At 31.4% G+C, this 120,851-nt stretch overlaps 4 protein-coding genes across 5 annotated transcripts; 1 reads left to right on the top strand and 3 right to left on the bottom strand.

The window, feature by feature from the left end:
• Positions 1 to 1,824: 1,824 nt before the first annotated feature.
• On the top strand, positions 1,825 to 67,453 carry LOC136986814 (transforming growth factor-beta receptor-associated protein 1-like). Its single transcript, XM_067284430.1, is given in 23 exon segments — positions 1,825 to 2,054; positions 15,009 to 15,061; positions 15,140 to 15,233; positions 17,894 to 17,992; positions 19,402 to 19,488; positions 22,514 to 22,615; positions 25,324 to 25,458; positions 27,454 to 27,614; positions 29,302 to 29,434; positions 31,139 to 31,234; positions 31,472 to 31,576; positions 32,932 to 33,123; positions 33,210 to 33,406; positions 39,987 to 40,055; positions 41,405 to 41,477; positions 44,329 to 44,463; positions 51,466 to 51,477; positions 51,480 to 51,565; positions 54,186 to 54,297; positions 54,479 to 54,639; positions 57,171 to 57,249; positions 57,517 to 57,707; positions 66,913 to 67,453. Coding segments are annotated over 23 exon segments (2,595 nt in total). The 5' UTR covers positions 1,825 to 1,982; the 3' UTR covers positions 67,064 to 67,453.
• On the bottom strand, positions 60,177 to 61,598 carry LOC136986799 (runt-related transcription factor 3-like). The gene has a single exon (XM_067284413.1). It carries the CDS (start codon positions 61,595 to 61,597, stop codon positions 60,995 to 60,997), a length of 603 nt encoding a protein of 200 aa, XP_067140514.1. The 5' UTR covers position 61,598; the 3' UTR covers positions 60,177 to 60,994.
• Positions 67,454 to 83,304: 15,851 nt separating the features above from the next.
• LOC136986780 (Na(+)/H(+) exchange regulatory cofactor NHE-RF2-like) lies at positions 83,305 to 88,266 on the bottom strand. The gene is made up of 3 exons (XM_067284391.1): positions 87,770 to 88,266; positions 84,228 to 84,368; positions 83,305 to 84,071 (listed from the first exon to the last, which is right to left on the bottom strand). The coding sequence occupies exons 1-3, from the start codon at positions 88,217 to 88,219 to the stop codon at positions 83,790 to 83,792; spliced, it is 873 nt and encodes a 290-aa protein (XP_067140492.1). The 5' UTR covers positions 88,220 to 88,266; the 3' UTR covers positions 83,305 to 83,789.
• Positions 88,267 to 92,517: 4,251 nt separating this feature from the next.
• Positions 92,518 to 108,967, bottom strand: LOC136986772 (low-density lipoprotein receptor-like). Of its 2 annotated transcripts, XM_067284375.1 has the most exons (18): positions 108,953 to 108,967; positions 107,496 to 107,612; positions 105,919 to 106,158; positions 102,131 to 102,250; positions 101,168 to 101,302; positions 100,666 to 100,785; positions 100,431 to 100,559; positions 99,946 to 100,117; positions 99,518 to 99,733; positions 99,315 to 99,433; positions 98,109 to 98,248; positions 97,760 to 97,898; positions 97,429 to 97,575; positions 96,971 to 97,027; positions 95,438 to 95,662; positions 94,719 to 94,894; positions 94,486 to 94,626; positions 92,518 to 94,363 (listed from the first exon to the last, which is right to left on the bottom strand). In XM_067284375.1, exons 2-18 carry the CDS (start codon positions 107,503 to 107,505, stop codon positions 94,319 to 94,321), a joined length of 2,331 nt encoding a protein of 776 aa, XP_067140476.1. In that variant the 5' UTR covers positions 107,506 to 107,612; positions 108,953 to 108,967; the 3' UTR covers positions 92,518 to 94,318. The 2 variants fall into 2 exon arrangements, with proteins under 2 accessions (XP_067140476.1, XP_067140477.1); XM_067284376.1 differs by lacking the exon at positions 95,438 to 95,662.
• Positions 108,968 to 120,851: the final 11,884 nt, after the last annotated feature.

Here is a 120,851-nt window from a genome sequence, read left to right as displayed (position 1 = left end):
CGTCCCTCACCACCCGGCCGCCCCATTGTGGGCCTGGCCGAACCCATAATGGGCTTGCTGTAAGAGGCCCTCTTAGTGCCCACAGGGCGGAAAGAGTTACAAAAAAAAAAAAAAAAAAAAGTAGAGGACTGCCTGTAATACTTTGTAGCCTGAGGAAATTATTTCTCATATTTCAGTTTTTAGAACATTTATCTAATATGGAATGAATTTAGAGTCTCACGGTTGCTGTTGTTGAAGCAATTTCTGTTAATGGAAAATACTACAATATGTGGGAGGCAGATGTTGGCCTCTTCTTGTCGACGCCACCAGGACATGTTTTGGACTGTTAGCCACCTGCGTGCTACACATATTTGACCGCCCCTATCAATGCTGATCGCGAGTAAATTCCAAACCCACGAGAGCGTACTATCGATAGTTTCGTGTAGTTGACAGGGGGTAAAAAAATCCATTAAAATATTTGATATATATATTAATTTTAATTTTATTCACATCAAACCTCCCCGTTGATAATAGGCGTCTTTCTGCGCCGTCATGAAATAGAAGCTGCAAACTAAAATGAAATTTTTCTTATTTATTATATGAATATGTGTATATAAAAATTTATTTAAATTAAAATTAAATTTTCAAAATAAATTGCGCGAGACCTCTTCCGAGGGACAAGGGGCGCACCGATTCTACTTGCTCCAGGGCGCTGAATATGTAGCTACGCCACTGTCGGCATGTCTAAAAACAGAAAAACAGTAAATTACGATACGAGAATTAGTTGTGTTAAAAAATGAAACAAAAGAGTTCTTATCCTCGGAGATTTCGGAAAATATTTACTCGTACGATAAATGGCCCCTTCCTCCTCTTCGTGGTAATGTTGGGGAGGGACAGTGGCGTAGCGTAGTAGGGGCGGCAAAATTTCACAATAAATACACAATACACATTATACCTGTACAATACACAATAATGTTGATTGTTCTTTGCCGAAAAGTTCTTTAGAATTACTCTATATTTTAGTCTTTTGAATTGAGATACCTAAATAAGGGGGCGGCAAAATTTTCCTCCGACCCGGGCGGCTGACACCCACGCTACGCCACTGGGGTGGGAGATTCTTTTCCCTCCCAAATGTTCAACATTATTACCTTTATCAGATAGTCTTTCTTCCCAAACAGTGTCATGAGGAGAGCGAAGGACCTGACCTAGCCTAGCCTAACCTAACCTGACCTGACCGTAGCTCAATCCTCATAACAGCTGTTTGGTAAGAAAGGTCGGCCGAAATTTAAATTTGAACCAACTCTGGAGTTCTAGATTGCCAGTGAGGCGCAAGACTTAACCCACCATAGATTGTGTTTAAAAAAGGATACCAGAGGGATTCCCCCTAAACATCTAAAAAAATGTTTGAAGTCAGTTCTATACATGTATACATGGAACCCCCTAATCGAAATTTGCTTGTGGCTCTGTGAATTTATAATCGCGCCATTGCCGCCCATCTTGCCCACCCCCGTATCTGGTTCTCACAAGATTTAATGAATGGCTACTGTGTGGCACATAAAAGGCTCTAGAGTTTAAATTTTTTTATTTTAATTTGTAATAGCCTTGTCTTGATCCTAGTTTGTAATAGCCTTCTCCGAACACAAAAGTTTTTTAGCCGCTTCCATTACGAGTTACCGAGATAGTACTTATATTTAAAAAATATATATATAAATAAAAACATTCATAAAAATTAATTAAATATTAATACTTTTATAAAGATTTAATAGTATAAAATTTAAGTAATTTTTTTTTTAAATTTCGTTCTAAAAATAATCTTTCATAAAATTCAAACAGGTGATCGCAGCCATAATGGCGATTGCTGAAGCGATCTCGGGCTTCATTCAATGGCGGTGATTGAGGGAGGTGTCAGTTGATAAACTTATGTTGATATTTATAGAGATAGGGAATAAACGATGATAACTTTAACGTAATTTTTAAAATCGTAATTAGTTTTTATTAAAATTATGAGTGTCAAAGCTTTTGATCTAGTGCCTGCTATTGAAAGGGTGTCCCTTGGTGATAAAGTTAAAACTTCTGTAAGACATTTCATTTATTATATATAATGTTTATCGATGAAAATATTCATTTAATGTTAAATTTCCGGCTTGGCTTAATTTTTTACCAGTTTTTTTAATTGATTTTTATTTGTAACAGATTGGAAGATGTGCAAGTTGGGTAGAAGTTACTTTTAATTAATTTATACATAACAAGGTACTTAAAAGGGTAAGATGTAAACTCTGGATGAGGGATTTCCCACCCACACCCCCCTGTACTGGCAAAAAAGTCAAAGGAACTGTATTCGTACGTGCAACCCTTTGCCAGATATTCGGTTGTTTTTACCACGTATTGGTATACTGCCTATTCTTCGTGCTCTGAGTCTGTCGAAGCAAACGATTGCTTGTCTCGACCGACTCTTTGACCGTCTCGTTCGGAGGTGTAGTCGTACCCTTAAAAGTAACTTCTGTTGCAAATTCTCATTTTGTATAATAATTCAATGTTTTATTTAACTTGCGTTATTCTGCTTATCAGTTTGTTTGAATGGAAGATGTGATATAATTACTAAATTATGTTTACATAGTATATATTATCCTTGTTATCTTATGCATAAAAAATTATCTATCTTTTACTTCTAGTTTCATTATGTACCTTTTGGTGCTTGGATAATTGGTTTATTGTAACTCTGCTGTGAGTTTGGTCTTGGCATCTAGTCAAAAGGTTCCAAGAATGTCTTAAATCCTTTAACAAAATCAAACATTGCTGTACTGTAGTTAGCTTTATTAATGAGTTTCTCTCAAATACTTTTGGCACAAAGGCTATAATCTCCATATTAAATTGTGAGAGAGAGAATACTTTTGGCAATCTAGCTTGTCGTGGGGGATGCACGAGTGAATAAGTTTAGTAGTCTTCGACAAGTTTGTATGACAACTAGATGTTACATAAGGCAAACTTAGGTGGTGACGACTATTAAGCTTTGTGTCTCCTGATGATGGGCTTAGTTGACTGAAAGTATACGAGAGAAACTTGTTAATTAATAAACTCCATTAAAGCAGTGTTTTTTTTAAATGTATTTTAAAGAACTTGGAGTAGGTTTCATTTCAGTTATTAAATCATTTTTTGATATTCTGTTACACACAAAAAACATATACATAAATATCACTTTCAGTTATAAAAAATGTATCTAATATTTTCAATATTCTTGTGCCCATCATTAGTGATTATATTTAATGTTTTTGAGATTTTTTTCTATTTTCAAAAGCATTAAGTAAACAGACTTCTTTGTACTGGATGTCTATAATTAAAGTATACCACTTTAGACCACTCTGGAGACATTAATCTGCTACTTGTAGCCCAATCTTGCAGTCCCAGCTGTATTTTATGAAATAACAGAACGAAAGGATAATCCATGTGTAAGGTGACACCTGAAAATGGTTACTGTAAAAGCAGGTTAGAGTTGTTCTTGGTCTATTGTTCTCTTATAGTATGGAGGCAGTTCGATCTAAGCGAACGAGTTAACATATGCATATCACAGTTTGGACAAATTTTCACTTTAAATTATGAAGTAGCTGTGTTTCAAAGTAATCAAATTCCTTAACATGTAAATCTCTCTACGTCCCCAGCCGGGACAAAAGTGCAGTTACGAACTAATGAGATTTCAAACTATCCGAGTTCGAATTAACAAGGATTTCCTGTAGTAAATACACGTAGGCTCACCCAGCAGTATCCAGTGATCCTTACAGTTAAAAAATAGCAAAATCAAGTAACTAACTAAAACAATCTTTGTTACATAAAACAGAACTGTTTTGATAAATTTAAAGTATCATTCTATACATTATAATCAATAATTAAAATCTGTAAAAAGGTAAATAAAACAGTTTAGTTTAAAAAGTCAGACATTTTAAAAAATTTTGGCGTATTAAATAGTAAAAAAATAGATATTTTTTCTACTTTATTAATTGCAATTGTTTATAAATATGCAAAAGAACTTCATTAAAAAAAGAAAAAAGAAGAGTGTGTGGAAGTAAATATATTTATTACTTTATTGTCATATTAATAAATTTGAAGTAATCATCTACGCTAATGGATTATTATTTAACAAACAATTTGTGCACCGAGAAGTAATGAAATAATAGTATAATATAAGTTTTATTTAAAGCAATAAAGTAGTATTTGTTTAGACGATATTATTAAACAAATATATAACTTGTCTAACTTCACTCAGACTCTATTAAATCATAAGACAAAAAACACCTTGATGCTGAGAACGTTTAAATTTAATCAAAAACAAACGTTTTCGGCCCACTCCATGAGCCATCGTCAGGCTAACTATATTCGAATACAATTTCGAACAAGCAATTTCAAATTGAAATAAACTACAAAAAAAGAACTCACGCGCTACGCTGGATAACGTAAACTAAAACTAATATAAACAACATAGAAAATAATAAAATAAAATATGTCAATGTTACATGTGTACATTGTAAAAATCTATAGTCTTTAGTTCTCTAGGCAATCCTTTTGCCGTATCTAATGTATTCCTGTGACTTTTTTAATTAAAAACTTCCAAGCTGATGGTAAAATCGCCGCATCCTTGTAATTTAAGCATTTTTTGGTTAAGCCGGACTTATAAATTTCACATTTTTCGGTTGTAGCCGCAAGTGTCGGCGAATGTATCGGTGTTAAGATCCTGGCTTCATCCCATTTCACCACGGACCCCTCAGTCTGCACCATTTTTGCTAACGTTGTTGTGCATTTACCCTTTGCCACGTCATATCTGTGTTCCTTAATCCTTTTACTTAGGCTTCTCGTCGTGACCCCGATGTATTCTTTATCAATCTTTAACTGGTCGTTGCTGTACGGTATCTTGTACACACCTGGTTGTTCACTCGGTCTAATTGCATCTTTGTCGTTCCTTAGTAGCCTATATATCGAGGGAGCTCTTTTGTATACAATAGTGCTGTTCATGCGGCCCGCAATACCTTCCATGACCGATGATAGACGTTTATTATACGTGAATTTCGTGATACCGTTTGTCAGATCCCGTTTTTTCTTGTTTACTTTAGGATTCCTGTAAGCGGCAATCAAATGTTCAACAGTTCTTGGACCAAATCCCAACACCTTAGCCACTTGCCTGATTCTATCCAGCTCTCGCATCGTATCGAGTATGTTAGAGCAATACTGAAACGCTCTTCTAATTAAAGCTCTAAACGCTGAGAGCTTATAAGTAATAGGATCATTCGATGTTGACGGTATATACAGCGGGTCGTGTGTAGGTTTGATATACACCTTCGTATCTATTGACCCGTTCCTAAATGCAATACTAATGTCCAAAAAATGTAATTCGTCGCTACTAACTTGCTCCAAGCTCAGCTTTAGGCCATGATCGTTGGAATTCATGGCACTTAAGAATTGTTGTATTCTTGCGTGGTTCCTCCATATAACCAGCACATCATCCATGTACCTTTTATACATGATTATGTCCTCCTTGAAGTTGTTAAGTGTGATGCGCTCCATTTTTCTTACAACTAACTAATATAGTTAGTTGTAAGATATCCAAATATATAACTGTTTTGTGAGAATTACTCGTAAAGATCTTATAGCAGTTTTATAAAATATTTGTTCCTTTTTAGTTAAAAAATTTATGCTGCACATCTTGTCTATCTTATTTACATATATATTTAATTTAAATATAAAACTCAGAAAAAATGCTTGAAATATTTTAGAAGTCAGCCATGATTTTTTCCATTTTATTCTCAGCCATTCACTTTGGTTGTACAATGTCTTTGACAATTTACAATCTAAAGTTGAGAGTATATCTATTTTTATTGCTTTACATACTATTATGCTTGTTCCAATAATGTATATAATAATATCAATCAACATCATCATTCAATGGGATAATCCCCATTGGCATTTGGTTTTTTTTTTTTTGCCAACTTTCTCCATTTTCTTCATTCAAGAGTTTTTTGGGTGAGCTTGTAGTCATGCATTACACCATTCTTTTAAAGTAAACCATACTTTACAAGGTCTTTCTCTTTTGTTTTTCCCTTCCATGATTCCAAAAGCCACTTTCTTCATCCCTCTCTTGCTCTTCATTCTGTGGACGTCCAAAGAGATTTATCTTCCTACACATTAATTTTTGCAGTAATATCTGTCTTGATTGGATTCTTTCGTAGATTTCTTCATTGTTTTTTACTTTGTCTCACTGGTTTATTCCTAGTAACTTTACTTTCTGTAGTATTTTATTTCGAAGGAGAAAAGTTTTGAATCAAAGCACCTAAAGGAGTGGAAAGCTTAATATTAGTACAAGTTTCATTTTTTGTGTGATTTTCTTTTTTCCATGCTGGGTCATGAATTTCTTCTATGATTTTGCTGCTCCAAGTTTTATCATTTCAACAGTTATTCCGTCATCTCTAGAACTTTTGCTATTTTTTAGTTTAGTTTAGTTACTGCCTTTCCACGAAGATTCAGCCTTTGATGAGTATATTATTACTTCATTCAGGTTTGTATGATACAATACTTTTTAGTTTGAATTACAAATTTTCAGAGACATTTTTGATTTGAATGTCTCTTCATATAGTTCAGAGTATATCCTGTCCATCTTTCTGTAATTACATCTGTGTTTGACACTGTTATTTCCACCCTTTATTGTTCTTATCCTGGAGTTCCATTTCTTATATACTTTATCATTTTATATGCATCTCACACTTTTTACTGATTTATATAATTAGCTGAATTAATGATTGGACTATAATTTTGCTAATTAATTATACTACTAATTTATAATTATTAAATTTAATACATGTTACTGGCATAACTGCTTATCTTTAATCCAAATTATATAACTGTAATTAATCAGCCAAGTTCTAACCCAATATACTTTGCTCTTTGATTATTAATACGATTCAGGCTTGGTTTCTTATACATACTGTTTTAATATTTGATTTATTAATTAGTAATTAATTTAATGCATTTATACTTAATAAATAATGTAGTAAGAATTGATTAATTCTTATTACATTATTGATATTGAATATACTGTAATTTTATGTCAGAGATTTAATTAATTGAAGATCAATAAATTGTTCTTATGATATGTGTTTCTTTTTTTAAATGGGCATTTTATTCAAATATACACGCCTCTAAGTTCAATAATTATATTAAAGCCAAATGATTGCCAGATTACAATGGGGTATATTGCTGCCACTATTAATAATTAAATGCTAAGTAATTTGACCTAGAGGTAGGCTTTAGGTGCCATCTCTTATTAATTTAAATATTACTTAGCATTTAATTATTAATACATTCAATTCACATTAATACAGATCATTAGGGAACACTTAGTTTGCTTTATCAAACATTTGTATTAATGATTGTCAAGGTCAAAGTTGTGTAATTTAGGGAGTTAAAGCTAAATAGGCAACCGAAATCTCCGAATTATAATATTTGTATTAATTTACTGAATAAAGTTAATTTGCTTTTGTAAATATTTAATTTTATTTAAAGTTCTAAATGATTTTCAAATGAAATGAAATGAGGAGGAGATGGCATTTGCCATTTAAGGGTGGTGCAGTTTATCAGAGTGGTTTGACAAAACAAAGATTTAAAAAAATCCGTGACTTTTTTCTATTGAAGATTGTTTGAAAAGGTAGAAAATATCCTTTGGTGCCAAAAGAATAAAAAAGGGGCCAAATTTGGCACAAAGTAGCCGAACCTGGCATCACGGTATGCACACCCGAAAATGCAAACTAGCACTTGTTTGCATGTGACTGCATCTATTTAAAAGGGTGGACATCCTTAAAGTTTAACCCCTATTTTCTGTAGGATGGATGATCTGCTAAAACCAGATGTTTGAATTGCACTAGATGTCAAACTTGTCTTTCCCTACTAGGAGAAGGAAATCTATTCTACTCAAAACATTTATTACGGTACCACTTTTTATTGTTCACTTCAAAAAGTGTAAATATTGGAAATAGGGTTATTTGTTGGGGTTGTGAAGGTCATTTATGGTTTGGTTTAACGAATTCTGACGAAATTTTTTTTTACTTTATCGCGTGAAAATTAATGTTGTAACTATTGCAAAATTTTCTTTAATGCAAGAATTTGCTTTATTGGTGTTTGTTTTAAGGCGAGTCGACTGTAGTAGCAGTACTATAGCCCAATCTAATCCAGTAATCGTTTGGCTTCACTTAATTAATTTTGTTATTCTGTTCGTGTACAAAATATTATTTTACTAAGAATATATTAACTAATGCAGATTTTTAAAACTAGGTTAATTTAGTAATTTAGAACAGCTTTGTTGACAAAATTCACATTATAACGAGGTTATTTCATTAATTTATTTACTGACTTTTTTTTTTAACTTTTTACCTTATGGTCAATAAGCGGTTTGTTATTCTGGTCAAAGGTTTTAATAGGGATAAAGTTATGGTTATAGGACAGGAATTCACATACTATACATTCAGGTATAGCATGAAAATTTCTGAACCTCTTAACCAGATCCAGATTCAACTTCCAGTTGCTAGAATGACAGATTGATGCTTTTACCACCTCAACAAATGTGTTAAAATATTCATGTTTATAGTATTTTAAACTTGTGATCCGGTAAATGACGAACAACGTCTTAACGATTTTTATCAATCCAGAAGCAGAGACGGCTAGAATTCCGGGAGGTTAAGGTGGTGGGCTATCACTCTGGGGATCCGGAATTGAATCCAGATGGATCGAAAAATCCTTACATATTTTTGGGTATGATACATCCGGATATGTTAGACCCCATCTCTCATCCCTCGACTGTCCCTTTGTGGGCCCATCTGAACCAATAATGGGCTTGCTAAAGAAAAAAGTTCTCTTAAGGTGCCCTCGGGGTGAAAAGAGTTTAAGCAAATTAACTAAATTTATACAAAACATTATCACTTTAAAACTGTCAGAATTAAATCTAGCTTTTAATCAATAATAATGAGGTTTTTTTCTCTTATTACCCTGTCTTCAATAAGAGGATCTTTTTTCACACCCATCATTGATTCATCTCGAGAGTGCCTGTAAAATTTTGTCTTTGGACATTTTCCCCTGAGACAAGATACTAAAGTTGCTGTAGAGGTGAATATGTGATTTAGATTAGAGGTTTCTAACTTGCTTACTATTAACCTTTGCTTTATATGGGAGTTGATAAATTCTTGCATATTGCTCAAAGAAGAATGAGGAGTCATCTTGACAAGTGTAGTTACTTCAGTGTAATGACTATGATAATAAATTTATTCTTATAAAAATGTATTTGTTTTATAAAAGTGTTATTTTAAAAAAAGCAAAGAAAGAAAGAAGAATAAAGCAGATCTCAGGAGAGGCAATTGCTTCTCTTAACTACTTTTTATGGGTGCTCCTTTCCATTTTTACTAAGCCAAAAATGGCATATTTGTCCCAATTTGTTCAAAAACACCCACAGAAACGAGCCAGGACAATAAAGGGACAGGTCAAACACTCGTAAAATTTCTGAATAGGAACGAAAGAAGCAATTTTAATAGAACGATAAAGTAAAAATCTATATTTAATTAGAATTATTTTCAAATTTAATATACAGAATTAGCCATAATTTTATAATTTTTAAATATAAACAATTCACATAAATGCGAGATAAAATATTTTTTAACTTTTCTGAAATTATTCAATTTTATTACTGTTTATTATTGCAATATCTGTTTAAATTATACTAAAGTTTGACTCTTATTTATCCATTAAACTCAAATCTAGAAATTTATTTTACATTAAAATAGTTATTTTAATGTAATATGAAATTGTATTATATTATCAATATTAAATATTTAAGTCTGAAAAAAATTTCCTCTAAAACTAAGTGTTGACTTATATGGCAGATATAAAATGCAAACTGTTACCAAATGTAATTGTATACTGTATACAGGGTGGGCCAGCGAAAACGAAACGGCAGAGTGTTCGTGTTCGTCCAAGCAAAGCGCTCGGACAGGTCGATTTTACTCTCGAGGGGACATCTTTTGCAATAAAGTTTTTGCGATTCTGAATATTAACTAAACAAACATTTTTTTCGAAATAAATGTTTGTTTAGTTAATATCTTTTGTATTCAGAATCGCAAAAACTTTATTGCAAAAGATGTCCCCTCGAGCAAAAGATCGACCTGTCCGAGCGCTTTGCTTGGACGAATACGAACACTCTGCCGTTTCGTTTTTGCTGGCCCACCCTGTATATCAGGTACCTGTAAACATGTTCAAGCTAAAATCAATACATTCAATAAAATAGTTGAATGTATTGATTTTAGCTTCAATATTAATAGTTTATGTAGAATACTATCGTGATAACAGAACACTGTAATACATCTCTGTTTACACTCCACCATTTGCATCAGTATGGTCGGAGCATCAGTTGTTGGAAACAGCATGTAGTGTAGTTATTATTGTATTAATTTCTGTAAAATAATTTGACAAAACATGAGAAGTAACCAAATGAAAAAGCATATACCTTGATAATGCCAGCAATATATTTAATTAACCAAAAACATTTTCAATCTACTTCCAGTTTAAGTTTGATGTTCCAACAGAAGAGCTACAGAAGTAGGTTGAAAATGTTTTTGGTTAATTAAATACATTGCTGGAGTTATACAAGGTGTACTGCTTCTTTTGTTAATTAATTTCTGTGTTAAATAAGTTCATTAAACCCAGATTTTAGTTAGAATATTTATGGTAACTTACTGGAATTACAGGTACAGCAATTATTAGGCATATTGTTTCACTTAGAGTTCTCACCAATAATAACTTACTGAAGATTTTTAGAGATTGCTTGGTATCCCACATAGATTCTGCGTTCACATCCCTTTTTGATGAACTGTACTATATGTTGATATACTGATTATCCAGGGTAATATGGAATCTTGGTTAATTGGGTTCTGCTATGTATATATTGAAAGGCTTCATGGTTAGTCCATTAATAAAATTGGTGTGGCCTTAAATAAAAATATATACTTCACACCAATAGTTACGTACAAAATAAACAATACTGTCTTTCAGTGTTAAAATTCTTTAATGACAGTAAAAGACTTTAATGCTGTGTTGAAAGTACTTTTGTTATTGCTAAAGTGATAATTCCATTATAAATAAAGTGCTAACTTACTATCATTAAAAAATGTTAATGCTGAGAGATAGTATTGTTTATTTTGAATATGGTGTGGCCTTATTTTACATGCATCCAGATACCTCTCAATATTTAATATAGCAAATTGTATGTTTGGGGATTAACTTAGCTGATGTGTATAGCTTCAAACCAGACTTTTGAGCTGAAAATCTTGAAGTCGATTTAAAACCGGCAAATATATTTTTTATTATTAATTTTGTAGCTTATTCACTTTGTACAGAATGGCTATAAAGTCCTTAAGTTAGAGATTATTGTAGAGTCTTTCAGAGAATAATGGCCAAAGATCCAATGTGATGTGACTTTGTAGAATTTAGACAAGTTTTTATTGTGAAAATTAAGTTGATGTTATATAGGCTCATTGTCTTGAATGAAGATTATCTGTGGAAATAGTTTGAACTATATAATACCACATAGATACAGTCAATAAAGAATAAGGCAATTAAATATTGCGTAAAAGATGTAAAAAACAAAGTCATTTTTCAAATACTTCCAAATATTGAAAAAAGTCATTGTCAGGGAAATAACACGTATAACAACACTTGCCAGATAACTAAGGCTAGGACTTCTAGGCACTAAAAATGGTAAAATTTCAGCTCTAAATGAGGCAGTTAGGATCTTATCAGAGCTGTAGACAATATCCAAAGGAGTAAAGGAACCAACGGTCTACATGTAACACAAGGTATAGCTCTCCAAAACACCAATTGGCCTGCTTGTTAATCACGTGACAGGTTTAATCAAGCATGCCTTGTGACTCCGATTGCATCCAGGAAGTAGTCATTGCAATGGTTTTACGAGCTTTAGTCACTCCCGGTAAAGAGTAAAAACAGTTGATTTTTAGTGTTGTTTTAAGAAATTGTGTCAGATTTTTTCACTTTTAAATTTTATCCCATTAAGAGTCTTCAATACTCCAGATAGACCGATGTGGGAAGCTGTATCTTGCGAAGGGTCACACACAAATTATCTTGTACCTTTGACTTTTTTTACCCCTAAGGGATAGTTTGCAGCTCTGATAAAATCCTAATTACTTCATTCAGAGCTGCAATTTTACCCAAAAAATTATATTAGTAAATTAAACTAGCTTCTTATCAAATTACTGGAACGAATCACCCGCAATCAAGAACCTTTATACTCCAGTAACACAAATTTTAATGAAAAGGAACACAGCAGATCTTGGATAAAAGGAACTGAAAAGAAAGATGCAAGTAATATTTGGGTGTGTTGAAACTAATAAAATCTTATTTTGTGCTGAGAATGAAGAAAAATGAAGTTAAATTAAGAGCAATTTGCCATCTTGATCTTTATTTCTCTTGTTGATTTGTATTGACAGGTGTATAGCCTGAAAACTCTTGAACATGTTTCTCTCCAAGAAAAGCAGTTTGAATTAGATTTGCATTTGAGGAATTTTCTTTGAGAAATGTGTAGAAAATCATACTGGTTAAAAAAGCTGAGATTCTAAAATAAGCCAAAGTAGGATCTATTATTTATTATTCAAACTTTCAGAAGGACTATGGTGAAAGATCATAAGCCCCGGAACTGAGGCCGTTCAGTTTCCTCTAATAGTTTATGATACTCTCGATTTACCACATTTCTTATTTTTCCCGTTATGCATTTGAAGTTACGTAAATATATTTTCCAAAGTTCTTAATTAAAATTTTATTTTATAGATTCCAGCTTGGTCCCCAAAGAGAGGAAGACGAAGATCTCTAGCTTGTTCTTTCTGCTTTTGGGGATTATTAATTTGCTTTTATCGAAATCTGTCTGATTTATCAATAGAGACTATTGTATATATATTAATTAATAACTGGTAGTCGGGACCATTGAGAAGAAACAGCAGCTCTAGCTCCTCTCAATGGTCCTGACTTTCAGTTATTAATTTCAGAATTATTACATCATAAAAGTAATTTTAGCATTATACTACATCAATTACTAACCTTACACATGTAAAATTATTATTAAAATAATAAATGCATTTGCATTGATAGTTTAATAAAACTTAATAACTTCCTTTCATACTATAATTATTAATATTAAAATTGAAAATAAAATGACACATCATTAAGTCTGAACAGTTATACTTTTTTTACTTTCATCAGAACCTGTTTATCATTTTTCGATAGAGATTATTGTTTATATATTGTTTTACATCATAGTCATTGCACGTAATAAAAACGTTTTGTAAGTTATAGGTTACAAAAGTCGAGTGTATTTCATTAACAAGTTAATGGGAAAGAAATCCAAAGGAGTAAGGTCTGAAGTTTTTTTCCTAGGAGTATGTGAAAGATCTTGTGTATGCATCAAAAGTGAGTGAAATTGGTGAACTTAAGTGACAAATTAAGGAACTCATCCAAACGGTTATGTCGGAAACACTACGGAACACGCGGAGAGAAATTAACATTGGTTGGATGTTGTTTGCATCACAAATGGAGCCCCTATCAAGGTCTTCTAAAGGCGAGCATTTGTTTGGTAAAAACTGTTTGAGCTGCTGTATGATTTGATATATAGTACATCTTTCTAAGTTGTTTGGTTTATTTATAATTCATTAATGAAATGTGCTCAATTATTTGTAAACACCCTGTATTATATTCTATCCTGAAGACGGTTAAATCAGCTCAACCAAAAGTACTTGAGTTGTACTTAAAGTTAATTTGTGTTTGGGAAGTTTTTAACAATACCCATTTATCATTCCAATGTTATTTCTGAGATGTTAAGAAAATCAATACGCTATGAATTTTAAGAAAAAGTATTTACTCTTCCTTCAAACATTTTCAACAAAATATACCTTTGTGGTCTTCAGGCTATGAATATTTTAACATATCTAAAGCGAATAATTTAAAAAAATGAAATTCATTTTTGGAATTTCAAGTCTTGTTTGCAGTGCTGTGCAGAGATATCTTGTGGTTTTGCCACTTATTTTTTGACGATGTCAAGCTGCTTCTCCTTTGAGTATTTTAACTAAATAAAAACTTTTTGTACTGATTTTGAGATGATCTACTACTGTGTAATTTAAACTCTGCTGTTATCCTTCATTGGACTCCAAAATAGAATTTATCCTTGTATAGAGAGGAGTTCAGAATGCATCTAAACCAGTGTTTCCCAACCTTTTTTTGTGCTATGCCCCACCTAAGCCTTTCTAAAATTCTTATACCCCCTATATATACACTTAATTGCCACACTGTTTTGTCGTAACCACGATAAAACCCAATCCTTTCATCAAAGTCTCTTGCACTTTTCAGTCGTTGCCGAATACGACTTGGAACACCACAACTCACGTCTGTCTGGGCAAAAAATGCTCTTTCTCCTCTTTCACTGGCATCATGGCTTCGATCATCTCTTTGTTCTCAGTGGTTCCCAGAATTGTTAATCCCACCCCAAGGGAAAAGAGTTATAAAGGAAAGTTCTAAAAGGAAAGGGAAACAAAGAACAAAGAAAACTAAAACTAACTTAAATCAATATTTACAATAAATATAGCGTACAGCAGCTATATGGTTAACTTAAACTCTGGATGAGTCCATTTTCAAATTGCCCCCCTTAAAAATCAAATTGCCCACCTGTGGAGCGTGGGCCCCACGTTGGAAAACACTGATCTAAACCAATGAATAGTCTGTCTGAGATTGCTTAAACTCCAGTGCAAATGCATTTAGTCATTAAGTAACAGGAGCAAGATGTGACCTAGTGCAATTAGTGTCTACACTTTGTTTATTATTATAGATAAAATACTTATTATACTTTACAAAGTAAAACTAAATATTTGGGAAAATAATGTAGAATATTCAAGTAATTTTCCAAATATTTATAATTATAATTTAATAATTAATTTTATGATTTTATTTTATAGATAGAATGTTTGGAATGCTGCGGTAAAGACATTTATGTCGGAACGTCCGAAAGGTTGACCCTTTTTCTCTCTAGTTTATCGTCCGAATTAACTTTCATAAAATATTCATAAATATTTTAATTTTGTTCTAGTTTTATTATTCACTATCATTTAGAAGATAAATCACAACTGGATGGCACATATCGATTTCACAGTAAAAAATTGATGCAAAAATATCTGGGTTATGTAAGTAACTGCATTTGTTTCATAATTTAATATGTTTTTGAAATAAAAACAAATAATCTAATCCATAAAATGCTAATAGCGAGTCACTGCCTCGGACTCAAAATGTCACCAACCGCGAAGATGAAAATAATAGGAATAATACAAACTTCCAAAAAAATTCTTTTAATGTAAAATTGCCTAATTAATTACTTAGAGGCAGATACTTTCCTGGCTCTGTTATATATAAAAGAGGGAAAGTATGGCAATTGGTCAAAAAAATGACCTCCAGATTGGTACATTTTTGGACTTGGGGACCTTGAAATGTTGAGAAATGCAAAAAAATTTCGGTTTTTTTTTCTGTGTGTTTGAAGGGCACAGTTTTGTTCAACAACTTTAAAGTTTAATAACTCCTATGCGTTTTGTCAAAAATTTCTGAAATTTTGCAGGGAGGTTTGTGTATTGGGGGTTTGAGGCCATTAAATTTTGGTGGTTAAAGATGAAAGGGGGTATGGAAATGAAGAGGGGTCATGTGTCATATCTCAATTTTACTCATTATTAGCATTTACAATTTTTTATAAAACATCCCTACCCTCACAATTAAGTTTTTTTTATTTTATAATAATTAAAAATATAAAAGCTTTTTAAATAAAATATCTTAACAGATGATGCCACACACAGTTTTAAATGTTGCCAGGAAAGATAACCAACTCATTACTGGATTTTTTCCAGATAAGCTTGTTTTAGAACTGATGAATGCTATTTTATTTGATAAAATGGAAATATATGAGTGGATGAATAAATAAAAACAGCATAGTTGATTGTCCCAGCTGGTTGGTCTATCTTTATATATAACTAGCGGCCCCAGCCACGCGTTGTTGTAGCTCAAAATGTATCTATTATAAATATATAACACTTTCATTGCGGGGGGGATTTCGAAAAATCCCTTTTTAGTGTATATTCTGTTGACGTACCCTATTAAAATGCAATAAAAACGCAAAAAACCGTATGTAAAATAGTATAAATAGAAGCCCAGTTCTTCATGGTAAGCCTTAATCCTGTCCCTCTCTCCCGGTGCGTGAGGAATTTCGACATGTATATTATATATAAACACGGCCGTATTCGAGTGGAATGTTGTGTGAAAATTTCAAAGGAATCAGTGAAGAACTCTTGGAGATTACCTGTTAGGCACAAACAGACATTACATTTTTATTTATATAGATTTAAGTTATAAAAGACTTAACTTTTGGAAGCAGAAAGGAATTAGTTATTTGGGGATACCCATAAATTATATAACCCAGATATGCAGTGGCGGCCTTAGGGGGTGGCAAGCAGGGCAATCGCCCAGGGCCTTGCTCTTGCAGGGGCCTCGCGCAACAATTCGAGTAGAAAAAAGTTGATATTTAAAACTTTTTATTTTATCCTTAGCTATTAGTTATAAGTCGCAAACACCATTTTTAAATCTCTGTGCATTCTTTTAAGACATTTATGTACCTTAGTTTATCATCATTAATAATTTGTCATTTTTATGATTGTTAACTTATAAATCTTCTAATATAATATTTTAAAACTCTAAATTTATTTATTTATAACTTTTGCATTTCTCGTCAATCATCAGAAATATCTATTTTCAATTCACATACTTTGCACAAAGGACAAGGGCCTCGCAAAGATCTGCTGCCTGGAGCCTTGCAATGATTAAGGCCACCTCTGCAGATATGAATGTATGGGTTTGCAGTTAATTGTTATGATACGTTACAAGAAGTGGGGGTATTTACAAAAATGTTACTTAATGCTAGGATCTTTAAGTCAACTGGTGGTGTTTGTTGAGTATAGGATTAAACTACTAGTAATTTTTTGCCAAATGATGATAAATTTTCAGATTTGACTATAACTTTTCTGTCTAATTTACAAATACAAAACAAATACAAAAGTAAAAATAATGTAACATCCAGTACCTTATGCTGTGTATTATTTCTTAGTATAGTCAAACCTGGGGTTTCAAATGCCTCACTTTTTGAACATTTCAGTTTACAAACAAATTTTGAACTCTTTTTTTTTTTTTGCCCTGGTTGCCAAACAAGCAGAGCTGGTCACTGATGGTCAACTTCCTATATACTTCCTGTGTTAAAAAAAAGTCAACGGCAAGACTGTTGATTCAGAAGTTAGTGGCGCCAGGATTGCCTTGCGTCATGACACGAATCATTGACGATGTCTGTATTTAAATTACATTTTAATGCGCATGTGGTTTTTCAGTAAGTCCCGCAGTCAAATTTAAATCAAATTAATTAATAAAAATCATGTTAAATTATGTTAAACCTGAGGAAGACTATTCGAAATAGCTGAAAATGTTAGTTTGTTTAAACTAAAAATTTGCTAGAAAAAGTAAGAAAGGTGTTCTGTAACATTATGCTTAAGTTAAATTAAATGACAAAAATTTTTATATAACATTATATATTATGATAATAATTAATATTTATTAATACTAGATAGATAGTTAATTAAAACTAAAAATAATAAAAGTAATAATTAAAAATAGTCTTTACACTGAAACTGAAACTAATATTAAAAATAAAATCAAACTTAAATTAAAATTTAATATATTTATAATATAAATATACGAAATGAATTAAATATTTTATTTAACTGTTTTGATTAAATAATTTTAATTTTTATTTAACTAGAAAAAGCCAGTTTTACAATTGAAAGCAGTCTCTGCCTTAAATAGGATATTCGCACTCTGTGATGGAAATTTTATGGTTCTTAATATGGTCGACTTGGAAGTAAGTGTTCAGTAGATTTATTTTAAATTTTGTAACTGCTGGTAAACAAACGTGTAATAGCTACATATTAAAATTATTAAGCAGTAACTTTTTACCAATACCTGGATATTTCTTGACTAATAAGTCCTATCTGTAAAATTGGTGACTCAAGAAATGTAGAACTGTTAGAAATCTGTAAAGCTGCCTTTATTGTCAATGCATTAATTCTCAAGACACAAATCTATATCTATAACAGGAGATCCACGTACAAAGTACAGTAAAAGTGAAAACTCTATTACAATTTTATTTAAATTTTTTTTGTTTAAGTTGCTCAATATTTTGAATATGTATCTTTTTCAAGCATTCTGTGAACTTTATTATTGAAAATTTTGTAATGTTTTGTATGTATTTTAATTTACACTGTTTTATTTTTTTGTTTTTTTTTATAATTTATAATGAGCACCCGAAGACGGTCATATAGTAAGACCGAATACATTAGTTTCAGTGTAAGTAAGAAACTGAGTAATAAAATATAATCTCTAAAATGTTATACTTAACTTCCAGATTGTAATAAATAAATGCCCAAAAAATAACATGTGCAAATTTACCAAAAAACTTCCAGTGTCGTATCTGGATGATTGCAAAATCATGTCATTGGCATATTGTAATGAAGATCACACAAGCAAAATCTTGTCAATTGTCAACTAAAATGTTAAACTGAAAACGATATCTACAATATTTATCATACATTTGATGTAATAAAATTACTTGAGTTAGGTCTGTGTTATATACTTGATTCTTATCTCTAGGAAACAAATCATTTTAAATTATCTCTGCATCAAACCTCTTAATTGTTTGTTTTTATACTCATTTAATCAGTTTATTATATAAAATATATGATTTGTATAGCATTTCTTATAGTTTGTTATCCTTTACTCAAATTTTACATTTGTACAAGATGAGACAATTTGACCATTGTGTTGAATACAGAACATGGATATCACCATACAATTCTGTTTGTTCTTGATCAATGAAAGAACTTTGAGTTTGATTGCTAACCAAACTTTGTTGCGAAATGTAGTAGTAAGCCAGTGGTGCTTAGTGGATGTGACTGCTGTCACTATGAATGCTATAACAAAATGGAACATCATTCATGTACTCTGGTAAAACAGAATGTCAAGGACTATGAACCAGTTTTAAAATTAAAAACTTTCTATTTTGTTCTGACGGTGTCAATATTTCCCAAAGTTGAATCAGCACTGATTTGAAAATGTCTAAGAAAAGAATTTTCAAACCATTTTCTAGCTATAACAGTTGTTTTCTCGGAATTATAGAAATCATTTTATATAATTTATAAAATGATAATAATGTAAGATAAATATATAAAATATATTTATATAAATGTGTTAATTACATTATTATTTACATAGACAATCCCTTCCATGTCGAAATTAAAGGGTATAACATCATTCTGTCTAAATGAAAATCCCACAGAAAACAATCCATTCAGTGTAGAGGTAAGAATTAATTAGTTAAATTTCTGCTTAAATTTCTGTAACAAAAGCATTTATATTCTTTGTACAAAAATATATAAATAAATTAATTAAGAACTGCCAAATCAGCATTTGTCGTTTTTATACTTAAAATTATATTGTATTTACTTGCGTATAAGACAATCTCACATGTGGGATGAGATGTGACTTTAGAAATCAAAATAAAGAAAATTAGATTTATTAATACAATTTTAATTTTATTTTGTTTAATCACAAATAAAATATTATCAAATGCATGTATTATGGCAAACAACCATGTTTGCCTTAATTTGTGATGAATGAAAAACAAAACTAAAACATTATAATGCACATGATCAGAAAAAGTTTATTTTTAATGATTCAGAATACGCTAATATTCATTAAAAATAAAAGTTTAACTAATATGAAATAACTACATTTATTATCATTGCTAAGTGACCTGTATTTCATTAATGATTTTATAAATAACGAGAAACTAATTTCTGCAGAAATGCAATGTGGTTTTTAGTTGATGGACGTAAGATTAAACCAATAAACAAAAAGGGTGTGTCTCAATTTGTTTACAGTAGGTGCCAACTTATGATAAATAGACTTAGACCTATAATGGTGCATGAACGTGAAACACAAAGAATCCTTTGCTCACACGTATAGGACAACCTAAGTTTTGGAAGCAGTAAAAAATGAATGAAAACCTTATGTATCTTATATGTGAGTAAATACTAGTGATGCCACGAATATTTGGCTACTATTAGGTATTTGGCCTATTTGACTACTTTTTTAAATATTCGGTATCCGGCCGAATACCGAATACCAAATCAAGGGGAAAAAAATGCACATATTATTCAAAAATGTATTCAAAAAGGTAATAATTACAAATTATTACATTTAATACTTAAAATCTATCAGTGGTAAGTTGTGATGAATGAAAACAATGTTTTCAGCATTTGTTGATAGCAAACAATTGCATTTTCCTCATAAACTATACCTGCTTCTGAAAATAGCCTCTCACTATATACACTACTGCCGGGAGATGATAGATAAATCTTAGCAAATTCTGTCAGGTTTGGATACTGTTTTGCATTTGCTGACCACCACTTGTAAAGATCTGCTGTCTGATCTAGGCAAACAGTTTTCATATCAAAATCAATCTCATTTGCAATAGCACTTTTCTTCTCCACATCCTCATCATTTTGCATATTTTCTGTAGCAACTTCCTCAAAACAGTTCCAGAAACTGTTGTGTATTTCAATGGTTTTATCATTTTCATTGATATTTCTTTTCTTACGAAGTGGAGAAGAATCATCATCGATACTAGTAGACTCATCACAACTAATTTTCAGAGCTTCTAAAAGAATTTTTTGTTTTGCTCTTTGCATTTGAACTAATCCCAGGAAACTGGTTTTGAAACGCGGGTCAAGAAAAGTGGCAACCAGATATTTGTCATTCTCATCAAAGTTGAACTCGTGTTTCAAGCTCAACTTGGGTTTCGAGCTCAAATTGTGTGTGTTACTAATAGTCCTTATGACTATTAGTAACACAATTTGATGTAACAATGAACATAATGCGTGCCGTGACACGATCTACTCGCAAATAAAACAAATGTGCCCGCAGCGTCGCTACCGCACCCACCGCAATGAGACAGGTTGTAACCAGTCACCCACGAAATGTACACATATTTTGCCAGACATTTGGCTGCTGAATATTCGGTATTCGGCAAAATCACTATTCGTGGCATCACTAGTAAATACGGTATTTTGTTATGCAAAGTTTGAGAATATGAGATTTTGCACAATATAAAACAAAAGCTTCACTAATAGAGAAATTTTCCAATTTTTATTTGTGCCATTTATTTTATACTTCAGTTGATTTTTGATTTTTTTAAAAAATAACTTTTTTTTAAGGAAGTTTTTGCATTAATGTAAATTAAAGTTAACATAAATAATATTTTTTAAATGCTGTCATTACATTGCCCAGTGTAAGTGAAACCTAATATGGAAGATCATAAAAATTTATTCTTGAAAATATAGAAAAAGGAAGGAAAAACTAAACAAGGAGGTTTTATCAGTACATAACATGTAATTAAACAAAATAAATATAAAATTGGTCCTTAGATTTTAAAAGATAAAATTTTTCTTTTTTAAATATATTTATACAATGAAATTATAGAAAACTTTAATTTTTCTACCATTAGTATCGAAATTTCTGTACAGTAGCCCCTATTATACGCAGGGGTTAGGTGTCCGTATCCTCTATGGATCGTGGATGTCTGAAATTGCAGATTGTATTGAAGCCTACAAAAACAGACAAATGATTGCCTTAAATGTTCAGGCTATAAATTTACTGATTTTTAATAATTAATACTAAGAAATTTGCTACCAGAGATAGACGTTAGGGCCATCTCTTATCTAATTTAATAATTATAATTTAAATAATTTATTAAATACATATGTTATTGAACAGTTGTGACAATATAACAGTAATACACAACATATCAAATCTCAATATATGGGTTTTTTTCTGTATTAAGTTGAGAATTTTCACCTTTTCGTGTAAAAGAAGCACTTCACAGCTTTTCTTTGGCATATCTAAATTACTAGCAGCAGTATTCTTGCTCTTTGGAGTCATTATGAAGTAAAATAAGGGTTACTTGAGCACGGGCATCACGATACTGTGATTGATCTCATAACCAAAATGGCTACTACATGACTAGTAGGTGGTAGCATGTACAGTATATTCATCCTGTATGCACTATTTCCCAGGACAGAGTGGGATAGTTGTTTATTTCAAAATGGCATACAAATTAAAACTTGAAAATTGTTGTTTTTGGAATTTTCCTTTTAATATTTTTCAGATTGCAGTTGAATGTGGGTAACTGAAACTGTGGAAAACCAAACCACAGTTAAGGGGCTACTGTACTTATAGTTATTTTTAAAATTTTTATGTATATTTACAATAAATTAAATTTGATTTTGTATTTTACTGAACCGCAATTGCTTTTATTTTTTTTTAGGTTTGTTTAGCAAGAAAGAAACAAATTCAATTATATCATATAACTGACGATAAGATAATTCATATTAAAGATGTAAATTTGCCTGATTTAACTATTACAGTGGTAAATTAATTTAATTTTTAAATTTTTAGAATGTTATGATTTATTTATTAAAATTAGAAATACTTTAATTTCTCTCAGTAAATTAATCTATAAGTTTTAAATAAATTTTAATATTAATCTATAAGTTTTAAATAAATTTTAAATTATCAATGATTAAATGCCATAGATTTGTGTGCGCGCATGCGTTTAAAGAAGAAAATTTTGATTACACATACAGACATTTGAAAGTCCAATGTTCAATCATAAGCCAAATGGTTGCCGTATTGAATCGGGTTATTTTACCATTACTACTAATAATGAAATTCTGTAATAATTAATAAAATATGGTGCCTAATGCTTACCTGTAGTACCAGATTACTTAAAATTTCAGCGATAAAGTAGCCAAATTCAATATGGCAATTGTTGGCTTATGATAAGTTTCAACATATATATTTTGAAAATTATTGAAAATACACATTTATGCAGTAAATATTATAGACGAGCAAATATATATTCGTACTATATTGGCTGTAAAGAGGAATTTGTAAAGTTAAAAAATTGTGATTGAAAGCAATGGCAAATTTTCTTATTTTTTAATATAAAATAACAAATAATGGTATCACTCACATGGTAGTTACATTCAGAATCCAAAAAAGTACAGAGTTACATGAATCCGTGCTATACAAAACAAAAGACTAGTGCAAAACATAAGGTTAGGTTCCAAAACTTAGCATAAGTATTTCTGTCACTAAGAAAAGTATGTTTATTAAAGCAATCAATAATTAACCAAAACTCACAATTAAAAGTACTGTATTACATGTTAATATTAATTTTAGTTAAATGAGGCAGTTTCTTGTTACAAAGTATTGTCACCTTCTGAGCTCTTTTGTTGATCTTGGTCAGAAATATTGGCAACATATTCTTTTTTTTTTAATATTTTTATCATAATTTTTATGGTTGACAAAATAAAAATATGTTGTTAATCAAAAATTTGTTCTAGGGAGCCGTTGTTTTCTCAGTCGAGTACTGAGCAATTTTTCACCAGAATTTCTGATTGAATGTCGAATTGTTTGAATTGGGAACAGTTCGAGTACCAAGATACAGCTGTATTTCATTTGTCATTTTTATGAATGATTACTTACTTACCTAGGGTTAAAAAATAGTTTAATAACACTTAAAAATGTTTAAATAAACTTTACTAAATATAATCAAACTTCTGTATAGCAAATTTCTCCATATAATGAATTTTTACATTGTACACTTCTTTTTCAAACAAAAATATATGTAAAATTGATTCTAAATAAAAATAATAATGAGTTGCGTAACATTCCCGGCTGTTATGAGATCTTAATTAAAAATTAAATTTTATGTTATTAAACATAAATAAATTTGTATGGGGCACTGTTATTTATGAGATTTTGTTATAAAAAATGTTTGTTTTTAGTTGTTATAAAATGGCAAAAGACTTTGTTTTGAGAGTAGAGACAAATTCTATAAAAAATTGTAAATTTTAATAACAAGGAAAATCTTCTTTAGAGGTGTTGAACACGAGATCATGTTATTAACCAATTACATGGCTTCTTTTCCACCTTTATTTAGTTGACCAATTAACTAAATAAAGGTGGAAAAGAAACCATGTGATTGGTTAATAACATGATCTCGTGTTCAACACTTCTAAAGAAAATCTAGTACAACACTGTTTCACAACAAATGAACAAGGAAAATCTTCATTAAGTCCAACCGTATTCAATATATATGATCCATGGTCTCCAACCTTTAACTACCAAAATATAATAGCATCAACGCCTCTAATATACAAACTTCTGCAAAATTTTGGAAATTTTTGACAAAAGTCATAGGAATTATTAAGCTTCAAATTGGGCGAACAAAATTGTGCCCACTCCAGACACACACGAACAACGCCCACACACATACATACAGATGAAACCTTGAATTTTTTTCATTTCTCGACATTTCAGCGTCCCAAGCCTAAGAATATAAAAATGTTCCCATAGTTTTCTTCTGATATATATAATAGAGCTGGGAAAGTGAAATGTGTTTTGCCATCTTCTGCACATGATAAACATTTAGACACAAGCCAAACTATTTGCACCTCCATGAACAGCATGGCACAACTATGGTGCATGAGGCGGAGAGATGACAATTTGGTCACGTGAGATGATGATAATGCATGTTCTCTATACGTAACTCATCATACTAATTATTTTTAATCATTTGCTTTTGATCTCTGAAAATGACTTTTTGACATCTGTGGGTCTCCATCAACCCACAAGTTGATGTTGACCCACAGGTTGATCATCAAGTAAACTGACTAGACCCATTTCATGGATTTAGTCAGCTTAACTTCACAATGTGTCATCTCAATGATTAAGTATGATAAATGCCCATTAATATAAAAATATTTATTACCATTGTTAGTCGTTACCTGTATTTATTATCTTTCCTAATACATTAAAGTATCATCAAAATTTATCTAGCTACTTTTATTTAATAAAAATTTTTAAAATTATCACTTTAAGAATTGTTATTGATGTATAACATAATAATTGCTTTATGCCAAATTTAGATTTTTTAGGCAATAATTAAATTGATATTTTGGTTGTAAAATAATTCCGAAAAATAGCATAATTTGGCTTATTAGAAATTTGAGACTTTCTTTTTGCAAATTATTTCATTGATTATAATCTGATTATATTTTTTTCTGACAGGAAATGGATGGAAATTTTGCATGTGTTGCCTTATTAACAAAATATATTATTGTGAATATGGAAACATGTTATATTCAAGATCTTCTCCCTTATGAAACAGGAAACTTTAATCCAATTGTAAAAAGGATAACAAAGGTGACATTATATTAATTTAATAAATTATCTTATGAAGTAAATTTACTACTTAAGATATGTAGATAGTCTCTAACTTTTGGATGTAATACATTCCTAAAAATATGCACAAAACTCTAAATATTAAAGGTTAAATGGTAGAGTTGTGTGCTATAAAATAAGTTCCATTTCCAGAGAACTAAAAAGAAAGACATTATATATATAAAATGTTTCTTTTTATGTATAATATATGTATAATATTTTTAATATGTATATTAATATTATATACATTATATGTATATATGTATGTATGTATGTATATATATATATATATATATATATATATATATTATACGTGGTACGATCCAAAAGTTCAGGGAATGCAGTAATCTATGACAACAAAAGCATGTATTTGAAGTTACAGCGTATGAAATGGATTCTACCAAACCACCTCTACGTGTTCAGGTTAATTTCACCCATGTCATGTGATTAAACCGCGAGCGCTGCTGTTTTTTTCCGGAGATAGTTACCTTTCTCCTGCGACGTAAAGTGGAGTTTCAAGAACAACCTTCAACATTAAATTTTGTCAGCATTTAGGTAAAACACCTACTGAGATTTTAAAATTGCTAAGAAAGGTGTACGGTGATTCTACAGTGAAAGGTCATGGTGAAGTCGAAATGTCAGAGGTTCTTGAAACTCCACTTTGATTACGTTGCAGGAGAAAGGTAACTATCTCCGGAAAAAAACAGCAGCGCTTGCGGTTTAATCACATGACATGGGTGAAATTAACCTGAACATGTAGAGGTGGTTTGGTAGAATCCATTTCATACGCTGTAACTTCAAATACATGCTTTTGTTGTCATAGATTACTGCATTCCCCGAACTTTTGGATCATACCACGTATAATATATAAAAGAAGGAAGGAAATAATATATAAAGGAAGGAAACTTTTACTTTTACAGTGCTTATGATGCTTAAAATATGATTTAAAACATTAAAACCATAGATTAAGCATAAAACAGACAAAAAAATTAATTTTTGCAAATGATTTTGATGTTATACGCCAACTACTATCAGATTATACCAGGCCATTCTATCATGATTATTTTAAATTTATTACTAAATAATTTGTCACTAGAGGAAGGCATTAGATGCCATTTCTTATTAGATTGAATAATTTAAATTAAATTAAATAATTTAGAAAATTCTGGAAGAAAATAATCGATTTGGAGTGGAACTCGAACCCACAACTGCTGCTTATTGTGCAGAAGCGTTGCCAGTTATGCTACCCAGAGATGGTGCCTAATGCCTCTCTCTAGTGAAAATTATTTAGTAATTAATTTAAAATAATTGCGATATAATAGTGCAATATAATCCAGTAGTTGTAGACTTATTACGTAAGTACTTTAGGTTTGTAGATGTGGTTTATGATCTCGATGTTACCTAAACCAAAAATGGCTCAAAAATTTTTTCGGTTTGTAGATGTACAAAAGACAAAATTTGTCATATGAAAATCAATTTAGGAATTCAAAGTATTATGTACAAAAGTGCAAATTATCTGAAAATTGAGGATTGCCTTGTACAGTCAAATTTTGATTTAGCATCTCCATTGATTTGCCTTCGAAATTGTCCAAAGTACTTCAGTTTAGCACTACACTTCATTAAGTGTAGTGCTAAACTAAAGTAGTTTGGACAATCAAAATTATATTAAGATCTGCATGCAAATTTGAGAATTTAGAAGTTAATTGATTCAGTGGTAACAGTATTGTTTACAATGCAGAATCATCCATTTAGTAATTCACAGATCCTGAAGGATCTCTATTTAATATTTATGGGGAAGATGGGTTGGCAAGTATTTGTTGACTCTTTAAAAAGTGATTTTATTTAGGAAGATGCAATATTGAAGCTTGACAGTAATGTGGGTTTAACTTTTTATAAATTGAATTCAATAATGTTTTACAATGTTAGAAAAATTAATTTAAATATTATTAATATATTTCAATATTCAATTTTTTTCAGAAAGAATTTCTTATAGGTAGTCCAAGTGCCTTAGGTGTGTTTGTGACAACTGAAGGTACATCTGAACGTCCGCCAATTCGGTGGGATGCCGAAATTGTAGCCGTTGCCTATGCTCATCCTTATCTTCTTGTTCTAAGTAATGAGTTCCTAACTGTTTTTAGGTAAAAGTTTTAAATAATAATAAATAAATTTTTTATAATAAATTAATGAACATTATGGTATTAATCAAATAAATAAATATTTCACAGAAACTATAAATTTCAAAGTTTGTGGCTGTATGTCTGGAATTATCTATCCAATTCAAAGATACTATACATATGAAATTTCACCTAAATTTCTTAGAAAAATTCTAATATCTCAAAAGAAAAGTCAAACATTTTATTATACAGTATAGTCAGTTTAGCTAAGAACAATGCATCTGCCATTCCTAAACTGTATATAAAAGATACAGCTATATATTATAAAATATAGTCTTATCTATCATTGATTTATAATAATCAGAGATATTATTAAAGTATGACTTTATCATCGATTTATACCATTTAAATCTCAATCTCAAAATTTTTCACAAATCTCAAATTGAAAGATTGTACCGCATGTGATCACATACATAGCTGGTTATTTTCCATCACAACGAGAATCGTGAAGCATGCAGTAAGGTAGGTAGGCCTAAAAATAAAAGACCATTGTCAGAAACATTTATTTTTGATAATGAGATGATGTAAAAATGCATCTGAAGATTCACGAAACAGATAATAAAAAAAAATATTAGGTTAAAAGCTATAAAAAAGTGAAATGCCAATATCGGACATGAAACAAAGGCAGAAAGACAAATACTTTTGCAAGGAAAAGAGATACTAAAATTGAAGAGAACAACAGATTATGCCTGAAAGAATAGCATGCACAATTGGATCCTACTTTGAATGATCAAAGAATTGACAACATTTACAATCCATTCCACAGAATTGTGTATGGCAAAACTTTGAGAAAAATTATCAAAGCACTGTCTGTTTAATGTGGTTGGAATCTTTAAAATGTGCTCTATTGCACAGTACTAATTTAACCAGTATCTGAAACATTTGAATTGTTTGAAATGGATTTTTTTAAATGAGTTTAAGATACTTAACTAAGAACACTGCTTCAAAATGTTATGAAGCAGTGTTCTTAGTTACCCACTCGAAAGGACTGAAATTATCAATTGCAGCACCTGCACAATTGTATCAGAATGGTTCATTTCACAAACTAATAATCTAATTTTTTTTTGTTTTGATATACCTTTTATGTCATTTTTCATGGTGGGCATTTGAACATGGCAATAGACATGTACTACAAAACTAATTAATGATTGTCCTCTCCACACATGACATGTAGTTATTGTTGATTTTGAGGGTACCAACTTGGTAGGGGTGCTGTGTAGTGACAGACTGGCAACATGTAAAACAATGTTTCCAACTCGAGCAATATTCTGGTGATTTGGCAATGATTTCTTCAATTTAGCAATTTTTTTTATATTATTATAAATTTAAAAAATGTAGAAGAAATTAAGTCTTCTCTAGTTCCATTGTGTCCAATTACCAGGAACAAAAGTCTTTCTTCACAGAGACAACCTTTTATTGGAGGCTTTAACTGTTTCACATTATATTTCAGTAGCATATATCCACGTACTTACTAAGAGAGTGATAATGTTTTATGTAATTAGATGCTGTTAATTAGTTGATTTTTATGAATGCTTCTACCATTATATTAATATTTGTAACTCTAAATAAAATATTAAACTGATTATTATTGAAAATTATTAAGTGCTTATTTAAAAAATTAATTATCTGTAGCAATGTTTTTCTGTTACAGTATTGTTAATCACGAGCAGAAACAGAGGGTAGCATTTAGAGGTGGAATCTGTATGGATAATTTTGACGGAAAATTATATGTATCTTCGGCCGATATTATTTGTGCTCTCATTCCTGTACCATGGGAAAAACAGGTTAGCCAATTACTTACTTATTATGACTATATTCTTACTTTTTACATGTAAGTAATTTAAATATTATAATAAACTTGAGCAATTATTTATTGTGACATGGTCGGGCTGCAATTTTTAATCATATTTTTTAATTTATTTAATTTAAATTAAAATCCCACCTTTAAATTAGCAGTTTTTTTCCCTTGTACATCATACTTTTCCTGTTAGAATAAACTTGTGCCAATCATCTATCTAACATCTTTCGGGGGAATTTTTGAATTGAAATAACATGACTTCCAGTTTGCATTGGACGTTTGCATATAGTCAATCGGGACCTCCTGCTCCTAAGGTTTCCATATCCAGTCTTGTCTTTCATCTATCTAGCTCTGTTCTCAAGATTAAGGAAAGACGATTGACTGATGGATGACAGTGAGAATTTATAGGTGTACAATTTTTTAAAATTGCAGCCCAATAAAATTTAATTTATGTTATTAATTAGGCTAAATAACTATTTTTAATTGTTATAATCAAGAAAATACCAAAATTGCAATTGTTTACATAATCTGAAAATGCAGAATATTAATTCCAAAATTTGTTGTGTTTTATTTTCAAATTCAGAATTTTCTAAGTTTTTCGGTTCTGTTCTCTGATTATTCTCTGTTAATGACTTTTGTGTCATTTTTACTTTCCTGGCTGTTACATATAACAGGTAAAGTATGGTAATCAGTCCAAAAACTGACCCAAGATTTTTACATTTTTGAACTTGGGGACTTTGAAATGTCAAGAAATGCAAAAACAAATTTAGAAGTATTTTCTGTGTCTATGGATGTTAGTGTGTGTGTCTGGGGGCACAATTTTGTTTGCCCATTTTAAAGCTTAACTCCTGTGTTTTTTGTCAAAAATCTAATTAGAATTAAATATGTAATTAGAAAAAAACAAAAATACAGGAAAAGTATCTATTAAACATATCACAGCAAACAAGTTAAACTATTTTTTTGTGTTTCATTTTTCTGTATTAAATTTTTTAAAGATTATTTAATTGTGTTGCTTATTAAATATCTTAATTTAAATTCTCAAGAGAAAATATAAGATTATATTTTCTGAGAAATAAAAAGACGTAGTCGCTTCCAAAAAATTTTTGGTAGATCACCATTTATTTCCTTAAAATGTTCCATTAGAGTAAAAACTTCAGGACAACCCGACCTTTCTTTGTAGGCTTCACAGCCGCCCAGGAAACAATTTTTTAAAAACAGGAAAAAATCCAATTAAATTTATAAAAATTTCAAAAATCGGAATTGGTAATCTTACGACGTCTTAGGTTGCATCCATGACTTCCACTCGGGAGCTTCAGGCTTTTTATCTACTTGAAAATTGCGCTGTAAAATGTAGATTGTCTTTTTCTCCCTCTGGCGGCGAATTATCAATAAATTTTTCAATTTTAAAATTTCGTTGGATGAAAATTATTCTACGAGAAATAAAAAGATGTAGTCGCTTCCAAAAAATTTTTGGTAGATCACCATTTATTTCCTTAAAATGTTCCATTAGAGTAAAAACTTCAGGACGACTCGACCTTTCTTTGTAGGCTTCACAGCCGCCCAGGAAACAATTCCTTAAAAACAGGAAAAAATCCAATTAAATTTATAAATTTATATTATATTTGCTCTTAGTTTTATATATATATATTTATATTTATTTATTTGAAGGTAAAGAGTATAATATTTTTAGGTGCAAGCTCTAATAGCAGACAAAAAAGTATCGGAAGCCTTGGAACTTGCTGAATATGCTAATAAATCTGGTCTTTCAAAAGAACAATGCAAACAAGTACTGATTTTATTTTTATATTATTATACTTTATTTATAATTAGATTTTTTTATATATTATTATCCACAGCATATATTGCTGTAGAAAGTTAAATTACTTTAATTTTTAAACTATGACACAAGCAGTTAACATTAATCTCACATACTCTACACATAAATAAGAGTTACATGAATGTAAAATGATTATATAATGTTTATGCTTCAAGATATTAATCTTACATGAAATTTTCCTTATAGGTCATGCAGAGGATAAGACAACAAGCAGGATTTATAGAATTTTCCTTATTCCATTTTAGTAAAGCAAAAGAATATTTTCAGCTGGGCTGCTTGGATGTTAGAGAAGTAAGTTTGAAATTAATTCATAATATACAATCTTATAGTCTTTAGAATAACAATTTTAACAAGGGGTACAAAATTAGGATATACAGTTGTGAATCTGAGAAATACAGATGTTTAATGTTTGTTATCTTCTATTATTTTGTTGTATTCTTTACTTGTAATTTAATTTATGCATAAAATGTATGTTTTTTCTTCTTTCTTTTTTTTCCTGCTTATTTTTCCATAATAATAACTGTGTACCTACTTTTTTCACCCCTTTGTATAATGCAGAAACTCCTGGTTGAAAAATAAACATAACTATTAATTGGGACTATATCTCTGGAACTGCTATTCAGAACAAAAACAGTTGAAAAGTATAAATTTAATTTAACTTACATCAAGTCAAAAACAACAAGAAAAAGTACTGAGCATTGTCTTAAATTTTTTTGTACGGAAAATGGTAACTTTGTGTGTACACACCAAATATTGTGCATATTTTTTGAATGCAAATATATTGTACCATCTACATAATCACAAAATCATTAATATCACATTATTTTTATTATTTTAAATATTTTATTTGTAAAATATGTTAATATTACTGTTTTTTCCCCATTTAAATGTAATTAGATAAAATTATTCAAAAGATTATTTAAGAAAAATATGTAGTCACAGTACTTTAAAATCATATTTTACTTCATACTTCATCAAATATTATACATTCTTTCATCGTCATACTTTAAACCATCGTCATTTTTAAATTTTTATGTAAAGAACATTTATTTAAAGAGATTTTCAGCCATGATTTTGTCTTTTTTTTTTTTTGTTTGTTGACAATTTAAGGATGATAAAATTAACATGATATTATTTTATTTAACTAATATACTGTACTTTCTGGCCTATAAGATGACTGGGCATATAAGACAACCCCCGACTTTTACCATTGAAATATAGAGTTTGGAATATACTCGCCGTATAAGACTATCGTACTTTTCGGCATATAAGATGATCCTCGACTTTTGAGGAGATTTTCCTGGGTTAAAAAGTCGTCTTATAATCCAGAAAATACGGTACATTAAATATAAATATTTTTTAATGCTATTATTCTATTATTTTCAGTTTTATGTTAACTTCTATAGAAAATTCTATCTGAATTCACTTTTGTCTATGCAATAACTTTGAATAATTTTTTAAATTAAAAATTACATGTATTAAATATCAGTGGAAGGCTTCTAATCAAATTTAAATCAATCTGTGAAAAAAAAAATATATATGTATATATATATATATATCACACTTAAATGAATTTTCAATGTATATAACAAGTAATTTGGATTATATACTGCAACATTATAATTATGTGCTTAATTTTTATATAGTTAATAAGTTTGTATCCCGATTTATTGCCATCATCATCATCATTTGTACGTTCAGTTCCACCTCTTCACGAAATTGCAAACATTGAGCAGATGTGTTCCTCTAATCCTTCCATGATAGATCAGTGCAAAGAATTTCTTTTATTCTACTTAGAAGAATTAAGATTATCACAAAGTACAGTAAATTACAAATTTGTAAGTATCTGTAAATTCATAATTATTTTTTTTCAAATCATTTAATTTCATATTTAAAATTAAAAAATAATTTTAATATTCTCTAGGAGATTGATACAGCTATATTAAAGTTATATGCTGCTACAAATTCTCCAAATCTTCTTAATTTAGTTGGAAATTCACAAATTGTTTGTGATAATAAAGAATGTATTCAGTATTTAACTCAGTGTGAAAAATATCATGCATTAGCCATCTTTCATCATAATTTGAAGGAAAATGATAAATCACTGCAGATTTGGGCAAGGTAAAGTCATTTAAACAATTTATTGAATATTAATTGGAATTTAAATAAATTATCATTAAGTTTTCTTAAATAAATTAAACATAAATCATAAAACCGGCAATTAATTATAATTAAACGTTTTTAGTTGTGTTTATTTATCATGTTTAGAAATACAATACAAAACAAAATACAAAATGAGCAGCTTCAAAGCATAGCATTGTGTGTAAATTCAATTGAATGAACATTTTTATTCAAATTAAAAGAGTAACTAGAATTAATAATTCATACATAAATAAGGCATATCTATAAAGTAAGTCCCATTTTCAGAAATTTATTATGGAAGTACCATGGTGCATTAAGTGATGTTTTATGACTCACGTGATGCACAACATGTTCAAGTTTTACAATCTTGATATTACATTACTGTAATTCAAAATGAGTGTTGTATATTATTTTTTGTCATAGCCCATGGGTTTTCAGTACATTATTAACCATTTTCTTAACATCTTTCTTACTGTCTTGTATGGCATTTCCAGATTACAAGAGGTCTGCATGATGACTTATTAGGGCTTCATTGATATGCCTCATGTATAACCTCAACACATTCAACAGGGACTGGCGGATGACTGGTCTTCTGTGGACACAAATAACCTGTGATAAATTGATTATGCTATTTCATAATCAAATTCCTTGTGGTTGCCTCTTTTCCTTGTACTTGGGTACATACTGATTTCTGTTGAGTTGAAGGATGCAAAAATCTTTCTCAGCACCAGAAAATGCCATCTTTTGCATATAGTGCCTCTAGTGGTGAACATTATCATCTACAATGGCAGTAAATATATCGAAAAAACCAGATAGTATGGTCTTACATGCGACACTTGATGCATCTGGATATATCCTTCATGCAGTGGGACTTACTTTGCAGACATTCGGTACGTATTCAATCGAATTTATGCACATGAATGAATTTTATTTTGTCACCACTCATTTTATTCCCTGTTCTTCTTTTCAAATCTGAAGATAGTCAATAAAAACTAAAATCATTTATTATTTAATTGTAATTAATTACTGTATTAAAGGTTGATATTTATTCTATTTTAATCATCGTGTTTTAGCTTTTTGCAGTACTGATAAATAAATCAAATTTTGAAATCATATAGCAATTAGTTGACTTAATATTATCAGGAATTGAAATTATATTAGTAGCAGTGTTAACATTTTAAAAATTAACAATTTCTTATTTAAATTTTGTTTTGAATATAATTTAATGGTTTTATTACATGAAAATTTAATCATATTGTACGACTCCGGCTGAAGTGTACAATTTGTTTTAAAAGACACGAGAAGGCAACGATGATAAAACTACTGAACTAATTTTTAATTATAACAAAAAGACTATATACAGTGGCTAAGCAGCCATCTTTCTTCTTCTTCTTCTTCTTCTTTTTGTCGAAAAAAAACAACTAGTGCCCCCTGCTTTTTTTTCTCGCCTCCTCGCGGGATTTTCTCTAAAAAACTTCTTACATCTCGGCTACGACTGCTTTTATACAAAACAACAGCTTTTGTTTAAAATTATCTTCTAGAGACATTAGTAACAGTTATTTTTTGTTCGTAGCTTCATTTCCACGTTGTCCTTCTCAATCGGTTCTTTGATGATAAGGACGGATCTGACTCACGTGTACGATCCTGTTGTCATCATCTTGAATTCCCTCAATAAGATAGGTGACGGGATTTACCATCTTCTTTACTATATATGGGCCTTTCCATTTGTTCTGAAATTTATGTCTGTTTAAACGACGGTACAATACTAAGTCGTGTTCCTTAATCTTCGATTTGTGCTTATTTTTGTCAAAAGATGTTTTATTCTGATCATGAGCTTGAGCAAGATTTTCAACTGCTTGTATCCGATTAATAAACAGTTCAGTCAATCTATTCTCAGCTTCTTTCAGAGTTTGTCCTTCCCCTAATCTTTGTGTTTCTGGTGTTCTTGGCTCAAAACCATGGAGCAAGTAGAAAGGACTTTGTTGAGTTGACTTGTGCTTTGTTGTGTTATAAGCAAACACTGCTGTTGATACATGTCTTTTCCAAGCTGTGATATCGTCGTTAGAATATTTCCTAAAGATGTCTTCTAGAGTACGGTTTGTTCTCTCCACAAGTCCGTTTGCTTGGGGGTGGAAAGCGCAAGTTCGGATATGACGAACGCCATGGTCCTCCAAAAAGTTCTCAAAATCTTCGGACACAAAAGACGTTCCTTGATCCGAAATGATCGTCTTTGGAAATCCATACACATCGAATACACTCTCTTGTAAAGCTCTCAATGTAGTTTCTGTGCTTAAACTACTCACAGGGATAGCGATTAAATATCTGGTAAAATAATCTATGCACATCAAAATCCATCTTTTTGAATTTCTCGATCTTGATGGGAGTATTCCAATATGATCAAGACCCAACATTTCAAAGGGCCGTGACGGTACGTCCTTTGTTTGTAAGAAAGCTTTGTTTTTTGATGGATAATCATTATTCATTTGACATACTTGACAACTGCTAACGTAACTCTTAACCTCTTTCACTATATGTTCCCACCAATAGTGATCTAGGATTCTTGACAAGGTTTTCTCTGCATTAAAATGGCCAGCTAAAATATTGTCGTGATTGGCTTTCAAGACTTCAGGCTTGAGCTTCTCTGGTACAACAAGTTGTAAATGATTTCTATCTTGAACATCGTAATGATATAATATGTCATTTTGTAGCACAAAACGATTCTTTGTAGAAGTACACTTACGTTGTTCTTCTAGTGAGAGATTTTCGTCTTTCAATATTCTAATTATGCTATCTAATTTTGGGTCGTCGCTTTGATGACGTTCGATTTCACTAGAGATTCTCCTCTCCAAGCTCAGCATTTGTACGTTTAATTCTGGGATTGGATTTCTAGATAAAATGTCAGGTAGTACGTTGGTAGCTCCTTTCTTATGCTTAACGTCATATTCATATTCCTGTAACTCTAAAGCTATGCGAGCGAGTTTGCGTCCAAGTTTTCTTTTAGCCTTTAAACAACTGATTGCCCAATTATCAGTGTATAGGGTAAATTTCTTTCCAACCAAATAATGTCGAAATCTTTCACAGATGGCCCAGTGTACTGCGATCCCTTCGAGTTCGGTCGAATGAAGAATGCGTTCTGTATCACTGGTACTTCGACTTGCATATTCCACAACAACTTTCTTTCCATTTTGTTCCTGCACGAGTACTGCTGCGATACCTTCTTGAGAGGCATCAGTGTGTACCTCAGTTAGAGCATCAGGGTCAAAGTGGGCAAGTATAGGTGCTTCCCTCAGACACTGAATCAATCTATTAAAGCTATCTTGAGTTTCTTCGTTCCATTCATAGTTGTTTGCTTTCATCATTCGTCTTAATGGTGCTGAAATCAAGGCATAGTTTGGAATAAACCTCCTGTAGTACGACATAAGTCCCAGGAAAGATTGTAACTGTTTCTTGGTCGTAGGAGTTTTTATGTGACTAACAGCCTCTGTTTTCTTTGGATTCGGTCGCTTGCCATCTCCATTCACAAGGTATCCCAAACAAGAAATTTCCTTTAATCCCCATTGGCATTTCTGTGGTGATATCTTTAAATGAGCTTTTGCTAGTATTGTTAGTACTGTTTTGATTAAGTTCTTGTGGTGTTCGTAATCTGATGAAAACAGAATGATGTCATCCAGGTAAACTAATATTCCTTCTTGTCCTTGAAACAATTCTGACATCGCCCTCTGAAAAGTGGCAGGAGCGTTACATAACCCAAACGGCATTTTGTTAAACTCATACAATCCGTCTGCTGTAATGAACGCTGTCTTATGTATATCTTCTTCTGCCATCGGAATTTGCCAGTAACCACTCTCAAGGTCAAGAGACGAAAAATATTTGGCGTTATGCAACTTATCTAGAATATCATCTATTCTTGGTAATGGAAATGAGTCGCGTTTTGTCTTGCTATTCAGATCCCGATAATCAATACAAAGTCGTATTTTTGTCGTAACATGGTGAGGTTGTTTGGCTAATACGACTGGAGATGCATACTGTGAATTTGACTTTCGTATAATGTTTAACGAAAGCATTTCCTTTATTTTTGCATTAATAAATTCTCGATCACTCCAAGAATAATGGTATGGTGTTTTTCTTACCGGCGTTTTGTCTGTCAGTTCTATACGATGATGAACTCTATCATATTCTCCCGGTTCATTTTGCAATATACGGTCATATTGTCTAATTAGCAGTTCAATTTCCTTCCTTTGTTCTTCATTTAAAATTAATTCCTGGCTCTCTGTACTCTGAAGTATGAACTCTTCTGGGTTTGGTAGTTCGTCAAATTCTTCAGAATGGGGATAATAGTTCCACTGATCTTCAAACTTAGTCTTACTCTCCGTTGTATGTATTGCTACAGCACTAGGAAGTAACAAGCATAATTCTTGTGTTGATTCTTCAATGGGAGGTTGTGCTGAAATCACATTACCATCTCTTGTGACTATTTCACATTTATCTTCCTTCAATGTCATTTTCACTCCTGCTTGGCCAATCCAATCTACTCCCAAAGTCAAAGGGACTGGGTTGTTCTCGAACACTGCTGTTTTCACTGTGGTGACTTGTCCTTGCAGCCGAATAGGTAGATCAACAAATCCAATTGGTTTCACCTTTGTCATGCCGATACCAGTGAACTCAGTGGTGTCGTCATCTAACATCCTTATACCAACAGGTAACTGATCCCGACGAATTATTGTACGACATGAACCTGTATCAACAAGGGCTCTTATCTTTCCTATCATTAGCACTTCAACATTAATATATGGGCTATGAACTTTAGAACTGTTAGCATTGACGTTTAAAGCGCTGCTCGTTTGTTTTTGTTTCTTGCTGTCTTTAATCTCTTTTGTACTTCCTCTTTCAGCTTTGTATTCATTGGCCTGTGCACTATTTTCATTTGGACATGTCTTGGCTAGATGTCCTAACTGTTGACATTTGTAACATCGGGTCATTTGTAAAGGCATCTGAGCATTCCACTTGGGGTCTCTTCTTATTGACTTCTCGTCTGTACGTTTAATAGCATCACCTGCAATAGCCGGATCCTTTACTCGAGCATTTGTATTATTTGGGAACTTATGAGGTTGTTGAACTTGAGTCTTCATATGCATCCTGACCTCAGTCTCTTGCTCATCTATCTTGCGCGCTATACGCTGTAGTTCTGCAATACTGTGCACATCATGAGTAGCAATAGTAACTGTGTGTTGTTTATTTTTTATTCCATCCAGCAAATAATCAATTTCGTCAGCTTCAGTAACATTTACAGGACAGTTGGTACGTAACAAACACAGCTTAGCATAGAAATAATCTGTGAGACTCTCATCATGTCTTTGTTCTCTTTCTTTCACTCTGTCACACCACCTTCTCAACGTCAGTCTTTTACCAAATTCGCTTTTTAGGCTTGTTTTCCACTCAGTCCAATTGTTAAGCTGGTAACCCATTGCTTTATGCCAGTTTTTTGCTGCTCCTCTCAGTTTGCTGATGGCTAGCGGAAGAACTTGGGTCTCAGTTAGTCTCTGTTGATTTCGAGTCAATTCAATATAATTCAACCATTCGTCAGCACTCTCTGTAGTAGTACCGCTAAATTCAGGAAGAGAACTCGTCAAATCAGGTACAGTTTGTACTTCAATAACTGTCTCCTTTGGGTTTCGCACTGTCTGTTGCTGGTTATCTATTAATAATATTACTTTTTCCATTAGCGTTTGCATCATACTCATAGGATTTGAATTTACAGCTTGATCTTCAGAAGGAGATTCATTAACGACTTCTTCCTCCGTTGCCTGGCTAGCCTTGTTAACATACTCTTCTTCACTTAACATTGCACTAGTTAGTCGTTCTATTAATTCAGATTTTTTACCGACTCGTGATAATTGCCTTTTCTCCAATTCCTTTCTCAAATACTCAATGGTCCTTCCTTCTAAATCATGTTTAATTTCTTCAACCGTAGACATGTTAGCTTCTAACCAAATCACGGTCGTCAACTTAAATTCTTTACTTTTTTCTAATATCGGCGCTAAATCTTTAAGCTATTGCTTCCTAGAGTTAGCTCTTAAACTTTTCTATAACTTTGATTCGGTTACGACCAAAATTTTACACTTTTAGCTTCAATCTTAAACTTCAAGACTTCCTACCTTCGTCCGTGCGCCTTACTCGTTTCGGCTCGTTTCTTGTAGACGTGGTTGGTAGTGGCACATCAGCTAATGTTGTCGACTGCACCAATTCTTGTACGACTCCGGCTGAAGTGTACAATTTGTTTTAAAAGACAGGAGAAGGCAACGATGATAAAACTACTGAACTAATTTTTAATTATAACAAAAGACTATATACAGTGGCTAAGCAGCCATCTTTCTTCTTCTTCTTCTTTTTTTCGAAAAAAAACAACTAGTGCCCCCTGCTTTTTTTTCTCTCCTCCTCGCGGGATTTTCTTTAAAAAACTTCTTACACATATAATAATAAAAATCATGTTAAATGAAGATGTACTTGTCAGTAATATGATTTGCAGTTAAAAAAATTTAATAAATATTTTATTTTCTAGGCTTATTCTTGGAGAAATTTATGATGAAGATTTTCCTGGATTAGAATATTTTGTAGAATTTTTATCAAAGTAAGTTGTCGAAAATTATTAAAGATTTTTTAAGAACTAATAAATATTTTGTATATGAATATGTATCAGGTAATCAAACTAAAGCAGAACTGACAAGAAACAGTGCAAAGAGTCTGATTATGTTGCAGGTTACACTTACAGCCATATTAATAATCCAAGAATCAAGAGTTAGAGTAAGAAATTAACCAATTGCCATTCACTGGACTTTTGGCACATGAACACTGATTGGTTAACTTTTAATTCTAACTCTTGACCCTTGGTTGTAAATACAGACAGCAGCAATGTTGTGAATTGGTTATGTTTATTGCATGATTAGCTCACTGCATCACCAGTTCTGATTGGCAGCATTGTCAGAACCTCACAGAAATTATATAGAATCTATTATACTGTAATCTCTGCCTAATAAATATCATTTACATTCTTACATCCAAAAGTAGGATAAGGTATAGAACCCTAAAATTAAAGAAAATATTATATGATCATATTGGGTCATAATCATTTCAGCTAGGAAAGTAGCAAAGAGTGAATCTATTGGATTGCTGTTTTTGGTAAATAAATTTTTCTAGCATAAGAAAAGTAATTTTTTTTATATACAATAGGAGTTGTAACAGTGTCAAAAAAACTGGTTGCTTTAATAGGTGAAATTCTAAGAGAAAAACTTTTTGATATATGTAATGAACTCTTGATGAAGGAAAAGCAGCATGAATTTTCAATTTTTGTTTGTATATTTGCCCTGGAAATGAGATTGAAAGTGATTTTAAATAAATAATTTACCTATATGCAATGAGACTATGTGATGTGATGAATGAAGGAAATTGCTTAAATAAGATGTAAGAGACTACGGTATATAATATCATTGAGAATTCTCATTGAGAAATTAACTTTATATACACAGTAGAGTTTGGATTATCCAAGGTTGCATAGACTGAGGATACTTTGGATAATATTGAAATTTTAGTAAATTATTAAAGAAGCTAGATTTAGATGTATTAACATTTATGCTGTGCACTATTTTCAGGTTAAACCTACTTTTTGAATATACTTTTAAATTAAACAATAAAACACCTAACTTTTTACAATTTGTACTGTCATGAGAAGGTGAGAATAAATTCATTTTAAATTTCTAGAGTCTATTTTGAGTGTGCTCCTCAACTAAACCAAAATTTTTGTAAAGTACTGTTTTGTATTGTATTACATTCTCTTGTATTATTAATATAACCATAATTCTTTAGGTTTTCCCTTATCTGAAAATGTGATTTTATAATAATTGATTAAGTTAGCTGCATATTTAATTTAAGACATGTTTATTTTTGGCATAATTTTATTTTGTTTTTATATTAAAATTTCAGACTAAGTGATTATAATTTGGTGTGGAAATATGTGGATTTTGTTCTTGAGAAAAATGAAGAACTTGGAGTAAAGGTATTTATAAAATTGTAATTTTTTAAATATTTGAAATTAAATGCTAATGATGGAAAGCACAAAACTCAGAAAAATTTTGTTTTATGTATATTCTATTTGTGAGTATGGATCATTTCATACAACTTGGCTGGATGATTTGCTGTGCTCAGTTGGGGCTATGGAAAATTTAAAAGTCCAAGAGTTTCTTTTTAGTAACACACAGTGACCTTGTCAACGATTTATCAAACAATTTGTGACTCTCACTATAAATAGACTGGTGTCTGCTACTCTTTATTTTTACAGCTTGATCAAGATTTCTAAAATGAGCCACACATCATTTACAATTATATTTATAATCATATATCATCAAAAATTAGAATACATTGAATAATAAAATGTAAATCTTTTATTCATTAATAATAACTTATACTTGTGTTCAAAAAGCAAGTGTAAACATTATATCAACCTATAGTTCAAACTATTAAGAATGTTGAACAATGTGTAAAAACAATACATCCTTTAATAAATAAAACCATTAAATTGATAAAATATGACTTAATTATGAAAAATAAGAAAAACGATAGACTACACCAAAAAAATTATAAATATTTTAATGCTATAAAATGGTTAATATGGTGTGTGCTTGCATCTTGTAAGTGCATGTTGCATAGCAATCAGTCACACTGGTTATCAGGTTGTCTTTTTTTCCTCTGTCAGAAACATGGTCCACTCTTGAAGAGCAGTGTAGAGCTTTTAAAGCAGGGATGGGCAACCTGCAGTTTTTGGGCCGCATGCGGCACGCATTCATATATTTTGCAGCCTGCGACGCATAAAATGTGAATAAATATATCAATTTCCCAGCTTAAGGAAGTATGCAGCAAAAATTCAAACGTTATTTTCTACAACTTATGTATGTGAATAGTTTTTCGCGCAATGAATGTAATAAAAATTAAAACAAGAAACCGGCTAACAGACACATCGAAACTAATTTAAAACTAGCAGTGACGAATATTTAACCAACTATTTCCAATATATTACGTTTACATCAGTTCCAAAAGCTAAATTAAGTATACCTATGCTAATTTATAATTATATACGAATAAATAATTCTGATTTATCAACATTTTTTTTTCTCTTTCTCTTGTATGCGGCCAACATCAGTTCAAAAGTCTTAAAATGCGGCCCTTACATAGAAAAAGGTTGCCCATCCCTGTTCTAAAGGGTTCTTGGTGAAGGCTGATGAGATATAACTCACCTTCCTAGAGCATCATACAAATGCTCAATTGGATTCAGAGTTGGATAACTTGCTGGCCATTCCATACAATAAATATCTTCACTTGCAAGAAATTTGTCAACCCTATAAGCCCAAGCACTATTGTTCACAAAAAAGTAAGTTTGGCTTTATGGTTCCTCTGAATAGTCTTGTGGAGTTGCAGGATCTTATCCTTGTACCTTCTTCCTGTAATGATTGATACCAGTGAAAAAACATGGAACCCTGTGCATTTGATGACAGTAATACCTTTCCATACTATGAACTACTACTACAAATTTCTCTTTCCCTGACAGATTGTGGTGAATTCCCACTCTCCATATTGTAGTCTGATGAGAATCAGTCTGTAAAACTTGTCAGTGTACAAAATATTAATTTATAGTCCAATTTCAATGTTCTTGATCTCATCATAATCGAGTTTTCTTTACATTGATTGTCAATGGGACACAAACTAGTATAGAGATTCTCATTCCTGATTCCATTGACACCTCTGCAGAGTGTTCTCTTCCAGATTCCCATTACAACATGCAGATAATGTCAAATAATGATCCTGTTGAGAGATTAACTCTTTGGACATTCATTTCTTGTTTGGTGTCTAATGTTTCCTATTGTCTAGGTCCTTCGATTTGATGGTATTTGTGCACTGATGCCTTCTGTGACTGACCTGCTTTCAGCCTACCAATAACCTAATTTTTGTAATTGTCAAATAAATACTGATTTTTGTACAAATATAGTAACCCTACATACATATTGTTATTAGTTTTGTTAATTTTTGTAGTAACTACAGATCTGATGATTATGCTTATTTTTGGACACCAATGATTATTTTTTTTTTAGGTAATTTCAGTAGTTACTGTCATTAAAGATTCATCATACAAAGTTTACTTTCCAAGTTACTGTGATTGTAACTGAATGCAATAATAATTTAATTGATTTTTAATAAAAATTACTGTTTTATCTAATTTTTTAAACAAAATATTAAGTAGAAGTAAACTGCAGACTTTACCAGATGTTAGTAAGAAAACTCAATTGCAACATGAAATCCTGCTGATTCGTAATTTTATGGACCTCAGTGTAGCAGATTTCAGAAATGATGGTCCATATCTGATAGTTTTGAGATTCCAATTGATCTTGAGCTATGTCACAATGCAAATGTCTTGAGGATGTTTCATGGCATATGAATGCTCGAGATTGATCATTTAGAGTGGAAATATGATATTTGGGCATATTAGATTGTGACTAACTGTTGTTATACATTATCCAGTAAACCGCATTCAGTGAAACTATTATTTATATACCACGTATAGAGGTATTGTGGTATTTGTTTTCCTCATATTTATCACAATATGTGTGGTTTCTCCTATCATGTCCTATATAAAGTTCATTTTTAGTTTGTGACGCTATCTTTTAGTGTAATGGACAGTTGGCATTATCGGACAATCACTCTCTCAATCTGTTACGTTGAGGACCAACAATAATATCATTTCTCTTATAGTTTTAATATGATATTGTAGACTAGATATATTCATTTTTTAATAATAAAATCATAAAAATAATATTTACATTGTAATATTAGATATTCAATTTAAATTATAATTTTAGATTTTTACAAATCGTCCCGAAAACGAATTGCCGTCGGAAAGAATGAGACCAGAATTAATTGTCGATTATTTTCACCGATTTCCCGTAGCACTTATAAAATATTTGGAATATCTCGTATTTGTCAAAAAGTTAGAAGTAAGCCTTTTTTTTATTTTTATATCTAATCATATTGAATTAAATATATGATTTTAATTGATAAAGCAGAGAATTATGCTAATGTAATGAAACTAATTGTTATAAAAAGGTATAAATTTAAACAATGCAATTTTATTTAAATTTTTTTTAAATGAAATTTTGAAATAATTTAATATAATATAATTTTATGTAATTATTATTTATTAATTTTATTTTTAAAGTCTTATATACAATGCATACTCGCTGATTTGAACTGTGATTAATCAAAACCAGTTTTATTAATTTTTCTGCTAAATGTTTCAGTCAAAAACAAGAAATCATGGGTTATTTATTAAAAATATAAAAAATTTATAAAATTAATGTTTATTATACATTCTAACATAAATATATTTCCTGTTCATCATGTATGAAGATTACATTATGGTCTAAAACAGCATGGTGCTGTGGCAATGGTGTTCCTGGAGTTCTCTTTTGTTTATTATGCTACCACTTCTCTAGATATAAAATTATAAATCACATGTTGCTCAATGCTATGTAATCCCACCACTACATATTCTTAGTTTTGTTAAATCTGTTACAAAGACATTTCCTTTTGCTAATTTAAGAAGAAAAATTAAATAAAATACAGTCGACTCCGCATAAGTCGACACCTGGATAACTCGACACTTGTCTGTTACGTAGTCAGTTTTTTATGGTCCGGCCGGCTTACATAGGCATTAACTCGTCACCACTGGCTAAATCAACATACTTTTTCTGTTTCACACTTTTTAGAATTTTGATCAGTTGACTCCCCCCCCCCTGAAAAATGAGTTCACACTACACAACTTATTGTACGGTGTGAACTCATTTTTTCAGGAGGGGAGTCGACTTATCAGACGTCTAAAAAGTGTGAAACAGAAAAAATGTGTTGATTTATCCAGTGGTGACGAGTTAAACGATGTCGAGTAAACCGAGTTTTTTAACATTAATAACATTATTGTCTATGTAAGTCGGTCGGGCCACAGAAAATTGATTAATTAACCTACGGTGTCAAGTTATCCGGGTATCAACTTATGTGGAGTCGACTGTATCCTTTTTTTATTGTTTGATACTAAAAAAAAACTTGATCCTTAGTTCAAATATCAAATAAACAGCTAGAGTCATTTAATTATTTAGCCTTTAATAGAACATAAAGGAATCTGGTTGTTTGTTTGATATTTGACATAATTATTGGATTAGTTGTATTTATTATATCTTGATCACTAGCAATATTTAGATCTAACTTTTTCCTAATATATCTGCATTTTTTACTGTATCTTTATAATAAAATTTGATAATTATCTAAAGCTTTAACACTTCTTCCAGCTGTTATTTTCTTAATAATACTAATGTTTTTGGTTCCTTCAGTGGCCCCCTCGAGTATATGAACCTTGATGTTTCAATATAATAAAATCTTATTACGTTGAAGGCATTTGGATATTTATTAATTTGGGATAGGAAATTTTCTATTAAGTACTCAATTTATTCAACTACCGTCTTTCTAGTTTGTGTTAAGAACTGTAGGTCAGCTCTAAAGTTGTGAACAATGTTTGGCTTTGATATTTGACACTAGCACATTGCTGTCATGCAACTATAACCATAACACTAATTCATCACTAGTTATCTTGAAACTCCATGCTAAATAGACATGGAGTTTCAAGCATGCATATATAAATAGGCCTTAATTTCGCTAATCTAAACTTTCTGCCAATCCAAACCAATTCATGTGAAGCACTAATCTGAAGCAATCATCACATTGATTGCTTCAGATTGGTGAGACCATCTTGTTTTTAAACCTTAGAAAAATTAGTTTCACAATTTTTAATATAAGAAGTAATGTATATTTATTTCTCATGAAGAATTTTAATGATTTCTAATATTTGTTATATTCAGTTATTTTTTCGTCATAAAATTTTATGCCATATTTTTTTGAATTAGAAACTTGTTTTGTTGTTTAATATAGCATTCTGTATAGGTATCCCTCGTACAACGTGGTTTGAAAATTGGGGATATCCCTGTACAACATGACTTTTGGATTCGCTTTAACACTCTTTTGGAAATCCTCTGTACAAAATTTTACAACTTTTAAATGTAAACTTCATTATTCGATATTTTTTTTATTCGAGTAAGCACACGTGCTGTCTCAAATTTGCCCACAGATTTTAGAATGTTGAAATTTTCAAATTATTTCGTCAGGTTTACTTTAATGAAAACAGACTGTACAATTTTTTTTCTTTTTTGTTTTAGCTTTTTCTATTGACCAAGTGTCATTGTTGTTGCTTTCAAAACTTTAGCCCTTAAGACTGTCACTGTGTGGTTTGTTTTTATAGATCAATCTTCATATTTAGTAAAGTTTGTTTAAACGTTTTTCGGTGAGTATTATTAAACTTTTTTAACTGTAGCTAAGTAATCATTGGTAAAAATGACAAATGAAAAATGGTGATATCTCGGTGCTCGAACAGTTTAGTATTTGAACATAAATTCTGAAAAAGAGTCACTCAGTACTCTACTGAACAAACACAACCTGCTAGAACAAATTTTCAATTAATAACATATTTTTATTTTTACTTCGTCATCCGTAAAAAGTTTTTATGATAAAAGTAAAAAATGTGAAAACGTTGCCGACACTCCTGATCGGGATCAACAAAAAAGCTGAGATGACGATACTTTGTAAAAAGAAAACACTCTTGTTTAACTAAAATTAATATTAATGCATAATACAGTACTTTTAATTGTAATTGTTAATTAATTATTGATTGGAAATAAAGTTGTCAATTGCTTTAATAAACATATTTCTCTCGGTGACAGAAGAGAATTGTATACTTTTGCTAACTTTTGGAACTTAACCTTATGTTTTGCATTAGTCCTCTGTTTTGTATAGCACAGATTCACATAACATGGCACTTTTTTGGAACGTAACTACATGTTGTACAAGGGATACCTGTAGTTTTATCTAAAATTCTTGAAAATGGTTTGGATAAAAAATTAAGTATTTCACTAATTATTAAGTACAGTAGAGAACCGAAAATTGGAATCAATTGGGGACTGGGGTTGTTCAGATTAGTGATTTGTTCCGATTACCAATTATGTACGAATAAATATATTAACCTGTCCGATGTTCAAATTTTTCTCTGTTGCGTGTCGCTTCGTGTTGAATTTTCGTCGATTTTAAGCCTAACGAAAATTTTTATAATAATAATCGAGGCTATCGTATCATTAAAAATTATTTCTGCATTTTGAACAAACAAAATAAATATATTGAAGAATATAAAAACATGAAAATTATACTTTAGAAGTAAATTTAGTATCAAAAACGTTCGATTCAGCACGACACGGTCCGACTGAAAATCGTTCTGATTACTGGCGATTCCGATTACCGGGGTTCCGATTAACAAGTCTCTACTGTACTACTATAAAACTAACTGATGATAATTTACTTAATAAATTTTAATGAATTTAATTTATATAAATAAAAATGTACATGTTTGTTTGTTCCTAATAGCTAATCTTCAAAAGTTTTTCACCGATTGCTTTGAAATTTTGACACAATGTTTCATTCGAATATGAATGTGTTTTTATATATTATAGATGTCAAAATTCCCCCATGTGGGAGAGGGACTAAATTAAGGCTTACTGTGAAGAACTGGGCTTCTATTATATTGTTTTAGATGCAGTTTTTTTGCATTTTTGATTACGTTTTAATAGGGTATGTTAAGAGAATGTACACTAAGAAGGGATTTTTCAAAATTCCCCTGTGGAAGAAATGTTATACATTTATAATAGATACACTTTGAGCCACAGCAACACTTGGCAGGTACTACTAGTTATTAATAAATTTTAGATAGACCAATTTAAAATTTGTATCTCTAAAACTGTCCATACAACTAGTGAATTGTGTCTTCTTTTGCAAAAATATAGTGTCATCTCAACCATTCTTTGCAAACCAGCAGTCGAGTAAAAATTCCATTAAACATTAATTTACCATTAAAAATTATAATTCAAAGAAATGCTTTAATGTTGACAGATGTTTTATTGCTAATGTTTCACATTTAACTGATTACTCTTTATTTAATGTAATGACAAAATTAAATTTATTTGTGATTACACCAGGTTATTCAAACGTAACACATCAGAGGATGCTTCCACACACAATGTTTGCATATACCATGTGGGGTGCCACGGGTCGTGCTGCATAGTGCCAAAATCGCCACTTGACGATATTTTTATTAAAGTGGTGATAAAAATATAATACTGGCAATAGCAAGTGGTGATAAAATCCTGGTCCGCTTGTTTCGACATTCAGCATGAAATTGAATCACAATTCAGAAAAAACAGCAAAATGTCAAGCTTCCATACAATGGGAGTCCTGTGCACCACGCATCTAGTGATCATGACGTCATGTGGAAAGTTCGGGAAGAAAGGTAGGAAGTGACATCGAGAACTGAAAGCAACTTTGTGCAATGCTGCCAGAGTTTCCAGATTGGCATTTTTTATTGACTGACAGAAATTTTTGGGAATTTTTTGGGATGACTTTTTTTTCACTTTGATCTTTTTTAAATAGACTAAAACAAATTTTGACATGACAGAACCTATGAAATAATGTTTAAACATTGTGATCAAATGTGTTATTCAGAATTATTCATTAAAAAATTATTCCAAAATGATTCCTGTTTCTAACAAGGTAAAGGCCAGATGTTCGGGTCTCCAATTTGAACAAAACTTTGTGAGCATGTAGCCTTAAACACAAACAGCTTGTCATCCAAATAATAGGACCCACTTCTCAATCATTTCCAAAAATTGGGCCTCTGAAAATTTAGTGTTTAGCTTATAAGTCTTTGGAAGTTCTAAGTCCTAGAATGGCGATAGCTGAGTGAATAAGACGCTAGGTACTGGAGCTAGATGATGTAGGTTTGAACGTTCTGAGTTTCGGTTTCGTTTAGCTTAGTTAATTTTATGTGTAACTTTATTATTTTACTTCATTATTGTTGTTGTTATTATTATTATTCATCACGTTTAAACCTTATAAAATGAGATTAAAAATTGTGACATTGTTTCCAGTTTAGCGAAAACAAGCCTCTGTAGATTTAACTCTTTTACGTCGTTAAATAAAACTTTTATTTCTTTATATTTATTTTATATATTTTACATACTAAGTCCTCGCAAGCAAATAAGCTTCAGACATTACTGCACATGGATGAAAAAGACAAGTGATATGAAAATTGGGTACCAAGTTGCAGCATTTTATTTTTTTAATTGTTGTTATTATGGACAATTTCCTGATGCGCTCATGTTTGTTACTCTTTGAATGTCACAATGCCACTGTATCTAAAAATAAATATGAAGGAAATTTTATTTAATAATGTAAGAGTTAAATCTACAGAGGCTCATTTTCCATAAACAGGAAATGATGTCACAATTTTTAATTTCTTGTTTTATAAGTTTTAAATTGTGAGGAATAATAATGTTAATAAGTAGTAATAACATGGTAAAATAATAAAGTAATAATGTTACACATAAAACAAAAAAAGTAAAATAAAATTTCGAAGGATTGAACCTACATCGGTTAGCTCTAATGCTTAGCGTCTTATTTGCTCGGTTATTGCCACTCTTGGACGTGAAATTTCCAGACTTATGAGCTAAATGATAAATTTTTAGTGGCCCATTTTTGGAAATGCTTGAAAAGTGGGTCCTATTATTTGGACAAGGAACTGTTTATGCTTAAGGCTTTGTGCTTACCAAGTTTTGTTTGAGTTGGAGACCTGAATGTCCGGCCCTCTCCCTGCAAGTGACAGCTTCACATGTTACTTTTGCTTTCCAGACACCAAACTGATAAGGCTACTGGCACTTGCATTAATTAGTTAGTAAAACTGGTGACAAAAAAAATTTTAAACTGGTGAAATGGCAACAATATTTTTAAATTTTCCTGAGCAACTCTCAGAGTACTGTTGGGAACATGTGATTTACAGTATAAATCATAACAGTTATTGAGATATACTGTACAGTTATTATTATTATTAATATATAATTGCTGCAGTTTTCTAAGTTATACATTCATTAAATAATCAATAATAATACATATGTTTTTTGATAGTGTCCCATGTAATACATACACACATTCATTAATGGAAGTATCCTCTGGTGCCTTATTTTTGTTCATTAATATATGGAAAAAAATATTTAATTTGAGGTTAATTGGATAGAGTAAGAATGAGAATAAAATGCTTGTTAAATGAAAATTCACATTATTATGTGAAATAAATTAAAAGAGAAATTTTATGTAATATTTTTTTGATATGGCTGCTGAGTGATTAGGTATAATGCAGTAAAACATCAACATTAACAGATACATAGAGAAAAATAGTTTCACACTAAATATTACAAAAGTGTACAACAAATCAGTTATTCTTATTTACATTCTTTATATACAGGAATATACAAGTTGTTAATTACGATCACCCTGTATTCACATCTCACTAACTAAAAAGAAATCAGTTAAAACACACTTGATACGCTTGTGTAAATAAAATTGGAAGGAAATATATTGTCTGCTGTTTTCTACTTTATTGAGGATCCTAACAATATTTACGTTAATTATTGGGCATTTTCAAACCTTTTGACTTATCGTGGGTTACATATACAAAATAAATTTCATATTGGACAGATATTTACAAAATTCTTCTATCTTTACCCTGACGATTGGCCGAAAGACTTGAAATTGTCCGAGAATTAGTTAGGATCGGAAGCGAAGCAAAAAAATACAGGAATTATATTAAGTATTTCTTCGAGACAGCTCGAATTTTTGACAACGTATCTATTTTTCGAGCAAGTTAAAATGAATTCAGTTGTGGAAATTATAAGATGATAAACCAAAAACGAAAAAAGATAATTTCAATTATTTAAATTGTTACAATTTAATAGTTTCAAAATGAAATGTTTTTGTTCTTGATGATGTCGTTAATTAAAATTTGCTGGTTTTTAACTTAGAAAGAAAAATTTCACACACGCATCTGGCCATCTTGTATCTGGAAAACGTATTAAAATTAATCAAGTCTGGTGAGGAATCGAGTAATTTGGAAAACGAAAGGTAATTTAATAACGTTTTAAGTAGCCATTATCTTATTAACTTTGTAATTTTAATATTTATTTAGAATTAACTTATTCCCGTTTTGTTAAATTTAGTTTTATTCAAACTATTATTATAATCTTTTTAATTATTATTAACCTGTTAATGTGCAAACCTGAGATAACTCGGGACAATACAGGCAAAAATAGCAGATTCGGAGATTTAGTGTTGGAGCAACGTCGGGTTTAATGTTACGTAATGTATATGCTTGAATAAACACAGATAATGAAAAATCTCAAGAAAATCGTAATTGCATAAAAGAATGGTTATTTTTCATATTTGTATCTAAAATTTCAATAAATTTTGTAACTTGTCGTAAGCGGACTTATTGTGCGTATTGATATACTGTACATTATATTAATATGTATGAATGCAATATATAAGTAATATATACAAATTTAACAATTGGTTTTAATCATCGTGTACTGATGCAAAATAAAGTAAAATTGTTTTTGATTATCTCCTTTCTTAAATTGCATTGTACTCCACACAATTACGTTTCAATAGCAATTTCCACAGATAAAATATAACTGCTTTTGTGGATTGTGTCTGTTGAGTGAAGCATTGCATTATTGCATGCTACTTTCAAGAAAAATCTGTATTAAGGTGATAAAGAATCCAGCTGTTTGTTTGGTATTTACAAATGTATAGCTTTTTAACTTATACAATGATTGAAATAACTATTAACTCTCTTATATAATGTTATACATAGTAGAGTCAAAAGTAAATTTAACTTCTGACACAGAAATTCTTACATCATGCTCTCCTAAAGGTAAGCTTCTTTATGCACCTACACATTTCCATCCATATACCATTTTTTGAATTAGTCTCGGAAGCCATTTTTACATGTAATATCTTGTGTCACTGCCATCTCCACTTTTCTGCTTATTAGAATCTGCATCCCTTCAATTCCTCTTTCATCATTATGGACAGATACAAATCCATTAGGGGGAAGCACGGGATTAATGAGACTGGGTAAAACATCGACGTGTCCTGTTTGGTTGGATATTCACTGAACAGGAATGACCAATCAAAAGGAGAGAGGGAAAATATATTTAACAAAAACAATAATCTGCTTTATTGGAGTTTGCTTCAATAACAGTTTTTCTCGAGTACTTTCAGGTAATCGGTTGTGTCATCAGGAGATGCACAAGTGGATCGGTTCGGTAACTAAGTCACCTAAGTTTATGTAACATCTGGTTAACGTGTAATGTAAAACTGTTGACACTATATCAATGATCTTAGATTGTCTGCTTCCTGGATCTCTGCCTGATCTTCGTTTCCAGATCAATTAATTTAAGCTATAAAACAGTACTGGTTACTCATTATTCTTACATTTTCACTGATTTGATAACTTACTGATTATTAGTCAATCAAATTCACAACTTTGATCATATGTACTGTATCTCCTTATTTGGAACTAAACATTCATACTGTATAAATTTTGTTTAGATATTTTGGGAGATTTGTTTGTGATGCATTTTATTCTTACAAATGAAAACAGAAAATATTCTAAATTAATTGATCCAGAAGCGAAGATTGGACAGAGGTCTGGTTATTGTAATCGGCAATGCAACCGCAAGACAAGCAGGAACTTCAAGTTCGGATCTGGTTCCGAATCAATCTTTTTCCCAGAATATTCTAAATTAATTAACTTAATTTTAATTACTAAATTTAATACAAGTTGGCAACTTAATCACCTAACTTTAGTTCAAATTATATAGCGTTTGTATATTTAATTAGCCAAAATGTAGCCCGATAATAAATTCGACTTGTTATTTGATTAGTATACGTTAAAATGCATAGTTGAATATTATTTTACATATTCAACGTCTTTTTAAAAAATAAATCTTTGGTTTTTATTTATTTATTTATTTATTTTTTGGCTCAAAAATTTAGCGGAAAATGAACAAAATCAATTTGGATTATGCAAAGTTTGAATTAGCGAGAGTACACTGTATTGAATTAAGTCACTGTTAGTATCTGTAGCAAAAATTAAATCTATCAATTGTAATGACCTAAATACAATACTGAGTGCTCGGAAATCTTGGTTTGAGATCTACACAACATACTGCAACATGCATTTCATCACTAATTTTTGTCTTTGGTTGTTGCACACATCACAGCAACATAGTAGATCATAGAATTTTCATATTTTTATAATTAAACACATTTGGCATTTGCATATTTTTGTTCTGTTTCTGTTAGTATTTGTAAATGCTTGATATTTGGAACATCAACCCAACTAGGTCATTAAATATGACTGGAAATGATAGTTTTTTCAGTTTAATAAACCTTTCTTGTTGCTGTATGAGGTTGTTTATAAATGATTGCACAATATACCGTAGCAGTTTTAATTATGAATTATATTTTTTACATTTTTATTGATTTATTGGCTGTAAATTTATGTAATTTTTTTATTCTTGCAATAATTATTTTTTATTTTCTTAATTATTAACTACCAAATCCATAATTTTATTTAATATTTAATTATTAAACTGCGTCTAATTTATTGTAATAAAATTTAAATTTTGTTGTTAAGATAAGTAAATATACAGAATTTTACTCATGTCTTTTGCAGGAAAAAGCTGCAGTTTTTATTACGCAAGTCTTCATTGTATCGTGTACAGATATTATTAGGAAAAGCCTTGGAGCATAAATTACACATTGAATGTTCTATTCTGTATAGTAAGGTAATTTATTGTTAATGACTTTTACGTAATGTTGCATTTAAATTTATTAATGCCACAATCTATTAACACACAATTATTCTTAATACATATCTGCATACAAATTTTATTCTACACTTAGTTGTAATTTATTTTAATGTGTTTGTTAGATAATTTTTAATATCATTTTATAATATACTCGTAGTTACAAGAACATCAGAAAGCCTTAAAGATATTAGTTCACGAACTGCAAGATTATCTGGCAGCCGAAGAATACTGCTTGGAAAATGCCAAGGGAAGAGACGAGAAAGTCCGACATAAATTATTCCACACATTGCTTGAAGTGTATTTGGACTCAAGTCTTGAGTAGGTATTAAGTGCAATGTGTAGTTTCCTTATAATTTTGTATTGCGTGCAATAAAACATTTATTATCTGCTGCCAAAAAAGAATTTTAACACTCACTTTTTCTGGTTATTTGGTAATACTTTAAAGTTTTCAAAGTCAACTAGAGTAATCAAATCACAACAGTGCAATTCTTACATCTTATCATTAGTAGCTCTCCACTACTTTTAAGATATAAAAATGTTTTAATGGAATAGGAAACACACAAAAGTTTCAGAATTTTTTTGATGCTTTCTACTCCACTGAGGCATTATATTTTTATTATTATTTCTGAAATACAAATATGTACTGCTTAACAATGGAGGTCCATACGATTATAATGGATCCAAAAAATTTTTAGTTGCATTACTTTGTCTATGTTTAGATACATAAATACTTATTGTGTTTCAATTGTTCTACATATAGCCTATATAAGTAGTAGACTATATCATATAAAATTTGTTTAACTATATTATACAATGTTCACTTAATGGGGATGTTGCTTAACAATGTGTTTCTCAGAGTATATCCTAGTCGTTAAATGGCACGTGCCCGTATTAATTTCGAGACGTCAATATTGCATTGCTATATATTGATCATTTAAAACAAACGTGCTGTTTTTTTAAGATCAAAGTTGTGAAAACATAGAAGAAAACTTTCTCAGTTCAGTCTCTTTTCTTTAGTGCAGTATGTTCTAAAAATTGATGCGTAACAGAATTTTATGTAATAAAATATAGCAAAGCTTATGACAAAAGTAGAGTTAGGAGGAAAAACATTCAAAATTTTTACAGTCCGTCAAAATGTTTTAGTATTTCAAAGCTTTGCTTTCTTTTCACCATCTTCCACTATTTGGATTCTTGTAATTGGGATGCTTACTATATTTGGGTTGTCGTATCAAATACATTTTTATAAAATAATACAAATTAGAGAAAATGGTACAATAGACACTCATATTGACAAAGCACGTGAGTAAAGTGGAGTAAGAAAAATGAAGCGGTGTGTCTTTGTGTTTTGTATGCTTTACTACAGGTCACTACATACTGCTGGGTGATGCTTTATGCATCACTCATTACTGCTCAGTTGTGCAAAATATACAGTAGAGAACCGAAAATCGGAATCAATTGGGGACTAGGGTTGTTCAGATTAAGGATTTGTTCCGATTACGGTCTATGTATGAAAAAATATATTAACCTGTCCGATGTTCAAATTTTTCTCCGTTGTGTGTCACTTTGTGTTGAATTTTTCTTCGTTACGTGTCGCTTTGTGTTGAATTTTTCTTCGTTGCATGTCGCTTTGTGTTGAATTTTCGTCGATTTTAAGCCTAACGAAAATTTTTATAATAATAATCGAGGCTATCGTATCGTTAAAAATTATTTCTTTATTTTGTACAAACAAAATAAATATATTGAAGAATATAAAAACATGAAAATTATACTTTAGAAGTAAATTTAGTATAAAAAACGTTCAATTCATCACGACACAGTCCGACTGAAAATCGTGCTGAATACCGGCGATTCTGATTACTGGGGTGCCGATTTATGACTCTCTACTGTATTTATTTTGTGAAAAATTGCATGTGAGATGATGTGATTTTGCATTTTGAAAAGTTTCTTCTATTTATCTATTGCATATGCATTACAGACATAGACTTGTAACAGAATAGATTATACACTTTAAAGTTTCCTTGCATTGAGTTGAAAATGTTCCAGAATATTATTTTCAAATAATCTGAAATTTTTTTTGTGTTATATTCAGATTTTGTTTAAATCCCTTGAAGGCGGATCTAAGAAGTCAAAATACTTTTTTTTAATTCTTTCTTCTACTGTGGGCATTAGCAAGGCCTTTTTAGCAAGTCCATTATGCGTTCGGCTGGATGCCGAGAGATGTGGCTTGATGTATACCCAAAAAGTTTCTGGGGTTTTCACCATGTCTGGATTCAATTCTGGGTTCCCTAGAGTGGTAGGCTACCACCTTAGCCACTTGGGCATTCATCTGGTTCAAAAGTACTAAGAAAATTTTGTTTAACTGCTTTAAAACACTATTTTTCTTCTCTTTTTTTTGAGTGTAACTTTTAGAATGTTGATCATTATTCTGTTATATATTGCGCATTCCGGTTAACTTTAGTTTTTAAAAACATTGTAAATAATTAAGAAAATTGACTATTGTTAATCTGAATTTAAATCCTTCAGAAAAAATTTTCACTTATCAGAATTTAAATTATATTGATTAATTGGAGATATATTGGATGTTAAAGCTTTCATTGTAAATTTTAAAACTGTTTATAATGTCAAATTTATGTTTAATATTCAATTTTCTGCTATGACGAAAAAGAAGGAATAGCCAACTGAATATTTTTGTATGAAGAACCATAAAAAAAAATAATAGTTTTAGAGAATTTTTTAATTATAGTTGATTATAATTTATATATAAAATTGTTTTAACAAATATAAATATAAAAATAAACTAGCAGATTGTTTTTAAAGTGAATTTAAATGTACTTTTTGTGAATTTTTAGTGAAAATATACAGGAAAAACTAATCGCTCCAGCAGTAGAGCTCTTGAATAGTGAACTGGCAGAATTTGATGCTGCAAAAGTAAGTATAACATCCAAAAAACTTTACTTGTACTATACAATTTTTGATTCTGCATCATGCTTATCACACATTAAATAGTAAAAGCAACCGTACATTTTAGTCGGCAGTCCAAATTGTTTATTAACTACTTAAAATTATTTGAATTTATACTTTTCTTATCAGAAGTTATAGTTAAACTTATGTAGTTATACATATATAACAAAATTAATGTTTTGTTTTTTAAGTTTCTGATGGTAATTTATTCAAAACTACAATTTTTTTTAATAGGTTTTAAAACTCATTCCATCTCATTGGTCTGTTGCTGTCGTCGACCAATTTTTGAATAAAGCACTTAGAAATTCATTACATAAATATTCGATGTATCACATAGAAAATGCTCTAGCCCGTGGTGAAAATCTACAAGTAAAATATGCAAAAATTCACCTTCAGAAAGCTCCTTTAATTATGACTGAAGATAGGTGAGTGTGATAAAAAATATTAATATTTATTAAACTGTATTTATAGATCGGCCTTCGTTATGCTTTAAGTAAAGGTTTAGAAGGAAGAAATAAAAATCATAGATTAACTTTTTAAATTAATAAAGACGTCAGTTGGCACGATTCCAACAAATTATTTAAATTTCTTTTAAGTTAATTTAATTCTCAAGATTTTACATAATATACAAAAATATTACCTAAAGTAGGTATTTAATTCAGTTACAGCAATAATTATTTAAAGTTAAATAAATATAAATGATACTTAAAATGAAACAGTAATAAAGTTAGAATTATTTTTTACATTTTAATATTATTTATAATGCAAATATTAATTTAAAAATGGAACGCACTTGAATTTATATTCAGTCGAATATAAATATTAATGTCAAAGAAAGTTATAAAGAAATTGCTTTGCATCTTTTATTTTTGTGTTTATAAAATGTACAATTTGAAACTATTTGTAATGCTTGTTCTTTAATGAAAACACTTATTTATAAAACTAATTAAAATATCATATATTAATATATAATTATATATTCCATATTTTATACAACTGTACCAGGTGATTGTAATTAAAGTACTTCTGTTCGGTGTTGTCTAGAGAGATATTTAGCAGTCCACACATAATCAAATTTCTTCTGGAGACATTTTTTGTAAATCAATAGTACAAAAATGCCCCACTGGCATTGCAAGTGATAAAAAATCAGTTTCCTTTGCACATAAACAGCATACATTGCAGCCAAGTTACGGGCATAAAAGTGGACACAACTGTTGAATGTCGTCATCATCATCATTAGCCATTGTCTTCTCGGAACATTCATTTATTTTGAAGCAAAATTTAAATATAAATTTAAAGAAAACTTTTATTTCTACTCATCCACCAGCACAATGTGTATATGTTCCTTTATAAGAAATTTTCATGGATTGTCTTCTTTAAATCTATATTTAAATTTTTTTGCAAATAGATTAGGATTTGGTATTGGATATATTAAAATTTACTTTTAGAATATGAATTTATTTATGGTTGAAGGAAAATAGAATAACACGCATGAAATAGCATTTTTAATAGACTTTGTTTACAGAAAATTCTTATAAGCATGTTAGCATTTTTATCAAATAATTCTTATATTATCAAAATATCTACACACGAATACAAATTTTCATTTTGTTTGTTTTCTAATTACTTTTTCAGTCATTAATTAACATTAATAATAGGAACAATAAACTTAATTTATGAAATAACTATTTGAAATTATTCAAGTTATTTGCATTCAAACTTTGAATTGTCAGCACCATTTGTTTGCCTCTGAAATTACAGTACCACTAAATTGAGTGTAGCACAAACTGAAATATCTCAACAGTAATGAGTAACAGTAGTAATGAGATCTGAGCGCAAGTTTGAGTTTGAAAGCCACAGGATTCAACGGTGATAAAGTGTTTTGTAATGCGAGATAGTATATTTAGTTACATACAAATACTGAAAGGTTCTGTAGTTCGTGAGGAAAATCTACTCACAAGTATTTATTTTCACTTCACAAAGACAGTGCTGTATCAAAGTTGACTGTATAACATTAAAAATTAAATAGGTTTGTGTTAACTAATGCCTTATTTGCCTTGTATTAAGTAAAATATTGACTAAATGTCTAAAATGGGTAAACGGGCAAGTATTGCCATACTAGACCAATCTGTCTATCAGGCAATTGTTTTCTAGGATAGTGTTGCCTTATGCAGATGTGTGGTAATGCTTTGTCGCATATAGTAAAACAGCATTTTGTCTTTGAATTACTCAAGACATTAAATCTAATGAGCTATGGTATACATTTATCTGATCCAGTGAGGTGATGATCTGCATATATTTACAGTATTATTAATGTAATATAGATTACATAGAACATAATTATCCCAGAGCTTTGTTCATTAGATCACAAAAGTATATAAAATCACACTTCAACAAATTAATTTACTGTTAATGAGGCCAGAACCAATTGGCAAAGGTTGGTGTTAGCAGGGGGGATATATTTAGGTCCATGCTCTAGAATTCCATGTACTGCAGCAGGTATGTCTTCATCTGTATAATTATAATATGGGGTGTTCACTACCACCTTGCATTGTCTGCACAACAAACTTACTAACCACTAGAATTTACTGTCTAATTTTTTTTGTAGAACTTGTGTAGCACTGGTTGCTATACTATGTATTTTACCCAACTGATCATAAGGTATAGACAGTAAAAATCACTCTTTTATTTATTATTTTCTTTTTTTATATCAGTCCATATCATACAAAATACATTTAGAAAAGATTATGCTTCACACTGTACACCATCTTCACTCGGTTCTTCATCTTCTTCAAGACCTTCTTTGATCTTTGTTTGTGTTTAGATCATTGTTTATTTATTTTTTTATTTTTAAATTCTTCGCTACAATAGATTTTCATCATGCACAGTAACTGGATTGGCAGCTCTTGACATTCTGTTTCATAAATATTTAAAAGTTTTTTTATGTCCGAATTTATATACAAAAAGGAAACTGATGAAGATGGCTGTGCCGATGAAACCAGAAGAATCAGTAAGGTCTCTAATGGTCATCTGACTGTCTGTTGGTCGATGCAAATCTGGGTGATCTTCCTTCTTTCCTGTTTTCTTGCTGCTCCAATGCACCCCTCTCTCCTTTGCTATTGGTGGTTGCTCAATTTCTACTGCAGAGGAACACAACAGGTGGAAGGAGTGATGAGACATGCTGCCATAGAGCTTGAGGATAGATGAGGGACAGAGGCAACATGGGAGGGGTCAGGTGTACTCTGTTATTGCTTCCGTAGTATCTGGGTCCTGCCAGGAGACCGTGACTGACAGACAGATAGGGCAAAGTGTTGTTGGCCAATGGAAGAGATACTGTAGTAGTGGTTGTGGGCTGATGAGCATAACTCAATCCATCTAATCTGTGTCTGAGGTCAGACAGATGGTCCGTTAGCGTATCTCTGTTGTTATGGTATTGGTATATCAAGTGTTCACCATCAAATCCTTCAGAGGGAGTGGACCTTCGATAGAGATGAGAAAACACTGGAGTTGCTCTTGTCCATGCCTGTAGACAATTGGAGGCAGGCATCGTGAGACGACGTGGGTTTTCCTTTGATAGAGTGTGATGCAACAAAGGCAATGGCTGGCAAACTCTGAGTAGAGGCCATGTAAGTTGTGTGATGCAATCCATAAGGACCTCACAGTGAATTGACATCTGTCAGATGAAGAGCTTGAGTCAGATCTTGTCCCTGGTTCAGCAATCTCTGCTGTATGTCGGTAGCCCATTGTTCTGCCGCCTTCCTACATAGATGGTCCCAATTCTGAAGTGGGTCTCCCAAATATGGCGAACGATGACCGAAGCCACTAGCGAAAGCCCGCAGCTGCGATACCTGGTCTTACTTCTGGGTTCTCTGGGTCTGTCCACAATCACTTTGATAGCATTGACATAGGTGGTCACTTGGGAAGGATTGATGCTGACCGTGATTGTCAGAGTGACGCTCTTTCCTCTTCTGCTCCTTCCCACAAATCTGAAATTATTAAACTTGGCCACTTGGTTCTTCATAACCATCATGAAGTTACTCAGTTCCCTGCAGTAATTCTCATCATTGCCTGCCCTGATAGTTACTAGGGTGCCATCGGATACCTCACCCAGGGCCATCAGCTTGAAGGCCACCGGTAAAGTCTTGTTGGACCTCCAATGACAGGGCAATATCGAGCACACGAAATTGGGACTGCTGGTTCGAGTCAGTTTGTCGGGATGTTTTCCCAGAACCTTGGTGAGGGTCCTCTTTACCGGCAGCAGGCAGTCTGTCATTCTGTTGGACCTCTTGCCACCTAACTCCGGGGACAGATGCATGGAGTGGCTCACTGACAACACTCTATGGTTCACGTGGAGGCTGACTCAGTGGTTGTGGCAGAGCAACACTTTGGTAAATTGAAGATGTGCCACATAGAGCTTAAGCTCGACTTCTGCAAGGCACTTTCAGTTGTTTCTAATCAGATTTGCAAGGAGAGATTTTTCCACGTTTGGAAGTGTCCCTCATAGACATGGTGGAAATGCCTTGTATCCAAGTGAGATACACTTAGGAACAATGTTATGCGTTCTCCACTTCAAAAGAAACTGTAGTTGGCATGTAGTTTCTGCCACTATTTCTTTAACTTCAGCATGTAGTAGAAGAGGTTTATCGCAGTTTCCATCTTTTAGTACAATACAGCAGACACAAATTTACACATTTTGTATTCATATATGCATATAGTTGCATTATAGATTTTATATTGTGCAGGTGTTGGTTGATATTTTCAATGGCAGAATATCAGGTTCTTTATTATTAAGAGAATTGTTTACGTAGAATTTCTTCCACTAGATTAAATAATAATAATGAATACTTTGTATTGTTTAGATCATTTAATTAAAAATATTAACTAAACGTAACATTAATCTTGGAAAAAAAAGAGCCAGTTTCTGTTGCATATTAATGCAATTCTTGTCTTTCTTCATAATAATAATTAGTGAATTGCATATTTTTGTATATTACATAATTTACAAATTTTTGAGAATGTATTGTTTCATTTTTAATCCAGTCATACTTACTCTGATATTTCGAATGACGCACAGTAAAGAAGTTACGAAATAAGTGAACTTGCTTTACAGACAATTATAAAATATATATTTTTGATTCTGTAATAAAAATAACATCTTTAAGTAAATATTACTTTAAAAAGTTTTTCTTTATGTATTCATCTACAAAAAACTTAGAAATAGATTAATAAAGGCTTGCACTTATACTTAATGCACTTGCTACTTCATTTAACAAACTATTCTAAAATTTATTTATAAATTAAATTAAAACTCTCCACGAATGATGACTCGAGTATTGATTTTTTTAAATATAATTTTACATATTTGTTGTTTACTGTTAATATTTCTGGATTTTTAGCCACAGGAAGTATAGATTTTGAAGCTTGTTACTGATCATAAAATAGTTTAATCTATAGATTTAAACTGTAAATAGAAGCAGCTTGCTCATAGCATAACACGATCAATCTTTGTCAGTGTTGCTGATTCTTAAAAACAAAATTATTCATCTATTGATGTCTTCCTATTGTAAATACATCTACTGTGTCAGTAATTACATCGTATAAGACGGCCAGACAGTTGCGAAACAATCATAAATTTATAATCTTAAAAATTTTATAAAGAAATTTCCACGATATTAAACTATTAAACATAACATTTTATGCTTTTTATAAGTAGAAAATTCAATAAAATTAGTGATGTATGAAAACCATATTGGTTCTTGTTATGTGTTGTGTGTCAAATTATTTGATGTATGCAGATGAAGTTAACCTCATCTGATACATCAAATAATTGATTTTTTTAACAAATAATATTCAATAGAAGACAAACAATTTGGCAATCACCTGGTCCACATGGAATATTTTATTCAATACCTTTCAAAGTTTTAAAGTTTAAAAAACCTTTCCAAGCCCTCAGAAGATTCAAAAGATTTGGAGATTTCGGATGACAGAAAATAGATCGAGGTTGGTGTTTCTTAATTAAACTGTAGATCTGTAGACACTCGCAGATCTACAAACACACTTCATAAAACTTTTCTCTGTCATCAATAGAAAATATTTAAAAAATTAAATCACAAAAAGAAATATATACATAACAATTAAAAATACTACACCTGTTTGCATTAACTGATGCCTTATTTACCCCATATATAAACTATCCACTAAAACAGTATAAAATAAGTAAATGAGGGCATTTACCTGTTTTAGATTGACATTGGGATCTGCCAAAACTCTGTTTAATTTTGAAAGGATCTATTAAGTATCACTATTCTAGATCAGACAATCTGGGCACTATGAAGCCCAGACAGATTTGAACTAGGGGACCCCGCACTACAGCGTTGACTTCAGGCATTTTTCTGGGGAAATATTTTCTTATGAAAGATTAGATTGGGGGCCCCTGTTAGTGGGGTAATTGCCCATATGGTAGTGTTTCTTTGTATAGTAAAACAGCATATTGTCTTTGAATTATCCAAGGCATTAGATTTATCTTATACAAGGAAACGGCTGATACAGTATTATCTTTTTAATGTATTCAGGATAAGGGTGGGCACATTGAGTTTTCGCAGGCAAAGGAATTCTACTAGTTCTTCATAATGGCAAAAGTTTTAATTTTCGTCGTCATCTTGCATCCAATAGTGATTCGTTTTCTGAAATTAGTAAAACTTTTAATGTCAGATTTAGATGACCTTGATCTAAAGGTGATTAATTTTTTTTATCTCCCCATCTGGGTGTAGCATTCGACCTTTACCTGCGAATTGTTTAGACAAGACTTACAGTTTACACGCTTCAACGAAGGCGGGTCTGGAGTTATTGTTTCGAACCAGATACGTGGGATCGAAATCCGATATCGTGTTTTTGTATATCCGCATAACTTAAAGCATTTCTTGTAGAAACAATAATATATATAACCAAACAAAACACGTTATTTCTTTATAGAAGAAATATATGAAATTCCAGTGTTGCTGCCAGCCACTCCAATGAGGAAAATCGTCTGAAAAAGTAAAGTTATACTTTACATAATTAAGATGAATAATTTGATTACAAGTGTCTACATAAAATATGTGGATGGAGATTGTCTCATCCTCACATTTTATCTAGACACTCGCATTAAACAATTGAAAAGTTTAATTAAATCGTCCAAGCTTAATCTACTGAGTGGGAAAGAAAGTGACTTAACATTCCTACTACAGAATATAGAATGTGTATCCAAAGAATGTGTAACGCGCATAACTCTGTAATCATTCGAGGTAGGTCAATAAAATCTATCGGCAATCAATCCTTCGTGAAATTCTGACCCTAAATGACACGTCACACAACCTCCTTCCCATTTACAATTTCGGAGTTGCATTCAAGATGGCCGCCATGCCTGCAACACACATCAATGTTTCCCCCTTGGTCTAATATGTTTTTGACATGAGCGAATTAACTTTGCAGCCATTTTTGAGAAATTCAAATTCGAATCTGATTTTCAGAAAAATTTATTATTGTAAAAAATAAAAATAACTTTTATATTATTAAGCAAAAATAAAATTGTGTGTGGCGCCATCTGTTATTGGATTTTGATATAAAACACTTTTTATATTTTTAATTACTATTAAACGGTAAGAAGTTTAATTTTGAAGATAGGGGCGAGTTTCATAAAAGAGTGTAAAATGTTAGTAACGAATAAAATCTTAAGTCCTACCCCTCTCGAGATACATGACCCTCTCCATCTCCCCACTCTCTCGACCTTTCAACACCAAAATTTAATAGCATCATTGTCACTCGTAGAAAAGCCAACATGCCGAATTTCGTTTCTTAATCTTTACCCCATCCTGAGATAATAAGCGAAATAGACACATGCATACACATCGGTGGAATTTCTTTTTTTACATTTATGGATTCAGGAGGTCTCAAAACGTGTAAAATTGCAAAACAAAACTCTGATGATCGCTGTTATATATGCGTAACAACTTGTTACGTATACATAACAGCCGGGGAAGTAAAAGTAACAGCAAGCAATGTTACTCTGTAGGTTAGAATTCACGGGTTGATCCGAGTTTCCAAGTAGTGAAGACCCTTGTGAACCTTCAGGAGCATATCACTGCCAGGCAAAGACCTCTTACTCGTATATTTGTTTCGCTTTATCTGCCTGTCATCTTCGTTTGGTGCCTCCAATCGGTAATTACTTAAGTTTTCCACGAAACTAACATCCCGAGATCCTCCAAAATCTTCCCCTCTTATTTCATTCTTACCTTTGAGTCTTTTCAGCTTCCTCCATTATTCTCCGACCGTCTTAGAAACAACTGTTAGATCTTACAATTTAGAATCCAAAAGATGTAGGTTGGGGTTTCCACCCAGATTATTAAGTACAATATTTTCCGTCTGACTCAAAATTCTTCCTTTGGGCGGGTGCACGACTTGCATACCGGGATTTCGTCACATTATATATGTCATTTGTTTATAGAAATGGCCTTTAGATACAGTAAAACCTGTCCAGAACGGAACCCCGAATAAAGGAAACCTGACGAACCGGAAAGATATCGCTACCGCGTCATTTCGGTTTAAGCAGGTTTTACAGTATTAAGAACTTTATAATTTTTTTTTAAATTATAATATTTAAAAAGATATGATGTTGATATTGATTTATAATTACAGCGGAACCCGAATAAAAAGATACCTGCCAAACCGGAAAAAGATTCGGTACCGTGCAATTCCGTTTTACACAGGTTTTTAAATGTACAGTACTTCCTTTTATTTTGCTACTTGTTAATTGTTTTCCCTTGTGTGTCGTCACAGGAAAGAAGGGTTATTCCGTTGAGATTTTTATACAAATCTTGACATTTGTTAACACCCTGTAATTTAGAATTGTGAATGAATTCGAGATTTCTCTCTCCGATAGGAAAAGAGTATTCCTATTGTTCGTTTAAGGTCGACGTAACACTACTTACTCGCACGGATAGCGCACGATAAAAGGACCCACCAGCGCCCTACCCAATTTTATAATTAGTTAAGGTATTTACGTGTAAATTTTTCAAATTTTACGCCACCAGAACTGTAAATTTTGATGTAAGCGAGAAAAAAATGAACCATTCCGAATCACACGTCATCTTTAATTATCTTTATTTCTGCCGTTTTAGTAGATAAACACCCGTGTTATTTTTATTGCATGCATTTTACGATGGAAACGGTGTTGGAATTGTGTTTATATCAGCAGAATTGATAAGGAACAAACAGATTTCGTGAGACGAATTCTCAGGACTCGAACCTTGTACTACCTTACGCGCGCACAAGAAGAGGATACAGGGCAATTATCTCTTAGAAAATACGTAATAAAATCGAATTTACCACTGTTTTATAGTATTAAGACTCCATTTTGGAAGGTTTAAATCGCGAATTGTCATACAGTAGGAGATTAAAACGGTAAAGCATTGACAATTACACTTATCTACAATGTGTGCCTACCTATTGTCAATGACAAACAGCCGGCAATTAAGTCATTGCAATCGTCAAATGCAAAGAATGCGCCCGATAACGCCAACCTTGCGTAACCAAAACTTAATTTCGAAGGGTTTTTAAACGGGTTTATCACTAACACGTGTCCGTCTTTTACAGGTTGTGCTCGGTCTGCAATCGTCCGTTCATGGAGCCCGCCTTCGTCTGGTACCCAAACGGAGTCATCACTCATCCCCAGTGTGCGAAGCATCACATCACCTGTCCCGTCACCGGAAAAACTTACAAATGTAAAAAACTGGTGGTGAGGTGACAGGTTTGTTTGTTTATTTATAAAAAGAAGTACAATACGATACACAAAGGGCACCCCTGGTCCTCCTCCAAATCCCGTTCTCTCGCTTTGTTTCAGAGTCGACAGGTAGACTTTCGTCTACGATATTTTTGTTATTGTTTAATCGAATTTGTAAGGGGTGTCGTGACGTAACAATATAAAAAAAACAAGTAAATCACACCGGAAGTAAATTAGTTTGGCGGACGGAATCTGTCCTTTGTCAAGAGGTTTCGTTTCTCCTCCGCCATCTTTCAGATCGGTGCAATAATCTGAATTGTTTGTATTAAAAAAAGGAAAATTAAAAAAAAAAATGCATTTCACGAATTTTTCAGACCAAAATAAACAGAGAGAGAATAAATTTTGTTACTTTTACATTATTATTATTATTATTATTATTATTATTATTTAATCGAGTTCAAAAGGACAACACTTACGAGAATGGATAAGAATAAAAAAATAAAATAAAATTTATAAATTATTTGATTCTGTATCAATTTCGTGCCTGCAAGTCTACCGCGGTTAACTTACGTTTTGGCCCCACGCGTGTAAAATTATAAAAATTTATATAGAACCGTTTATACGCCCGTAGACAGTAAGCCGGGTTAACAGTGTGCGTTGGGGTATACTTCAGTACGAGATTGCGACCGTCTTTTGGCCCACCCTTTAATATAAATACGAAATATTTTTCGAGGGGGGGAATATGACACGTTTATCGTTGCCACCATTAACGAGACATTTAATAATTTATTTATTTTGAGATAAGATTTCAGGCGGGAGGTGTACTGTACGTGTCCAAAAGTCAAAATTACACAGCAAATCGGTGGGATTTTTTTCTAGATTTTTAACACCTTAAATTAATTTTTAGATGTATTTTTTTTTCTGCTGTTTGAATAATAATAATATTTTAATATAATTTCTCTTCTTTTTCTTTTTTCTTCTTGAAAAGTATTTTTCAACTTGGCTGATTTCAACGCATCGTGGAACAGAATGTCGGAGGAAATGATCGGATTTTAAACGTTTTTTTATTATACATACGGCGAGAAGTCCTTGAATTTTAACTATAAAAAATATACATACGTACGTAAAGGTGATTTTTTTTTATTTTTTTTTATTTACTTGCATTATATTTATAGTAAAATAAGTGTGCGATTATATATTAAACACATACATACATATCCCGAAAGGGAATTTTAGAAAGGAGGTCAGTGGATAAGAGGTCATAAGGTCAGGAAGTTTAGTTTTAAAGCCATGCCAACCTAATGACATTCTAAAGGATGTCCATGCCTACGTGCGCGTGCAGTTTCCTGGATGATGATGACGACGATGATGATGGGGGTGGAGGTGATGTTGGGGAGTGACGTCCTTCGAGACATTTCGGTTCCAGTTTCTTGCTCTGTGATCACCGAAATGTTACAAGGATCGTTTCCTCGTAAGAATAATGAATTGATAAATCTTTAATTGGGCAAAACTAAGCTTTAACTTCCTCCCCTTTGTGTAAAAAAGTAAATAAAATACAAGTAATTCTTTTATTGTGTTACCAACAGATGGAGGCAGTTGTTACGTTTATTCGTGAAATCCAGCGTATTAAATTAGTTTTAATGCCGTTTAAAGTTTTTTTACTTTAGATTAGAGGGAGGGTTTTTCTGTTTCCTTTCCGAAATTTCCTTTCTGTTTCGTCATTCCTCACTTCGTGGAATGATATCAACCTCATCCTGACTTTAAAAATAAAATAATAATAATAATTCGAACTTTAAAGCTTTTTTTCGTTAATTTTAACGCTTCTAAGTTGGAAGAATGGGAGGATATTCGGAATAATTCTTGGTTTAGGGTGGCAGAAACTGTATAAATGAATTCTTCCCCCCCTCTCTTAACTGTAATTAGTATAGTTTCAGGGGTATTTTACTGCTGTTTAGGGTGGCAGAAACCATATAAATGCATTCCTCTTTCTCTCTTAATAGTAATTAGTATAGTTTCAGAGGTATTTTTATTGCTGTTTATAGGGGAAACTTTTGTCGATGAATTCTTATTTCCCTCCTAATCGGTTTTAGCACAATACACACAGATTTTTTCCATTGTTTAAAAGGCAAAAATCTCGATAAAGTGATATCCATTCTTCATTTTTGTGTTCGGTATAATCCGAAGAGATTTTTTCCCCGTTCGGGGGGCAAAAACCTCCATAAATTGAATTCCATCCCTTCTGACTTTATGCAGGAATTTTCTATTATATCACGATTTATAGTCTTGAATTTCGTTTTCTAGTGATACATAATTGAGTTTTGTAACGGAGGGGGAGGGGAGAGTGTGATTTATTTATTTATTATTCGATAAAATTAAGATAAGTCATGCTGCTTCCATAAGAAAAAGAAAAATTGCAATTACAGAACTTTTTAGATTTTTATTCTGATTTATTGTTAAGAGTAATTTTGTAAACTGCTTGTAAAATTCTTTACATTTTTACGGAAAGTATGGATATATTTCACTATTCAGAAGGCAAACCTCTGTAAATGAAATTCCTCCCTCTCTATTAATTGTGTTTAGTACAATTCCTAGAGGTATTTTTTCAATTAATTAGGAAATAAACGTCCTTAAATCGAGTTGTTATTCTCTTAATTGTGTTTAGCGCAATTCACAGAGGATTTTTTTTCTACTGCTGAGGTGTCGTCTCTTTATCAAATAGAATTCCTCCCCTTTTTTAAATTGTGTTCAATACAAAGTTTTAGAGGTTTTATTCCACTGTGAAAAGAACCCTATTGTAATTTGAATTTTAGCTGTTTAGTGCAATTTGTAGAAGTTTTTTCCACTATTTAGGAAGTATTTTGTATTCTTTCTATCAGTCAGTAGTAAGGGAAAACCTCTAAAATTTTGTATTGAACACAATTAAAAGAAGGAGAGGAATTCTACTTTACAAAGGCACATCATATAAACAGTGGAAAAACTTCTGTAAATTGCTTTAAACACACAATTTACAGAAGTTTTTCCACTGTTTAGAGTGCATTTAATAGGAGAATAATTTAATTTACAGAGTTTTGTCTCCTAAACAGTGGAAAAACCTCTAGGAATTGCACTAAGGGCAATTAAAATGGGGAATATGTTATTTATAATTCATATAAATGTACAAAATTTTGCATTTTCGAGCCTTACAAGGAAGAGAAATTTCTAAAAATATGTATGTATGAAAAACAGATTTTTTTCATCATTTAACATTTTAAAAAGAATAGTCATTAAAACCTGATAATTACTTTATTCTTGCTATTTTTATATATATTCTCGACTTTCCTTATTCTTCTGTTGAGTCATTCTATTGAATTACAAAGCGATTCTTTGCTGTTAAATCATAAAAATTCTCGGTTTTCTACACAACAAAGTTAAATAAGAAATTCTTAAAAAATTTCTCCTATAAAATTGCAAAATTTCACGCTTGATTAAGAAAAATAAATTTAATTTATTATTTCAGAAATTTCTGTAACAAAAATTTTTCTTGAATTTTTTTGGGGGGGAATTCTAGAATTATCATTTTTCTGGATTATTTGATATTTTTTTTTAAATTTAAAAAAGGAAAAGAAAATAATATTTTAAAATATTCATTAAATATCCCTCAGCTAATGTTACAAGATAATTTGCATCCCATATTTTTCCTTTATCGAATTCCTTGAAAATTAAACAAAACAAATAAAATAAAATAAAATTACACACGATGTTATGAAAGATCAACTTACAAAATGTTCTTATTTATTTTCCAAATAATTCGGCGAAAAATGGTAAAAATAACTTAAAAAGTGATTGTGACGAAATATATGCGAGGTGTATAAGTTAACAAAACATTGTAAAATATAATTTATAAATAATAATAAGAGAATGTCAAGGATTCACATCAGTTACACGCGGATGTAGGGTATGTGTCTATACATAAATAGGTCGTATATATGGAATTTTTTTTATGATATAAAATAAAAAAAAAATAATAATAATAATAAAGTCCTTAATGTAAACGTCTGAGTGGGAGTTTTATTAAATAATATAAAAATTTAGTAGCCTAACGGAAGAGGAAACAGGTGCATAACTTAGAAAAGTATCATTAAACTATTGTTTGCCGTTCGTAGAACGTCTAACATTGAGTTGGAGAAACAGCTGAGTCAATCTATACGCTCGAACGAGTTAAAATAAATCATTTTTCTTCCTATATTTTTATATTATAATATAAGTCCTCGGCGAGGTGGTGTGCCGTTAAAAGTAACACAATGGACATCCTACTCGTAAGAAAACGGCAATAAGTGCCGTTGAAGTGTCTGGTACGAGTGCAGAAATTGATCCTTGATGGGTAGATTCTTTAGGAAAATATTGATGTGTTGCCAGAGTGACAGTCGTATTGCCTATACCCGTAATTTAATGTTGGTGTGTTGCCAAAATAATCGAATGTAATTGTTGCAAGGTCGATTTTGCGTCGGGTGCTTAGTAAATTAGCGTTTTGTTCCGTCTTCGAGGCCTTCCAGAGCTTGGTATGAGATAGAGAGGGCTCCTTCTTGAACACGCGAAATTCGTAGAACGAATCTTAATTATAAAATAGCAGCCGTAAAGACTTTTTTTTAAGTAAAAATAACATTAATTTATAGCGGTATAAACCACTAAATCCCCTATAAAATCGCCAGTTCCTCCCCCTCTAGGTGGCCACCTAGAGGGGGGAGTGTTGTATTAATAAATTAGAATGTAGAGTAGTGTGTTCAACATGTTTTAACTCAGTCCGGTTCTATTCTGCTACGTAAACAATTACATAATGTGTTTAGTACAGTTTCATGTATAAAGAATATCAATACGCCGCTACACAAACAACAATGCAGCAATTTAATATTTGCATTTTGAAAGCATTAAATGAAAATTTGTCGCTTATGAAAACCTGCAATTACTTCAATAAAAGGTCACAGATTAATTTAAAATTAAAGAGAATGCGCATTAAAAAAATGCAATATAGAAACCAGCTAAGTTATTTTTAATAATTACACGAGTGAACTCATCTACTGCATTCTTACAGAGTCCAGTTCAACAGGAAATTCGCCGTTGGTTAACAAGGTTGTTGCATTTTTCTTTTCTTTTTTTCCCCCTCTATTTTAAACAGGCTGTGGCTCTGCAGTAGCCATTTAAAAATTTTAGCCGCTCCTAATTTAAGTAAATTCTCGATTTTTTGGTGGATTTTTATTTATTTTTAAACAGAGGACGGTAAGAATAACCCAGTTAGAATCGTTTCCTTATTCATCGATTGATGATCCTTATCTAGGAATCCCGTCCATCTTCTCTCTAATCAGTCATTACAAATTTGACCCATAGCCTGGAGGATCTCCAGTTTTGTACATCGTCTAGGTCAAGGAATAAGGGATGCTTACAAAAATGACATTCATTTTACTTAAACTGTGTAGGAAGATCGGAGAAAGAAATATAAAAGGAAAAAATAAATAAAATATGTACGTAATCCGGGTTAAAATTAGAATAAAATTTATGGTTTACCATGTTTAATGGATGAAAAATGTGCAGTTATCGCCATTACAGTTTTTTTTTTCTCTCGCCGCGAGTTCTCGTGTAGACAGGATGTTGCTGTTTGCTTATATATATATATATATATATTTCCTTGTTTATGTTTCGTTTTGTAGAATTCTTAGAAAATTCAAAGTTCTGTATAATAGTAATAAGGATAAATGGAAGCGTGACTGATTGGAAGACAATTACTTCTTGCATTCCTCCTCCTTTTTTTAAAATCGATTATCACATTTTTCCCATTTCTGTTTACCCGCAATCGAGGTATTTGCAATATATAAATTGCTATTAAATGGGCAATCGATTGCCGTTTTGCCGACAAAACTTGGGAATTTGTCGATATTAGAGTGCCGTAATCTGTCGGGTTTCCGTAATTTCACGCTTACAACCTCGTGAAATTTTAACGCTGAAATCATTCGGTCCTTTGTATTGCTTTAAACCGGAAGTAATTACATTGAAAACGGCAAAAATTCGATAGCGACCGAAACGTGTCGCGCGAGAAAAATCGATAGCGATCGGAATGCGTCGCGCGAGAAAAATCGATAGCGATCGGAATGCGTCGCGCGAGAAAAATCGATAGCGATCGAAATGCGTCGCGCGAGAAAAACGTTCGCCTCGCTGGCGATGGATTTTTGTCGCGTGCGATAAATTTGCGTCGCTAGCTATTTATTTGTATTCGTTGCGACACGACGTCTCGCGATTAGATGAAAACGACACGCGATGACAAGGCAAATTAGATATCTCGTTTCTCGCGATAAATCGTGAGATTCTCGTACATTTTAAAATATGTTACTGGAATTTATGGATTTATAATATTGCGTGATTGTTTTACTATGTCACAAGGATTTGTTATTAAATTTCATAATAAACTTAAGGCAATTTCTCAATAAAATGTTACATTGTTTTCATAAAATATTTAAGGTTATTTGAAACTTTAAGGAGAATTCGAACCCCTCTCTTTTTTGCTATGGTATTGAATTGCTTCGGAATGAATCCTCTTTTTTTTCCAGAAAAATTGTAAAATTATATTCAGTTTCCCGAATTTAATTCGACATTGAAATTCATAATTAATTAATTTTATTTTTTAAAGTAGTTTATCCTCGTTACTTTCCTCATAAAGTAAACATGGAATTTAATTCTTGCCCGCTCATTCCAGTGACATTAATTTAAAGTAGTTGTATGCGTGTGGAACAACAGTAAATTATTGACTTTTTTTAAAAATATAAACCTAAATTACACTCTTATTTGTTATAAAAAGAAAAAAGTACAGTTGACATTTTCTAAAATCTCTCAATCTCTCTAATATTGAGAGCTGTGTAGGGGAGGGGAAATGCTACAAGATAATGGAAACGTATTTTTAAAGGTTTTAAATGTAGAATATTAATTGTATAATTATCGTTTGTATAATATATTTTTGCATTTTTATTAAATAAACAAACTCCCAGACCAAATTCCAAGAAGGAAATTCTAGAAAGGTCGCAAAGACCATCTCGACTCGTGTTTCTCCAAAATGTATACGAAATGCCCGTTGAAACATATCGAACAAAAATCGTTTTAGTGTGTTATTGATACTACTCGTGTATCTTTATTGATAGAAAAATCACTTTAATATATTTTATTTTTAATATTTTCGAGTGTTTTAAGACATACACCGTCTGCACCGTCACTTCAAGTTCCTGTTGTTACTGTACTTAATCGTTAGCTTACTTGTCGTTTCGTACATTTATTAGTAATTTGTTTATATTTTAAAATATTTAACTTGATAACTTTTAAATTAATTACCTGAACATTACTTAATGTAATAAAATCGAGTTTTTAATTAATAAATGAGCATGTAGTGGAATTTCTTTGTAACGAATTTGAGGGAACCCCAAAAATGTCCCTGTAATGAGAAAAAAGTATGTAAATTATCACCGGGTAAGTTAAATAGCAAAATACGAAGTCCATACATGACCAAAAGTATAGTGACTAGTGGACCGAACAGTTTCTCGCGGGTTCGCACCGCACCTGCCCACGTGAAATTTTCCGGGTTTTCTTCACGTGTCTAACACCTAAATGGGCCAGTTTCACATAGAAAGTTCTCCCTGAGGCACACCCCATTGGCGGACTGCCCAATTGTTCGTGTCTTACTCTGTCTCGGTTCCATCTTACCCTCACGCTTTAAGTAAAGAATAAGATAAATAAAATTAAAAGACGTATAAACGGCTATCGTTACACCTGCCTCTATAACTTGTGACCCTTAGGGTTAGTGCATCCATCTGCAACTCAGTTGCCTTCGAGCTCGTCCCCTTTGGTTAAAGGAAGAGACAAGATCGATTCTTCATCAGTTGAAAGACAATAACAAAGGGGAAAAGCAGGTGGTTACAGTGAAGCGAAAATTTCAGAAATTCTGTTACTCGGTAACGACAGAAAAGTAACGTTAAAGTTCATTATAAAAAGATCGTAAAACCGAAAACTTTTTTGGGTTCCTTGGAAAATTGGGCCAGGAAACCTAAAAGTCGGTTATAACGCGATTAATTACCGTAGTAACACAATTCAAATATTTAAAAAAACCAATCACGTTAAAAGTTTCGAAATGAAATCGATCAGGTGGTTTAAATAAACATTATTATTTCTGATCTGTAAGACCTAATTGCTGCATCCATAAATCCGGTATAATAAGTCTTGTTAATTGATAAAGTACTAGTAGACAAGATAAGTTTAAATTAAGTTAAGGGCACAAAGGCATATTAATTAATGAAATCGATCAATTACACGATATTACTCAAAACGGACCAATGACACGAATCGATTTTCAAATTTAAATCGATTACTTTAAAAAAAAACGATTTCGTGCCTTTATCACAAATTGAATATTTAAAATAGGAAGAAAAATTGCAAAGTTAGCTCCCAGGAAGTTCAAAGTTCGTTATTTCTTTTTAATGGATACGTGAAGGAATGGAGAGGAATGCTTGTTTTAATATTCACGAACTTTTAATTTTTTGCACTTAAGCAAATACAAAGACTTCATAAAGAATTTAGATCACTTATTTAATTCTTTTTTTTTACCCCTCAGAAAAAATCTGTCTGTGTGTTTCTTTAATCGAGTTATTTATGGAATTGTCGTGGTTTTGTTCCATTATCCGTGCAACAATTCATAGTTCATTTTCTGCTTTAATTGTTACTTAAAACAATAAGAAAAAAAAGGCAATGAAAAGACACGTTTGGGAGCAATTTCCGATGTAGAACGATTTTTTTTCCTCTCTTTCCCCCCTTTTTTGTATTGTTATCAACAAATAGTAATCTATAGAAAGTTACTGACAAGTGAGTTACGACCTTTTTTCTTTTTTATACTGTATATATATTTATTACTTGTTTCGTATCTTGAAAACAAGTCTATCTCTTAATCTCTTCGTTCTTCTTTAATTTGGGTATAAAGAAAAATGTAAAAACTGGATCCGAAAATTTGTGTAGTTAATTTATTATTAGCGTGAGTGTTGTTTCTCCCCCTTCGTTATTTGGCAATAGAGTCGTTTTGATAAACCAGATAAGAAATTAGGCATAAACGAAAGCGAAATTCGGTCAGAAGTCTTGTTTTTTTTTTTTAATCATTAAAAAAATATTTCCTACCATTAATAAGCTAAATTATGCTGTTTGGATAGGCTAAATACAGGAAATGCTGTAATAACTTGTTTATGCTCGTTGTGCTATTTAAGTTTATCAATCCTGCAATAATTAGACCATCAGCGTAAATGAGGGAGCTTGAAACTAAACGTTATTAGGAAATTTAAATGATGTAAAAGTGTTTACTGTTATTTTTAACGTGATTGTCTTCGAATTTACAAATCGATTAACGCTATTTGTCGATTTGAATTACTAAATAACGGAATTTCTAAGAATCAGCCAATGCGATTGGTTGGTTCGAATATTTCGAAATTTATTAGTCGTTAGTGGTAAAATCAATGTTAGCGTTATTTATTTATCTATTTATTAAATAAAATAAATTGTTTATAATAAATAAATTCAAAATATTTAACCAACAAATCGCATTGGTTGATTTTTTTTTTAAATTCCGTTATTTAGTAATTCAAACTGACCAATAACGTTTTTCAAATTCAAAGAAAGACAATTGTGTTAATGAATAAATAATTACTTAATGAAATAATTTCTTTTCTCTTTTCTTTTTTCTTGGAATTTTTTCTACTTGTCTATTATTTCGCATGATTTTAATGTGTATGAAGTAAAAGCTATTATAAAATCATTACTGTGGTTTGATTCATAGCCCACAGACAGACAGTCAAACAGGCGGACAGACAGTTCAAACAGTTCAAAACGATAAGAGCTTTTAAAAAAGCTATTTAAATCTCGTTTCTAAATAATGACATCGTCCGTCTACCTAATTGGTTTAAAAGTTCAACGAATTCATTTATTAGCCAATTATGGCGCTCGGACATTTCTTGGAAGAGTTCAGACAACAAAATGGTTCTAATTTTTAGGAAAAAATGAATAATTTATTAATACGAATTTCCTATCTAAGCTAAGTTTCAGGCTAATTTCATCGCAGATCGTTTTATAAAAGTGTAGTTTCCTTGTAATCGATCTGCCAGTTCAGCGAATTCTTCTCTTACTTTATACAAGTAATCGATACCGAATATCTGTTAAAAGGTGGATCATATGGTAACCGAGTGGATCAGATGCCCGAAATGATCCAGTCCACGCGAAAAATAAGTAAATACGCGTTATTTAAGAACATGTGACACGTGGTACGATCGTTAAATCACTCGAAAATGGGTGGTGCGTATCGAAAAGTGGCTTTGAATCAATTGTAAAAGTTAGTTTCCGTTAAAGGGCATGAAAAATATAACTTTTTGACGAAGCGGTGGTCGTGTTTGTATGGAAACGTGGTTTTAAATTACCCACGTGTTGATTATGAAAATACAGCTTTACGTTCACCCACGTGTTGATTTGTATCTAAACATGCTTGCAGTTCACCCACTTATTGAGAAGTCGATTCGTATGGAAATATAGTTATTTATTGATCTACCCGTGTATCGATTCTGAAGAAAAGACAAGGTGGTTTCTACGAAAACGTGACTGCAACTTACCCATAAGTTGATCTGTACGGGAACATGGAGTGTTGCAGATCATTTACATATTTATCCGTATGGAAATTTACCTTCACAGTTCACCAGAAAGGTGATTCATATGAAAACATGGTTGCTACATGATTCCGACGAAAGCATCGCTTGCAATTTATCATGAAATGATTCTTATGAAAACATGGATGAAGCTTACTCGTAAGTTCATTCGTATGGAAGTACGATTTACTGATCATTTACAGGATTCGTGTGGGAAGATGTGGCAGATTGCCACTTGTTGATTGGTATGAAACCATAATTGAAGATCAAGTCGATTCGAATGGCAACATGTTTTCAGCTTTCACCATAAGGCGATTCACACGGAAACGTCTCAGTAAATCGTTGCAACTGGATACATTTGAAAAAAATATATATATATACTGTATTTTTAAAAGGCCTCCCATAACAATTTCATCTAAAAATACAGAACCTCCAATAATGACCACGGCCTTTTTTTATATTTCCGACAGTGGCCGTCGTTCAGAGGTTCGAAGTTATAATCACCAAAATCGGAAAGTGAATTCGAATCGACGATCTTTACCATAATAGTAAAGGGCATTTACGAATAAAAACATCAATAACAATTAAAGTGCCAGCGTGGATTAATTATTAGAAACTATTTTTAATTATAATCAGGGCGGTTTCTTTTTAATTAGTTTGCTCGATGATTAATAAAGTAATCTCATCATCAAAAATAAAGAAAGGAGAGTTAATTAGAAGAGAAAAAATTATCTTGAGCATTCATTGTCCGTCCATTATTTCCTCGTGATGTCATCGTAAAGGTTAACGAAATGATTATTAACGTCCGTCCTTGGCTTCGGAGGATTTTCAAGAAACTAACTCCGTGTTTGACGTATTTATAGACTCGAAATTAATTCTACAACAAGAAAAAAAAAAACGTCTTATCCCATTGTTTCGCCATTTTCTTCTTCTTACTTCTCATCTGTTTCATTCATTATTTAATAGGGTTTGTTCGTTTCTTCGCATCGATGATCCTACTAATCCTGACTTTTTGAATCCTGTAATTGTCTCTTCCTAACCATTAACGATTTCTTTTTGTTTTTTAAATATAAATTATTGTGAATGAATGCACGGGGAGAGTGTTGTAGAGAGTCGGCTGTGATGTTGTAAGTTAGATTTTTCAATTGTTTTCGTCCTTGAGACTCGATTCATGCCCTTGAACTACTGAAATTTGTGCTTTGCCGGTTTGAATTTCTGTTTACGAAACTCGCTTGCAGTTTCAGTAGGATTAATGGGGTGATTTTTTGGTAGGAAATTATACGTAAAACTAAAAACTAGGGTAAGGTGCACAAGCCAGGAGAAAAAAACATAAATTTTAATGGAATAAAAATGCATAAAACGTTTTTAAGTTACATAAATTCAAGGATGAAATTCCTTAGTAGGTAAACATAATTTATTATAGAGTTAGTTCTATAATTTTCATAAGAGGCTAAGGATGTGTTCTAGTAGGATCAAGTGTATTCAATTCTGTAGTATTACATAATACTCGGAAACAAGTGGATAAACACGTCCACATCATTTATTTTCTGAAGGATAAATACAAAGAAATGGGAGAAGAAAATTTGTATTTTTGTAGGGGAGGAAAATGTGGATAAAGCTTGACAACAGAATGATTTTACGCTCCACGTGAGAGTCTTATCTTTCGAAAAATTCGTAAATATATCCTTTCGTGGACTTTTAAACAGATAAAAATCTTAGCCAACAGGACGGAGATAGAGATAAAAATGCGAAATCAATAAACAATGGCGTGCCAACCGATCACGTGATTGACTTCTCCCCCGTATAAGACCGGTTTTGTACGCCTACGTACGAGTACCGTACCTGCTACGTACACGACTTGACATTGGAGTCACGCCTGAATTCGCACGTAAGGATTCTTTCGAATCCTCTCCACCGTGTTCCTTGCCAAATTTTCTTTGACGCACTCGTCACGTGACATTTTTTGTGCACTCGCACGTTAATGAAATACGCAAATTATCATTTATTCTTTTCTTTTGTGCGTGTTTCTTTGTAAAAAAACCCGGTGACAAAATAGTTACGTAACAGAAGCACCTCGATTCCCGTATTCAAAAGAGTAGTGTTTTAACAGACGTCAGTTAGCGTGATAGAAGTTCGCGATGTCGCGTCTCTCGAACACCATAAAATTTTTGTACACCTTTTTTTATTTATCCTATAGAAAATTTACGGTGTGAACGTGTATTCGAGTATACACTACAAACATGTTTTTAATTTCTATTTTAAAAAATACATAAAAGTTATTTTAAATGTGTTTTGTTTACTCGACACGTCGCGTGAATATTATCAGAGCGACGCGACACCACGCAACTAAATACTATTATTATTTAATAATACTCGTGTATTTTTTTAAAGCGAAAAATTACTAAATTCGATTTAAAGTATCAAAATATCTTAAATATTTTCCTAGTTTTTGAATTCGAGCGTGTGTAAAAAAAGAAGCGACAGCGACGAAGCGACCGTCGCTTCTCGCTGTCGCGGTGGTGGAGTGTTGTATTTCGCAGTTCGTTTTCACTTGAATTTTAATTGTGAAATTTTCTTTTCTGTTCATGAGCAAGCCACTCAATTGTAGAAATTTATTTCATTAAAATCCGAAAAAATAAACACATTTATGTGGACAAAATTTTATAGATTATACTATCAACTAGATCAATAAAATACAGATGTTGGAGTCAAGTTTTTATCCTAAAATGGGGGCAAAAATTCTGCTGTACACATGACACACTTTTACACTTATCGATTCTACGCGATGCCAATTTAATAATAAAAATGGGTTTTGACAACTAAAATAAGGGCGTCACCAGAGTTTACACCTTTTCTTCTTACTCATTACACCTGCTGCGACTATAGAGTACGTCACACGCAAAAATAACAGTTGTTTCGGGGGGGTTGGGAGGTTAAGTTCCGATCATGTGACCAAAATCCACGCTCCCGATTTCTATACCCCCCGGGGGTTGGGAAAAAATGGCGAGCGCGCTGTAGAAACGTAAGCAATTTTCTACGAAGACCCCATTTTGGTGACATGTTGCTGGGATGAATAACCTGAAAACAGACCCCGATCGATAAAAAGAAAGGTAACCAAACTGATAAACGTTCCTACTATTTTTATGGTGTACGCGTAGAAAATATGAAGCCTACCACACCCAACGGAGTAAAAATACGACTTAATTTTTGGAAATTCTAGTAGTTTTTGGAGGTTTTAGGGTGAAATCTGAAAATCTGAAAGCCAAACAGTCGAACTTAGTTTTAGTAGGATCGAAGATAGAAGTTTTGAAAGTCAGAGGTTTTTTTTCCGGTAGTATAAATAAGCATAAATTTACAATACCAGAGGTTCTAGTGGGATAATTATACATAATAAGCTTGGTATAGAAACTGCTTAGGAATTATTTTCTAGTATTGATATAAAGGGCATTTAATTAGCGAACAGGCATTTTAGTAGGTTATACTTGAAAAAGCAAAAGTTATTGACTTATTTTTAAACGTTACATTAAAAAGTAGAACATCTAAAAAACCCCTAGAAATGTATAAATTAAACTCTTTTGGGGGGTTTTTGGAAGTTAGATAAGGATGAATTTCTAAGATAAGTGAGCAATTAATTAGATTTGCCATACAGTACTAATTTTAGCGTGATCACAGGCACAAATTTTGAAAGTCAATAGTACTGTACATAAATTGTGTGTACACTTAACCAAAGGTACTTAAAAAAACTCAAACCGCTCACTGATTTAATATCCTTGTGCTACTAAACAGAGGTTTTAGTAGGTTATGTATGATAAAGCAATAAGTTAATGACTTATCAGTAATAAGTATTGAATTTTAAAAAAATCTAGCACATGTAAAACACTTCAAATTAAGCAATTTTGGGGGCTTTTGAAGTTGGAGGAGAAAAAAGAGAAAGTTAATTATTCTTTTATATGGTAACTACTAATAGAATTTATTATACAATAGCACTTTGTACCTCTGATTCTACTAAAACTTTGAAAGTGTCAAAAGGTATTAGTAGGATAGTTGTAGAAATTTTGTAACTTTACTGTTCTCTGTGTATATCTTAATAATTAGATGGATAAATAAATTAGTAAGCAGGAGTTTTAGTAGGTTACACATGACAAAGCAAAGAAGTTATTGTTTTATCAGTGTACTGTACATTACATTAAAAAATTAGTACATGTAAAATAGCAATAGAAATTTACAAATTAACTAGGGACTGTTTTAGGGGATATGGAAGTTAGAATCTGAGATAAAGGACAAATTAATTCAGTATAATCAATTAAGAATTTAGAGGTTTTGGTGGGATTATAAACAAACTTTGTTTACTAGTTTAATCCACAAGGTGCTACTAAATAGTTACTTACAGAGGATTTTAGTACGTTATATGATAAAGCATAAGATGTTATTGACTTATCTGTAAATATTAAACTAAAAAATAGCTGGAATATCTAAAAACCCACTAGAAATTAAGCAATTTTTGGAGGGTCATTAGAAGAGGGGAGAAGTTATTGATTTTTTATATTTAAAAACTCACTAGAAATTTATAAATTAAGCAACTTTGGAGGGAAGTTAGAGAGCAAGGGAGAGAAAGCTATTGATTTTTTATCTGGCAGGCATGTTGTAGCATTTTCAGTAGGATCAGAGACCCAGATTTTGAAAGAGGTTTTAGTAGGACAAGTTACCTTATATACATCCTATCCTACTAAAACTTGTATACATCAACCAATTAAGTTAGTAGTATCAAGTACATTAAATTACTAAAAAGGGGATTTCAGTATGTTATATAGGATAAAGCAATAAAAATTTATCGACTTACTAGTAAATATTAAATTAAAAAATAACCAACGTTCTAGTGGGTTTTTAGCATCTAAAAACCCACTAGAAATCTACAAATTAAGCAGTTTGGGGGGAAGTTAGAATAGGAGAAGAGAAAGTTGTCGATTCTTTATCTGGCACTCAAATAGTAGCACATTTTCAGTAGGATCTAGTGGTTTTAGTAGGATAAGTAACATCATTACACATCTATTCAAATAACTTAATAGCATCAAGTATGCTAAACTAGTAAACAGGGGATTTTAGTAGGTTACCAGCAATTACTATGACACTAGATATGCAATTTTTAGCGATAATTTATTTTAAAAATAAAACTTTTCCGTGTCCGGTGTCGATTTTCGTACATCTAACAGACAGACAGACAGACGGTAGGATTTGAAAATTACAGCGAAAGAATATTGATTGTGTGTAACAACTGCTTGCATCAATAAATTTCGGGTGAATGCACCCAAAAAAGCGATACGCGAGGTTCTATTTTTAGATTAAAAAAAAAAATAATAATAATAATAAAAATCAGCGTTTTCTGGCAAAATACAATTTGCAGAATCACACTCGTTCTTGCTTTTGATTTATCAAAAAAACACCCAGAAAGTTGCAACAGGTGTGTAAATCAAACGTGTTTTTCAGGAATAAACGCGCGCGTCATCAAAATTTAACCTTGATAGATAAACAGATAAAATTTAAAATTGTTGGAATGGTCCCAATGATTCGAAAAAATAATAATAATTTTTAAAAAAATTTGAATTTTTATTCTTTCTATCTTTTAAAATATTACATTCGTTACAGGATTTATATATATATAAAATATGCACCAATTTGCATATTTTGCAAAGCTCTTGGATAGAAGACACGAGAGGCGCGCTAGTAACTCCCCCTTTGAAGACCTTCACGTTTTTAGTTAATTTCTCAAGAAATCTCGATTAAAATATCGAATGGGGGTTGCATTTTGGGGGGACGGCACGTTACGTCTTTTTTTTTGAAGTTTCGTTAAGGACAAATGGCACTTTTCGACGCGAAAGATACTCGAAACCGAGCTGCGCGAGCCTGCTTGCAATGGACGATCGCAACTTCAGATATAAACAGAAATTACTCCTTTAAATTCGGAAAAAAAAAAAAAAATTATAGCCCACCACCATTAAATCGGACACTAACATATACAAAATAATAATAATTATAATAATAATAACTGTTCTTTGAATATTAAATTTTTTTCACATTTGTTGGATGATGTCGTACTTCTTCCTCAAGTCCATTTGGATCTTTTTCGGATCGTGCTTCTTTCTGGATGCCAGCAATTGGCGCATCTCCGAGGCGCTCATGTTCAGATTCAAGTCGACCGCGCCGTTGCTGTTCGTCACCTTGGATCCGTTCAGTTGGTGGTTCGAACCCTTGAACGACTGCGGCGAATCGGGAACCGAACCCGTGCTTCCTCCCGATGCCAAATTCTCGCTCTTGGAAAGACTCTGCGGCGTCGAACTTCGTGAACTTCCCACCTTTGAACGGGAAAGTTTGGTTGTAAAAACAAAAAAAAAAAAAAAAGAAACTCGATTTTTCGGGTGTTACGCTAGTTTAGAAACTAAACTTATAGTTTTAATTTCGTTCGAGCGTTGTTCATTACAATTAAGGTGCAAAATAATTTGCATAATTACCTCTTCCTTACTCCTATCCTCGACTTTTTCTAAATTTTCGGTACTTTCCGTCCGATTAACTTCGTCTTCTAATTCTTTAGGTGGGGGATCGACGCGTTTTTCTTCAATCTTCAGATTATCTTCTTCGTTTTCTTTATTCGACTGTAAATAAAATGGCGATTTTTTTAGGTAATTTCGAACAGCCCACACTCGAGAAACACGGAAATTAGAGAAAGCTTCCGTACTCCAACGCTAAATCGCAGCACCCACGGCCGGATAATCGAGCCATTCGTAAAACAAAGCTGTTACTCGCCTGACACAATCGACATAACGGCAGCCATTTTGTTTACGAGTAATCTGTATCCGTGAAGCGATGGTCGAGTTATCCGACCAGCACGGTTAATCGAATGACGATTTTTTTTTTAAATTTCGCGCAAATTTTCATTACGTAAAGTAGCGCGCGATGATTCCAGCGTTGTTTTTTTTTCCTTAACTCGTCCTTGAACTCGAACCGAACAAAGCGCCATTATAACCCCTAGGGCAGATTTATTCCGAGAAACGCGTTTTAAAGTTTTATGGTTTAAGTTTATGAAATTCCATTCACTCTCGCGCCGTTCGAAGAGGGTTCAACGGAATTTCGTCACTATCACGTGATGGTTTAACAGTAATTGGCTTTAATTGCTCCTATTGTTCTGTTTCGCCCCTCTGACGCTTTTTTAAATTTATTTTATCGTGTCACGAAAAATCCGCCATTTTAAAAAGGGAGAAACAGGAGGTTGTGCGCGTTTCCCTAATTTTCCGCAAGTTACGCTGCAGCCCGACGTAACACGGCCATTTACTCTTATCGAGTATAATCTGCTGTGACGTCCCACATCGTCGAAAATAACGTGTTACGTAACACGGCCTCGATATCGGGGGTTAGGTATTTTCCCGAGTTGGGGATGGTCGACCAGTTTCGTCACCCGCGCGCGCGTTACGTTTTCAAGATCGCGTTTGGGTCGATAACCTCAGCATAAGTCGAATATTTTCGAGTCGAGTTTCCTACCGGAGGAACGGAAAAATGTATTTAAAATTTAAAATTACAGAGGGAAAAAAATGGCGGGTTTCCGGGACTGGGTCGCGTGTTCAGTGACGCGAACACTACAAAAAATCACTGCATACTTCTCCCGCATCTTTCGTTCGACGCGCGTTACCTTTCTACGTCTAAACGAGATCTCGTTGCGCCACTTTAACGCGATAATAAAGCTTACGTAACAATTTACGGCCCAACGAAACTGCGAATCTATATCCGTAACGTGACGATGATGCACTCTGTGTTACTTAAGACTTCCTTAACTTACGAATTAGCATCAGCACAATTCAGTTGTGTGCCTTATTCCTTATCCAGTCTCGTAACCGGATTAACGGCGTTATTCCACTGTATTATTACGAGCAACAGTTACGTACGAATGTTATTTCCTGTTATTGGGATAGAGGAAAGAATAACGCGGTGTTACGCAGGTCTAACATAAGATCGGAGTGTAACATACATAGAGTAACATGGCATTACGTTTTCTCTGTTTTCTAACGCAAGATTATATAGTATATTAGATTATATAGATTATATTATTAGTATATGTTACTCTAATCAGAGTAACATATACACAAGTTACTCCGTAACACTGCATTCTGAATCTACTAAAAAGGAATCCTCGAAACTAGCAAGAGTAACGATCCAGAATATTCTTGTTACTCAGTTACGGAAGGGGGAACACAAAATTAACACCCGCGCGCGTACATTCATCAACACATCATCTTCCTACATAATTTCTAAAAAAGGAGACGCGTCGCGCCTGGTCGCCTTTAAGGAACGAACGCCTTCGCTACCTCGACACCTCCGTCTTGCCCCGAACGCACCCCCGTTACGCGATCGAACGCTTCCCGGAATTAAGGAATAATTCGCATAAATCGAACCGGCAAACGTCGCCTTTCACGCATGGCGTCGCGTCGCGCGTCGTCGGAAGCTAAGTGACCTTGCACCACTTCTAGAATCCCCTGACGGGGGAAAAAAACACCAAACAAAGGAAACTACCTCCGCTGGAAACAACCGGGTTAAGAAGAAACATCCACTTTAACCTTTCAACCCGACATTCGAGAAGGACAAACGTGTAATCCCCGATTTGTAGTCCAAAGTGTAATGGTTACACCGGGGTTAGAGGTAAGTCGCGTTTGATATTCCACTAGCCGGGGGGAGCTGAGTTCCCAGAAGCGAACACGTGACCGAGTCACGGTCGCCGCGAAGAGGTCACGTTGGGAGAAAGCGCACGCCAACTAAACAACTTCGCGGGGGTAACAACGGGGGACACCTCCAACTCCGAAAAAAAATGGCCCCGTGACAATCTTGTTTATCATCCAACGCTGGACGTAACGTGAAAGTATTATTAATTAATTGATACGGAGCGTCGTAACCTCGAAGTATCTTCAGAGGTTTTTCTTCTTACTACTACAGTAATTTCTTACCAAACAGTAGTTGGACCAGTCTCTGAACCTCTGAAAAGGACATCTACGTCATGAGCCACTACTAGATTTAATAGTGTTTCTCTCTCTCTCTCTTCGTTACGCGTAACGTAATAATAATAAGGTGTATTATTCCGAGAAATAATCTTGCGTAACGACGCGTCGATAATTTAAAACGATGACGAAACCTTAAAATTTCCAGATATTTTAGAGGAAAAAACAGGGTATCGAATGAATACGACACCTTAATTCTCATTATATCATCATCGCAATTACATTTAAAAATTGTGTTAGTAGTAGAAAGATACTTAATTACGTTTAAAATCCCCCTTATTTTCTTTATTAAGTCGAAGCCGGAGGTAAATGAAATCGTGTTAATCGTATACGACGATGACGAAATTCAGAGGAAATTTGTCGAGAATAATCGGAGTTTAAACAGAATTTAATCACCATGACGATGATAATTCCGTAATCGAAATTCCGACGACGATCGAATTAAAAATCATCCTGTAAAAGTAGGAAATCGGGACTTCAGGAAAGTTTGCGAGTTAAAATATAATGGACAATAGGGGATTATCCGAATTAAAAAATCGCGAGGACGATGAAGATTAATATAATGAAAAGTTAAAACCGTACATCGATAGCTTAATTACAATTAAAACTTGTTGCGCAGTTATCGGGGAAAAATATTTACTTTAGGGGAAAAACCACTGAAAACAACGGGAGAGCGCCGAATCGAAGATGCATTTCTCTTCTTCACAAAACTAAACCGAAATTAAAAGGCGCAACAAGTTATCGGGGAAAAAATACGTATTTTAGGGGGAAAACCACCGAAAACGGTGAGAGGGCGCCGAAACGAAGTTACGTTTCTCTTATTGACAAAACTTTATGGCAATTAAAAGGCGCAGTCTGGTAGGAAAGAACTTTAATTACAATGAAGTGGGAATCGAGTAAGTGTAATTTAAGGGCCAGAACAGAAATGGAAAGGTAAAAATTAATTATGAAAGAGGGTTAGGAAGGTAATTCGATGGGAGTGGAGAGGTGAAAAAATAAAATACGTCACTTACCGAGTCGGACTGTGTCACGTGATCGAGGTGACCGTTAAGGGTTTCTCGGTTGCCATTAAGGTCTTTGTGGCGAGGTCTGGGCACGGGGGTCTTATTGTAGACGACGTTGTGTTGCGTGCCCTTGACGACCAGCTTCCTGTCTTTGTACCACTTCTTGCCCTCCTCGTCGATAACCAAGAGTCTGGTTTCGTTAGGAACCGCTTTGATCCGCTCCACCACTTGTTTGTGGTTCTCGTTGGCGATGTTGACCCCGTTGACCTCGATGATGCAGTCGCCCTCTCTCAAATCGGCGTATTCGGCCGGGCTGCCCTCGTCCACCTTGCCTATGTACTGTCCGGCTTTGGACTTTTCGGCGTGAAGATTGAAGCCGTATCCGTCGAAGTCATCCCATTTGATCAGGTGACAAAGGCGCGGGGCCGGAGCGTCTTCCGACAGTTCCACAGACGACATTCCCGCACGACGCCTCGAACCACTCTGACTTCACGCGCGATCGCTCTCCTCGTCACTTGCCCCCTACGCTGACGTAGAGAGCCTGGCCCAGACGGTGTCTCTATCTGGTGAGCGCCGTTCGAATTATTTTTTTTAATTTAAAAAAATATATATTTTTTTTCTAGCGTCAAATTTTACACCAGGAGGCGTTTACGAATGTTTTTTTTTTAATTTTTTCTGTTTCCTGTAATTAGGTTGCTAAAAATCAATAATTATTTATTATATTTAATAATATTAAATTAATAATGGAAAGTATTTATGTTTTATTTTTTGCGGAATTTAATTTTCAGCGGTTGGCGTAATCGTCGCACGATATTACGTCAGTTCGATGTCGGTCGCTTGTCTAGGTTTTTGAACGAGAAAGTTTAAAGATGACGTCGAGTTCACGTTGTTCGACGAAATCGAAGATTTGTGGTGAATTAATAATTTCTATAAATTAAACAATAATTTGGCTGGTTTATTACGTGACGCGACGTTCGATTTAATAACGTACGGGTAAAGCGGCGATTCCGAACACGATTCTAGAGCGTTCGGAAACGTAACGAGTAATTTATAAACACGAATACGATCGTATCTGCAAATTAAAATACAAAATAACAATTTAAATGTGCGCAAGTATAAAATGCGACGAGAAAAAAAATGATTTTTTATAAGTTTTAATTTAATTTTTTTAAAATACAGAAGTGTATTTCAAGTAGAACGCGTTCTAAAACTCGCACTCGGCACGATACCGCGTTTTAAACGAAAAGTAATTTTAATACGCGAACGTCTATCGATTAACTTCTAATTCTAACTCTTGATTTTTGGTTGTGAATACGGATATTAATTGTTTAAATGAAGCGGTGGGGAGTAATGGCGTATTCGGTTAACTACTCTAGAGTGCTCTGCTCGCTCCTTTCTGTTCGACTGGACAGGGTAGAGCCGTCATTTGGATCACTCGCCTACTGTGATTAGCCGATTACTCTCTTTCGGAGTGATGACGTCGTTAATCTACTCCCGCTGCTCTGTAGAAGTTGAAACTATACAGAAACATAAGAATAACGTAAATTTGACGAAGGATTTGGAAGGAGATAAAGGATTAGGTGAGTGTGTTCAAATTAATATGTTTTTATATAAATATAACATGAATATGGATAGAGCGCGAGATAACTTAATTTTCACCCCAACGTCACCCGCCCGGGTATGGTTGCTTTCACTTTTTTGTTCGTATCACTATACTCTACAGCTCTGTCAAGGTCCCAACCGTCTCATTCGGAGTTTGAATTGACCCCACTGAGTGATAGAATTTCAGAATTAAAACAAGAAAATAGATATACATAAATTTAAATCCTGGCAAGAGCAACTGCGAATGTTGGAACATAGTTTAAGCAATTCAAGCTTGCAGATTGTTGGCATGCCGATACTTCAAGTCGAAAATTTAATTGATATAACAAATAAAATCTTGGGTTAATGTTACCTATGGTAGCGAACATGGCGGCTCGTCTCTGAAACAGTGGGGACGCATGTTCTAACCTAACCTAACCTATTCTAATAAATTACCATAATTATTAGCAACCAAATTATTAGAATAGGTTAGGTTAGAACGTTCGTCCCACTGTTTCCCTGCTGGAATCAGAGACGAGCCGCCATCTTGGCACCTAAGGTAGCATTAACCAAAGAATATTTGTCCTTGACGTTATAAATACTATATTATAATAAAACCAAATATAGAAAGTATAAATTACAGATAATTAGATTTACTTAACATTTCTTTAAGATGCTACTTTTTACAATGATTTCTTTTTGCAGTAGTAATAAATATCATTACATAGTAACCTTCAACTTATTTCTGACAAATTCTTATTTATTATTTATATATAACATACCATAATGATGAGTTCTTTTTAATAATATATTATTGAAAAAGTTTTTTTTACCCCAAAGGAAAACATTTCCCATTTTATGAGTCATCACCAGCTGGGTGCGAACGTTATACATGGGGTATGAGAGTGGCCGCACCCCAACTGCATATCGGGAGCGTTATGAAAGAGCACATAATTAGAAGAAACACGGCCATTTGTAAGATAGCTTACAAATCTTTAGAGGCCCGTAACTTTCATTTGTAAAAGAGTGTAGTGATTTGTCGTCAAAACCAAGTAGTTTGTCACCAAATTTACTTTAGGCCACGGTTCTTGATCTGCGACGATGCTGCTGGCTTCGTATGGATCGACACCTGACATGATAATGATCTATATGAAGAGAAAGTTTCATTGTCCTGTCAGGCTGCGAGAATAAACAGCTAAAAAAGCTTTTTTTTATTATTATTTTTAAACTTAGTCCATATAAAAATACTGCAGTTCTATTAAGTTTAAATTGAAAAACAGTGCTGCAAACCTGTCCAATGCAAGCTAAGCAAGCGAAAGCTAGACCACAAACATGGCGAAGGGGCGGAGCAAACGTGCGTTTTATCACGTGACATGCGATTTTGAAACCCCTATTGGGGAGTAATGGCGTATTCGCTTAACTGCTCTACTTGTTCCTTTCTGTTCGACTGGACAGGGTAGAGCAGTTGTTTGGGTAACTCGCCTACCGTGATTAGCCGATTACTCTACTCCCGCTGCTTCGTAGCGTAAAATATATAGAAACATAACACGATGTCAGTAGAGAGGTTGAGGCGCACGTATTCAGCTCAAAACGTGAACGGCAGACGGACGAGCGCCGCCATCTGGCAATTCTATGCGGTCGATAATGGCGTTTGCTACGTCTAGAATGGCGAGTAGACGATCGGCTTAAACTTCATTTTTTTGTGTTTGGAGTTAAAATTATGACGTATTTTATTAAAATAATTATTATTTAAGCATTTACGAATAATATTGTAAAGAAACAGACGATTTTAATCCAGAAATGATTTAATTATTCAATTTTTTAGCGAGTGATGCGAAGTGCCTATAGAATTTACATATATTTGTCTTCATAATAGCTTATCTTAAGGTAGGTTTGTTCTTCCACGGCATCTTCTACTATCAACAGCGTAATACGTTCGTAAATTTTCTAAAAATTATTTTCCGAGCTGCTTTCGAGTTTACATAAGCTACTACTTCAGTGGCGTAGCGAACATAACTGGCGCCCCCTCCCTCCTCCAGAAACACATAATAGTTTGTCTTGGAGACCATTTGGGCGACCCTCTGCGAGTGGCGCCCGGTGCATGATACACCTCCTTGCCCTTCTTGCTACGCCACAGCACTACTTCCCTCGACAAAAGTATGAGATAGTCCTATCGTACGGTAAGAGAGACGACACTAATAACACTAAATAATTATTTTTAATTAAACATCTTATAAATACTTTTAAACAGTTTAATTTGTTTATTTACCTTCGCTGGTAACCCTCAATGTTAAGCGGCCGGATGGCCGAACGGTCAAGGTTAGCAGCCTGCCACCCTGGGGGACCCGGAATCGAATCCGGACGGGTCGAAAAATCCCCAGGAATTTTTCGGGGGTGGTCCGTCCGGATATGTCGGTCCCCGTCCCTCACCACCCGGCCGCCCCATTGTGGGCCTGGCCGAACCCATAATGGGCTTGCTATAAGAGGGCCTTAGGCCTTATAGCCTTAGGCTACTAAGAGGGCCTTAGTGCCCACAGGGCGGAAAGAGTTACAAAAAAAAAACCAATGTTAAATGTATCCGCCATTTTTTTCAAGATTTTCCGTGAGTCAATGTGCGACATCAGTCACGTGATGTTGTGAACGAGCGCCGCAACGTTTTACTTGGACTTAGAACGTCAAACGTGTACTTCTGCTTGCCGTACAAGTTTAATGTTCGTACTTGCGCCTCAACCTCTCTAGTATTAATCGATTTGACGGCGGCCATTAATTTATTGTTCACTTTAATTTGTGGTCATCATCTAATATACTGCTTAATCCCATCCCATTGATCCATATTTTGAAATCTTTATTAGTTATAACAAAACTGAAAATCGGGTACAACTTTTCAATCGGCGGCTACCCTAAACGAATGAGAATATTAAACCCAAGTGTTGCCAGATGTCCCGGAAAACCTAATTATTTCGAATTTTATACAGCCGCCATCTAGCGACGAGAGCGCAAACTCCTATTTTAAAAGCACCCCATTACCCAAAATGGGCTATCGATTAAAAAGGTATAAAAAAAATTTAAAATATGTTAGTACATCAAAATATATTTCCCCCGTGTTCTAAATAATGGTAATGTACTGTACCCCCTCGTGACGTATTCTTTGTGATGTTACAAAATTGAATCGACAATTCTTTTATACCAACATTTTATATTTAATTACTAATCACGTACAGTACACTTAATATATTACATAACACCGAACGAAAACAGAATTTTAAAAATAAAATGTACAAAAACGTCACACAGCAACCTGCACGAGTCGAGACTAGGAATAGAAGAGGATTTTTATCACATTTACATCCAACATGAATTTATTTCATATTTTTTTTTTATTCGCGCGTTGGCAATTTTTTGGGATGGTTTCTTACTACACAAAAGGAAAAAAACAATAGTAATAATAAATTACCAACCGCAAAAATACAATTAATTTTCATCTCTTCCTTTTATTGGTTATGCCAAAGGAATTGTGTGTGTGTATATGTGTATACTTTAACAATTCTTCTAACATAACTAAGGAAGTGATATTTATTTTTACGTCAAAGTTGTATACATAAACTATTTTGATCCCTCGATCTTGAAAAAAATGTAAAAAATAAAATCTAACAATATAAATACTATACATAAATATACTGGTGATTGGTACTCACCATCACAGGGAAGGAAGGGGGGAAAAATTTGCAATATCTGCAAAACTTTCTTTTGATTGCATAGGAGTTTCGTAAACTGCTTTGTGTCTTCGTGAAAGTAGCTTCTTACAGTCTTCCGGCGTTCTTTATTGTAACTTAAATGCTTAGTTATGGGGAATGAAACGACCGTTCTGGCCACGACACACAAATTTACTATTAGAGTTTAGCTTGGTGGGGCACGTACTCTTGGGTGGACCGTCTGGTCTGCTGGGCCACCGCGAGACACGAATGCTCTGCACCAGGTCCTACAAATTAGAGACTGTTCTGTTTACTGTGTATCTAATAATTTAAATTACTATTATATATTAGGAAGACTGCAAAATTTAAAATGTTGGAATGTAATTTTTATATTCCAACTTTCTAAAATTGAATTATTAAAAACATTGCATCATTTCTTCAAATGCCAATTGCAACGGCATCCACTGTTTCCAATTAACTATGCGTAACCGAAAGGTGTCCATATTCTGTTGAAACATTGTTTAACGAAATACAAAATGGATATACTCAAAAAGTAATGTAGCAGATATTAGCAGATGTAAATGAAATGAAAAGCTAAGTTATTAATTAAATTGTGTAATGAATTCGAGAAGAATGCTTGGAGTTTTGCCAACCGTTTTAAAGAAGAGCGTCCACCCGAAGCCAACGATGGGAAGATTTGCCCGACGCAGACTGGAAGATTTGGACCTTGTCGAGCCGACGAGTTGCGGGCGTAAGACGTCGTCGACGAAACTGCTCACCTTTTAAGAAACTTTAATTCGAAACAAATATTCCGTCCATGTTTAATGTTATGTACACTTTCGTGCTGCCGTCTCAGAACTCCAATGCTTTTGAATTCCTCTTCTAAAAAAAAATAAAAATAAAAAAAAATAGATGCGCCGACTTGGTCTTCTTCCGAAGAGATTCCGCTCGACTTCACCGGCGACCACTTTTAAGTTTGCACGAGCACCATCAAAAATAATACACACAAACATGCATTTGTGGCAACTTAAATTACTGACTGGTATGAAAAATCGTTACTCTTCAATATTAGTTATAAAAAAGTTAGAGTTGGCAAGTTAAGTATGTTATCTGTTGCCTTAAATAAATTTCACGGATGTTCAAAATACAAATAATCGACTATAAAAAGATGCACGACCGTACCGTACTCCTTGCGTGCACCGTTGCCATGAACACATTAACAGTCATGATAGCAAAAAGAATATATGGACAAATATATTCTTTTCTTCCTATTTGGCTTTAAACATTATACAAATTCATTAGTTCCTGGTGAGGTTAGAGGTTCCAAACTCTAAAAATAATTTTATTATTATTATTAAAAATTTGTCTTACAATACTTAAAACAAAATTAATGGAAGTCTTAGGTTGCTATTTTATCAAGTAATATTTTCACCTAATGATCATATAACTTACTGGTGGATACGATCTTGCCGGTTGATACTGATTTTTCTCCAGACTAAACTGGTCTTCTGTCGTTTTACGATAAACTGGATTATCAAAGTTCATGCTGGTCACATTCCTACGCAAATACTGCTTGTAGACAAAAAATGCAACCTGTAATTAAATAAGTTAGAAAACATCAGGTCTTATTTTTACTGTAAAATAAAATGAATAATAGCTAAATGAATAAAGTAAAACATGTTTACCAGAGTGATGACTATTGCAATTCCCGCAAGTATGCCGATAATGATACCCGCCACCTTGCCCGTGTCTGCATCCGACAATGGAAGATTTCGCTTCTCGTGCATCAGAGAGGCATTCTGGGCACTGACGACGGGGCCGGATGTTGTCGGAACGACGTCGACGAGCGTGGGAATTGCTTCTGCGGAATAAACGAAAATGATGACGAATCGAATACTAAAACCCAAGTAAAAATGTATAATGTAGTGTGGTCCAATTATAACAAAAATGAAATTGTTTAAACAATAACTCAAGTCCAAGATGATGATTACTCATACAGGAAATAAAAACAATTTCATTTTATGTTACCATTAACATGCTGGTGACTAGTTCTTTAAGAACAACACTTCTTATTTATCAATTAATAACACATAATTTTGAATTATAGACCTAATTTTTCAGTTACAATAGCTTTACTAATACAGACAGACGGATCGATCAAAAATGCACACAGCAACAAACTCTTGTAGTCACCAACACGTTGCAGAAATTGTTATACTACATATGCTTTTCTACATTACTAATTATAGGGATGAATACAAGCATGCAGCTTCTACAAAAACAAATTTTTTTAAGGGTTAAAACATGTACAAGACACACACAATACTATTGAAAACTGTAAAGTTACTTCTGATAAAAACTGAAAACAAGGGTGTAATAAAACAAACTAAAATAGTCATGATACCTAAAACACCTGTAGCATTTGAATATGTAAAAACAGGAGAAAAGGAAGAGACTGCCGGACTATCTCTCATGGGAGAAAGATTTTTATTATCAGTGACCACATTATTGGTGGTTGCAGGAAGCAATGAAGTGGAAGTAGTGAAGGGGGCTTCGGAACTGTTAGTTAGTAAAGAAATGTTACTGCCGAGACGAGGAAAAGCCTGTTCGCTGGTTATCGGCGAGGACACTAGAGAGATTAACATGATTTATGTACACAATAAAAATGAAATAATTCCTAACTAATTATGCTATATACAAATATACATTCCAATCAAACTATACATTAAAATATATAATTTAGAATCATGAAATGTTAATAACTTTAAATTAAACACTTTAATTAAAAAATTTTAATATAAAGAAAATTTCATTTGATTTGTAATACAATTTTTAAAAATTCACATTCGTTTATCATCTGAAAAAATATAATTTTCAAATTTATACACAGTATATTTTGAAACAAATTGGAATATAACTTAAATTTGTACTTTCAATAGTATCATTCATAATGAACTCTAGTAACAAAGTATAATTTTCTTTAAAATTACATAATTCAAATATTTTTGTAAAAAACAACAGAAGTCACATAGAATGTATTTTGTTGCTTTAGATATTGAACAATAAGATGAGATAGCCCCAAGATGAGAGAGAGAGAGAGAGAGAGAGAGAGAACTTGGAAAAACAACTGATAACAAACACCCACTGTTTCAACTTGATTAAGGTCAAATGAAAGATTTCAATTCATTTCAGAGCTACAAAGGCTCCGGAGAAAAATGATCAACGATTCCGTTGAAAATGTTTACTACAAGAAGAGCGTAAACAATTAGCTATTTCTAAAAATAGTTTTTTCCTTGGGACTTTTTTCCCCCCTTTGGAACCTCTAAAACTATAGGTCCTGTAATGTATGTAAACAAGTTTAATTAACATTTTAATTAGCTTCCTGATTTGTAAACTATAATTTATAGTGTTTTTATTTCACAAGTTGGATTTTTCCTTCTAAACAATTAAAATTTTTTGGACTGAATCGTATTAGAACTTTTTTACATGTGAAACAATAAAACAGTTACTCTATTTTTGTTTATATAACTGTATAATCAAGAAATTATGAATTTTCTGAAATAAAAAAAACTGTTCTGGAAAGTAGAGAGACTTTTTAGTTAGAAAACAAAAGAAAATTATCAATATTAGCTGTACAACAAACTGAAGAGAAATGATAACAAAAAGTCATATATATTCTAAATGATAACCTAGGTCTTTTAATCTATTAATTCTAAGAAATAAAACAAAGGAAAACTTGAATAAGCTGCTTATTATTGGAGTAATCAAATCATTTAAGCAGTTATTCCAAGAGGAAATCATATCTTTGGATATGCTATTCATTAGAGAGAAATTCGAGAATAGAAAGGAAAATTAAGAAACAAATTCACTTCAAATAAAAAGAAATATTAACGTTTTTTTAATACCGAAATAAAAATATAGTGGAACTTATACTCACTTGTAGTATCGCTCATATCTGGTACAGGTTTAGATGAAACAGAAGTGACTATAGTTGCTGAAATAATAAAAATAAAAATCACTCATATATATAAATATCTTGCAATTTAAAAGAATCATATAATTTTGATATATAAAAATGAGTCATTATAGAGTCGGTAAAGTGTAAAATTTTAAAATTTATTAATTTCAGACAAAAATTCTAGTTCACTAAAGGAACAGAAAATTCCATTAAAAAGCTAGTCATAGATGACATAAAACATTTTACGCAGAATTATTGTGTGGAGAAAAACATTGAATGCATTAGAAAGAAGCAACACACTGATATTTTAAAAGCCGAGTTTAAATAAATGATTTTTTTGCATTGTAACATAGTGTAAAATATATTTATGAAATTCTGAATTAATAAAGCAGTTTTCTATTTCTTTAGAAATAATAAAAAAAATTAATTATACTTACATTCAAAGGTGCAAGTTCGTAAATCTTTCAACAGTATCATGCCGTCGGGACAGGCACAAGAAAATTTTGCAGATCTCTCGGTAATATTGGGAGAAGGTAGACAAAGATGGGAACAGTGACCATTTAATATACCACAATAATTATTACCTGCAAAATAAAAGTATTAAAACGATTTATTAGAAAAATCATAAAATTATTCATTTAATTAAAATTATTAAGAGAACTGAAGTATTCTAAGATTTTATTTGGGAAGGATTGTTAAAGTATTTATGCAAATGAAATATTTTTGAATGTATGTGGAATGGCATTATAATTGGTTTAAAAAACTTACCTTTTGGCTGTTTATAAGAGTGAAAAACACGCACATCTGTTGGAGAAAATATCCCACTGAAAACTTTCATTTCCTTTCCATTAAATTTATTTGCTCTGTGAATATTTTTTGTTTCTTCATCTGTCCAATATACCCAATCCTGTAAAGTGATTTTCAAAACACAAAAATTAATCATTGACATTTCAGAAATAATTGATGATTGTATGAAATGAGATGTAAAACATTAATATTCCAAATATCTGAATAGAGAAGCAGCAATGACATTTTAGTTGAAAAGCAATTTATAGATTTTAACAAACTTTGTATAATTTTATAAATAAATTTTTATTATAATTTTGTACAAACTTACTTCAAACACATCCATTGAATACGGATGTTTTAAAATGGTCTCGGATGAGTAAACAACTTGACGCTTTCGTCCACTATAATCGGCACTACATAAAATATGTAATTTTGCATCGACCCAATATATTCTTCTATCAACTAAATCTGTAATTTAAATTTAGTATCATCATTAAAATTCTCTAATTTATATATTTTGGCTAATGTTGCAACGAATAGTATGTTCGGCCTCAGGCCGAATACTGAATATTCAGCCAAACTATTTGGCTTGATTAACGCACATACAAAAATTGGCACACAAACCGCATTATGGCAAGGACCCTGCTCTCTATTGGCCCGCTGTCACTATGCTTTGCCAATTGCGTTAATTCTTGACAATTGTAGCGGCATGGCAGTATGTGATAAGTGATAACAATGAAATGACCTACACGTGTAAGTAACGGAAAAAGAACAGAGAAGGACCGCAAAGTGAAAATGTGAAAATAAATATGAAATTGAGTTGATAACATAATTGAATAAGTCAAGGCAGCTTATTGGTGCGAAATTTCCAGCCGTCAATGCCAAATAATCATTCTCATAGACTTCGGACAGCTAAATGCTTGTAATGAAAGTCACTTAGCATGCACAGGTGAAAGCCTGGAGCCGTTCGGGCTACCAAGCTGTCTCGAATTGTGAAATCATAACTGTGACTTATACCGACATCCTATCTGTCTCATTTCTCCGTTATCACCAGGCTATGAGTCACGTAATTGTAAAATGGGAAATCTACGACAGAAAAATGACAAATCAAAAGTATTGTGTGCGCACATTATGATGTATGCATAGGAATACATGGACTAGAGCGATAGAGGAAAGAGAAAGGGAAAGAGCAAAGACGAGCACTTAAAAAGAAGGATAGGCAGGGTCAGACCCTCAGATGTGCAACGATTCTCGAATGAATAGGTGTGTACATGTGATTATAAATTGTGAATACATCTGACTAATATCATTTTGTTTTTTATTTTGTGCAGGTTATAAGTTATAAATAAATATAAACACTAACCTGATAATCATTTTGGTATTTAGATTTAATGTTAATTTACTGTGTTTTTGTTATTTCTCACTCCTGTTTTTAGGTATTAGGTATTCGGCCAAATACTGAATATTCCTTGTATAACTAATTTTGGCATTAAATACTAAATAAAATCAATATCAATTTTGTTTTTAAACATACCAAGTGTTAAATCAGTGGGCCATTTAATATCTGACGAAACAATGGTCTGACGGTGACTTCCATCCATTCCGGCACGTTCGATCTTAGCAGTATTACCATAATCAGTCCAAAACATCCATCTAATTTCAAAATAAGATTTAATTTCAGAATTGATATTTATATTTTGTTAAGGCTACATCTGTTTCAAAACAAGTTTTATTTACCCTTCTACTGGATTCACGGCAATTGCCCTTGGCTTATCATTTCCCGTGTGGATTAATGTTTTCTTTTTGCCACTCATATCAGTAATATAAATGCTATTTTTTTCAGCATCAGTCCAGTAAATATGTAAATAGATCCAATCTACTGCAATATCATTAGAAACACCAATGTCCGTAGTCAGAATTTTCATTATCGGTTTTCCAGTATCAATTGGTGCACTATAAATAAATTAAAATTTGTTTAATTTTAGAAATTCACTAATAAATTCTTGTTTAATAATTAAGAATTTACTACAATACCTTTAGAATCATTAAAAAATAATAAAAATAATGCATTCTAAAGAGTTATAATTGTAAGAAATAATATAAAATGCATTTACAAACATTGTTTTTCGCATTTAAATAGAAAAATTCATTTAACAAATTTTTACCTTTTAATACTTTTATCCAGACTATCAGACCAAACTAATATTCCAGTTTGATATATATAATCAATATAAACTCTGCTTTCTAAATTTTCAATCAGAGATTTGTATTCCTCAGTTTCTAACTCGTATTTTCTGATATCGTGATGGCTTGCAAAAATTAAAGACAGATGACCTTCTAAATAAGATAAAAATTTTAAAAATAACTGTTGTTATTAAGGAACATTTGTGTTTTATTTGCAAATCAAATTTCTGTATTCATTTTTGTATCTTAGATAAGTTGTAAACAATTTTAATGAAAGCTGTGCAAGTTCATTTTTAGACTACTATTTCAAATACTATATTCACATAGAAAAACTTTGTAATTTTAATTGTCTAAAATTTATTTTTAAAACAAACAATTTTAATTGTTTATTTTCAATGAATTATTATTAAACAAAATTTAAATTCCGATAATATATATTTGAAAGTCAATTGTAAAGTAAATTTACCCATAGCTCTACAGCGTTGATGATTGTTAGGTTCTAAACTGTAACCTTCGATACATTCACATTTGAAACTGCCTTTGGTGTTGATACAAACTTGTGAACAAAAACCTGGTACACTACATTCATTGACATCTGTGTATTTTAAATTATAAAATTTAAATAAAAATAGAATAAATTAATAATAAACTTAATTGTATTTTCGACTGTTTAAAATTAATATAATGTAAATGACAAATACCTTCGCAGGATCTGTTATCAACAAGTTTATATCCTTCATTACATTCACAGTAATAACCTATTGGTTTATCGATACACTTTTGAGAGCATCCACCATTATTAGTATCACATTCAGTTACATCTGAAATTAAATGAAAAAAAGGACAAGGAAGTAAATATTTAAATCCACTGCAAATGATACACACAGTTATACTGATAAAAGTTTAGATTTTGCAAGATTACTTTGTACAGTTGCTGTCTGTTCTACACAGCATTAACTTTATTATTGAAAAAAAAAATTCTAACTCATATGGATGTTCGATGGATTCTCATATGGATTCTCATGTCGTTTAAATAGTATGTCGTTTAACTACGACATACTATTTAAACGACATGCAAATCGAACTGATATTTAACGGCAATCGAACATCCATCTAGAAACGGTTTTAAATTCTTATAATTTTGATGACAGAGTCCTTTAATAATGAAAGTATAGCATGTACTCTTCTTAATAAAATACTTACTGCATTTGTCTTGAGGTTCGTCTTCCCAAGAACCACAATCATTTTTGCCGTCACAAGTGAGATTTATTGAGATACAATGATTACGACCACAATGGAACTGTGTTTTTTCATCACAAGTATTGTCGCTATTTGGTTCTAAAGTAAAATAATTTTAAAATGTTATCTATAATGAACAAAAATGGCTAATTATACTTCAGGGAAAATATCTACTTTATCTAACTTAATAATGTATTTTAATTTAAGCTAAAATTGTTATTCTCTGAATAATCAATTTTAAAGAATTATTCACATCTTTCTTGTGCTGTATCAGAGCTTAATATTCACAAACAGATCAATTTTAAATGAAAATTTTTATTACAATAAAGCAGATATCCATCAAAATAATTCAGTAATTACTTATTATGGAGAAAAGTTTTTAGATTTATCTATTACATTTCTATAAAATCATTAAAATTCTTTTTATACTTTGATGTAGTAGTTTGTTTATTTTTAGATGGAGGAAAAAATTCTGACATTATTGTTTCTTCAAAACACATACCTGATACAATTTACATATTAAAGAAACAAAAATCAGCCTGCTTGATAATAAGTCATTATAGCTACTTAATTTTAAATATATATCTTATGATAACAATCATTATGTCATTGGACAGACAACCAGTTCAAAAGACTGCTTCTCTTATGATTACAGATTGCTTAGAAAAGTTATAAAAAATGGTATTTTTTTCCTCACAAGTTATCTATATTTAAAGTGATTTTATTATTATTTTAACAAACTTGTTACAATATCTGATTACAAGAATACTTTTGTCATTTCTTGACTTAATAAACTTTAATGTAATTTTATTTATTGCAAATGAAAGAGAATTTTAAATTATTTATAATTTATTATCATTAGAATAATGGTCTTTAACTTAATATTTTATATTTAGAACTAACTTATAGTTTTTATTTTTTATTTACCTCCACAATGTTCTTCGTCAGATCCATCTTTACATTCCTTTTGTCCGTCGCATTGTAGTTGTCCAGGAATACAATGCAAGTCGTCACATTGAAATTGATCTGGACGGCATGTATTATTACCTAACCAAAATAATTCAGTACATTTTACATACTTATATGAATAATGTTTTCATAAATTTTAAATTAAATTAGTGATACATATATAAGTAGTAATACAATATAGTTTGATCTTCACGCCAAATATCAGATAAGAGGAAGTAAAGACACACTGAATGCAGTGTTAACAACTTTTTCTTTGTATAAGTACTTCCTACTAACTGATGAATTAAGAGGTTGATGAGGCAATAACATTCTTGGATTTGTGCATATGTAGATTCATAGCATATGTAATATGCTGTCCTCATTAGAAGAGCATTCTTATTACCATCAACCAAGGGCTTGTAAACATTCGGTTAAACACCATCAGTTTGGCAGTATAAACGGCTAGTTTTTCACATGCTAAGTTCACACATCTGCATAACATGGTTAGGGAATCTATTTCCAAGCACAACACTATGCAACAAAAGAGAAGTGTCAGTAGTTCAACCACCATTACCGTACCTCAGATCCCTTTCCAAATGCACTTGCCATACATTCAGGCAACATAACTTTCTCCTGCCCCTATATCCACTACTGAATTTGCACAGACTTATCTGCAATGATCAGGATAAATTCTCCACCTTTAAAAAATCAGGAGTCTATGCAATACCATTGGAGAATCCAGTAACAAGAGTGAACACAAGGTACATTGGGGCCACAATACAAATGCTTGCTAGCTGCCTAGCAGAGCACCAGGATGACATGGTGGAAAGAAAGTGTACCACAGAGCTCACAAAAAAGATGCTCAAACAAAACTACAACCCATTATGGGCTCAAACAATGCTACTCAGATGCTTTAGTGACTGGAAACTCGTGTTTAAATGGGAATCTCTCCTCACAACAACCTTGGAACCATGCAACATTCCTTCACTTATCTTGCCCAGTGTATTGGTTGCCCTCTATAAATGGTTATAATAGTGATTTATGATAACATTTTAAGGGTGTCTTTGTCTTTACCCATTACTTGTTATTTATGCATTTATATCTGTAAATAATGAATGATATATTTGTGCTATATCATTTTTATGCTAGAAAATCAATCTCCTCTAATTAAATATCATGTTCAGAAGACTAAACAGTTCTATTTGAGCAGTGGTATATTAGTGGTAACTGCTACATAAAAATTAAGAATCTGCAAAATAAATTACCAGTTGCCAAGAGTGCACTAAAAAAGCTTCTGCTTTTTTCCATAAACTTAAAAACATTTTTAAGTAAAGGTGTAAGGAACTGAGTCCGAGCTGTATTTTTATTTTCTATCTTTTGTTTTCGTTATGTATATTTTAAGTTTGGGGTTTATGTTTAGTTAGGGCAAAAGTTCCTCACTCACCCTCTGGAACAAACAAAAAGAATAAAAGAACCAACTCACCAAACCGACGAAGCGCCATAGGAAAAAAAAATGAACGCACCATTGCGCGCCCTTACTCGGAAGTTCATACGGACATTCCGACTTGAGAAAAGGGAAGGGAGACCCCCCTTTTCTCAAGAACACACACACTTAGAATCAGGAGTTACTAAATGACTTAAAAATAGACATCTCAATTGTGTAAAAAGTAATTAAGTGAAAGTAATGTAAAAGTCGTTACTCAATTGTCGAAATACGCTGACCAGGTAAAAATGTAAACTACTGTTAGCATCTAAGTATGTAAATGAGGGGGTGATTTCAGCAAACGATTGTAACGTCACCTCACGACTATAAAAAGAGCAAGTTCCGACAAGACGATTGAGGTGAGCTTCCAATTGATTGAAAGCGAGGTGTGCTACCTAGGGAGATTGAAAGAGAGGTTCGAGCAGGTGATTCCAGATTGAAAGAAAAGGATAAGAAAGTTTTTCGACAGAGAGGATTTGGATAAAAGATTCTTATAGCTGAGGTGACGAATAGTCATAGATTCTAAGTTTGAATTGTACATAGTTTTAAGTTGAATTTTGATTTTTGTTGGAAGTCTCAGGGGACTAGTTTTAGATAGTAATTGATAAGTATCTTGTTCGTCGGTTCGAAATAAGTGTCCTTTGTGAAATAAATTGTTTTGGAATTTACTAATTTGTACGTAGTTGTATTAGTTCATATTAAAACTTGAGTTGTTCTTTTATTTTTTTTTTGGTTGACTATTTATAATTATAATTTCCAGAGCACGCGAAAGCCCAGGCCTGGCATAACATTTTTTTTCCACGCAAATCCGTGTAAAGTACCCATTGGGTCGACGGTCGGTAAGCTAGCGATCGTCTTGCAATAGTGCTTTAGTTATTCTGATTCGATTAGTACTTTACAAAGTAAATTCTTCCTAAACTTTACATTTTGCATATGTTGATTGAATTAGTACTATAATGCATGTTTTCATATTTGTAAATAATACATACATCAATTATTGTGTGCGATCAGTTATCTTTGATCACTTGTAGCTACCAAAAGGTAGTGCAAGCTTTGATACTAAACTTGCCATCAATAATTCAATATGTTCTGAAATAGCACATCTGTAAAGAGCATTCAGTAGTAAAATACTCAACCACTCCAGAACTGTTGAGTCTGCCAAACACAGCCATTGTATTACTCTAGTCCTCTGACTACTTCAATAATAACTTTAATAATGTGTACATAAATTATCAATAGTGAATGTTGAATATTCATTGCTAGAATTTAATTTGTGATTTATAGTAATATAAAAATAAAACTTCTTTTTTAATACATAAGCATATAAATTTTAAATTTTCTTGAGCCTTTTGTAGTAGTAGTAGCAGTAGTTGCAGAAGAAAATAAATTTATAAAATTTTGATAACTGCATTGAAAATATAAAAAATACTTAGAATTCAAATGTCTTGTCCTAAGAGGAAATAATTGTTTTTGTGTAAGACATGCTCAATATCCTCCATTAAAATTTTTCTATTAAATATCTGTTATTTCCATAAAATCAAAATTACCTATCTACATTCTATATAAATAAATTAAAATGTATCTATTTATTGTAAAAATTATTATTATACAAGTTTTTACACAAAATTTATGATAATGATAATTTAGATTTTTAAATTTAAAATAATTTTTTTACTTACAACATAATTTGATATTAGCATCAAGTTTCATAAAATTATTATAATTAATTTTATATGGAATAAAACAGGACACTATATAGAGCTTAGTTTAATAAAGTAATGTGCTGTGTAATAAAGTAATGAGTTTTTCTGTGCTGGCTGACCACTGGCTGTGTCAGTATTGTCCTAAGACAATACTGGCACAGCCAGTGGTCAGCCAGCAGAGGAGTTCAACTGCAAACATCCACTGTGAGCACCAAATTAACATACCACTATTGGATCCTTGCAATACATCAGGCCACGACATCTCAAACATCCTGCAAGGTGTGTGGAATGATTGCCATTCTGTCACACACATTGTTAGATTTTGATGGTGATCTGATCATAACATCATCTAAACAATTATTTTGCCTATGATGCATGACTGTATATACATAGTGTCACATAAGTTTTTTGTATACAAAGTTTATCATCAATACAATATATATCTGATTAAATAGGATAAAAATATTTGCAATTTACTCTAGAAATTACTGGTTTTATACAATCTAATTCAGGCTTATAAAACCTATTATTATAAAATATAAAAAAATTTATTAATTTATTTTCAATTTTAAAATACTTACAATTTAATTCATCTGATTTGTCTGGACAATCACTATCTCCATCACATTTCCAAGCAGTAGATATGCAATCTTTGCCATTAGCGCACAAAACTTCGTGAAAGCCACATGTTATTGTGCTAATGGGGCAATCTTGTTCGTCCGAACTGTCTGTACAGTCCGCACTTCCATCGCATCTCCAACGTTCGGGAATACATTTTCCATTGCCACACTTAAACTGTTGACTTGAACAGGTGACATTTGCTGAAAATTTAACAATTAATAATATTAATTTTATACTTAATGAACACAGTTTCTTTTATTTTGTTTTTAGAAAAATAATTAATTTAGTTTTTTATTTAATCAACTAATTTATTTAATAATAATTATATTAATTAAATTCATTACATTTCAATTCAGTTTTGAACCTTTAATAATTCACGAATAAAGTAAAAAAATCCAACCAAATTCACTTTTTAAAAATTACTTAACTAGATATTAGATCAGTGATTCTCAACCTTTCAGAGGCCACAGAATACCCTTCATATACTTTTTATTACATAAAGCATTAACGTTGGCGATCAATATATTTAAAATTGATAGGCAATTCCACATTTACTATTCTCATCTTATATTACTTTATTTATAGGCAATTCTATTTTACAGTAAGATGGAAGAAATTTGCAATAAAATCTTCTTGTTTTTTTTAAATAGAACACTCTGGGCAGGTTGAGAACCACTGATCTCAACCATTGTAACAAATGGTACAAAAAATTTCCTAATAAAACCTTGCCTTACATACAAGCTATATTTGAACTTTTATAATATTTAAGAGTTTAATTAGAAAGCTTATTAATGACCAACAATAAATGTAACAAAATTCATCTAAACTGAAAATCTTAAACAAACATTCTTTGATGAAAGATATTTAGTTATATGCAAAACTGTTAAATTGTGTGCAAATGTCTTATCATCCAGGATAGTTTTTAAAATATTTATAAATGTTTTATTCCAGTCATTACAACTCTCTCAACGTATCTTAAATCAATTTATTATTTAAGATTTAGTTTACTAATAAATATAATAAGTAATTATTACAAAACATTACAAAATATTTTGCCACTTGTACATTAAGATAAGATGATAATTAGCATTAAAAACTGGTTTCATCAAATCATCTCCTTTGACCTTGACAATCAATAGAATGATTGGTTGAGTCTATCATTGATGCTCAGTATCACTTTAATTTTACTGCCAGTATGTGTCAAATTTTAGAAGACTTCATAAATTTTATTAAGAGTCAGTGACACAAAAAACAACTAATATAAATTTTTGATGGAATTCTTATCTGTAAATAAGTTTATCTAAAACTTCTTCTGTAAGAAATTTGAAAAAGTCTTTACAAAATATATGTTCATTCAAATATAAATTGATGTCAATTTATAACTACCTGATAAAATGGTAACAGCATTCACTCCACAGAGATATTGGAAATAAATTATTTATTTTATATGAAATATTGTTAATCATCAAAAATTAAAATTTTATCAACAAACTTCAAAAATTGATTTTGTAATGATCAAATAATTAAAATAACTTACGACAATTCATTTCGTCACTGTTATCTCCACAGTCATTTTCTTCATCACACACCCAATGTTCCGAAATACATCTATCGTTACCGCAGGTAAACTGTTTTTCTTTGCAAGTTGTTTTATCTTAAAGGAAAATGTGCATATTTTTTAATATGTTACTTATTTGTTACTTTGAGATAATACTTCTTAGTATTATCTCAAAGTAACAAACAGATAGATAGATAAAATATTGATTTTAATTAAATACTTATCTAAAAATTAGTTAGAATGAAGGGTTAATAATTTAATAAGATTTATATTAGTTCAAATCAAACCATCACATCTTAAAGCAGTTTAAAAATACGATGATCACAGTAATTTTAATTCACATTAATTATAAAATGTAATCATCACTTAGGACAATTTATAAATATGTTTCAATAGTCTATGCATTTTACACAAATCTGGAAGGTATCAGTTATTTTATTTTTTACTCTTTCTATCCATTTTCATCAAGTCCATCGTAGATTCCACCAAGCCCACAATAATGCAGTTGTGTGGCAAGCATTGGGAACTGACATATTCAGGATGAACCACTCATTCCTTAATCAACACCAAAAATTCCTGGGATTTTTTGACCCGACAGGATTTGTTCCTGGATCCCCAGAGCAGTAGGCAGATGCCTTAACTACTCAGCCATCTAGCCATCAAAAGATATTGGTTAACAATTCTAACCTAACACAGTCTTTCCCTCCTTTTCTTAAGTTGTCTGGTTATCATAAGTATATACAGTAGACCTCCCCTATGACATGGATTCATATAACACAGCGAAAAAATTGTGATCGTATTCATATAACACATTAAAAGAGACTCATATAACACGGTAAAATGTCATCGCCGACTCGTGTCGCGACAGGATTGGTCGAATCTGGACCAATAGCAGATATTGTACAAACTGTTGAGTTTAAACGAGCACTGGACCTACTAAAAAACATTTACTATTCAACGGCCATAAAAATCATATTTTTATTAATGATATCTCCAAAGTTAAGTTATTTTTCTGTGAAAAATTCACTCATCAGGAAACATGCATCCGCCGTCCGACGAGCCGCTCCACGACGAAAACAAGCTTAAGCAATGGCGTTGTCGAACGGTGCACACTCGGTAAGTAATCCTACAATTTTTTGTTTATAGCATAGTTGATATGGATTATTCCCAAAAAGAAATATACGTGATTTGGAAATATTGAGTCAAATTAGTCTAGAATCGATTGAAAGGTTTTCTCCCATAAAATTAAACAGCCGCAGCCCCTAAACTGCACACGTGCCAGGCTGTGATTTGCTCATGTATTTAAGTGACTTGTACAACACAGATACATTCCATGTTATATAAATCCACCGTGTTATAGGGGGGTCTACAGTATAAAACTTTACATTGTTAGAATTATATACTTAAATTAATTTTTTAAATTTAAAATTACTTACTACAAGCATTTTCATCTGACCCATCTTTACAGTCTTCCTGATCATCACAAACCCAATCATTCGGAATACATGCTTTAGTAGATTTGCATTGAAATTCATTTGGAGCACAAGTTTTCTGACCTAGTAAATAGCAAATAGAAAATAAATTATACTTGATTGATAAATATAATCTATGTTCTAAGGAATATAGTTTATTTTATTAAAGTAAATTCATCAAATGTTCCTGATGATGAATATTTGATATTCAAAAGCAGTGGAATTTTATGTACTTTATTTTGGTTTCCTCCATTAAAGCAATTTTTTGTGTGGTTAATTAAAGTAAGTAAATTCCATTTTACCTGTTCTTCAGATGCAGAGTGAATTGTTTTATTCACTATTTATTCATTAATTCAGATAACATGAGTTTAACCTTCAAGTAGGTATATTTACTACAATGTTCCATTTATCATTAAAAGATTATATGTATAATTAAGACTGAACAACTATTTAATAATAAATGTCAAGTTTTTGAAACTCCATAAAAGATGTTTGCCCTGGATGTAGAAGGTAGACATTTATAACACACGGAAAATAGATGCAAGAATCCTTCATGAACACAGAAAAGTGTGAGCAAATTTACTTCTATACAAAGTTTTTATTGTATAAAAATTTTTATACATTAAAGTCAGAGTTATTACAGAAATATTAGTGTCTTAAAAATATAAAAACTTGTAATTCTTCTAATCTTTATATGTAAATTTGTATAAAGTTCTTACATAAGAATAGTTGAAATTGTCATATAGAAAAAAGCATTAAATAATATTTGTTTGATAACAATAAATATTTTCTAATAAAAGATATTTATCAACAATGCTATTTAAAGTTCAGTAAAACAATTATTTAACTGAATGAAGAATGAAAAAAATTATTTATCGTGGGAATAAACCATAACAGCCGATTGCAGAGACAACGTTTAAACGTCGACGGCAGTTTAGAGATTGTGTAGACCGTGGTTCAGAAAAAATTTCATTGCAGAGACAGCATTTTTGGCTTACCCCAGTTTAACTTAAACAGCGATTAGAAGCAAGTTATTTGACCTACTTTCTAGACTCCCTTGATAGCAGGTTTAGACATCATTTTATTTGAGTAGAAGTCGCCATATTCATTTGTTGGTCGCAAAGTTTATGTTATAATGGATATTGTTCATTTAATAAATCTTGTAAACAAGATGAATCAAGAAAATTATTCATCTTGACAATTACAAAGAGAGAAAAGAAAATATGAAATTGGAATAATCCTTTAGAAATCTGTTCCGAAGATGAATTTCGAATTCGGTATAGATTTTCTAAATCTGGATTTGTTTGTATTTTAAATCGTATTGATGACTAAATTAACCATCTACATTGAAGAAGATTGCTGTTAACTACTGAACAACAGCTGTTGACAAAATTATGATTTTATGCCACCGGAAGCTTCCAGAGGGTAGTTGGTGATCTTATTGGAGTTTACATCTCTACTGTGTGCAGATATCTTTCAAACTACCATTAAATAAATTTAAAAAGTTTTTTGTATAGTGATACAGATGTCTACAATAAGAATGAGGTCTTGTTCTTGTTTAACGAATAAGAATAAGAGGTTAATGTTACCTATGGTTCTAAAATGGCGGCTCGTCTCTGATTCAAGGAAACAGAAGAAAGAAAACAGTGGGGATGCATATTCTAACCTAACCTAACCTATCCTAATAAATTACCATAATTATTACCAACCAAATTATTAGAATAGGTTAGGTTAGAACGTGCGTCCCCACTGTTTTCTTTCTTCTGTTTTCTTGAATCAGAGACGAGCCGCCATTTTAGAACCATAAGTAACCGAATAAGATCTTGCTGTGAGCAGACCGACAAGGAAACGGTGAAGAAAATTTGTTTTGTATCATCTCCCAAGCGATATTTTTCATCCCCAGAATAACCTTTCTCCTCAACTGCAGGATAATTTTTTATAACTTCCGCGAGGACACTTTTTTCTGCTTCGGAAAAATTCCGGCATGATTTGAACACCATTGTGTTTGTCGCCATTTTTCTGACATCATAAATGAATGACCCGATTGGTTAAACGACACCTGAGAGAGGGAAGTTACAGCGAAGAAAGTAAGAGCCAACGTTTTGCCAAGATTCGTTTAGATGATGTTCAGAAATAGACTACCGTCGTCTTTGCAACACATTTTAAACCACGGTTCTTCCAGCCAACGTCTAGATGCCGTTCAGCTGTTAAACATTATTTAATGTAAACTCTGTCTCTGCAATCAGCTGTAAGTGACTAACTCTTAACTTTTGCAGTTTTTTAATAATAAAGTATTCTTATTACATTCAACATATTCTATTTGATACCATATACAGATATGTAAAAATTCCAAACTATTACATAAAATTTTATAACCACTTATGATTCTCTATCTATGATATATACACACACACACATAAAGAATATTTTTTCATTAACTTTAATTATTCTTTATTCATTTATATTTTTAATACCTTTTTTAAATATTTAATGATATAATATATAAATAAAATTTAATATAACATCAAAACATATAAAATAATAATTTCCAAATTATATAAAATGTATATCTTGTTATATTTGTTTCTGATAGAAGAAATACTCACTGTATGTATGTATATGTCATAAAAAATATTTTTCTGTTAGTTTATGATAAAGTTTTAATTTTGTAATAATTATAATAACCTAATTTTCAAATTAAATGATGTTTGGCATAAATTTCAGAAACTGAATTTATTAGAAAAATTATTTTACATCATTTATTTTTAGTTTATTGTCTTTAATAACATTTTCATAATGTAAATTTACTTTGTTTCATTAAGTTAAACTTTAAAATTATTTAAATTAAAAGAACTGGAAACAATCTAACATTAAAAAAGTAATCAGTATATGTAATTTAAATTTTTATGATTATTAAAATATAAGTCAAGAGTATAGAGTGGAAAAATTCCACTTATGACAGAGTATAAAACTTTATAAAAATATATGCAGGAAAAAAAAATTTCTTGATATTGATATTTTCAATAGGCCTATATATCCATTCGGTATCAAAATTTCTTTTCCTGAACTCTGTATAATTATTATTCAAATTAATATGAAAAATGTGTAAGTTAAACTGATTTAATATTTCTTTTATGATTAAAAAAGAAAATGTCTTTCAACTGTTCATATAAATAAGTTATTGCTGTTTTGCAGAAATTCTGAATGTAATTTAGGGAAACTTGGATTTAAAAATGTTAATAATTAATAAATCCTATAAATCCTTTGTTAAATTAGATATTAAACTAAAACCATGGTTCTACATTTAAACTGAATTTATGGACATTGTTAAAAAGGCAATGTACTAGTAGAATGACCAGTAAATAAAAAAAAGTAGTTACATTTAGATTAACATTTGCAATTAATCATAAACATGCTTAGTGAAAGACCATTAATATAAATATGTATCTATAATCTTAATTAAATGATATCAATGAATTTAACAAACAGTTTTGAATTGATGATATATTTGATAAATGAAAAATTAATGTTAAATTTAAAAATTTACATTTTTCAAGTGAAATAAAAAGGGCCATCACTGTAAATGTATATAGTGTAATGGAAGATACGTAATGAAGACTATTTTTCATATTTCTACAGCTTTTATAAAATGTTATATTTACCCATTTTTACCAATATTTTCAAACTTACTCTGTATGTTAGATAATATGTTTTAAAATTATAAAACAATCAAACATTTTAAGGCACTTTGTTGAATAGTAAAAAACATTTTACTGTAATAATTACAGTATAAAATATTTTTAATTTATATATTAAAATATATTTTTTAGAAGTTTAAATTAAATTTACTGCAAAAGTTTAATTTTTAAATTCAGGTTTATTTTTGAAGTTTTAAAAGCAGAGTTTTATTTTTATTTTTTAATTTAAATATTATCTTCTATATAGCAATATGAAAACTATACACTCAAAGCCATGTAATGATTTTTGTTCAATGTATGAAAACCAGCTATGTATATATATATACTGTGCATATGTATGTATTATTCATTTTCAATGTAAAGTTATAAATCTTTTCCAGATGTAATTAGTTTTAGTTTTAATTTACATGCTAGTGTATTATTTTCATTTAACTGATTTAAATTTTCTGGAAGCATTTACTCTTAAACAAAATTTATTAATGGTTAATTAAATTTAATATACAATTTAAATATAGGCACTTACTACAGACAGAAGGATCTTCATCTGAATTATCCCCACAATCATTTTCAAAATCGCACTGCCACTTGTTAGGGATACATTTTCTATTGGCGCACTTAAATTCTGTTGGAGAACATGTTCTGATTTCTAAAAATAATAATAAATATAAATTATTTCTTAATTAATTAATTAATTATTTATAATAAAAATGATAGATGGTAAAACATTTCAAAAAATTATACTAATATAAAGTTCATTTTTAATATGACGCTAATATGACAATTTTAGTCTCTGTAATCCAAATTCTTGGTAGACAAATCTCACAGCAATTTAAAACTTATTGGCAAATTAAATTTATTTTGTGATGTAGTCTTTACAAAATAAATTTAATTTGCCAATAAGTTTTAAATTGCTGTGAGATTTGTCTACCAAGAATTTGGATTACAGAGACTAAAATCGTCATATTAGCTAATATACAGCAAACCATTTATATATATTTTCAAGTTCATTTTATTGATCTAGGTGTGATAGAAAACAGCAATATAACACATGGACAATCAGCCAAGACGAAATGCCTTCCAGGACTTTCTATGGAAAATTGGCCCTGTTTGGGTGTTAAACACATGAAGAAAACCTGGAAATTGCCACGTGAACAGTCTGTTGGTCACATGGAGTTTTCCAGTGTTCAATGGTTCTATCCACTTGGCCATTGATAGGCCCTTACCATACTGATTTATATTTTTAAATCTACAAAATGTATAAAATTAAATTAATTTTATTCAATTAAAGATTATCTGTTTGTTAACATAATGATAAAATTTTGCAATATAAGAACATTTCAAAAAAGCTAATACACAAAGAATTTTCTAACTATATAAGAAACAAATACTGTACATATTTCTCCAAGCAATAAAAACAGCTGTTATTTAAATAGCTGTGTATTAATCAAGATTATAATACTAATTATAAATAAAAGAAGTTAAATTTAGAGAGATTTACAAAAAAATTCATTAAATTAGAGAATAAAAGCATCATTATTATAATACTAATTAAACTAAACTAATGTCGTAATTTTGATCATTGTTTACCATTTGCCCCGATTCTTACGAAAAACAAACCCATTAAAAAATAAATTTAAATATAATTACATACAGCAATTTGTTACTATAAATTTAATAAATATTCATTGATAAAAATGATTATATGTATATTATGATGAAAATCAAACACTTTAAAACTTTTGAAAACTTTTTAATTAAATCAAGAAATATCACATTTTTAAGGAAGACAGATATAATAAATTTAGTAAATGTCTAGTAGATGTATATCTTTCTTAAGGATCAAATTAAATTTTTCCTGCCCTTAATGGAGAAAAATGCATAGTTACTGTAATGACAATGAATCACAATCATATCTGATTATAATGGGTGTTGTTAAAACTTAGTATACATACTTTATTTTAGTTGAACAACAGAATATATAACTTTAGAGAAAAAAAAATCATCATCAGAGAACTAGTTTCAAAAATAAATATTTAAATTTCTTAGATGAATGATAATCAAAAGATAATGTTTTATGCATTTAACTTAATGATATGATATATACTTTTTGCACAAGTTATAATATCATATCAATAATCAATTAAAAATAATAAAAACAACAATGTATATCTGCCGGTCAGATTTCTATATAGACTAGACAGACTTAATAGAATTAACAGAAAATTACATACTTAAATAAATCCATCACAAAGATGACAGGTAAAGATTATTTATTTATGAAAGATGTATAAAAATTTTACATTATTTGCAGTCTTTCATAAATTTTAAATAAGTCGACTTTAATTTTATAGGATAAAAGTTGAGCTTTCAAGTAATTGCTGAATTATACATAGATTATTTTAATTACATTTAGACGTAATTTTCTAACAAAATTCCAAATTCATTATCTGCTTACAAATTGTAATTAAATAAGATTTATTAATTTAATAAAAATACAAGTTTGGACATTTTTGTTTTGTGCACTCAAATATGTAAATTTTAATTTGATAAAATCAAAATATGCCAAAACTTTAACATTATATAAATAAAATATTTCACTTATATAAGGAAATTCAAAAATTAATTATAATACTAAACAATATTACAGTAATAATTTTGAATGACTTAACAAACCGCAGCTACAGCGTGAGATTCATATTTTTCAAACACAGCACTATGCTTTATATTTTATTTTCATACCCATTTTCTCTTAGCATTTTTTATTTCTTGCTTAGAGATCATATTATCTCAATATAACAATGTTTATTCTAATTAAACACAGACATTAAATATTTGATTTATTTAGAAATGATGCACAATTTACTTCTATTTTATTTTACGATGCAAAGTATATTTTATGAGATGTACGCATCACTAAATCTTATAAAGACATGTATTTAAAATGCCTCAGCATTGTTCTTTTAGACTACGAAATATAAATGTACAACAATTATATCTTTCAAACATTCAAATGCATTAATTTAAATTTTCATATAATTTCATTGTGATGTTTTATATATATTAAATATTAAAGCAATAAACCAGCCCGAAAATTCGGCTTTGGTTGGTTTATTGCTTTAATATATCGGGTTGGCTATTGACGTTTGTTTATGTTTATATATTGGATATGCTGAACAAAAATTGAGTTACATATATATATAAACTTAATTTTACATCAACTCTGTCTTGAGAAAAAGACAGGAGAAATCATTATTAAACTCAGTTCCTATAAGATTTCTTCACTTAGGTATAAGCAAATTCTTTAAAAATGAATACATTAAAATGTATTCATTTATAATTTTCATACATTTTCAGTTTTATCTGTAGTTGATAGTGAAATATAGATTGAAGAATTTAATTAGTTATACCTTAATTTATGTTGGAATAACAGAATAAATTCTCAATTAAAAACAACACTTATAGAATTTAATTTATATGGTACATTAACAGAACTTAATGAAGTGCTACACATTTGTTATCCTTCCACCGATCCTTGAAAAATACACTGACACGAATGAACAGATTTGTTTTAACCAAATTTAGTAATTTGATAATTTATAATCTTTCAGTTTGAAGATCTTAATGGTATGCAAATTAAATTGGCATTATTATTCAAAAATTTATCATCCAAAATGTGGTAATCAGTATTTAACAGCAGATTTTTATGCTATGTTTGATAACTGAAGGAATGTACTGGTACATAGGTAGTCCCATCAATTGTTATGTATCTGATGAATGATATAACTTCTAAGTATATTCATAGAATATTGAATAATACTTACATTAAATCAATATATCTAATATTATCTCTAAGCTTGTAAAAGTTCTCTTCTAAAATAACATAATTTCAAAGTTTAAGATTTCTAAAATCAATAATATTAAAGCATTATTGTATTATAATTTCTAAATATGTAGAATGTTAGATGAGTGAAAAAAATATTAATGACAATGTAACAGATCAAAGCAATTTTTCAAAAGTTGATTTATTAAATAAACATTTCTGAAAAATATATTCTGAACATTTGTAAATATTTTTCATTTATTTTTTAAATAATATTTATTATACAAATATACAAATTTTCAGAACAATTACATGTACAGGTTTTCCATAAATTACCTTTACAACTTCGATCAATCAATATAAAAATTAGGAATTGAAATATTTTCATGCAGTTTCGTTTTAATGCAAAATTTAAATTTATAAGGTTTTTATACAAATATTTCTTTTCACTCACAAGTGTGACTGTGAATGATGACATCAAGATTTCTATATAACAATTTTTAGCAACGGAGAAAAATATTATCTCAGTATGTCATGCGTAACTAGAAGTGATTGTCAAGTTGTATCAAACTTTGTAAAATTAAGTTTTATGTTTTGTATATAAAAGAACCACGTGGAAATATTTAAATTCCTGATTTATATATTGGTGAAAAGTTACAAAGATAATTTATGAATATTAATAGTTATAAAATCTTAAGTGATTCTATAATATATTATCCAAAGTCAAGAGCTGATATGGGGCCTAGGGTAAAGTGGGCACCTCTGGCTGATTTTTTAGAACAAATGAAATACATGGAATGTTTCTTTATTAATAAAAAGCAGTGTTAAATACTTTAGTTTTTATTAGTAAAAACAATTTTTAGAGGTAGGAACCACTGCAGATCCTTAAGTTTTTTCTAAACTTGGGAAAAAATTCCTAGCTCTCCCTCTTGATAGTCCTGGTTCAAAGCAACTATGAGTTAGAAATCTAAATGTATATGGACATATAAATTTAAGTTTCAGTAACAAATATCTGCTAAGATATTACTTTTAAGAAAGAACACTTTGTTTACTACTGAAATTATTTTACTTTTTAATCTGAATTTTTGCTTGTACTAATTGCATAATTAAAGTTAATTAATATGCAGCTTTTAAATATTTTAATTGCAATTATCACACATTTTTGCCCTTCAATAACATTGTTTAGTTAAACAAATATAGTCAATGATATTTCAACTATGCAACGAGAAAGAAGTGTAAAAAAAACAGATCAACAATTAAAAAATTCTTCTTTACTCTTATAGCAATTTATAACAGCAAAATTTTTTGTTGTCATTACTGAAGTTAATCTATCAACTATATCTGTTAAATTTACTAATTTGAATGTAAATTTATAATTGATTAAAAATTCATATATGTCCTTATAACAAATCCTACCTTATATGTGATATAGTTATTTTATAAAATAATTTCTTGGACAAGATAAGCATTTTTAATAATTGCCAATTTAGTATAATGAAACTTGATCTACTTCTATAAAAATTGGCGTATCATTTTCATTAAAAAAAATATATATATATTCTGTAATATTGTATTGATATACACCTGAATAAGTTGAATATTTTCAATAGACATTTGCAAAGAATCTTTCAATTCTCCCCACTTTTGTGACCTTGCTTCTACTGACTTCTTTCTATTGGTAAGGTCAAGGTTATTTTGAATGAACAGTATTCAAAATATACAAAGAATGAAAAAAATATCGTATGCCCGGTTAGATTAGTGGGTAGAACCAAGCAAATTTATGTAAAAGAAAATTTTAAAAATAAATAACAACAATTTATAGTTGCATAAAACTTATAATAATAGTTCAATATGTGCCAAGGGAACATTTACAAACTTAGAATAATCCATACTTAGGAAAGAATAAATTGAATGACAATGTAAAAATTTGTATCATTTTTAATTAATAAACAGGTAGCAAAACACATGCATTAGATTAGGTATTTTATTATAGATTTGGTTATTAAAATATTGATAAAATTTTTGAAGAATAATTCAAATGAAATGCTGCTTATTTAAGGAAATCAATTCTAAATTTATTAAAACTAATGTTTTGGACTCATCAAAGACAAACTTCATCCAAAAAAAAAACAAAAAGAAAAAAAAATGAACAAGTTTATTACACATTTTTACTTTTAAACTAGCAACATTTTATTTCAACTATTCACTACGGTGGCAAGTTTAATTCATTTCAAAAAAAAAAAAAAAAACTTGCATAGATAATAATAAAGCAATAAATCTTTTAATTACAACAAAATTAACAAATATAAATTTATAGCTTATTATTTTAAAAACATATTCATTACTATACCCTAAACATTTACCAAAATTTTTGATATATTCCTGTTTATTCACAAAATATTACAATTTTCAATTAAAAAAAAAAAAAGTGCCTACTAAAACTACCAACTAATTTAACTAGAAAATGTTTTAAAAAAAGCAAGGATAGGGGAATTAATTGTTAAGAAGTCAAAGAAGTACCACTTATAAAACATGCTTAGTTCTAACCAGTTAATAATTTATAATAATAAAAAAAAAAAAATCATCATACACCAGTAAGAAGTTACAACCATTCTGGACAATCCAGACAAACTAGATTTTTGATTGATTTGAATTTAAATGACAAATTTAATAGGAAAAACGATATATAATATTTATTCAGAATTTGAAAAAAAAAATTCATTATATGTCTGCTTAATTTTCTTTAAAAAAATTTCCGCAGTGAAGACGTCTGAAATTTTCCAAAAAACCCTATATATTTATATACACAGTATATACGAGCTAGGAAGGTCGTGATAAACGAAACAGGGTAAACAACCAGGTACAAAACTAGTTTCATAACCGCACACTAGTCATAGAGAGCCTAAAGCAAGGTCAGTGGACTAGTCAAATATCGGTAAGATAAAGGGGAAGACTGGATGACGATTTGGCCCTGTGCCAGACATTCCGAGACTGATGACGTACACATCGCACCACCGCAACCAACCAATGACTAGTATTCGGAGGTGTGTCACCGGTGTGTAACGCTATAGCTACCTAAATACCAAGGGCGAAGCGCCATCGAGAAATAGGAAAAAAAGAAAAAAAATGGTCTGGATATCTTTCCTAAAGGTCGACGTAATCTAAATTAAGTACAGTAGCATCTTGTTAAATGGCATACAGATTTGGACGATTTTAATAACGAAATTTACTTCTATTTGAGTGAAGAAAAAATAATAATAAATCAAGAAAGGATCGTCAATAACGTCTACTTGCATTTAAAGACTAGTTTTTGTGGATAATTATTTAAAATTTTGCGAATGTATCATCATTTTTTATTTTTTATTATTAAATATAAACAATGAACTAACTTATAGTAGATACGGCGATGAATGAAACGACTTCCTCTTAATTCAAAATGAGCAACGAATTATTTAAATATAGAAGATTCGTACTATTATAATATTTTTTTAACATATATACATTGGATTTAAAAAAAAAGAATTCCCATAACTTCCGCATTGACAGATAATTTTTTTTTTCTCATTAAAAAGTGTCCGTGCAGATTAGTTTCTAAATTAAAATTATGCATTGAAATTTTTCTATTGTGTAGGTATTATAAATAGGAAGCGAGATTTTATTAGATCTTAAGCATTATTTTACCTTACTGTAATACTCTAAAATAAAATTGCAAGGACATAATTTAAGAGCGCCGCAGCGACTCGATTAACGAAAGGCGATTATTAAAATCGGCCAAGGTCCTGGAGTCTGGTAAAAGTGCAGCCAGAGAAACGAAAATTGCAACGGGGTTAATGATTCTGATTCGTTACAACAGCGGAAAGTTATATTAGAAATTCGCTTAGGAAAGGGGGGAAATTTAAAATTAAATTAAAATCTGAACGGGGTATTTTTAAATTAATTTTTTTTTTTAAAGATTTATCTTAAAGTTCTTTTTTCTCGATGAACCGTGACAAAGATCTCTCTCTTTGATGTCCCCGATTTTTCTGAAGTGTCATGCTCTGTGATTTATAAGTATTCGATACGTTTTTAAAAAAATTATTTAATTCAATTTAATATCGAATTTTAAATGGGAAAATGCGGCATTAGGTTTTAAAAAATTTAAAAAAGATTAAAGCTTGTGTCGTGGCACAAATCCAGATTTAACCTGTACAAAAGATTCAGTGTTGAATTGTGGTTTGCCAAATATACTTTCAAGGCTTCCTGCATTCACTCAGGAAAATTTTTATGAGGAATTTCTTTGGAATAGTGATTCACTTTAAGGTTTAATACTGGAATGCAAAACAAGGATTTCTTTTGAATATGGATT

The sequence above is a fragment of the Centruroides vittatus genome, unplaced genomic scaffold, assembly GCF_030686945.1.
Source record: "Centruroides vittatus isolate TY-2023 unplaced genomic scaffold, ASM3068694v2 scaffold_1172, whole genome shotgun sequence".
Taxonomy (NCBI): domain Eukaryota; kingdom Metazoa; phylum Arthropoda; class Arachnida; order Scorpiones; family Buthidae; genus Centruroides; species Centruroides vittatus.
The sequence above is the reverse complement of the archived record's forward strand: the minus strand, read 5'-3'. Positions and strand labels throughout refer to the sequence as shown.

Coding starts and splice junctions, on each gene's coding strand:
- LOC136986799 (XM_067284413.1), bottom strand. CDS start 61,597: ATGCATCTGTCCCCGGAGTTAGGTGGCAAGAGGTCCAACAGAATGACA.
- LOC136986780 (XM_067284391.1), bottom strand. CDS start 88,219: ATGTCGTCTGTGGAACTGTCGGAAGACGCTCCGGCCCCGCGCCTTTGT. Junction 84,369..87,769: donor ACGTGACACAGTCCGACTCG/GTAAGTGACGTA, acceptor TTTTATTTACAG/TCGAATAAAGAAAACGAAGA. Junction 84,072..84,227: donor AGGATAGGAGTAAGGAAGAG/GTAATTATGCAA, acceptor TCCCGTTCAAAG/GTGGGAAGTTCACGAAGTTC.
- LOC136986772 (XM_067284375.1), bottom strand. Junction 100,786..101,167: donor CGAACCTCAAGACAAATGCA/GTAAGTATTTTA, acceptor ATTTAATTTCAG/ATGTAACTGAATGTGATACT. Junction 99,434..99,517: donor GCCGTGAATCCAGTAGAAGG/GTAAATAAAACT, acceptor TTTTGAAATTAG/ATGGATGTTTTGGACTGATT.